The 144,179-nt window shown below is 43.0% G+C and overlaps 2 long non-coding RNA genes across 3 annotated transcripts; both read left to right on the top strand.

Moving 5' to 3' along the window:
- The first annotated feature begins 10,459 nt into the window (after nt 1–10,459).
- Nucleotides 10,460–24,768, top strand: LOC111094447. 2 transcript variants are annotated; one of them, XR_005384989.1, is made up of 3 exons: nt 10,460–10,520; nt 13,432–13,599; nt 23,406–24,768. It is a non-coding gene; the product is annotated as an uncharacterized LOC111094447 (long non-coding RNA). The 2 variants fall into 2 exon arrangements; XR_005384988.1 differs by lacking the exon at nt 23,406–24,768 and adding an exon at nt 13,975–14,212.
- A 15,493-nt stretch (nt 24,769–40,261) lies between these two features.
- On the top strand, nt 40,262–120,112 carry LOC106558312. Its single transcript, XR_005385390.1, has 3 exons — nt 40,262–40,516; nt 55,088–55,200; nt 119,969–120,112. It is a non-coding gene; the product is annotated as an uncharacterized LOC106558312 (long non-coding RNA).
- Nucleotides 120,113–144,179: the final 24,067 nt, after the last annotated feature.

The raw sequence follows: 144,179 nt of genomic DNA, 5'->3' as shown, positions 1-144,179 counted from the left end.
TCATTAGGCCAGTGTTTGTTTACTAATTTATTTCCTTGTCTTTTGAATACCTACTATTTACCAAGTGTGCAGACACAAAAATGAAAAAAGCATAGATATTCTGTGTTTGGGGAGTTCATCGTGTAATGGGAAGGCAGACAGAGAAACAGAGCAATTGCAATTTTGCATTGCAAGGACTATATAGAAGCACCAAGAAAGAGCTATGGAAATGCAGAAGGGGGGAATAAGAAACAGGTCTTACTGAGGCAAGAAGGGAAACCTTCTCAAAAGAGGCAATCTTTCAGCTGGCAGGTGCCTCCTAATCCACTTCCATTCCAATCCAGTCCACATAGGCAAAGAGAATGGATGCAAATATAAGTTCTCTGAAGAGCTAGTTATTCAGATGCAAGTTCATATTTGTGCCCTCAGAGCTGTGTGCCTCGGGATGGAGGAGACATAGATGAATAAAGCCTGGTCTTCAAGGAACGTCCATTCTTCTAGCAGCCTCTCTCCAGGATGTGTGCACCTGGCTCCGGTGTAAAAGGTGGATCAGAGAGAGGGAGTGAATAGAGTGACCACTTGGAAGGGGTGTCAGGGGCAATGGTAGGGAACCCAAGCTTTCATGGGGTGGAAGTGGCATCTAATATGTGGCTGGCCAAGCAAGGACATTAGGATACAGAAAACAAAACATGGAGTCCTCCTATCTCCGGTTCATAGCCCTGGGTAAGAGGTCTATTGAATGCCAGCAGGAAGTTGGGACATGCTTTACTGTTTGCTTATTGCCTGGGTGCAGCAAGAGGTAGGGAGGGTAAGGGTACTGGGTGGAGGGGGGGAGGGGAAGACAAAAGTCATCTCTTTTGTTCTTTCTGTGCTATTGGTACCACTGAGGAACTCAAGCATCTCCGAGGGAGTATTGGGGTATCAATCAGGTCCAATCATGAGTCAAAACAACTGGTCTGATTTCTACCAGAGGTAATTTACCCCAAACAATTTACCCCAAACAAGTTGGGGTGTTGAGGAGATGAGGAGATGCCAGACCAAGATATTTGCCAAAAGAAGTCAGGTTTTGGCTTCTGAGTTAGTTCATGTAACACCAGCTACTGAAATAAACACGAACTGAAAAATGTATTTTAGCTCAAAGACAATATAATTTTTTTTCTAGCTCTCATAAGTCCAATAACAGTTTTTTTGATCACTGACTGATTCTTTTCTTGGATCCCTGGGCGATTCAGGGACCAAAGTTTCTTCTCTTTTATGGCTCTGTAACTTTAGCACATGGCATCAAGTTTGCATACTCATCTGTATCAAGCCAGCAAAAAAAAAAAAGAAAGAACAGGGAATATGTGTACCTAGGGGGACACATCTAGGTGCCAGGGAGCAGTTAGGGGAATATAGTCTAGTTGTGTGCACAGGAAGAAGGGAGAATGAAGAACTAAACAGCCAGATTCAGCCACAGGTCGTAGACAGGTTAGTCTTTCAGCAATCTTACTGATGAATGCTGGCTGAGCCTACCTCATGCCACGGGAGTGTGCAAGGAAGAGGAGTCGGAGAAGGTGGGGAAGACGCAGGAAATAAATGCCCGAAGAAATCATAGTTTATTTTTTGCTTCAGAGCCTTATGTTGCCATGGTGCTTTTGCTTTCAGGGAGGTTCTTCATTTATTTCGATCCTGTTCCTGGGAAGAAGAGGATGGTAGAGAAGATTCTTTCCACCTCTTTTTCCTTTTTTGTTTTCAATTAGTGAAGCAATCCATGCTCACTGACAAGAAGAAAAAACAACAGAATTCAACGAGTATGTATGTTGGAAATATGTTCCTCTCATTTTTTGCTTGTCTCTTGACTTTGTTTATGGCATCTTTTGCAACAAATGTTTTATATTTTAATATTGTAAACTTTATTATTAATTTTTGTTATTTCCCCTTCCCTACTCCTAAGTCATAAACACGTCCTCCCATATTTTCTTCCAATACTTTCATGTGCATATTGTTAAGGTTTTTTAATCCATCTGGATTTTATTTTTGTGAATGACATGGCATAGAAATCTGATTTTATTTATTTTTTGACCAGATGATGAGCTAATTATCTATCCTTTTCCAACTATTTGAAATGATGCTTTTATCATATCTTAATTGCTTCATAATGCCTGATGTATTGGTTTCCTCTTGCTGTTGTAACAAATTACACAAACTTAGTGGCTTGAAACAACACATATTTAATATCTCACAATTAAATATCAGCATCTCAATGGTTTCTTGGGGCTAGAGTTAAGGTGTTGGCAGGGCAGCATTCCATCTGGAGGCTCTAGGGAGAACCTGTTTCCTTACCTTTTCCAGTTGTCCACATTCTTTGGTTCATGGCCTCCTACCATTTTAAAGTCAGTAATGGCCAGTAAAGCCTTTGCTTTATTGGTTACTCTGGAACTCACTCTCGGGACACTCTCTTTCACTTTTAGGGACCCTTGTGATTTACAATGAGCCTACCTAGATAATCCAGGATAATCTCCTACTTTATTCAGGGTCAGCTGATTAATCCCATTTGCAACCTAAATTTCCCCCTGCCATGTGTTAAGGGACTGAATCTTGTCTCCCCATAATTTATATGTTGATGCCCTCACCCTGAGTACTTCTGAACATGACTATATCTGGAGATGGGGTCTTTAGAGAGGTAATTAAGGTTAAGTAGGTTGTTTGGGTGGGCCCTGGAATAATCTGCCGGGTGTCTGTAGGGGAACATTTGGACATACAAGGAGACATGAGGGATACATGAATATGGAAGAAAAGACAATATAAAAAGGCAGTAATAGTATGGCCATCTGTAGACCAAAGAGGGAGACCTCAGGGAAGACCAATTTTGCTGACATCTTGAACTTTCAGCCTCCAAAACTGTGAGGAATTACGTTTCTGTTGTTGAAGCCACCTCGTCTGTGGTGCTTTGCTATGGCAGCCCTAGCAAATGAATACACCATTTAATACAACGTATTCATAGGCTCTGGGGATAAAGGCATGGTGGGGGAGGGAAAGGCATCTTTGGAAAGCCATTATTCTTTCTACCACACAATTGATTCATAGGTTTTCTCTTCTGTTGCACTGATCTATTCATTTATTCCTGAGCCAATACTGAATTTTAAACATGGGTAGTGTTATTATAGTTATGTTATCCAATAGGGAGAATTTCCTCTTCTGCACTTTGTTCTCGTTTACTCAGTATTTTCTCAATTGTTCTTTTTTTTTTTTTAACATCTTATTTATTTATTCATGAGAGACACAGAGAGAGAGGGAGAGACACAGGCAGAGGGAGAAGCAGTCTCCATGCAGGGAGCCCGATGTAGGACTCGATCCCAGGACCCCGGGGTCACGACCCAAGTCAAAGACAGACGTTCAACTGCTGAGCCCCCCAGGCGCCCCTCAATTGTTCTTCTGCACTTGTTCTTCCCTATCAATTTTAGAATCATCTGGCCAAGTTTCCTGAAAATTGTGATTGCATTAAATTTGCAGATTAATCTGGAACAACTGATATCTTCCCACAAAGACAGTATTTTCCATTTAATTAGATCGTCTGTATGCCTTTCTTCATAATGTTCTTTTACATTTCCTGGTAGTAGGTTTTTCAGAAGTGCTTTATAACTGTCATTGATATCGGAAATAAGTCAGTTCTTCCTCCTTTATGGAAGGAAAACAGGCCCATAGAGTGAAAGGACTTATCCGAGACCACACAGAATCATGAAACTGGTTCTAATGGAATACAAGCCTATGCGTCTAGCCTCCTCCCTGTCCTATCCTTGGCCCTATGGAGCCACTAGGCCAGCTTCCATTAGATCCAGGGTGCAGTATTCTGTTTTTGTTCAATGCTCACGTGTCCATTAGAAAAGTGCTGGGCTGTGCCTGGGAACAGGCTGCCTTTGAGCTTGGGATGGTGGAGAGGTCATGTAAGAGTTCCTCCTGTTTCATAGATGGAAGCATTATCGGGTAGAGGGCGGGTGAGGAGAAGCTTGAGGAGCAAGGAAGGGAGCATCTGTAGAATCACTTACTTCTTAACCCTAGCCCATTAAGCAACTATCATCTGGGAAGGAGTGTGTGCTCATAAAAAGTAATAACAAATAGAGCTCTTATCCACAATTCATAAGAAATAAAAATCCAGTTCCTGCTCACTAGGGAGCAGTAAATAGGCCCCAGAACTCTTCATTAGAATGACTAAAGAGATTAAGAATGATGAAAGAGAAATGTTAGGTTAATTTGACCTTGGAGGAGAATATGTACTATGTCCCAGAGATGCTAAGGGTCAAGGAAGGCAGAAGGAAGTGATGAAAGACTGAGTGTCTCTCAGGTTGGCAAGGCTACCTTCTTTCATGGCCCCAGCTGCAGGAGCAGCAGCAGGTAGCAGAGGTGGCCTTGACCTTGACCATCTACCTGGACACCCTTGGGGCTCCTTTAAGTAGCTGCCTGGTTTGGATTCCCTCAGCCTCTCACATAGCCTTAATCAGGGGTCATGATCCATTGGCTACACTCAAGGATACTGCCTTTGCAAATACTTTGGGGGATTTTCCAAGCAAGTATCTTTCAGCAGCTGCATCTCTAAATGGCTGGTGTCTGAGAAATTGGGGAATATTGCATATTCCCAAACAAAGAGAGGCTTTTGAATTCCCAACTCTAATCTGTACCTGAAGGCCTCAATTTCACAAACCAGGAAATGGAGTTATGAGAAGGAAGTTATTTGAGTCAACATTGTCCATTAATCCTAGAAGTCTTAGAGCGTGGGGCTTCAGAATAGTTCACTCCTAGGATGCGGCCCTTCCCCTCACCCCTGCTAGGCTGGTGGGTCAGATTATGAGCCATGGAAACAACAGAGACTTATATGTCAATAGTGGTAAGTGTGTATGCTTTGGGAAAGAATGTGCAGGAAAAAGGGAAAGGTCCTTTGTATGTTCAGAGGCAGAAGACTGTTGCTCCTCCACTGACACAGAGGAAATGTTCTATCTGGAAACTGAGTATTAGATCATTTGTCTATCCAACCGTTCATTTGTCCATTCATCCATCCAACCATCCATCCATCCATCCATCCATCCATCCATCCATCCATCCATCCAGTATATGTATGCATGCCCTGCACAAGTAGTGTTTGGATGCTATGGAGTCATGAGGTGCTTTGAAGATAAATTTGGAGTTAATCCTAGAGTCAATGAGGAACCATCGAAGATTCTGGGATGGGGGAGTGGTTGAATGTAGGAGCTAGTTTAGGAACAGCAGGGCAGCATAAAGAGAGATCTAAGAGGCAAAGTTCAGGTATAGTCCTCTTACAGGTCTCCCAGGTGAATTTGAATGCATGTCTTTTCTGGTTAGGTTACTGAGCCACATTTGGGTCTTGACTGAAAAGAGATCAGACAAAAATGAGATGGATGTAAAAATTGGCTAGAAACCTGAGAAAACAAGTTCTCTGATGTGGAATTATTTGGGGGATATTCAGCTCAACAGACATTTGCTGGGTACACAGTCCTTGATTCTTCTAGTAAATTTTCTTTCATCTTTCAGCCCAAGGGGCTCTGTGCTTTCTGGTAGGACTGCCAGGGAGGACAGGGCTGAGTATTTGTTGCTCATTTCAAGCCACTCCAACAAATTCGGCAACCTGGTCTATAGAGCAAGTTTGGGAGTTGAGGTTACATTTTGTATGCAGAGAAAAGGGGAGAGTGAAGATAGGGGTTTGCTGGGAAATAGGCACCAAGAACCAACAGGAGGGGCAGTGGGAGAGAGACTGCCTCCGCTGTCTTCAATGAAACCATCACCTGCCCATGCCTCTGTGTGGAGATCCCTGCCTTCTGGAGGATTACGGCAGGGGGTGGAGGAAGGAGCAAGAGATTTAGAGTCACACAGATCTGCTTACCAGCTGTGTGACCTGAGCCTGGCTTGCCTCAAGCTTTCTGAGCCTCAGTTTCTTAACTAGAAAACAAGGATCAGAAGATCACCTGACTCATGGGATTATTTTAAGAACTAAATACAATAATGTATATGAGAATGACTTTGTAGAATGTCAGTCACTGTTTAAAGATTGACTATGAATAATAACAAGAATTTTCCAATGTAATTGCCATTGTCCTTGAATGTAAGCACTTTAACCCTCTTCTGAAAGTCTTCCGTGGTGATGCATCTGAAGGGGCTAATGTCTCATAGCTAAAGGATGACCCTGGCCCCTCCGTATTTACATGTGAGGGCTGTGTTCTTAGCCACACCACAAATCCATGTGTGTAGGGATGAGGCACCCTGCCTTTTTGGGAAAGAACACGGGTTTGTTTTTGTTTTTTGTTGTTGACACTTCATGACCTTGTATTGGTTTTTAAGGTATAATTTATTGTGCCATTACATCTAGTTGAACTTCTCATTTTTGTTTGTTTGTGTGGTTTCATTGCGTCTTGTTTTGTGAATCAAATCTCGAGAAGTAAAACACCACGTCAAATGATTGGAGTAAAGGAAGCAGGGGAGGGCACATGGCCCCCAGTTGAACCTAATGAGATTAGGGGCAGAAGCCCACAACTTTCTGGAAATGTGGTGGCCAGCTTCCACTTTCCCCTTGTCTGGAAGGAAAGCCTCGCTGCTTGTCTGTTGCTAGTACTGGCCTGGGGACATCTTTGCCCTGGGGACAAACTGCCCAAACTTGCTAGTCATCCATCCAGAGTGGCAGGGCCAGGGCTGGGGGCATGTGCCATTGTCCAGAGATGGGAACACGGAGGGTGGAGGGTAAGCAGGGAGAAGTAGTTTTCCTGGCAGCAGGTCCTGCTCCTGGGGGAATGAGGGATGTGAAAATTGTCTGTTTAGTTATAGCTTTTCCTGTTCAGCAACTGATAATCTCCATTTCTGTTGAAGGCACGGATTCAGTTAATGCTGAGGCTTTTTGCCTGTTAAATTGTTAAAATGCAAAACGACAACCTCTTTGCTGGTTAAGGATATTTATTTCAAGTCCTAAATCAATTTCAGTCTTCCTCTCTCTTTCTCTCACCACTTTTCTCCTCCTAGTGCACTCCTCCCCTGTGGAACTTGGGAAAATCCAATTTCCTTCCTGCCTTAATCTCTCTCCAGCATTTGCACTGGCTCTGCTCTGCCCGCACCTGCTCCTTCCAGCTGTGAGATTCCTTTTGGTAAAATACTTTGTGTCCTGCCAAGTTGTCGATAGACAAGACCCCCATGGCTGCTTCCTGGCTCTCTTAATGAACACAGTTGTTCTGTTCCCCCAAGTCCCCAGGAGCTCCCTGCTTCAATCTATTAGCCTGTGGTGGTTTCCACATTTAGAGTGAGACCCCTGTCCTGGGCCCCCAAGAGCCTGCTCTTGACTGAGGCAAGAATTTGAAATCTAGCACTCCCTGTGCTGGTACTAAGTAAGTGCTTTGAGTTTTACAGCCCTAACTCCTGTATCACAGGAATGTCAGGCTAAACAGAGACTCCAGAGCTGCCGTCTCCCCAGCCTTGGGGCTGCACTATCATTATTAATGACAGCAATCACCACCCAGAACTCAGGTCATAAATAATAAGTGTCTTTCAGCAGTCACAAGAATGGCTGCAAACATTCATCATCTACACACCTCTCAAAATAGCCATGGGAATGAACAGCAGAACTGTTATGGCCAATTTCTATCTCTATGTCAATGCTAACAACTTAGTTTTATTTAAAAAGAAGTCCAAAGCAGCATGAACTTCGGATGACAGTAATAGATACTCGCCAGAAAAGGATTCTATGGCTGAAGTTGGGAAAACTCTTTGCTATAGGAAAAAGTTAAATAGATTTCTTTATAGAAAGGCTTTAATATTCTTAATGTGCACGGGGCATCTCCAAAAGAGGTAAGTTGTGTTTCCCCAAAGTATTCGACCTTAACTTTTTTTCCTCTCTTGGCATACCATGTTACATCTTGCAGAACACTATTGGACAGTGTGCTGGAAAGGTTTAATAACTGGCTCTCCGGGAATGTTGGGGAAAGCCCTAATTAGGAATGTTTGCTGACTTCTGTGGGGTAAATACTCCCACCATAGCTGATTTCAAGCTACCCACATGAAACAGGAGTTGGGATGAGGTGCACACAATCTGCATTCTGAGCTGCTGTGAGTTGGTGCCACCTGGCTCGAGCCTACCCTTCTGGCCATTGGGAATGGGGGACGTGACTGGTGTCGGTCTCCTGAGGCAGCAGGAAGAGAATACGAAAGTCCGAGTCCACTGATTTTTTTGCTCACTGCTCTAATCAATGATCTGAGGGGACCTTCTCTGCTTGAGACCAGCTGATGATGGACGTTGGGTTCTTTGATGTACTTTCCTGGCCCTCCGATCTGATACTGAGAGCTACTCCAAGGCAGATCTGTCTTTGCTACAACTTGACTGGACTCCCCAAGGATCGATGCATCGGCGTCTGTCCACTCTCTGGACAGCTCTGTGACATCCTACTCAGTTGGAGTCAGAAAAACCTTCCTGACCAACTTCCCTGCCAATACTTGGAGAACTTCCTTTGACCTCGACCAGAAGGTTAGATGGTATTGTTGGACAGAATTCACATAAGTCATCTGATAACAGAAAGCAGTCGATTAGATTTATATCTCAACAGCATTTGGCATAGCGGAGCACTTTCTTCCTTTTTAATCATTTTCTTCTAGATTCCAAGATGACACACTCTCTCCTGGTTCCTCTCCTGCCTCTCTAGCCACTTCTGCTTTCTTGGCTTCTTCACTTTGCATCTAAATGCTTGGGTTCCTTCATCCTAGTTTCTTTTCCCCTTACTCCCTTCCATTGTCCTCTCTCAGATGATCTAATCCATTCTCGTGGATTTAAATGCCATCATTATTCTAACTCCCAAATTTATAATTTGAAACTAGACTTTTGGGATCCCTGGGTGGCACAGCGGTTTGGCGCCTGCCTTTGGCCCGGGGCGCGATCCTGGAGACCCGGGATCGAATCCCACGTCGGGCTCCCTGCATGGAGCCTGCTTCTCCCTCTGCCTGTGTCTCTGCCTCTCTGTCTCTCTCTGTGTGGCTATCATGAATAAATAAATAAAATCTTTAAAAAAAAAAAAAAGAAACTAGACTTTTTCTCTGAGATCCAGATTTATATAACTGACAGCCTACCTGGCTTTTCTATCTGAATACTTATAAATTTCTCAACTTTAACTTGTACAGAAAGGAACTCATTGTCCTCCCCACCCTGTTTCTCTATCAACGTTCTTGATCTCAATAAATAGCATTGCCTTCAATCTAGCTGCCTAAGCCTGAAATCTAGAATCATTCTTTTTTTTTTTTTTTTTAAGATTTATTTATTTATTTATGAGAGACAGAGAGAGAAAGAGGCAGAGACATAGGCAGAGGGAGAAAGGGAGAAGCATGCTCCTTGCAGGGAGCCTGATTTCCTATATTCAATCTCACAGTTTGAAGGAATGAATTTCCCTCTACTTTTTTCCTTTTATCCTGAGAGTCATTCATTGTCTTATATTATACTGGAGCCCTGAAACTATTTACTGGGTCTATGCTCTACTCCTTTAACTTATTAAAAGAAGGATCTTGGAGAGGTGTGTTTCAGCTGAATTACTCATAATTAGATTTTCTTTGGATGCCTCTCCAGCTCCGGAGGTTACCAACCTCCCCCAAGTGTCTTCCCTGTCATAGATCCCAAAATGGGTATCTCTGTTCAATGGATTCCAGTAAGCCTAGGCTTCTTTCACATTTTCCTTATATTCAGTTTTTCTCTGGTGGCCTTTGCCAACTCATGCAACCCTCACTCCCAAATACAGATGGAGGTCTAGTAGGACAAGGTACCTTGGAAAAATTCAGGTAAAATAAGGTATATATTTTGAGAAACACTGTTTTTTTTTTTTTTTTTCTTTTCTTTCTCTCACGACTGTTTCTAGGGTGTTTTTGGTTTTATGGTGATTTCCTGTGGATCCCAGTCTCACTTTGGGAAGTAGGGAATGCCAAGGACTTTCTCCTCATTTTAAGATAGAGAACTGAGGCTCAAGTTGTGACAGGACAAATTCAAGATCATGTAGACAAAGTGACAGAGTCATGTGGTTCCTTTGACCTCATTTCTGGCAGGTAGAAATATAGGCCAAAGCTCAGGTTTCCTCAAGAATCTGCTGTGATGAGGGATGGGCATAAGGCAGGGCATGTACAGGTTCAGTGGGGACTTATGCTTGTACACCAAGTGAGGGGCATGCTTTGGGAAGAGTGATACAATTCCACACAAGTGAACATTTATCTAGAATGAGAAAAAGAATCACAACTCATTATAAATTCAAAAATGCTTACAGAACACCACGAGTACCATGGTATCCAGAAAATAACATTTATGACTTTATTAACATACTTACCCCTATGATCCTTTTTTTCTACATTGTTGGATGCATACCTTTTCATTATTTTCTTTTAATATGTCACAATTTGGTAATATTTTCTTTATTTTATTTAAAGTAGGTTCCATGTCCAGCATGGAGCCCAACACAGGGCTTGAACTCACCACCTTGAGATCAAGACCTGAGCTGAGATCAAGAGTTGGACACTTAACCGACTGAGCCACCCAAAACCCCATGGTAATATTTTCTACAGTGAGAATACAAAGATAATTTAGTTTTTTTTATAAAGTCGATTATAATTAGCTTTTTAATTATTGGTCATTTGTACATTTTCTCTCTGTTTTAGAACTTGTTATTGGTGAAGTCATGTAATTTTCAGGGTTTTCTAATCCTGAATTTGGGAACACCTCAATAACTTCTCTGTCATGTATGAGCTATAAGATTTAAGGCATTTCAAATTTTCTTTCTTTGTTGAGATTTAAAAATTCTACTGGTGGTAAAATACATATAACATGAAACTTACCATCTTAACCATTTTTAAGTGTACCATTCAATAGCATTAAGTGCAATGATCTTATTGTGCAACCAATTTCAGAATATTTTCCAGCTTTGAAAAACTGAAACTTTGAATCCATTTCCCCCTCTCCTGGCTCCTGGAAGCCACTAGTCTACCTCCTATCTCTATGAATCTCTCTTCAGTACCTCGTGTAAGTGAAATCATATAGGCTTTGTCTTTTCGTGACTAGCTTATTTCACTTAACATAATATCTTCAAGGTTCATCCATGCTGTAGCATGTGTCAGAATTTCCTTCTTCTTTAAGGCCGAATAATATTCTACTGTACATATAAACCATATTTTGTTCACCCATTCATCCACTGATGTACAGTTGGGTTGTTTCTACCCATTGGCTATTGTGATGAACATGGGAGGACAAATATCTCTTTAAGATCCTGCTTTCAGTTTTTTGTTTTTTTTTTTTCTTGCTTTCAGTTTTTTGTGCATATACCCAGGAGTGGAATTGCTGGGTAATATGTTAATTTATTTATTTATTTTTATGTTAATTTATTTTAAATTTTTTGAGAGACCACCATTTGTAACTTGAAGTTTTTCACAGCAGCTATACCACTTTGTGTTTCCAATTTTTCCACATCCTTGCTGATACTTGTTATTAATTAATTAATTAATTAATTAGTTAATTTATTTGACAGTAGCCATCCTCTGGGTATGAGGTGGTATCTCAATGTGGTTTGGATTTGTATTTCCCTAATGATGAGCAGTGTTGAGCATCTTTTCATGTGCTTATTGGCCATCTGTATTATCTTTTTTTTTTTTTTTTTTGGAGATGTTATTCAACTCCTTTGCCCATTTTTTAATCGTATTCTTGTTTTGTTGTTTTTGGTGTTGATCAAGCTTTCTTGAGCAGCGACTAATTTTAAATGCCTCTTGAATTAATTGTGCTCATCAACCAATTTCCCTTTCATAGTGTTTTTTGTAGTATCATCTTGTGAGTTTTGTTATGTTTTTAGTGCCAAGACAGCTAGCAAGAGATTAAACTCTTTTTTCCAATATATTTATATAACTTTCTTCTCTTTTAAAATTGAACTACCTACCAATCCAACAGTCTGTTACTCCTATTTCAAATATATCTCTATTAATGAATTGCAGCTTTTGGAACCATCAAAAATTTTTTGGTACAATTCACTTATTGGTGTCAGAGTAATCTCTTGATTTCTTGTAGGAATCTATGAAAACTAATTTTTATTATATAAGATGTTTATGGTTTTAAAGGTAAAGTTATCAAGTGTACTCCTGGTAAAAGAACACTTCTTTTTCATCTAGAAACTGATAAGAACTGGATCTTCCACTTATAATTCTATGCTTTTGATGCCAGAATAATTTTCCACAGCCTAGCTCTGGCTTCTTATATTTCAAACTTGAATTTTTCTAAATTATACAAATACTTCTAATTCTAAGGCCATAGGGATACATTTATGTCATCATAGGCTCTCCGGCCTGGCACCTTTATGCCATGACACTGGATGAGTCAGTAGAGTGCGTATATAGGAGTGTTTCTGGAAGCCATTCCTACAGTGGGACAGCTGGAACTAAGAAAAGGAGAAACTGTGAACCACATAAAAATATCCCACAAAACCCAAACTAAATGTACCCTAAATTCAACTCTTTTACACTGTTGGTGGGAATGCAAGCTGATACAACCACTCTGGAAAACAGTATGGAGGTTCCTCAAGAAGTTAAAAATAGAGCTACCCTATGGCCCAGCAATTACACTACTGGGTATTTACTGCAAAGGTACAGGTGTAGTGAAACAAAGGGGCAACTGCACCTCAATGTTCAGAGCAGCAATGTGCACAGTAGCCAAACTGTGGAAGGAGCCAAGCTGTCCATAGACAGATGAATGGATAAAGAAGATGTGGTACATGTATACACAACGGAATATTACTCAGCCATCAGGAAGGATGAATACCTACCGTTTACATCGATGTGGTTGGAACTGGAAGGTTTTATGCTAAGTGAAATAAGTCAATCATAGAAAGACAATTATCATATGGTTTCACTCATATGTGAATATAAGAAATAGTACAGAGGATCATAGGGGAAGGGAGGGAAAACTGAATGGGGAAAAAATCAGAGAAGGAGATAAACCATGACTCTTAACTCTGGGAAACAGACTGAGGGTTGCTGAAGGGGAGGTGGGTGGGGGGAATGGGGTGATGGGCATGAAGGAGGGCACATGATATGATGAGCACTGGGTATTACACGCAACTGATGAATTTTTGAAAACTATATCTGAAATTAATAATGTAATATATGTAGGCTAATTGGACTTAAATAAAAAAAAAATCCCCCCAATACCAACACCACCTAACATTAGAGGATGTGTAGGTGTGGGGAAGTCAGAATGGAAAGAAACAATGCTCTTAATTGATTATAATTCATATACCCTTCTTTTGCAAATTTTGCTCTAAAGAAAAAGAAAAAGGAAAGTCTACCACATAAACAATCTCTAGGACTGTTTCCAGGCCCTTGAAATTGACCTGTGTAAGCGAGGGCCCTGCTTCACCTTCATGAACTTCAGGATAATCTGGTCTGGATGCAGGGTGGATAAGTGGAGTCCTTGTTTTTCAGGTGGCGTGAGATGAGGAATGATCCTGCCAATTCTCATCTGGAGGACCCAGGGTCCCAATTCGGGACCCAGCACATTTCCTAGTCTTCCCTTCCTTCCTCTTTAATCACACACCACATGCTCTGTGTTTCTGGAATGGCCCATTTTGGCTGGGGACTATGGATTTCCTGGTAAGATGTCAGCAAGCTGTGATATTTTTATTTTACTGTCCCACCATTCTTCACCTACAACAAATGTCGCCTTAATTGCTTCAGCATGAGCCCCGGCTGACATTCCCCATTCCTAAGGGTCTCTCAGTCCCAACCTCACAGTAAACTCAAGACATCCGAATGGTGCTGCCAGACGTGGCAGCTGGAATCCAGACATCACGGCCTATTTGAGCAATTAGCTGAGCTCCCATCCCGGGCTGGCCTCATTAGGGGTATCCAGATGTCCACTGCTAGAGTTGCCTTCCATCCCCGGGGGCAGGCTGTCTCCCCAGGTGAGGCCAAACCAGTGTCTGTGGGAGGCATGTCAGAGCTCCAAGAGCCCTTTCTCATTTTCAGGGCTGCTAATTGAAGTGGAGTGGGAATGGCGGAGGCACTGGCCATGGCTGCTGGTCCCCGAGGCTCTCTGTTTCCCCGGCATAATCACCGTCTGCACAGAGCTCTCCCCATCTGGGGGCAAGCCCAGCTGCCACAGCTCAATCGGTTGTGAAGGGTGTTCAGGCCCAGTCATGCTGTTCGTCCGCAGCTCGGCTCCCACCATGACTAAATGGGAACATCTGGAAAAGGGCAGGGCAGGGCTGGGGTGAGGAGCATAAGGGCAGGGGAGGATTAAAACTGCTCTGTCTTTATGGGAAGATTTTCTGTGGTAATGTGCGCCTCTTCTTTCCCATGTGGTGGGAGGTGGGGAAAAGAGAATTTCATCCTAGAACGACCTGACAGGGGGCCCAGCCAGAGACACCAGCTGTTGTCAGGGCCACCAATGCACTCTGCATTGGAGCTCGTTCTTATCACAGTCTGTGTGAATGGCGCCCCCGGGGGTGTGGGGGAGCGTGACACGTGTGACCATAATGCACAAGCCCTGCCAGTTAGACCATGGGCCTTGGCTTGGCTGTTCCCAGAGGCAGAGCCTGAGGTAAGGATTTAAGCACAAGTCCTTTATTTGGGAAGTGATGCCAGGAAACACCAGGGGGGAGTGTGAAAATGAAGTGGGGAAGGCAAAGAAGAAAGCTGTGTTGGGTTTCAGTTGACCAACCATCCTGTTTGCCCAGGACTGAGGGGTTCCCTTGGGAAATGGGACTTCCAATGCTAAACAGGGAGGGTCTCAGGAAAACTGGGACAGGGTTGGTCACCTAGCTGTGTTAGTCAGTAGGTTACTCCTGCAGGCAACTGGGCCCAATCAAATTCATGGGGATGGATGACGGTGTAGACCCTGCCTTTAGATTGTAGACAAAGGAAGGCAAACAAGTGGGCCTGCTTATCCACTAACTCTGATCTGTCATCTATTGAGGGCTGCTCCCGAAGATGTCAGTTCTGTGATGACTCTGGCCTGCCTGCTCTGAAACAAGCATGATGCCATGGCCAGAGAAAGAAAAGAAACCCAGAAAAGAAGACAACACTAATCCTGCCTTCAAACAGCCTGGTGTTATAAGAAAGCAATCTTAGGGCTGAAGAGGTCCCTTCTGAAATGTGATTTTTCCCACAGACCTTTCTTCTCTGCAGGTGTAATTTTATCACAGATCTCCATTTCAGTCCCTTCTGGGTTCTTCTGCCCATATCTCCCTATACTCCTGGGAAGCTGGCCTTCAAGGTAAAGGATGTGACATGAGGTGTGACAGCAGCGGCAGCTGGTAGTGAGTGTTGCTTTGCATGGCGGGTGAAAGAGCCAGGTTTGACCCCTGCAGAGGCCACACACAGCGGATGTATCTGTCATAATGGGAATCCCAATTGTTTTATAATCTGTGCTCTCAGCTGGGGGTGGATTGGCCTCCCTGATAGGGAGACTAATGCACCCTCCCCCACCCTGTAGATGCCCCTGCCAGACCTCTGGAACCTGCGGATAGTTTGTATTACATGGCAAAGGGGAATTAAAGTTGTAGATGGAATTAGGGTTGTTAATCAGCTGACCTTAAAAAAGGGAGATTAACCTGGATTATCCGAGTGGGCCCAGTGTAATCATAAGTGTCCTTAAAAGTGGAAGAGAGAGGCATAAGAGGAGAGTTGGAGAGGAATAGGTGCCTATGGAGGAGATGATGAAGAGCTGCAATGTTGCTGGCTATGCAGACAGAGAAAGGGGACTGCATGCATCGCCTGTGGAAGCTGGAAAAGGCAAGGAAAAGGATTCTCCCCTAGAGCCTCCAGGAAGCAGCACAGGGCCTTCGATACCTTGATCTGAGCCTGGGGAGATCCGTGTTGGACTTCTACCTTTGGGACCTGTAAAACACTACATTTATGTTGTTGTAAACTACTAAATTTGTGGCGATTCGTTACCAGAACACTTATACCAGGACCCTGGTACAAGCTCTCTTTGTTCTGTTTTACTCACTCATGCTTCCAAGTTAGAGTTCATTTAAACTTAGAGTTCCAGGGCAGAAAACCTAAAAACCAATGAATCAGACCAATGCAGTCCCCGCCTTCTCAGAGTTGACAGTCTCTGACTGTTGTGGGGGAAACTGAGAATCAGAAAGGCTCATGCAGTGGGATAAAGAAGTTTCTAGGAACGGGATTCCTAGTCCGCCTGGGAATAACTATGGCTTTCTGGTATTGAGGCCTGTCTTCAAGGTTTGAGGTTGGTTTCACACAGGAATGACTTCACAGGCCCTCTTCATAGGGCCCTGGAAATGTTTGTGGAATGTAATTGAGTTGAGTTGAATTTGCGGAAGTAGGTTTTTAATTTACACTGATGATTTCCCCCTATACCCTGAGGAAGCCCTAGCCAAGTTCATCTGGGAAGGCTTCATTAATGGAGATGTCACGAGCACCCCCAAGACCTCCCTGAAGGAGCTGAGTCACCATTTCTTTTGGGTTTATCTAACTAGTGTGGTTCCTTCCACACATAATTCCCAAGACCCTTTCTTACGTTCCTTGCTTTTTCTTCAGTGGCACATGGGTCTGAATGAATTTTATTTATTTGAGCATGTGCATCAGCTGTCCCAGTGTCTGTTCTTCCCCAGAACAGTATTTGCACATCCCCCAGAGCAGTCATTATTTTATACGACCAGTTGTGTTCTTTCCATTGACTGTCCTGTTAGACCATGAGCAGCCCAAAGGTCCAACTGTGTCTTACTCAGTTTTGTTGAGTGACAGTTCTTAGCAAAGTGCTGGGGGCTTGGCATACTCTAGAGGCTCTGTAGATGTTTATGAAGGAATTGATGAATGAGCCTCTGCCAGGATCACTCTCTAAGTTTGTGTTTCCTCCATGGAAATACAAAGTAGAAGTTGTGAATTCAGACCGACTAGAATGCTTTATGGAACACAGGTAATTTGGCTGACTGCTTAGAAAGGAACAGGGCAGTGGGGTGGCAGTCATGCTGCTGCGGGTGTAGCAGGTGAGGAGAACAGCATGGGCCCAAGTATAGAGTGTTTTGGGGGACTAATGACCAGACTGGTGTGGCTCCAGCACAGAGTACATGAACAGGGTCAAAGAGAACTCGGTTTAGGATTGTAGACTGAGTACAGGTCCTGAAGGGCTTTCAGTAAAGTGCCAGGAGCTTGGGATTAACTCTGGGCACTAGGGAGCCAAGGAAAGTTGTGGAGGCTGTCAGAAAGTGTGTTTTGGTGGTGGTAGAAGTGTACAGGTTTTGTGTAAGCATTTTGGAGAGTTTCCTCCAAGGTTAATGAGCCTGAGTTACCGATCTCTTAGGCATCTCAAAATGACTGTAAGTCAACTTCCTGGGGATCTTTAATCATGGCTCTTGTTGGGGTGCCCTAAGAGATATTCTAGGCAGTTTTTCAGTTGTCTTCAGCCGAGAAACTTTGGTTTGTGATTATTCCTCTTAGTAGTAAGCATGTGTAGATGTTCTGTGCTGGAAGAGGGTCTGGCGCTAGATGTCTCTAATGGAACCAGCCAGAGGTCTCCAGGCCTGCAGAGGATATTAATTATTGGTCTCAGGCAGCCTCTTGGGTCCAAGGGATGATGATACACCTGAGGTGTATGTAGTACATGACGACTTGGCTCCTTTGTGAGATTACCCAAGAGGAATTCACAGTATGTTCTAGAAGGCTTCCAGGAAGTGTGCTGAGAAACTGTTGTACAGTTTTGGATTTTCTCTCCCTGGATCACCACTCTGCCCCAGTATCTGCAGAGGGCGCTTCTCTCTTAGGAAGAAGTATCTTGATCCTAGGAGCTGGAGCGTAGCCCTACATCTGAATCTTCTTTCTCTTTGTTTCTGTGCCTAGGTCGGGCTGGAGACTTGATCTCAGGTCTTGCAGATGAGGACAGACATCATGTTCCCTCCGGCCCCATCCAGCTTCCCTTCCCCATAGCACAACTAAGGCCCAAGGATTGCCGATGAGGGCTTGATTGAGAGAGGATGGCCTGCCAGTGTGTGGCTGGAGGAGAGCCTGAGAGCGCTCAGGAGGGCGTGTGTGTGTGTGTGTGTGTGTGTGTGTGTGTGTGTAATTTGGGGGCCCTAGAGAGGAAAGATGAAGGTTGAGCTCACCTACCCCTGCTTATTAGAAAAAGATGAGACAGCTGAGTCTCTGCCCTGTCTGAATGGCCTTCTAGCATACCCCTCAATCTGTCCCATGTGTCCAATCCTTCCCTTTCTTAGACAGTCTTGGAAAAGAAGCATTTGGCAGAGGGTCAGAGAGGTCAGGGGGATCTTTGTTCTTTTGGACCTTTTCTGGACCAGGGACATGGGGGGCAAAGTGCCATAACATGGTGGGTGGCTCCTCATAGGCATTTGTCCATGGGCTTTACAGAGCCACATTTGTTGGGTTGAAGAGAAAGATACTCAAGAGGAACTGTTTTTTTTTTTTTTTTTTTTTAAGATTTTATTTATTTATTCATGAGAGACACACACAGAGAGAGAGGCAGAGACACGGGCAGAGGGAGAAGCAGGCTCCATGCAGGGAGCCCTACGTGGGACTGGATCCTGGGTCTCCAGTATCACACCCTAGGCTGAAGGCGGCTAAACCACTGAGCCACCCGGGCTGCCCAAGAGGGACTGTTTGATATGTTTGAGCGTGTGCATAGGTTTTAGTTGACGAAGTACTCTGGAGGGGGCTGGTCTGTCCTGTTTTGCTGGCCATCAAGTCGTAGAGTCCCTGAGTCCTGGAGCTAGCGAGCACACCAGATAAAGATGCCCTTTGCATCCCTCTGTCACACACACAGAGCATGTGAGGTCCTGAGCGGTGGGGCTTTCTCAAAGTGGCACAGTGTGTCTCATGGTCCACACAGGCTGGGGACTGAGCAGAGAGGATGCAGGATTGGCAGGGAGCTCCCCCCCACCCCCCCGGGCTGTATTTTTCCAAAAGCCGGAGATGAGAGGATCATCTGAATGCCAGTCCCACAGGAGGACAGGAAATAAGAACTGACGTTGAGAAGGATTCTCCTGGAACCTCCTGCACGGCGCGCTCTCAGTTACCCTGGCTCAGGAGCCGTCCACGCGCAGCTTGCTCATGAACAGGCGAGCAGCGTCTGTGCGGCTGGCCTTGGGAAGCTGCCAGAAGGCAGGGCAGCGTTTCCAGAGTGCTGGAGTCTCAGGGACTCCTTGGGGCCCAGCAGAACTTCCCCATTAGCTGGGGCTGGGGTGGTACTCATGATGCCGTCTGCCCCAAGCCCTGCATGGCTAAATGAGAATTGATACTAAAATATAAAGGCCACAAAACAGTCACTCTTCGGTCTTTAGGTTGGAGCCTTTGCCACCCAGGAGGGGGCGCTACAGGTTGAAGGGAGGGACCTGTCACTTAGACCAGGGAGGGATTTAGCTCAGAGTTCATTTTATTTTTTCTCCACTCTTCCTTATTCTCTATTCCAACAGTGAGTCCCTCTAATTAAACTGTTAAATCAGGTTTAGTTCCCTGTCTCGGTGGGAGAATCTAGCACATGATCTGTATGTATTTCAAAATTCCTCCTAAGAACGTTAGCATCATTTTTCCCATTTCAGTGCTGTGCCCGAATATTAAGAATAACCTCCACTTTCCAATTTTCACTCCATTGCTGATATCTCCCCTCCTCTGCCCCCAAATGTGGGAGACACACATTAGTGTCTACAAGGCCCAGAGAGGGGCCTTTATTCAAAATAGCTTGGCTGAGCGGCCCAGGATTTTGCTTTGGGAAGATTAATCCAGAGTTCTACTCCTAGCTCAACGTTGATGGATGCTGTGGCCTCAGGAAAGCAAGTTTATTTCTCCGCACTTCTGTCTCCCTCTGTGCAAAATGAAGAAGCTGGTTTAGATGGTCTCTGTAGACCATTCCCAGCTCTGCTCTCCGTCCTCGCCCCGCCAGGCTGCCCCTCCCTGCAGCCTCTGCTGTGCAGCAGGTGGACCCGCTAACACGTTGGATTTATGTGGGACACTGGCTTCCTCCAGAAGCTCGTTTCCGCTGCTTATTACCAGGGGGACAGGAGCCCTTAGCCTGCTTTGCTTACTGAAGCCTTCACTCCGAGATTTTATGTAGTGATGGCAGCTTTAACCCCCAGGACTTACTGCAGCAAACTTTCCAGTTGCACTTTATTAATCCCAAACTAGGAAGTGACTTGGAGCACTACTGGGTGGGGAGGAGGACAGATGCTTTGAACCTTCAGTAACTGCTCACCTTGGGTGAGTGAGGGTGGGGGTGTGGTTGAGTGAGGGTGGGGGGAGTGAGGAAGGGGGTGCAGGTTGGGAAGGTGAGTTGTACCTCGGTTTATTCTTTCTGTTGGGATTTTGAATAGTCGGGTTGACAGTGGTATAAGCAGGGTGGGAGGAGTAGCTGTAGCCTTATGTGGAAAAGGAGTGGGTGAATCATGAGTACAAATCATTCTGTGGATGGTGAATAGGAAGAAGGAAGCAGGCTTCCCCTAGAATTAGTTCTTGGTAGTTAACCTCGGCTTTTATTAGTGTTTTAGGATAGTAGATTAAGACTGACTCTAGACAGCCGTGGTATTTTTCAGCAGGGACCCAAAGATTCTGTGGAGAGGCATCTTCCCAGGAGCTGGTTCATCTAGAATTTCTGTCACACTAGTAAGCACAAGAACTGAGTATTTCGTGTGGCATCAATCCTACCAGATGCTCAGGGAGAAAAGGGTGCGTTCCAGTAAATTAAGAAAATGCCACAAGCTCATTTCTTGGAGAGGAACACCACGAAATACTATAGTAAACCCTCAGATACCTTACAGGGCCTGGAAAACAATTTCAGTTTTTTTTTTTTAACCCTCAGGCACTAAGTGTATTTGAGAATAGAACCCTCTACTTTTTAATATCCCATGCAACCAGTGTTCTGGGGGTCAGACTTCAGTCACCCTACTCCAGAGTGAACTCTGGCTCTAGAAACCATTGCTCTGGGTCTTCTTTGCTGCACAAATGCAGATCTGGCTTACAGTCTGTGTGAATGGGATTTTCTTTCTTTCTAAATCCCAGGGAAGGCGTGTACATGGGTTTATTTTTTTATTTATTTTTAAAGATTTTATTTATTTATTCATGAGAGACCCAGAGAGAGAGAGAGAGGCAGAGGGAAAAGCAGGCTCCCTACAGGGAGCCTGATGTGGGACTTGATCCCAGGACCCCGTGATCACGACCTGAGCCAAAGGCAGACACTCAACCACTGAGGCACCCAGCTGTGCCTGTACACGAATTTATATCTTAGTTTTGATAAATTGACCAAGGGCATCCTAAATCTGTAAGCTCAAGGTGTAAAACCAAAAATACATGAAATGAAAAAAAATGAATATAAATCGTTGGCATAACAGTTGGAGAGGTATACTACACTACTTCCTTTTGGGAGGTAAGTGGTTGGAAGAGGGAGGGAATAGAAGAGTGAATGGGTGGGGGTGAGGGCGGCCTGCCTAAATTAATCCCTCCAGCTGGAGAGAGAGTAAGGATAATGAGGGCTGTTTTAGGCTACATTCTTTAGCACATAGAGCCGGAGGCCAACATGCTAATAGTTTTTTTGGAGAGTGCAATCTGAGGGCAGCAAGAGTGAGGGATACAGAAGAGGAGGCAGAGAAGGAAGGAAAGAAAAATCCACAGTGGTACATACAGAGTTGGCCACAGCCTTCCAAGAAGACACTCAGCAAGTCATTTGGGCACATGGGAAATCTCTCTGGAGCAATTGTAAGGAATAATCTTGGAATATCTTGGAACTCTCCTTTCGAGGCTCTGCTCTGGAGAGTAGTGGGAAGAATTTATCAGCTAGATCCTTGGTATTGTTTGCCTGTCATTATTCAGAGTTCACCCTTTTGGCAGCTGCTGGAAAAGGTGAATCCAGCTGGGTCAGACCTGGGTAGTGGAACTGTTGAGGCTCCGTAACCCCCAGAACACTCACCCCGAAACAGGTGTGTTGGAGGCCACATGGAAACCCAGCTCCTGTTCTGCGAGGAGGCTGAGTGAGCTGGCAGTTTTAGGAGATGAGGTGGTGCAGTAGTAGCAGCTGAGACTCTCCACTGTGCAAGCAACTGAGGTTTAAGGGCAGGTGGAGTCAAGTAAGTCTGGGAAGAAAAGAAACTGAGTCTGGTATGAGGACTATTCTGAGAAATAGAATAGAAATAGAAGAGGGTTATGATCCCTCTGGAAGGTGAGTGCAGTAGGTTACTTTTCCATTGTCAGACCTTGGGACCCAGGCATGATGAGAGAGGATGGATAAGGCAGGCCAGATAGTCAAAAAATCAACTTGCTAACCATCCCGCATTGCCTTCTGGAATTTGGGCAAAGGCCACATCCATGCAATGGAGAGTGGATATGAGCCATTTTATACTCTTTCTCCAAGCATCAATCTCTAGTCTGGCCCAGGACGTGAGAGGCTTTCTGTACCAGGAGGTAGTTTTGCCTGTCCCAGCATTCAGACTATGACAAGTTTATTTTGGTTCACCCTTGGATCATCTACTCCCAGAGACCCATGCCTCCTTTGTGCGGAAACCCTCCTTCTCTTTGTGGTCTCCAGCTTGACACTTGGCAGGCCTGGCCCAGCTGGGAGGCCGTCTAGAGTTACATCTTTGCAGGGGCTCACAAAGATTCTTTTCCCCAAGCTTCTCAAGTGTTTTGCAAAAGAAAAACAAAAAGAAAAAGAAAGAAAGGAAAACAACGCCTCCCCTTCTACCACATTACTTGGGCAAGGACTCAGTGGCTTCTGGGTCTCTGGCCTGCAGGGACAGAGCATCCTTTCCTTCTGGAAGGTTCAGCACTTAGCAGGGTGCTTCAGAACCATGAGGCAAAATGAAACTGGGTAGGGGTTAGAGGCCTGCAACTGGGCATGAGTTCTCAGGGCTGGACCAGGTCGGACCCTGAGCTACTCTCTAGTTGCCATTTTCACACTAGAAGCTGCTGGCTGGCTCGGGGTGGTTACATAACTTCCCTAAGGTCACACAGTGGCATGTGAAGTACTGGATTCAAACTCAGGGATGCCTAATCCAAAGTGTCTCTGAATTTCTTTCTTATGCTTTAGGCTAATACCTCTCTTCAAGGCTCTCAAGCTTGGCAGGCAGTGATGATATTTGACTCTTTTAGGTCTTTTTTTTTTTTTTTTTTTTAGATTTTATTTATTTATTCATGAAACAGAGAGAGAGAGAAAGATAGAGAGAGAGAGGCAGAGACACAGGCAGCAGGAGAAGCAGGCTTCCATGCCGGGAGCCTGACATGGACTTGATCCCGGGTCTCCAGGATCATACCCTGGACTGAAGGTGGTGCTAAACCGCTGAGCCACCCGGCTGCCCAGCTCTTTTAGGTTTTAAACTCCCTGAAGATTGGCAGCATACTCCTGTCCCCAGAGGTGAACACTACTAAGTTAAGATAAACTTAAAACCTGAGAAATGTCAATGTTGTCCACATTGCTAGTCTCTCTTTGTCTCTTCTAGACACTGGCCCTCCTATGAGGAGAGAGAAAAAGTTCCTGGGGGTAGTCCTGCCTGCAGGTGAAGCCCGGGTGTCCTTGTGGCTTGAGGAATTTCTGATCTGTGCCGGGCCTGGCATCTATTTGCTACTGTGACTGCACATTGCAGAAGTCATTGTGGTCATTCCACAGCTTCTGAGCATCATGGTTCCTGAAGAAAGACCACAGCAGGAGAAAAAGGCCTTGCTTATTTTTGTTCTGGTTAGTAATTGTGAGATTATCAAAGTGTTATTTATTAATGTGTTTGCATATAAATAGAACCCATGAAAAAGTCATTCTAATTTTGACTTTACTTTGAAGGACCTTCCAGATAACTTATGTCATTGCTTGACAGAGTTCAAGCCATTTTTAGAATGGTTGTTACTACATCTAAAAGAAATAAGATCCTAGAACCAACGTTCTCTAAAGAAGGACCATCCCTCCCTAAATATGCAACAAATACCATGACTGTCCCATGGAGTTTCTTAGATGCTGTTTTATTTCAGAGGCAAAAGGAGTTTATTTCCTCTTTATAAAGACCAATACAACTCAAGAATAATATGTTGGCTCCAGAAAGGATCTTTGAAAGGATCTAGTCCTGGCCCAGACTATGTGGGGTTTTCATATATATTTTATAAAGACTTGGGCCTCATAAAGGAGCTTCAGGGATATCACAAACATTTATTTTATTCACATTTCATTCTGAAAACCATATAAACTATTTCAAAAGCTCCAATTAAGACAACATGCATCATAGAACACATTTTCAGATGTGCATTTAAAAGCCCTCAAAAGTTAACTTGTGTTGGCCAGGTAATTAAGGTAGTGCTAGTTGCTCTAAAAAAATTACATAATGGATCAAGTACACTAGAAGAATGAAGCCTAAAATGGGTGTTTCTGAATGCTGGCTGGCTTTCCTTCAAGCGGAGGTGTGGGGACCCAGGCTCCTTCCATCTTGTGGCTCCACCATCTCTCACCTCCAAATTCCAGGTTTTCTGCATCCCTCTTCATCAAGCCAGCAGAGGAGCAAAGAACGTGGAGAATCGTGTGTCAGAGGTTCTTAGAGGGGCTGTGCACATCTTTCCACTCCCATGTTATTGGCTGGAAATGTGTCACGTGGCCACATTTAATTGTGAGGGACTCTGAGAAATGTTTCCTACCAGCTACCTGCCTTACCAGGTTACTCGCTTAGGCACATGCTTGGAAATCGGACATGGTTATCTGAGGAGTAACCATTTTAAAACCATTTATCTGTGTGAATCTGAATTTTGAGATGGTGTAATTAAATTCAGCATAAGTTCTCAGCTTTTTCTCCATAGCTCCGGATCTGATATTTTTGTATTCACCGAAACAGCCTCATCAGCCCCATTGTTGATGTAAAAGTATCAAGTAAATATCATACATTTGAACTTAGGAGGTGTTGTGTGCTAATGGGATGCTAGTTTACCCTGCTGTAAAAAAAATATGAAGTCCTGAAACCTTGAAAGAAATACTGATCAAGAATAATATCCTCTTTTTATAGGAAATAGGGACAGAGAGAATGAGCCACTTGCCCAAGGTCATATCCCAATAAAGAAACAGCTGGTATTTGAACTCAGACTTCCTGGCTCTTGCTTCAGGGCTTTTCCTTCTATTTCAACTTGTCCCAGGACCTCACGGCCCTCCTAACTTGGATGTTTTTCAGCCTGTTTTAATTTTCTCAGTCTGTGAGTGAGAGAACAGCTGAAGCTCGGGGGTTGTTAATTCTGTCAGAAGATGTAATGTCTTGCATTTTGTTCCAGCTGCTTCATGAATCAACATCCGAGAAGCATTTGTTGAGCATCTATTATGTGCCACATGTTTTGCCAGAGCCAGGGTTGCAGTGGTTCAACAGGCGCCTTCCCGTGGGGTCTTGCAGTCCAGCTAGATAATAAAAAAACGGAACAGAAGTGTGAATGTATACATCTGCAAATAGGCGAAACAAAGGAAGCAAACAAGAGACTGAGAGAGAAACCCTGGGTAGGTGAGCTCCGTCTCTCAGATGGGGAGATCGGAGGCCAGGGGCTGCTGTCCCCTCTGAGCGTTCCCAGTGAGATTCTTGACCTGCACATGCACGTTCTCAGTGTTTTGCACGGCGTAAGCAACATAAAACTGCAGAATGTGCCCAGATGCTAAAATAAGTACAAATAATTAAAAGATGAAAGTGAGTCAAGATGCCTCTAAGACCCTGACGGCTGATGAAGTAGCTAAGTCAACTATGAAAAACAAATAGCTTTTCCATGTTTGAAAGGGTAGGTTGGGGGAGATTTCTATTACATATTCATCGGCATCCTGGTTGCCTTTTTCTTGTCCCTGAGTTTTACATCTGCAACCTGCAAAACTGTCCTCTGCAGATGAGAATGAAGACGGAGGAGGCAAGGCCATGTGGCGGCAGGGGTACTGGAGTGGACGCAGACCATAGAGCAGTGAACATAGATCTATTTGTGGTGTGTGTGCAGCATGCATAGCATGTACGTGATATGTGGCATGTGCTCTGTGTGTGGTGTATTGAGTTGAGCACATGCTGTTCAGCCAATAAAACAGATTGAAATCCAATGCCAGGGAGGAGAGCATCATGGGAGTTCCCACCAGCTTCTCTAAAGGGGAGTGAAATGCTGGGAGTAAGCACGTGACATCTTAAAGGCCAGGATGCTTGGGGTGCCTAGGTGGCTCAGTCGATTAAGGATCTGACTCTTGGTTTCGGCTCAGGTCATGATCTGAGGGTTGTAAGATTGAGCCTTGCATGGAGCAGGCTCGCGTGGAGCCTTGTGCTCAGCACAGAGTCTGTTTGCAATTCTCTCTCCCTCTCCTTCTGCCCCTCCCCTCATTCTCTCTCATAAATAAATAAATAAATAAATAAATAAATAAATAAATAAATAATAAACAAATAAATAAAATCTTTAAAAAGAAAGAAAGCAAGCCAGGGTGGTAGATATAAAAGGGAACTTAAGGAGCACCTGGCTCAATTCTCCTATTTCCCGTGTGACAACAGTAAGGCCAGAGAAGGGAAATGACATGCAGGATGAATCAGTGATTGACGCTAGGACAAGAACTTCAGTGTTGCCATTCTCACCCCAGTCCGTGCCAGGACACCATGGGGTCAGAGTGAAGGATGTGGCCTTTGAGGAGCCTTGGAGTAAGGATTGCTCTAAAATGAAACAAAACAAAACAAAACAAAACAAAACAACCCAATTCTATTCCAGAAGACAAAGCCATGCCCTTCACCTGCTTTGGGAACAAAATAAAGTGGTTCATACGGAAAGGGATGGAGATTGAAATTCTAGCACGCTCTAGTGACCATTGTCACCCGGGGCTGCAGACAGTGGGACTTCATATGGAAACCTGGGTGGAAGAATGCAATTATTTTTAAACATCTCAAGTGGAAATGGTGACCCCCTCCTGTCATTCATTCTTTATGGGCACAGTGATACTTTTATTTATTTTAATGAGATTTCCCTTTTTGCCCCTTCTCTCAAAACAGTAAGTTTATACAAAGCAATTGAGTTCATTTGTTTTGGGTGAAGACAAGGGGTCTAACATAATGATTTTTTGAGTCTTTGAAGGATCTATGTCCTATCTCTTTCCCTCTATTCATCCTTCTGGCTTCAAGTGCCATTTGTGGATGGGTGACTCCTAAATCCATATTCCTTTTGTGGGTACCCCTGTTGGATATTCATCTTCACGTCCTTGTAATGCCAGATCAACATCATTCCTTTAAGGCTGGGTTCCCCAGAAAGCTAGGTTCCCCTGAGACAGAGACTTATATGTTGTGTTAGGGTTCGCTAGAGAAATAGAACAAAAAGAACGTATATTTACATAGAAAGAGATTTATTTTAGAGAACTGGCTCATGACATTATGGAGGACGGTAGGTCTAAAATCTGAGGGTAGACCTGCAGCCTGAAGACCCAGGAAGAGCTGATGCTGCAGTGTAAATTGTTGGGAGAAGGCAGTCCTTTATACTATGCGGCCCTTCAACTGATTAGATGAGGCCCATGTCCACGGATTTAAATATTAATTTCATCCCAAAACATCCTCACTGAAACACCCAGAAATAATGTTTTACCACATATCTGGGCACTGTGGCGCAGCCAAGATGACCCATAAAATTAATCATCCCATGTGTGAATACTTTATTTCGGGACTCCAAAGAGGAGTAAGGGAAAAGGAGAATGAAACAGGAGAGAGAGAGATCCATTACAAAGATAGATTGCCAAGTTGGCCACGGGCAACTGGGTGACCCAGTTGAGAAGGGGAAACATTTCCCATCATCCCCATCACCTACTGGGTGCTCAGTGGGCATTAATTCTCCTGTGCTTCTGGGTTGGGCGTATGTGAGTGCCCAGTGGTTCTATGAGGCATGCACACCACTGCAGGCCAGAGAAGCCCTGGTGGGAGATGCCCCAGGGAACGTGCCCAGGCCAAGGTGGAGCCAGGCTGCACCAGCTCTGAACTGGTGGCCCCTGTCTGGAACTGGCAGCTGAAGCTTGGCTGGAATCAGGAGGAAGTGAGAGGCTGAATGGAGCTCATGCCCAAGAGGGCACCAGTGCCTTTGTCCCAATAGCCTTCTTCCCGTAACCCGTGCTTTGGAGACTGACCCTACATCTTCCAGCTACCAGGTCTTAGAGTCATTCTAGATTCCTCCATTTCCCTGACTCCTCAGATTAAGGGCTGTTACTTCCATTTTTTTTTTCTTTAGTATGTCTCACGCATGTGTTCCATCTCACCAACCCCTCTATGGCCACCGCCACCCATCAAACCTCACCAACTCTTCACTGGGTTCTTAAAATAATTCTCCAGCTGGTCCCCTTGTATCCAACCTTGGACATCTCCCAGAATGATCTATCTGAAATGCATGGCTGACTGCGGACTGTCCCTTGCTTAAAATCCCCCAGCAGTTCTGAAGTTTGAAGACTACGTTTCTTCAAACTCCTCCGATTGGCACATGAGGCTCTTTGTAACTTGGCCCCTGTAGCCCTCTCATTTCATCTCTTGCAGCGCTGCTCCTCAGATGCTCTGCTCCTCTAGGGGAGAATCTTGGAGGCCAGTCCGGGCAACATGCTCTGGCACGCTCACTGCCTTTGGTCATGCTGCATCCTTTGCCTGGAATGTTCTCACTCTTCCTCCCTCCTCCATCTCCAGCCCAAGTTTACCTAGTGAATATGTACTCCTCCTTCAAGACTTGGCTCGTGTCTCGTTTTTTTTTTTTTATTTTTTTATTTTTTTATTTTTTATTTATTTATTTATTTTTTTATTATTTATTTATGATAGGCACACAGTGAGAGAGAGAGAGAGGCAGAGACACAGGCAGAGGGAGAAGCAGGCTCCATGCACCGGGAGCCCGACGTGGGATCCAATCCCGGGTCTCCAGGATCGCGCCCTGGGCCAAAGGCAGGCGCCAAACCGCTGCACCACGCAGGGATCCCTCGTGTCTCGTTTTTATTACTAAATTGTCCTGGGCCTTCCTGGTGCAGAATCGACCATGTTTGGTACCCTTTGTGCACCTCTCCAAACAGCCTTTATTAGGTCCATATGATATTTAATGCACTCACTCTTTACATATCTGTTTTGCTCCAACATACAGCAGTAAGCACCTCGGCAGCAGGGATCCTATTCTGGCCATCTCTTTGTATACACTGTGTCGTGGTCAGCCTGGCACAAAATAGATGCTCAGCAAGACGGCTGCAGATGAGGAGACAGGACTCCAAAGGGACTGTGTCTAGACCCCTGCTGGAAGGACAATCCTGCCGTAAACCCTGAGACAGGAGGCTGGGTGCAAAAACCGATGAGCTTTGTGCCTTTGAGTTGTGTTAGGGACAGCCTGGCTCAGTGGACCGGGACGCATTTGCCCCCGTGGAGCCCCCTCCCTTACCAGCTGAGTCTTAAGTCAAATGTAGCTAAGTTGTTAAGGTCGAGCCAGAGTAGGTTGTGTTGGCCCGAGGCCCGAGGAGCCAGTGCTTCTGGGTTCTGAGAATTTGTTCTCTAATCTCTGCTTACAGGGCTCCAAGCGGCTGGAGTCTGCATGAAAGGGGCCTTTGTCTGATATGGGAATGGCTTTGGGGGCTAATCTCTTCTTGGATGCATTTTAATTCACTTTAATGACTCTGCCTCCTGTCAGGCTTTTCTTCGGGGCTGGGGTGGGGGAGAGGTTTGTTAAAGAGATTAGAAGGAGTGAACCCGAGCCCCCAGATCTAGCCTTCCTCCGAGGGTGCTATTCTAGGGAAACCAGTGTTCTGCAAAATGTATTAGGATGCTCTGGGAGCGAGAGTGGGGAGGGAACAGGCTGGAGAGTCGGAAAATTATATATCTAATGAACACAAGCACAGAGGAACACCCCAGCGCCAACCTGCTGTAGCTTTCACCGCCCACCTCGTCCTGCCCCCGTTGTTGGAGCTGAGGCAGACAAGACAGAGTGATGTCATCCCCAGGACACTGTCCTTTCTCTCCCTCTCTCCCTCTCCCCACTTTTGTATAAACACAGCTGTTTGTGAGGAATGCTGGCTTGGGAAAACATAAACCATCAGCATTACGGACCTTTCCTCCCCACCACGCACCCCTTCCTACTGAATGTGGGAGACTGGAATGCTTTCAGCCCAGCAGACCCATTATCTTCACGTCAGCAGCACCAGGCCTTTCAGCTTTCTGGTGGGGGCCTGGGGTGACGGGGCTCAGGGACTGTGCAAAGCCCCGCAGGCCAGACAGAAGCTCTGGTTGCAGGTGACACCTGAGACCACTGGCGGGACTTCTGGAGGGATGCAGAGAGGGGAAGAGGGCTTCTCTCTCAGGCTAGGGGGTGTAAGGTGGAGGTTGGAGGGGTGGAGGGGTCCACAGGCGAGGCAGGGGCTCCCCGATCTGCTGGCTTGGCCCACCGAGCCCAGCCTCTGGGAGCCCAAGGGAACAAAATAGCAATGGTGGGGTGTGGCCTGGCCTTAGGGTAAAGCCGCTGATGAGCTGTGAAGAGGGCAAGGTCCCACAAGCATCACCACCACCCATCCCCCTTTCCCGGGCCTTCACAGCCACAGTTTGGGTCCAAAAGCCCTTTACCCTTTTAAGGAATAAAAATAAGGGCAGCAAAAGGGAGGAATTAAGGCTGAACTCAGCTTCTTTTGAAATCCAGAGATAATGTGGCCAGCAACGATTTATTGGGGATGCTTTTCCATTTTTAGATGGTGACCTCTGGGCCTTGGGGTTTAGGGTGGTTTTGTTGTTGTTGTTGTTGTTGTTGTTGTTGTTTTCCCAAGCTACTAAAACTTGGCATTTGGCTGAGAACATGCTAGCTTCCTGGCCCCAGCTCCGATCCAGTCTACTAAGCCCCTCTCTGTGCCCCACTCTCCTGGGTGATTTTGTGGCCACAGGTGGAAAGGTGGAGAAGCAAGGGTGAAGACTCCCTGAGATGCCCTTTCCAAGGGCCAGGCCTTCCCCCCCTCCCCAGAAGGATGGCCACCATTGTGGAATGAATGGGATTCAGGCCTAGCGAAATGGCGCCAGGTGGGGAGCCAGTGAGTCGTCTTCTTCAGCCTCCTTTTGGGCTGCCATGGGAAGAGAGCACAAACTTTCACTCACTTTTCCATGTTAAGTGGAAATCTCGAAGTCCCTGCTCTGGAGCCACTGAGGCAACATTTGACTCCTGGTTGCCTTTCATGCCTGCAGTTTGCGAAGCAAGTGTAGATCTGCAGCCTTACACTTCCTTGGTACCTGCTAAGTGTCAGGCAGGTGCTAGATACTTTGCATCTGTTCCATTTTATTCTCACAATAACACGGTGTTATTAAACAGTGTTATTTTATAATTAGCGATAAAGAAACCGAGATAAAAGTAGTTTAAGGAACACTATCCAACGAGGTAGCTATGGAGCCAGGATTCACACCAGAGCTAATTTCAATGTCCATGCAGTCCAGGAATTCAGGAGACAGAAGGAGTAGAAAGATCCCAACAAACCTAAGGGGGGGAGAGAGAGAGAGAGAGAGAGAGAGAGAGAGAGGCGATTGCCTAGGTGGGGTGATTTGAGACATAAACATTCCATCTCTCACCTCCTCAGATATTCCTCCTGCAGCTTGGAACTCCATATTACAGAATTAAGAATACAGAATACAGAATTAAGAATACAGAATTAAGCCAAACTCTGTTTTTGAATGCAAATATTTCTGGGAGGGGAAGTCATTCAGCCCCTAAAATGCTCTATTAAAAAAAAAAAAAAAAAACCAACAACTCTCATTTTCTTTTAAAATGTTTTACTTTAAATTGTGTTCTTTGTAAAGTAATCCTTAACAAAGTAGTTTGTATCAGAATAAATGTCTGGCAGGAGACCTCTTAAGGGAGTTGAGAAGTGTTAATCTTTGACATTTACTATTATAAGCACTTTTTAAGTAATTCCTAGAAACTGATAAAATCTGTTAGGAGAAAAGGATTTCTCTCTCCCTTTTTTTAAGTAGTAGAATATTTCACTCTTCTGATCTGAATAAAAGATAGACAGGGTGTTAACTTTCTGAGATACACCTACATAAATGTAATCGCATGGGATTCTGCTTCCAAGAAGAAAAAAAAGAAGGATATTCGAAAGATAGTTTGAAAGCTTCAAATATTATGAGATGAGATGATATTTGTTAAAGCACTTGGAAAAACCCTAGAATGAAATGAAGAGAAGCTATTATTATTTCTCCTGGGGCTTGCATCCATCTACAAGAAAGGAAGAGAGGTGAGAGGAATAACCTCCTGAGGCAGTGTTTCCTGAGTTTTCTGTGGATCACTGTGCCTTAGGTTATCAATAAGTGCTCCTTGATGGCACCGTTTTCTGGTGAAATGCATTTGGAAAACCCTGGGTTAGGCCAAGTGAAGCATGTTTCTTTACAATAGGAGTTAGCAGAAATCATTTAATAAGTAATTGTGCGTTGTAATTCTCCCAGAGAGTGGACACTATAATATAAAGGGTTTCCTAAAAGTAATTTTTAGGAGATGGGTGGGGGTGGTGGAGGAGCTGTCATTTCATAAGATCAGGATTCCCTGGGACATAGTTTGAGAAACACAATCCAAAACAATAGTCTATTCGCGATATGTTACGGTAGTTGAGGTGAGCTGGATTTACATGCTAGCTTTAGCACTGAAAACAGATGTAAGCTTGGGCAAGCCATTTAACTGCTCCATGCCTCAGTATCTTCCATCTGTCAGAAGGGACAAGCAATACTTTCTATTTCCTCAGGTGTGAGGATTAAGGGACAAGCAATACTTTCTATTTCCTCAGGTGTGAGGATTAAATACCACGTACCTGCTATAGAGTGAGAGCTCAATAAGTATTAGCTGCTGTTGCTATTTTTTTTTTTTTTGCATTTTGTCCTGGTCCCTTCTGTGTATGCTGAGCTCCAGAAGAAAGGGAAAAGCCAACCAGGCATCTCTCCATCTTTGTTCATGTTCTTTCCTCCACTCAGAGAGCTTTGCCTGCTATGTCCATGCTGCACAAACAGCAAGATCTATCTCAGTGCCACTTGCCCTACAAAGATCCTGGATCCTTCCAGCTTTCCATCTTCTGAACCATCAATATTCCTATGTAGGGTTCTTAGACTCACCATATTTGACTTTGTATTTTTGTGTATTTTCTCTTATCCTTGGAAAGATGTCTTACTTATCTTTGATTTGCTGGTACTTGGTGTAGTAGCTTCACTGGCTGGATCTCCACTACAGCTTGGCTAAACTGTTAAATTTCAGAGCCCTCCACCTAGGTGCAAACACTTCTTAGTGAGCTAAGTCCTTACCTATATGTGTGTCACCAAACTTTTTATAAATTGGCGAGGAGTGGTGAGAACAAGCCCTCCCACAGGTGAAGGAGGGGAAGCCAATAAGAGGAAAGAGGATTAAGTATGGACTGTGATGGTATGTCGTTTTTTCTTTTCCTTAGGAACTTTCCAATTAAAAATATTCTCTCCCATTTTTCCTACTCATGCCCACCCTGTGCATGGATTTTTGGGTGGGTATTGTATGCTTGGGGAAAGTAGAAGAAAAGCAAAGACAACTCCTGGCTGCAATCTCAGTTTTACTGACACAACTGTTAGACTCTGTAGCTGTGACATTATTTTGTTCATTCAACAAACATTTACTGAGAACCTGTGTGCGCTGAGCACTGGGCTGTCTTAGGCATTTAAGAATGAGAAAGTCGGACCTGATCTCTTACCCTCATGAAATTGTAGTTGGTTAGAGCCACAGTTAGATAAATAAAACACGCAATTGCCAAGCCCTGTACATAGGAGGCGTGTATTGATGTTTATTTATTGATTGATGGAATAAAAGAATAGAGAAGATGTTGCTCCAAGCCAACCTACATCTGGCAGGGCTGCTCTGTGGGGCTGCATGCATCTCGCATCCTGTGTAGCTCTAGGGCCTCTATTTACAGAGACAAGATTTGAAGTTGATCCTGTTCAGGGTGAGGTGGAAGATTGTTTTAAAACAAAACCATGTTGGTTCTGCTTCCACATGGAGAGAGCATTCCTTCCTACTTACCCAACCTTAGAACAGCACACACCTCTGAACCTACCTTTCTTTCTTTCTTTCTTTCTTTCTTTCTTTCTTTCTTTCTTTCTTTCTTTCTTTCTTCTTTCTTTCTTTCTTTCTTTCTTTCTTTCTTTCTTTCTTTCTTTCTTTCTTTCTTTCTTTCTTTCTTTCTTTCTTTCTTTCTTTCTTTCTTTCTTTTTTTTCTGAACCCTTTTTTAGCTGTGGTTGCCTCTCTTGGAGCTCACAGCCCCAAGAGACGACGCCATGGTTGGTTAGCAGCTTTGCCATCAGCAGTGTGTCTGTCCCCTTGCTCTAGGCTTCATGGTGCCCATCCTGGTATTCCCTGGCCCTGGACACAGAACCTGGCATGCAGCAGGTGCTCAGCATGTGATTGCTAGGAAAATGAGAAAATGTCCTATGTGACATCTTTAAACAGACGCCCAGAAATGGCTTCTCATGGTCTGAAATGGTCTGAAATCTGAACCCCATTAGCCAGCCTTTTCCCTGATCCCGGCTTGAACTTGAGTCTGCTAAGCCGAAAAGAGAGAAAAACTTACAATGGGAAGAGGAGCAGACGTCCCCTGCTTGCCCATGCATTCCAAGCCTGATCAGGAGCCAGGTGGAGCTGGAGGATGTGGATCTTGATCCTGGGAACCTACACAGCCCATAGGGTGTGTGCAGGGCCTGCTGTGACCCACAGCTGAACCACTGAGGTCTGTTGTGAATACCCACAGCTGCTCTGGGGGCAAGAAAGCACCATGTGAAAGACACAACCCCCAGCACACTGGTGGAGACTGCTCTCTGCAGGCAGGGATAATTTTTGAAGGGCTGGGGTGTCTTTCCCAACTGGGAGAGGCCTGTGGCAGGAAGCCCCACAAGCCACGGAGAATGCAGAGATTGGAGGTAGAACATAGGGGGATGACCTGGGTTGGAAGTCACTCCCTCTGCTCCTTGGAGACAGAGACAGAAAGAGAGAGGAACAGCAGGAAATCTTTCCATTCTATTTGCATATGAAAATGAGACAGAAATGCTTATGTTTTATACAGCCACTCACCTCCTCTGATTCTGGGCAAAGCCTGGCAGAAAGGTAGAGAGAGCTCCCTCCATGGAACACGTGAGAACACGGAGTCCAGAGAGAAGCTTGTTGGCTCAATTCTTAAATTCCAGGAGTCTCAGGAATTCCTTTCTAGGAGAGGTTATAACTAAGCATATGTGGTCTGACGTGACTTCAGTGATTCTTCAACCCAACCTTCTTGTTTTTCACATAGCATGTCTGAATGCTGTTACATCTTGTCCCAGGGGAATAGAAGCATATTTGGGGATGCAGTTCTGGGGGTCGAAGAAAAGTGATCGCCTTGTGCATCCTTGGTGAAGAGGAGGGGGCTCATGTGGAGTCTCTGAGGTTCCACTATGCAATTTTGTTGGATCCCTTATTCCCTACAGATCTGCCCTCTGTGTTCCCTGTTACTCAGGGACCCCTGGCTGACTCAGGGGTTTAGTGATGGGCAGGGAAAGTAAGAGTTGCATATGGTGTGATTTGATGAAGGCACACTCGGGGTAGGGGTGAGGGGTCCCTTTCTCAGGACCTGGCCTAATTTGTACCCAGCAGAAGTTCTCAGGGAAGAAGTGGAAGCGACTTGCTACATTCCAGCACCAGTGTAGCTGGACCCTGGAATGGAACGCATGGATTTCCAAAGGCTAAAAGGACGGGCAGGGGGTAAACAGTAAGGACTGGAGCCCTTGGCTCATTCTTCAAGGTGTTGCCAGGTACTAGGCTAGAGGCAGAAGGGTGGTGTGCTTCCACCTGAATGAATTTTGTTTTGTCCCAGAGGCTCTGGCTATCCATAGAGCAAAACCATATTTTTTTTCAGGTGGGGGCTCTACCGCCACTACTCTTCATCCCACCCCTTTCCTCCCAACCTGACCCCACTCTTGGTTCACAGGTTCAGGGGCAACAGAGAGGGGATGAGATGAGAAGGAAAATAGATGGGAGTTTGGAAATGGCCAATTGCCTTATTAGGTAGACCATGAAGTTCAGCTAGATAAGTAATATCAACTTGGTTTATATTTGGGAACTGAGGACTACAGAATGTGTTGGCCAGGCTCCTCAGAGGTTATAGGAACAGGCACACTATGTCAAATTTCAGTTCTTGGGTTTTTTTTTTTTTTTTTTTTTTTTTTAGATACAAAGGAATAAGGAGTGTGGAGTAGCTTGATGTGACCTCTCAGCAGCATGGCATGTGGGTGCTTCCAGGACCAAGAGGTATGGCACTAGAGCAATCTCTTGACCTCATTTAGGATATACCATGACTTCCAGGAACTTGCCTTCTTCCATATGTATTGACTCTTGTCTATTGGTTAGGATGTTTCCAACTGCAAGAAGCAGAGTCTCACACTTCTTTAAGTAATAAAGACACTTAAGATGGCACATAGAGAACATCTAGAGGTAGTACAGACTCTAAGCAAGGGATGATGATTGGATCCCTTTCTTTGTGATTTGTGTGGTTCTTTTCCCTTCAAAAGGTTGGTCTTGGCTCCGGCCACCTTCTGTCATGGTTTCAAGATGGCTGCCCACAGCAGCTGGGGCAATACGCTCTCTTATTTCATATATAGGCAGAAGGGAAAGCATGGAATAAAAATTCTTTGCCAGCATGGAATAAAAGTCCTTTCCTTCCACCTGATTGTTCTCCTTAAGTCATGTGCCCATTTATGGACAAATAATAAGTGTTAGGGGGATGCTCTGTGCTTAACGGCTTAAACCTGAGTTCTTGAACACTGATCAGGGAGATGGGGCTGCCATGATTGAGGTAGTGTATTTAGAACCCACATTCGAAGGCACATAGAAAAAAAAGAGAAAAAAAAAGAAGAAAAAAAAAAAGAAGGCACATAGAATAGATGAGGGAGAACAGACACTTGAACAAAACTGGAGCTTAATAGGAAGGAGAAAGGGGTGAGAGATGCTGTATGGATACCCAAGTGAGTTTATAATGCCTAGCATCGAAGCATGTCGAAAGGGAGCTGCCAGTACCTGTGTGCTTCCTGAATAGCCTGTGTGCTTCCTGATTTCACACTGTTTCATCTCTGAGCTCAGTGATCTTTTTCACTCTCAGCTGGTGTATTGTTGTGATTGCTTTTGACTGGTCCCCTCTCCCTGGACAGAAAAGTTGTGGCTAGGTGGTTTTGCTCAACTCAAAGCATAAGTTATAGCAAGTTTTGCAGGAAATGACTGCATGAAGGGATCCATATAACTGGCCAGCTCCTAAGAGCTTTATGGTGGACCTGGTTCAGAAAGGTTAAGGTCATGCACTGCTGAGCGGCAAAGCCTGCCCTAGAAACAGGTCTTATGGCTCACATTCCACTTATTCTTTCCATAACTCCAAGGAAATGTCAATGTGGCAAACATGACATCAGTCCTTTGGTGGTCAGAATATGTGTGAAGAATGCAAATTTTGACCTTGGGCAAGTTCCTTAGCTTATCTAGGTCCTAGTTTATTCACTACTATATTAAAGGGATCTTATTAGGAGATATTGAAAGTACCTTCCAATTCCAAGAATCTATGAATAGCTTTAGATCATGCTTCTCTTCCAAGAACCTGACAACACTTGTTCTATTAGATCATTTAACTGCAGATTATTTGTTTAAATAGTTTCCCAGGAGTGACCCAGAACATCCTACATAATAAACCAGTTGTTAAATCATAAACAATATGGACAGGATTCATCATCATTGTGCTTCCCAACTGAACATCCCTGGGGCCTTCTAGTTACTTGGACACTTTGGCTAATGGGGTGTTGTCAGGGATTCCCTACATGAGTGACCACTTTTCTAAGAATTAGAAACAACACTCTGTAACAAACACTAGAGCTCTCCTGGAAAAAAATGTGCTCTTTTTTTTTTTTTTTTTTTTTTTTTGATGAAATAAAACTGTGAAGAACTAAAGAACTTTGTTTTCTTCTTTCACCTCTTTCTTATCTGGGTGCTGTTGTTACTCACTCCACACTCCATTATGATCAAGTTCTCAGCTTGGACTATGAATTCCCACTTAACTAGTTGAGGTTTAGCCTGTTATAGTTCCCAAAGTATTTGTAGGAAATTTTAAAGCCTTCAGACCCAAAGGAATATATGGCTAATGATGGCATTTCTGGTTCAGCATACGAGCTGTGATGGGGACAAGGATGTCTTCTTGGAGCATCTCAAGCAAGAGAACCTACTCTGTGTCCCAGAAAGTATAAAAAAACCTCAACATTTCAGTTGTCCTTTGCAATATTAGTTGGTGCTATAAGGAGGGCATGCAGGAGAGGAAGAGGAAAGGGTTACTTAAGTTTGAGAAAATTTATGTTCAGGGCTCTCACTTGATCCCCTCACAACAGCTCTATGTTATCCTGATGAAGAGAAGACAAATGATGTGCAAATACATAGTGTTTAGAAGAAAAAAATGCAGAAAAATAAGAATAGCATGATTTTATTTGTATTATCCAGGATTGTCTAGGCTATTCTTCAGTAACATAAACATCAAATCTGAGAGACATATCACTACCAAGGCTTATTTCTTGCTCATGTCCCACTCCAGTGTGGATCTGTTGGTGCTCTGGTGTGGTTTTCTTCCAAGCAGGGACTTGGAAGCCATGCTGCCTCCATCTTGTAATCTCATCATTTTAGAATTCTTTACCTCTGGCCAGGGGGATAAAAAAGAGGCAACAGGACGAAAGCATTGCCAACATAATTGCCTTGGACCAGAATTGACAAGTGACTTCTGCTCACACTCCCACTGGATGTAACTCAGTCCCATGTTCTCAACCTAACTGCAAAGGAAGCTGGGAAATATTTTCTGCTATCTGCCCAGGATTGAGTAATAATGTGGCAAATACATTATTTGCCAGTATGATATGGTTTTTGCTACACTGTTTATGTAAAAAAGAATAAGACTACCTGTGTGTGTGTGTGTGTGTGTGTGTTTGTGTCTGGAAACTTAGATAAATACAAAGAAAAATGTCTAGAAGGATATCACTAAAGTCACCTCTAGGAAAGGAAGTGGGATTGAGATGATAAAATAAGGTGGGCTTTCAGGGCTGAATCTTTCTTTTTTTTTGTATTAAGTTGAAAATTTTTTTCTAAAGATATACCTATCCATTATTTCTACTATGAAACAAAAGATGTCCTCCCAAATGCACATCACAATTTGTCAATGGTTTCATAGCAAGAGAAATCTGCCGGACTCCAAAATTCTTGCTGTTTCACTCTTCAAGTCAATTCATTGTGCCCTCCCACAGTCTGCTTTTTAGAATTTTTCTTTGGTCTGTTGGGGGCTAGTGTTGGTGACTCAGATGATTTAGTGATGCCCTACTGGGAAGGAGGAGTGGAGGGTTCACTTTTCTGACACTTAATGAAGAGCACAGAGATGCCACGAAGGATGTTGGGATTGGTATCAGCTCTTTTTGCTTCCAACCCAGAGATCTAAAGCTCAGAGGGAGAGCCATTTAAGCTTTGGTTGGCTCCAGACAGACAATGATGTTGAGACTCTATCACCTTGCTCTCTTCTGCAGTGGCTCTATCCTCAGGGAGAGCTCTCTTTAAGGTGGCAAAATGGACACCAAATAGTCCCCAGCTTAGGTAATGGCAGCTGAGTATCCCAAATGGCAAGTATCTTTTTGCAGCAGTTATACTTGGAAGCTCTTGTGCTGAGTCTGTCTGGCTTGTCTTGGGTCATGTGCTATCACCCTGGAAGAAGTAGGCAGGGCAGCAGAGTCAGGCACAGGGCCCAAACATGGGTCTGGGCATGTGGGGAAGGGTGGTTTCCCAAATTACATTTACAAATTGAGGAGAGGACTGTTTATTCCATGGTTTTGGGCCAGCAAGGAGGATGGTTCCTGCCAGAAAGGTCTTTCAGAACTCTTGATGTACTCCCAGGAAGGCAGCCATGTGCTCACGTGGGACCAGTTGCTCCCCTTTCTAAGACGGGGTCTCAGAGATGGTGGGGTCCTTCATCGTACATGGTGGGGTAGGTTAGGAGCGTCCGGAGCACCTGGGGAATGGAGCCGGGATGGTGATATCTGAATCAGATTTAGTTCGGGCTGCTTAGATGGAAAGACTGCCTTGGTCTGAGTCATTTTTACACTCACAGCTCAGGAAGGTGGAGGAGGGCCCAGCAGGAGCCAGGATCTGCAAATAAAGCCGCCATCCGGCGAACCATGCCCTCGCGGCATCTTGATGACAGAGCATGGCGCTGTGGTCATGCTGGCCTCCGGGTCACTATGGGGCTTCGGATTTGCCAATCCCTGCTGTCCTCTTTACCATGGCATATGCTGACCCACACAGGCTGATAATGCACCTCAGCGGGTCTCCAAGACACCTATAGGGGCTGTCCTCCTTCTGAGCCCTCCTGGTAGCATGCCGCCTGTCCTCTTTGCTACTTGTTTCACAATGCAGGGACCCTGGGATGTCACCCAAGACCCAGTTTTGCTCTTTGGGCACACGGAGACCTTCTCAGAGAGATCCGAGACTACCTCCAACCCCCAGGCCTCGTCTAGATGGGATGGCAGAGATGGGACAGCTCTGAATTTCCAGGAAGGAACTCCGTCATTCTCACCCCCTCCCAATACGAAGGTAAGAGGATCTATTGGACACAGTGATCCAGAGTCCAAAGCCGTGGATAGGTCTCCAGGCGTGAGTCAAAGAGCGCCAGAGGGGGAGCATTAACTTTATGAAGGTCACATGATTATTCAGTTCCTTGGTTATTTTGGACAGACTGAGGCAGCCAGAACCCAGAATTTGGTTCTCTCTTGGTCATGGCTGTCCTCTATGACTCCGCCTCCTGGATGGCTGTCTCTGAATGAAGTGGGAGGGCACCAACCCAACAAAGTCAGGAGGGCAAGAAGAGCCTGGGGTTGGGGGCTATGGCTGTTCTTTAGGTTAAAGAAGTTTTCCTTGTTTGTGTTTCTTTGCCATTTGCCAAGTTAGAATGCCAGAGCCACAGGCACTGGAGGGCTCTCCCGGTTGTCCATTCCCTTTGTGCTTTTTTCCTGGAGAACTGCTGGGGAAAGTCGCAGAGAAGGGGTGTCCCACGTCACAAGCCGGGCCCCAGCTATGGAGCTAAAGGAGGTTGGAGGGAGGTAGGGGTCAGCCAGACACTTTATTCCATCAAACCCCGCCTCACCATCCTGGGCTGTCCCACTGTGAAACGGACTGTCCTGTGAGGTCGTGGGCACCCTGTCAATGGGGGTGGCCAAGTAGAGGCCAAAGGACCCGCGGACGGGGAAGCTGTGGAGGAGGTTTCTGTGCAAGAACGAGCTCTAAGGACTTCTAGAATTCCCTGAGTCTATTGCTCAGCAGAATAAAATTCCCCCAGGCCCAAGATCTATGGAGCTCCCCTGCTGTCCTCTCTCTGGTCTTGGTCTGGCTTGGATGACCTGGCTGACATCCAGGAAGCGCGGGCACGACGCCAGGCCAGGCAGTGCCTTGCAGAGTGCGTGAGCCTGCTGGGACTTCCTCTCAGGTCCTCGTCAATGACTGCTTGGATTAATCTCCAGGACGATGAGCGCTGCCAGGCTCGTCTCCACTGAGCTCTCTATGCCACCTCCCCCGCCACCCACCCCCTCAGATCCACAGAGCTCAGCATTATATCTGTGCCCTCAGAGAGGGGACACAGAGAAGGAGAAAGAGGCTTTGACTGTCTCCTGAGGCCCCCGAAGGGAGCATGCCTGCGAGGGTGAAGCTGGAGAAAGACTTTTCCATCTGTTTTCTGTCACATGCCCCCTCAGAGTGGACCCGGGCAGGGAGAGAGCGTGGAGGCGAGCAGGGAGAGGGCAGCTGGTGCTTGGCTCGTCTGGTTCTTAGATTGCTCGTCCCCAGTGGGCAGTGAAGCCAAGAATGGACAAAGACGCGAGACCACCAGATAAGAGAGGAGGTGTAGGACTGAGCCCCTGTGGTTGTGCCTGGGCTGTGTGGGGCCCACACTCTAGGGGGTGGGGAGTGCTACTGAACCCTGGCCTGTGGGGCTGGCGTCCACCTCGTGACCTAGTTGCTTAGAAGGGGTCAGGGCCTGGAAAGTGCCACGGGAGCTGTTGGCGGAGCTCGGGCAGGCCTCTGAGTTTCCTGCTGTCCTGTGCTCCTTCTACAGGACAAGCGGCGAGACCCCCTGCTCTTTCTTACCTGGCTGTGTGAACAGGGTCCGCAAATGTCTGAGCTGCAAGAGACGCCCCAAATTTTCTGTCTCTTCCCCCCTCATATAGATAAGACTCAGAGCAATGAAGTGCTAATAAAATGCTCGGGAAGAGGAACCCACGGCACTAGGCTCGTGGAGCGCGGACAATAACCCACCTTGCTCAGAACCTTTCTGCTTTTCCAGGGCGCTTTCACAAACTCCACGCCATTCCCATTGCACCCTGCCGTGGCCCCCGACGGCCCGGAGGTTCCCCGACGGCAGTGATGAGGGTCCGTTCTTAGGCTGGGAGCACCCTGGGGTGCAGGCCCTGGGTGTGAGCAGGAGGGCAGCTCCCCAGGGGCCTGGGCATCATCCTCTTCTCCTCCCCCATGCCTCCTTTTGGGGCGACTGTGGTCACCTGTCCCTGTTCCCCGTCCCTCAGCAAGTCAGTGGCAGAGTGTACCGTCCACCTTCCTGGCTGGCCTCTGGGTGGGTGTGAGGCCCCGCGTGATGCCCTATGTGAGGCCCCACGTGATGCCCGCGTGAGGCCTAGGAAGGGCGAGCCCTGCTGAGTCAGGAGGTTCGGCCCCTGCGCCTGTAAGCCCCTTAGAGTGTGTGTTGTGACTTTGACAGGTGCTGGATGGGGCAGGACGGGGTGCACAGGTGAGAGCCTCACTGCGCTCTGCATCTTATTACCCTCCGTGACTGCAGAAGGATAATCAGGACACCGGCTCCCCGCATCCTCCTGCTTATCCCCCCGTAGGGCCTGGGAGCTGGGGTCTCAGGGCTGGGAGGGCTCTGGGCAGAGGCAGTGGCGCCTCCACTCCTGCCCTTCACGGCCCTGGCATAGTTGGTGCCCGGCCTCTCCCTGCAGGCAGCACCAGGCCCACTGTCCCTCTGTCCTGGGCTCTGTCCACTGCCTGCCGTCCTCAGGAGTCTAATGTCTCCGCTGCCCCAGGGGTGCCCTCAAGACCTTGCATTAATCACCCCTGGCACATGGAAATGGATCCCACGCTCCAGGAAGGCGGGCCCCCGGCTTTTCCTGGGCACTTGTTCCCTTACCTCTGCTGCCTTCGCTGTTGGGAAAGTCTCTGTTGCGCCCCCGACAATCCACAGGCCGAAGTGCTCTTTCCAACCACTCAGTGGGCGGCGGCATCTGGGGCCACCGTCTGAGAGAACCCAGGGCTCCCTGTGATTCTCCTGTCACCCGTGTCTACCTCTCTCCTTCCTTGAAGACGCGCAGCTCAACCAAGCATGTCACCACCACCATTTCATTTTTTTTAAGACTTTATTTATTTATTCATGACACACACACACACACACACACAGAGCGAGAGCGAGAGAGACACACAGGCAGAGGGAGAAGCAGGCCCCATACAGGGAGCCTGATGTGGGACTCGATCCCGGGACTCCAGACTCCAGGATCATGCTCTGGGCTGAAGGCAGGTGCTAAACCGCTGAGCCACCCAGGGATCCCCCATCATTTGGTCTTTATTGCTGTGAAGAACACTGACCTGGAATTCCTAAAGTGGGAATGACAATTTGGTGAAGACAATTCAGGGATGAGGCCAACGTCACAAGGTGTGGAGTGTGGGGGGGGTGTCATCTGGGCTCCCATCTGTGTGTGTGTCTCTGTTATCACTTTTGTCACTTCCCTGGGCAGTCCTGCCACTTCTCCTGGGGTCTTCCCTAGCTTACACCTTCGTGGCTGCCTTCAGGTTCCATCTGTGTTCCCTCACCCTTCCTGTGCCCCAAGTTCTACATCCTTGAGCAATACTGACACAGCGGGACCTCAGCTACCGTGCAGACACACACACACCACACACACGTGCACATGTGCACAAGAGCACACAGAGACACTATATACACGCATACCACATATATACACACACACCACACATAGCATCATACACACACGCACACATACCACACACAGTTACCACATATAACACCACGCACACACACCACACGTGCATGCATACATTCCACACACAGATAGAACACATACCATACACACAGACACACGGTACACATGCCACACACATATAGCACACGTATACACACATACTGCACATACATCACAATACACACACATACACATATGCCACACACACACCATACACACATACACACTCAAACACACACCACATACACACCACCCACACACCACAAAGACTGAGCACATGAGAGAGGCAAACAACATCAAGAGTAAGACCCAGAAGTAGAGACACAGAGGGATGGAGTCCAGAGGAGATCTGGGTGAGTGCAGAGGAAGGGAGGACGAAGTAGGGAGGGAAGAGAGAGGACAGATCAGAGTTTGTGTGTCGGAAGGCTGGGGTCTAAGTGTAGTTTCACCACTTACTGGCTGAGCCACTTGCCAAAGTCACTTAACCTCTCCGAACCTCATTTTCCTATCTGTAAAATGGACATTATTTATTTAATTAATATTCATGAAGGATCGCCTTCTAGGTGTTGGGGTACATCAGTGAACACAAGAATTAAAAATCCTGCCTTCTTGTGGATGGAGATGAGATGAAGGAGATACACACCATAAGCAAAGGACATCGTGAACTAGTAGAGAAATGCTAACGAGTGTTAATCTGGGTCTTCTGAAAACTGAACCCCAAGTTAGGATTGAACATGCAAGGAGTTCCTTAGAGGAAATGCCTATGGGAGGGAAAGTAGAGGGCTTAGAGAAACATGGGCTATGGGACCACCATGCAAGTCTGGCTCTGAGGAGAGGGACAAGTCTGAGTGGAGACTTCCAGGGTCAGCAAGACCATCAGGGAGTCAAGCCTGAGCCGAACATATGGAGCCCCAGTCTTGTGGGTGTACTCAGTTGCTGGCTGAGGGTGGTATTTGGAAGGTGTGGTCTGAGCTCAAATGGGTGTGAGGTCAGAGCAGTTGAGGCCCTTGGCCAAGACCAACTCCGGCCCTTGTGCTGCACAAAGTTGGTCTGTAGAGAATGTTGGTGCATTCTCACGTGACATATGAGAAAAGTAAATTCTAAAGAGTGGAGCAGGTTAAGGAAGATGGGGGTGCTGGGATGTGCACAGGTTGCAGTTTTCATAGGGTGGTCAGGGTCAGCCTCATTAGAGAAGGTGACTTTTGAGCAAAGATTTGGAGGAGGTGAGGGAGAGAATCATTCAGATGTCAGCGCCACCATCACGTTGACATCATCATGGGGTCGGCCATGCGTGGGAAAGCACTTTGTAAACAGTATAGACTCAGCTGACAGAGAACAAACAAAAAACAAGGCCATTTGTCCTGGCATCTTGGGACTTCCATGTCCCCAAGAGAGGAGATGCTGGCCTCTGTCCCAGACCACGCTGGACTCCTCTGTTGGGGAGGAGCTGCTTGGAGGACTGCACTCCCGTTGGGAAAGCAAGGTATTCTGTTTCCAGGACATGCCACTCCCAGGGGTCCAGAACTCTCTGAAGGGCCAGAACAAATAACCCCCAAGATCCCCAGAGGACAGAATCTTATTTTCAGCTTAACAATGGGAAATAAAACAAACTCTTTTCTCAGACAACTAGATGAATATGTTATTATCCCTGACAACTGGAGTTAACAATAGCTCCTGATAAGAGATCACTTCTGTCTCCGTGGCATCCTGGTGGATGGAGTATCGTTAGTAAAATCCAAAGGCAAGAAGGAAAGGGTTGGAGGTCACCAAGTATCTATTCTGTGCCAGGTGCAGTCATGTGTTTTTTATGAGTCTCGGAGTATCCTATCCCCTTTAAGAAAATAGGAAACTGAGGCCCCCAGGAATTCATAGCTGGTAAATGGTGGAGTGGGGACCTTAACTCTGCTGGCTGTGTTTCCAAAGGCCATACTCCTTAATACACTGCTTTCTACAATGGCTCATCATATTTACCCATTTCTTATTACACCTCTCACATCAAGTTGTATTTTAATTACTTGTCTGAGATCTGTCTCTTCATCCCTCTTCACTCCCTCATCTCTGTCTGTGCACTGTGTGCCCCTGAAGGGAACAGGTGGGTTGTATTGATCTCTTTGTGGCCCACAGCATGTGTAGAGGGCCCTGATGTGGCAGGCTCTCAAGCTGCGTAACGGATGGCCACGTCACACTCAACCAGATGTCTATACCTTCCAGCTGAGAGAAGGATGGCAATATACTTTGGTATTCTTTGGAACTAGAGTTCTTAAATAAGACCCTATATAAGAATCACCTGCAGGAAGTTTTAAAAAATACAGATATGCAGGTCCTGTCATTGGAAATTCTGATTTGCTGGGTGCCAAGCAGGCCCAAGAATCTGCATTTTAATAAACACTTTTACTCTATGAGAACCTACACCTAGGGTGGGCAACCGGTAGGCTGGGTCCATTTGGTGGCATTCCTAGGGGGAAATGGTTACTGGTCTTCCTCTTGCCTTTAGGAAAAGGGCCATGGAATAGGTGGTTCTGGTGTCCTTGGAAAATACCAAGGTGCCCTCCCTGTCTCTCGCTCTGGTCACAGGACAAGGACCTGGATCAAAGCAGAAGGGAATTTAGAGGTCTTGAGGGGCTCATGCATTGCCTTTGTGTGGTTCAGCTTCCTTGGCCTGTTCAGAAATGCCCCCTGTAATCCTTCAGAGGAAGGTGGGCGAATTTACCCAGAACTTGACCCTGTCCCGGAGATGTATTCTATAAGCTGGTAGAGACCTCAGGGACATTTTCATCTTGTCCCCCTCATTGGCGTATGAACAATGAACTAGTGCTTGAGAGTGGAAGTGATAGTTTCTGGTCACATGACTAGCAGTTCCAGAGCTAGCTGTGGAGCCCACGTGTTCTGATCCCCAGGTGAGTCCTTGCTCCCTACTTGAAGCCATAGATGCATGGTGCCCTCAAGCCCAGTGTCAGCCATCCAGCATGAACCAGCAGACCTTCCAAGACGTGCAGGGGTGCATGCTGGGCCTGACCAGTGGAGAGCTCTGGGAGATGACTCTCCTGTTCCCAAACCCTCAACGTGTGGCAGGGGTAATGCCTGCTGGTACATCACAACTAAAAACTAGTCCCACTCCCAACTTTTCATACTCCACACTTGTTTTTCTCCCATCCCTCCCTCTGTAATGGACTAGAACTCACCCTCTTGTTCATTGTTTTCAGAAATTCGGTGGTATATGAAGTGATTTGAGATGTAAGCAGACCAATATTTTAAGAGTTAACATGCATTGCCTGCCCTATAACAGGCTCTATGCACTCTGGATATATTAACTCATTAAATTCTCAGAACTATCTCCCGAGGTACTAGTAGGTCTCCATTTATAATGAAGAAACCAATATACTATGAGGTTGAAATCTCCGCAGGGCCACAGAGTGGGTACGAGTTGGAACCACGTTTCCAAGCCAGGCTCTTGCGTCCAGAGGGGGCATATTTGTCTGCTATTCCATGTTTCAGTTTGATTTTATTCCAGTATGTATGAGAAAACAAAACAATTTACATGCCCGTTGGGGGATCTGTACTCCAACTCCTATCTATTGTTGGTTCTCCAATAAGACAAGGATATTTTTTAAAAGAAGGGAGCTGCCTTAAAAGCTGGTTTGGCATTTTTCAGATAAAGAAACTGAGGCTCTGAGGGCTGAAATCACCGCCCACCCCGCCATGTGCTACTGGGAGTTAGCGGCCGGCCTGAAGCTGGAATCTGGTTCTCCCAATGCCAGTCCCATCTCCATTGCTTTTCCCCTGAATGTCCTTTTACATGGACTTGGTGAAAGTCAAGTTTTTCACAATTTAAACCATTTAAACTTTACACATATAGTTTAAGTTTGGAACCTGGCATGCACTATGGTTTGCTTGCATGAAAAAATTAAGCTCAATGCCCTCAAAGCTGTTTGGTTAAAAACATGGTTCAGAATCTGATGGGGTTTCATTTAAACCACCATGACCATGTCTCAGTCCCCCTACAGTTGATTTCTAAAGGGATATGTGTTATCTTTAAGTGTTACCAGCTTTTTCTTTTCCTGCTCGTCACCTCTCCCTCCTAAAGCTTCTTCTCCCCAAAGAGGCTGCTCCCATTTGCCCCTGCCCTCCCTGCCTCCTTGTGCTGGGATGACACTCACACGCTGATGCACAGCCTGCTAGGCTGCCACTTACGACTCCCTTCCCTTTGGGGTGTCTCAGGTTCCTTACCTGTAAAATGATGATTAGGTCTGATGGTCACTAAGAGCCTATCATTGACCCAATAGTGCTAATACTGAAATACTGTTTATCCCCTTGACCTTCGTGTTATTTCCTCTCCTCCTCAGACTCAGCTGTCACAAGCGAGCCGTGCAATTTCCCATTCCTCAGGAAGTCCTCAAATAAAGCTCATTTTTCAATGGGGGTGGGAGGAGCTGCACATTATTCTTTTTCAAAATAATGACAGGAGAAGAAAAAGAACCAGAAAAGAAAAAATGCCAAAACACAACAAAAACAGAAGCAGGTCAAAACAGGAAAATCCACCCTTGTAGGAGGAGGTAGGGAGAAAGGTCAGCACCCACCACATTCTGAGGGAGCTTCAGCCTCTGGCTCTGTGGTTTTATATATTATTAGAGTTGTTACAACAAATAAATGGAGAAGAGAAGCTGGATGGTGCTGACAAGTGGGGCTCTGGGTGGGAAGTCACTCCTGCCCAACAAAACGCTCTGTCTAAAAATACACAGCCAGGACCTCGTTGTTTCCATAAACAGATGGACACCACGGGCCTGGTGGAGGGGCAGAGGCAGTGGGAGGAAATTGTATCTGACAATGATAAAAATCTGGCATCTCCCAGAGCTTCACATCCTGGACGAGTCCAGCCTGCTGTCCATATCCCCCGCTTGTGCAAGTGAGGTGACTGTAAATAGAATTCTCTGGACTCCCACCACGGCTGCCCCTTGTAAGGAAGGGAGAGGGGAGGGCATGAAGCATATCTCCTGCTTGCCCACCTGCCCAGTGTCATCTACAAAGAGGAGGCAGATGAGATATGGAAGCTGCTGGTGGGGTGGAGGAGATGAGATAGGGCTCTATGGCCACCCTCATTCCTGGCTATAAGCCTAAGCAGACCATCCATGTTGTGGGCCTGGTTGTGTGACTTTCAGGAAGTCTTACTTCTTTGGACCTGACCTTCCAGATCTGTCAAAAGGGAGGGACACAATTCCAGAAGTAGTGCGTTCAGTTCTGAGAGACATGCTTTAAGAGGGATAATAACCAAGTGGTAGGGTCAAGTGGAGAGAGCCCCACAGATATGATCACCCTGTGGGGACCCATCAGGATCTGGGATCTCATATGAAAGAAAATGTGACTTGCTTTACATAGTTCCAGAGGGCAGAAAGAGAATGACGACTTTTACATACAAACTAGAAATGTACGTCACAAGGGAGATGTACATTGCCCAGATTGAGTGGGGACACCAGGAGCATGGAATCATTCATCGCTTAGGCATAGCGACAGAGATTGCAAGACCATCTCCAGGTATGTAAGTATTGGATGTAAGAACAGACCAGGTGACCTTGGACTCTAAAGCTCCTTCCGAACTCTGATTATTGGAGCGTGTTCTCCTCCTTCATGAAATGGGCCTCTGGGATGGTTAAGGAGATGTGAAGAAACTTAGCATGACTTAAGAGAGAAAATATAATGGTTGAGAGGTCATCCAATACAGGTTTTTGGTACATGAAAATAAACCACATTACTTGCAAAACTGGTGATCTGGGCACAGAAAAGATGATGAAAGCAGTGGTTCACTGTTGGGGGTTCACAGATGTCAACTATCTCTTTCTGGGGATCCCTTCAAGCAAAGGACAATAGAGATGGTTAAAGATAGAGCTCTGAAGTAAGGCTTTCTTGATTTGCACCCTGATGCACTTACCCAGTAGCTGTGCATCTCTAGGCAAGTTACCTAATCCTTCTGAGCCCTTGTTTCCTCATAGAATAATGAAAATTTCTACTTTATAAAATTATTGTGAAGATATAGTGAGATAAGACATATATAGTTGTGCTGGGTAATCCCCTTTTGCCCCTCTTGGATAATTTACTCTTCCCCACACTACTTTCTACCCTACAGGCTAGGCATCAGATCAGTGAGTTCTCATGTCTTCCGGTGAGTTCTCATGTCCTCTGGTTTCCCATTAGTTTGGCTAATGAGGAGCCCCAGCAGGACAGCAGAAGGCAGAAAGATAGTGAGCTGGTTATTCCTCCAACTTTCTCTCTGAGAGGACACAAGGGGTCAACTCGTCCCTAGACTGAAGGTTATAACTCCTGTCAGGTGGCTCTGCCCACTAATTTTCTCTGGGGTTGGATAACAGCTAACTTGCCAACCTGTCAAGTCCAAGGATAATAATTGTAGTCCACTGTTACTTGCCTTGGGGTATTGCAGGACTACTTGTTAACTTCCTTACACTCCGTCCACATTTATTAAATCATCTTTTCATTAAACCCACCTCAAATGATACCAATCTGGTTGTACCTTTTGTTTCCCACTGAGACCTGGGCTGATACTCTGTGACTGCCATAAAATTAACATTCAATTTATTAACTCAACAAACATTAGTCAAGTACCTACTGTGTTTGAGGTCTACTCTACCTACTGGAAGTTTTATGGGAAATGTAAGCAGAGATTCCTGCCCTAGGCATTAGGTTCTGCTGTTCAATATTGTGCAAAGAGGGTAGTGGGGATTAAAAAGGTCAGTCTCCATCCCAAGGATAAAGAGGCCTTCATTTCTGTCTCTTTAAAATGAAGGGCAGTGGACCAGTTTCCCTGTAGCTTGTCCTCAGGAGTTGTCTCTGCATTGGAAGCCTATTTCTACCCATCGCTACAGAGATGGACAACTTATATGACCTGAGAACTTCAATTCAATTTAATTAAAGTTGTTGTCTGTTGAACATTTATGATGCTCCAGGTTGTGTGTGAGACTGCTTGTGGATATAAGGTGCACAATGGAAGGTTTTTATCCACTGGATGGTCACCCCTGGAATTGGAAATCAGAGAAAGGTCCAGGGGAAAGTATAATTGCTGGAACTTGGTAAGATGGTAGTTGTAGGGGAAGGCCTCCAAAGGGCAGCTCGGTCCTCAGCTAGGGCTATTCAGCCACTGCTAGCCCTTGGACAAGAATGGAGGAACTGGGGAATAAACATCTACATCTCTTGTTCTTCCTGTCTTCCAACCTCCCCCACTGTCAGCTGTCTGTAGTGGAACCCCAGAGGGATCCAAGGCAGCCAGAGGGAATGGGGGTTTGGTTCATGCATTCCTAAGGCATCATCGTCTAGGGTCCCAGAGCAGGATGTGGGTAGAGAGTGGACCTGGGGGAGCAAGAAGGGAAGACCTCGTCTTACTAATCATGTCCTTGCTCTCCTCTCTATAAAGATGCTGTACATCTGAGGAGGCCACCACGGTGTCTCCTTCTGTGATCTCCCTGTTTCTAGTCCCGTGTCTTGCCCCTATTGGAACCCTAAGTGTCGGTTAAGAGATTGGGAGTAATAGAGCTGAGGACTGGTGGCAAGATTGGGTGATTTCAGGGGGAAATGGTAGTCTCCAGTGCCAGAGTGAAGAAATTTGGTTTCAAGTGATCCCTAGGAACACCAGTCCTGTCTGGGCTCAGGGAGGTCACCTGGAGAGTCACAAATATCATGTGGGGATGATTCTGTATGAGAATTCTTGCATCTGCACCAGCATCAGGAGGACTGTTTGCTTTTGCCCTGTAGTTGGTGAGGCGATGGGGCCTCCGTGGGGCTCTCCTTAATCAGAGCCAGGACTTCCCTCCCCCATGTCATTATAACACTGCACATTCCAGCTGTGGCTCCACTTTTCTTATGTTTAATTTCAGTCCACTTATTCCAGCTATTATTATCATGGTGATTATTATTTATGGAGTGCTGACAGAAGGGTTGGCGACAAGGCAGATAAAGAGATGCTGAGATACGTGCCTCCCAGCTGTTGCGACTGCCACCACCTCCTCCTTTTGTTCTGGAAGATTCTGCTTTCAGAATCTATCCCTTGTTAGGTCTTGGATGGGAGGTCATAGGGCAGTATTTTCCAAGGGTAAGGGCATGTACCACTTATAGCAGAATCCGTTTGGGTGCTGGAAAAATACAGATTCTGGGGTGCCACTCCACATCTACTGAGTCAGAATCTCAGTGTGTCCCGGGGTCCTAGATTTAAGCAGGTGCCCCAGGAAATTCTTAGATCTAAGGAGAAATCCTGCTGTGGGAAACCCATTGAATAGAAAGGAAAAACAAGGAGAGAGGCAGGGTATAAACATGGGATTTGGTCCCCTTGTCAAGCAAGTCACAGAGAGAAGTGAGCAAGAACGTTTTCATGAAGAAATGCTGCCTACCTCTGTTTATAAACACTGATAAAAGGAATACAATATGAGCTAGAAAGCTGGGCTTGGGATTGCTTGGTTTTAAACTCCGAAGCTTTGGAAAGAAAGGGGTGGATATGAGAGAGGTCTTACTAATAAAGACCCCTAAGCAATCTTTATAAAACCAATCATAGTAACCATTGTTTATTAGGTGGATGATAGTTGCTGTACATTTTTCTCAGTACCTTCCATGTGCGAAACTCACTTCGTGCTCAGTACGACCCCTGGAAGTCTGTGCCAATAGTATCCCATTTTGAAGATGGGGAAGCTGAGGCAAAGGGCGGTTAAATACATTGCTCAGGATAAGAAAACTGGCAGGTGAAGCTGGGGGCAATGCCAGGCATTCTGCTCTCCTGGACACACTCTCTGCTGACTTCCAATATGGAAAAATGAGGTTTGAGTAAATGTTGCATCTATGGTTCGTTGAAGAAATTCTGAGTTGCCTCCTGTGTGCTAGGCACTCTCATAGTTACCAGGAATACACAGGGCAGAAGACATCCAGTTGATTTTATTGGTTTCTCTATGTTTCAGTGCAGCTTTTTGGGGAGTTCTATGCAAAATGCTAAACTTGCTTAAGTGAGTGGGGAATGTGTCCCTGGGCAGGTGGCGTTGCAGCTGATTCTTTAAAGACATGTTGGAGTGGCTTGGGCAAAGAATAAGGGAGAAGCGAATACCAGGGAGAGGAAAATGTACATGTGAAAACACAAAGCAGGGGAAAGAATGAGGTATTTATATGAATCATGGCTGTCTGGGGGGTTGAACACAGGGTCTGTGGTGTTTAGGGGGCAGGACGTGAAATTGGAAGGGTGAGCTTTGCACTTTGTTGTGCCAGACTTGAGAACTAACTAGGGCACTTGAGCTTACTCTATCCACTTATTCCAGCTATTATTAGCATGGTGATTATGATTTCTGGAATTGATAGGTATTGGGGGAACCCCGGGAGGAATGGCATAGTCATAAGATGACTGGTAACAGTGGGAAAGGGTGGAGATCTGTCGAGAAGGTGTCCAGGAGACCAGCTTTAGCCTCTGAGAAAAAGCTTAGGTAAGAATTTTGAGGACCTGAACTAATTTCAGTGGAAGGGATGATGGAGAAGGAATGAAATGGAAATATATTCACAAAGGGTGAAATGCTCTTGGAGAGCAATTTGATACTAGAGACTGATGGAGAAAGAAACATACAGGATGCCTTAAAAAAAAAAAGATTTATTTATTTTGGTGGGGGGGAAGGGGCAGAGGGAGAGGGAGAGAGAAACTTAAGCAGACTCTGCTGAGTGCGGTGGCTGATGGGGGCCTGGAACTCAGACCCTGAGATCAGGACCTGAGCAGAGGCCAAGAGTCAGATGCTTAACCGACTGTGCCTCCTCGGCACTCCAAACAGGCTGACTTTTGGGTTTTAGGCTTGGAAGACTGAAAAGATGTTGCTCTGAAGGTAGAGAATATAGGAGTTGGGGGTAGTTTTAGGGGAAGAGTAAAGGATTTGGATTGTGCCATGTTGCCTTAAAAGGGCCAAGAAATATGAGTAGGGAGCATAGGAGGGAGATCAGGGATGGAGATATAAAAACAAGATTTACTTTTTATTACTGAAGCTATATAACTATCTGATGGTTCTACATGCGATTTCTATAGATCTCTACTCCCAGCTGGAGAAGTATTTTTTTTAAGGACATATTTGCATTTTACTAGTTGATAGAGAACATATGTACCAGGTAAAACCATCACTCAACTCAGATTTTTAGATACAACTTAATTTTTCTTTTTTTCAGAATTGAATTCAACTGCTGCATTTACTGATGGTTTAACCCCTCGCCCCCTTTATCTTTTTCACTAGTGCCCACAACCCCCTCTACTCCGGCAGCCACCTGTTTGTTCTCTGTATTTAAGTCTGTTGTTGATGGTTTAAACTTTTAACCCTGCTCCTCAAAGTAAATTAATTACTCATGGTTTGAAATCTGGTCTATTTCAGGTTAATTTTTTGAAATAGAAAGGGAGTTGGTAAGGAAGTCCTTCAGCACTTAAGGAAGGAAGGAAGAGATGAAGGAAGGAAGGAAGGAAGGAGGGGAGGAAGGACGGCGGGGAGATGAAGAGAGGTGGGAGAGGGGGAGGGAGGGAGGGAGGGAGGGACGGGATGGGAGGGAGGAGGGAGGGAGGGAGTGAGGAGAGGGAGGGAGAGGGGGAGGTAGGAGGGGAGGGAGGGTGGAGGCGGGAGGAGGGGTGAGTGGGAAGCTTGTATAAGGAGGAAGGAAGGCCTTCATTAATCTTTCCTTCCTTCTTTTTCTTCTTCTTTCTTTTTTCTTCTTTCTTTCTTTCTTTTTCTTCTTTACCTTCGTTCTGTCTTCTTTTCGTTCAGGTCCTTTTCTTTGTTGGTAGTTTTTGAGGAGATGTAAGCTTTCACAGCATCATGGTGGGACATGGAGGGTCTTAAGTGATGCCTAGGAAACTTATTTATTTGTCTTCTGTCCTTCAAACAAATTTTGAGGGACACCTGGGTGGCTCAGCAGTTGAGCATCTGCCTTCAGATCAGGGCATGATCCTGGGGTCCTGGGATCGAGTCCCACATTGGGCTTCCTGCAGGGAGCCTTCTTCTCCTTCTGCCTCTGTCTCTGCCTCTCTTTCTGTGTCTCTCATGAATAAATAAATAAAATCTTAAAAAAAAAACCCCACATTTTGAAATGTTCATTTGTAGGTGTTTTAATCTGTTTTTCCCTTCTCAAGTTTCAGGGAGGTAACTTGTGAGAAGTAGAGTTTATATCATAATCACAGACTCTAGAGACAGACCATCTGGATTCAAATACCAGTTCTGCCACTGTCCAGCCATGTGACCTCAGGTAAGTTACTCAGTCTCTTTGTGCCATCACTTTCCTTGTCCATAAAAATGGGATAGCAGTATGACCTACCTCTTAACATTTTTGTGGGAATTAAATGAACTAGCATATAGAAAGTGCTTAGAACTTTATGCTTTATTGCTTGTGCACTTATCACTTAGAAAGGTTGTATACATTTCATATTTTATTAATTTATATTTTCTTGCAGGATGGATTATAGAGGCTACGTTAAAATTAAAGTTTCTCTCTGTCTTTTGTAAATGTCTAAAGCTACCAGGATTTTTTTTTTTTTTTTGGTGTCTTATAGTGGGAGGGAAAAAGAAGGAGGCAAATATCTTGGGAGTGGCATGGCAGAGAGTGAACATCCCCAGAGAGGTTTGGGGGTCCTGGTGGTGCCCTGGAGAGGCAGCTGATCTTGGAGGCAGTGGCAGGGTGGGGGTCCAGGGAGGCCGGCCTTGGGGTGCAGTGGCAATGAACCTGAAGGGACTGGACTCTTCAGGCTGGCACAAGGACATCCTAGCAGGTGACAGGTGGGTCCATTACCCATGACCAGAAGACTGTCTCCAATGTTGGCACCATTCTGGGGAGAAGTGTCTTAGGAGAATGGAAGAGGATTTGTTCTGTTTTGCTCCTCTTAGTAGGTAAGAGACCTTGGATGAGGTACAAATGGATTTAAAGAAAATGACAATGGAAGTCTCTTGTACCTGTGAGCTAGTGGGTTCTTTGAACTCCACAGCCAGTTGCAGGGACGGGCATGGATGGCGGAGCAAGCACATGCTGCCTGTGTGATTCTTTGTTTCCAATGAAAACAAAACAAAAAACTCCTCCTTCTTCCTTCTTTTGCCTCCTCTTGGAGAACTGGAAGCAGAGTCCTAGGTCTCTGAGCTTAAGCAGGCCTCCCCAGAGCAGCATCAGGCAGGAAGATTCAGCTTCATTCCCCTCCACTTCCCTTAGACCCTCCTCAAGACTGACTGCCCTTCTGTGTTTCACTTCCTTTCCTGGTCTTAAATGCTCCCCTGTGCAGCTGTTCCACAGCTGCTGGCCCTCCGGTCACCTCCCACCCCCATCACTTCCCTGTTGAAGGGGGCTTGGGGAGAATGGGAAGGTGCTACATCAATGCACGACATTTCCTCCCCTGTCCCCTCAGCTGTGCAGCTCAGCTGTGTGTCCTCTGGCACCTACAAAATCAAGCACCTGCCATCCAGATGTTTGCACCTACAGGCCGGCAAAGCTGACTATAACTAGACCTTTAGAATGGAGACAGGTATTTAGTTGAGGGCAAGATTTAATGGAATTCTTGGCCTGAAAAGCCTTGGGTGGGGAGGTCATCTTTTCCATTTCTCTCCCTTCAGGAAGGATGAAGCTAAACATTCAAGTTCTTCCACAACTTCCCTTGGGCTCATTGTTGGGGGTTTTCCTTTATGATCAACCATATTTCTTTCTAATTTTGAGAGGTAGGCTAATACCATGCAGAGCTTATACATAATAATCATTTTACCTTTCCCCCAAGGTCATTACTATGAAGAAAGGAAGGGTGGTGATGTAGAATGAACATTGTCTTTGGGGTCCCACAAACCCATGTTCAAATCCAATCTTAATCATGTACTAGCTGTGACCTGCCTTAACCCCCAATTTCAGTTCTGTCTTCTTTAAAATTTGGATAGTAGCATTTGTTCAGATGAGGATTCAATGGATAATGTAGTGTTGTTGCTGGCTCAGAATAAGACCCCAGCAAGTCATAGCTATTGTTGTTATTGTTATGGACAGTCTGTTTCTTCATTTAGGCAAAAAATAATTCTGTCCAGAATTACTATCAGCGCATTTATGCTGAGTGCTTGCTGGTCTAAGTACTGTATAAAACAAGGCATCTCACTAATACCTTTACTTAGTGCAAAATTTCTTAGGTATGCTATAGTCCACCTGCATCAGAACTGCTTGTGAGCACTTGCTAAAACTGCAGAGTCTATGCCCTGGCACATGTACTGATTCAGAATTTGTTAGCTAGGGTGAGGGAATCAGCATTTTGTCAACCACTTCAAATAATTCTTATCATCTTAAATTCTGAGAGCTACTTTTAGGGTATATTACTAAGGTCAGATGGCTCATAGGTCAAAGAAGGCATATCACTTAGTGTTACCTGGAATCATAAGGGCACATAATGTTAGCATTGAAACAACCTCAGAGATCGCGTCATCCAATCTCTCACCAACTATAAGAATCTCTTTTAAAGAAAACTATAGAGTGGACTGCAGGTTCTCCAGGGCATGTAGGGAAGGTGGGATGAAAGAGCAGCCACCCAGGAACGAAGAAACAGTAAGAAAGGTTAACCAAGGACTGGAGCAACTGGCAGTATTATGGGATACTGGTTGTATGCAGAGCCCAGCATTGGCTGTGGTGGGAAGACACAGAGGAAGGAGTAGATAGGGCTCGAGGTATCTCCACGATACTCTGCATCTGAACAGAAACTGAGAAATCTTGCCAGTCATTTCAGTGTTTTTAAGTGACCAGATGTTGCATGCCAGATTGTTGAGGAGTTCAGGGTCCCTTTGGAAGACAGAGCAGGGAGCAAGGAAAACACATGGAAATAGACAGGAAGAAAAGGAAAAGAGCCCAGCAAGATAGAGGTTAGTTGGTTATTAAATTAATGAATTCATTTATGGAGTCCTGCTAGGTGAAGAGCCGTGGATTTACAGAGAGTAATCAAACACAAATACTCTCTTCAAGGGGCTCATAATGTGTGGGAAGAATAAAGACACTGGAATAAGATTCAAACTGCATCTCACCACTTAGTAGCTCTGGGAACCTGGCAAGTGCCTTAATCTTAACTGAGCCTTGGGTTTCTCAACTATAAATGATGCTAATAATACCTACCTTTCTGGTTGTGGTGAGGACTAAAGCAAATAATGTGTGAGAAGTATCTGGTACGGTGTCAGCACATAGAAGTACTCAACAGTTGTTACAGTTCCCTTCTGCAAGAGGAAACATAACTCCTACCTAATCACTCAGATGCAGTGGCACCACAAGTGTCCAGTTAAGGTTGGTTTTGCTGTTGCAAGGGCAGGATGGCCTTAACTCTTGAAGATGGGAGCCCCGGTATGTGATCATAATGCTTTATTCAACCAGTAAAAACTCACAGAGCCCAGGAGTGACTGCATTGTTCATTAGATCCTTGAGGTATGCCTTAGAGCTTTTTGAGAGTCCTTATCAAATGATCTTGAGTCATGTTATGTGGAGACAGAGACAGTAAAACTACCCATCCCTCTGAAGGACAAATCTAGATTGGCTAACCCTTTTGGCCATTTTGTTTTCTTATTATTTAAAAAAAAATAATTAGAAAAATGTAGGAAAAAATTAAAAATCACATGTATCTCTTCAATTTGGAAGCATTACAGAAGAAGATTCTGGTTTTGGGTAAGATGGAGAAAGGACACTGCAACCTGTGTCTCCCACTGAATCCAAAGCCTGGATGGAATGTGTAAGGTAGCTATTTGAGAACTCTGAAAAGTAAACAGTATCATGTAGATTGGGAGAAAAGGTTAGAATTTATATTACCACTTAACTGGGGGGTGAGTTTATTATTTCTCTCCCACTCTGATATTTTCCTGACTTCAATAAACCCAAATTCTGTGAGCAGGTAGGAGGATGTAACAAAAATGTCCAGGAGAAGTCCTCAAGTTCGGGTTGAAGTGGGAAAGAAAGCTCCTAATATTCAGAGTGTAGAAGTCCCTCACTTTTCTTTTCTTTTAGTTTTTTATTCATTTTCTTTTGTCCCAGCTCAAGTAATTCCAAGGTAGCAGTGGCAGCGGGAGCCTGCTAGAACCTGAAACTGTAGGGAAGCCCCTTAATGTGCTTTATGGATCCCTGGTCCAACCCTCAGGGCTGCTCATGTTGTAGGCTTAACCCTAAAGAGTAGATATAGATTTTGAGAGCTGAGCTATAGGATATATACCACTACCCAAATTCCAGACTGGCCACTGAGTAGTATCCAAATAGTATGACAAAAGCTTTAAAAGTTGAATCGATCTTGGAACCACAACCCTTATAGAGCTAATTAGAACTTGTGGCCTAAATGCATTCTTTGTAGGATTAAATACAACTCAGAATCTCAGAAAATGATACTCAATATGTTGAGGATACAATCCAAAATTACTTGGCACACAAAGAACAGAGAAAGATGATCAACAGAAGTCAATGTCTCACTAACAAGGACAAAAATTTTAAAGCAGTTATTATAAAAATGCTCTAACAAGTAAGGGAGAACACTCTTGAAATGAGTGAAAAGATAGAAATTCTCAGCCAAGAAATAGAAGGTGTAAAAAAAAAAAAAATCCAGGAAATTTAAGAAAATGTGTTAACCCAGAGGTAAAAATAAAATCTCACTAGATGGGTTTAACAGTAGAATGGAGATGACAGAAGAGAGCCAGAACATGAAGATAGATCAGTAGAAATGATCAAATCAGGACGAAAAGAGAAAAGATTAAAACAACAACAACAACAACAACAAAAAAACAAAAACAAAAAAAACCCCAAAAAACAGGTCCTCAAGGACCTGTGGAACAATAACAAAAGGTCAGATATTCATGTCATCAGGGCAATAGAAGGAAAGGAGAAAAAATATAAGACTAAGAAAAAATTGTATGAAAACTTTCCAAATTTGATGAAAGTCAGAAACCTATAGGTTCAACAAACTCAGTGAACCTCAAACCTTAGGTAATTCCAAAGAAAGCCACATCCAGATACATCATAATTAAACTGCTGCAAACAGAAGACAGGAAAATCTTGAAAGCAGCCAGAGAGAAATGATACATTTCCTCCAGATTTGTAGGAAAATCTCATTCTAGTAACTGTGGAGTTCTCTGATTTCTCATCAGAAACCAGAGAGCCAGAAGAAACTGGAATGACATTTTTCATGTGCTGAAAAAAGGGAACTCTTCATCTAAAATTCAACATCTGTGAAAATATTTTCAGGGATGAGGGCAAAATAAAAAATTCTCTGATGAGGGAAAGAGCCTGTTATCAGCAGACCTGATCTAAGGGAATTGGTAGAGAAAGTCTGCAGACACAATGGAAGTTATGCCAGGAGGAAACTGGGAACATCTAGAGTCAAAGAAGAGTAACAGAGATAATAAATATCTCAGGAAATTTAATAGGCTACTCTTCTCCAACGAGTTCTTTAACGTCTGTTTTAAAAACAACAATAACAAAATACAATGTCGTCTGACAGAATTTTCAGTGTATGTAGATATAACCTAGGGCAACTAGGACAAAAGGGGGAGTGAAGGGGCCAGCTGGTAGTTTCTACATTCCACTTGAAGCAGTAAAATATTGAACCAAACTAGACTGGAAAAGTTAATTATGTGTATTGTCATTTCAAGAGCAACTACTGCAAAATCTATACAAAGAGATACAGTAAAAAAAAAAAAATGAAGCAGGTAGGTTAAAATGGAATACTAAATATTATTCAAATCAATCTAAAGAAAGCAGAGAAGGAGAGATAGAGAAACAAACCCCAGAGAGTATGAAGAGAACAAAGAACAAAACGGTGAATTGAAATCCAAGCGTATCAATAATTTTTATATTATAAAATACTCCCTTCCAGGGATAGGTGTTTGTTAAAAGTAAAAGGAAATGGTGATGATCTGTTAGGCCAACACCACCCCGGGGGTAGAGCTGGAGTGCCTGTACTAATTTGAGACAAAGTAGATCACAGAAAAGAATTCCAGGGGCAAAGAAAGACATTAAATCTGGTAATAATGATAAAGGAGTCAATTCACAAGGAAGACCTAGCACGTCTAAATGTTTTGCCTCTAACAATGGAACATTAAAATACACGAAAGAAAAAAGCAGATAGAACTGAAAAGAGACAATTTCACAGCGGGAGACTTTAGAAGTCCTTTCTCAGAATGATAGAACCAATAGAAAATCCGCAAATAGGTGGAACCGGATGACGCCATCAGCCGACTGGACATGATCTTCACCCCATAGCGGCAGGATATACATTCTTTTTAAGGACACACAGAACATTCATCAAGATAAGCCATATCCTGGGTTATAAAACAAAACTTCACAGAATTTTTTATTTTTTGATAGAGAGAGAGAGAGAGAGGCAGAGACATAGGCAGAGGGAGAAGCAGGCTCCATGCACCGGGAGCCCGACGTGGGATTCGATCCCGGGTCTCCAGGATGGCACGCCCTGGGCCAAAGGCAGGCGCCAAACTGCTGCGCCACCCAGGGATCCCAAAACTTCACAGAATTAAGAGACTCAAAATCATACAAACTATGTACTGTAATCACAATAGAGTTAAGTAGATAACAGAAATGTTCTAGAACGTAGGAGGAAAAGAAAAACCTTTGTGGCTTTGGGTTAGGTGAGGGTTTCTTGGGTACAGTTCCAAAGCATGCTCCATGAAAGAGCAACTGGCAAGTTAGACTTCATCGAAATTTAGAACCTCTGCTCTTTGAAAGACTTTGTTAAGAGAACATAAAGTTGAGCCAGGGACTGGGAAAGAGTTTGCAGCTTACTTTTTTGACAAAGGACTTGTATACGGAGTATGTGAAGAACTCTCATAAGTCAATAAAATTTAAAAAATGAGCAATTTGAATAGACACATCACCAAAGAAGATGCACAGGTGGCAAAGAAGCACATGAAAAGATGCTCAACCTCATTAGTCATTGCGGAAACACAAATTGAGACTATGATGAGGGAATGCTGCTCTCCTGTGAGAATGGCTAAAACGAGCAAAGGCCACGGGTCATCAGGGGTCTAGCATGGCTCTGGATGGGGAGTGGTGAGGAGTGTACAGGGGGACGCGGTGTGGGTGTGATCAGATCACGTGGGCCCAAGTCCGGGTCTCACGACCTCTGAGTTATTCCATGGTGTTTCCCAGAGGTGGGCTGGATTCTGATCCAGGAAATCTTCTGTTTCTCAGGGCACCTGGGTGGCTCAGTGGTGGAGCGTCTGCCTTCAGTTCAGGGTGTGATCCTGGGGTCCTGGGATTGAGTCCCACATCAGATTCCCTGTAGAGAGCCTGCTTTTCCCTCTGCCTGTGTCTCTGCCTCTCTCTGTGTCTCTCATGAATAAATAGATAAAATATTTAAACATTTTTTCTATTTCTCTTGGGGCCAACAGAGCTTCATTTTGAGATACTCACTTTTCCCCTTTGATACTCCTTAAAGCCTTGGGAAGGAGAAGATGCAGAGCCCCATGGGTCCTGCTTCAGAAGATGAAAGGTTTGTAGGGTGTTGCATAGGTAACATAAAGGCATTTGGAAGTTTTCATAAAGAGGAAGCCCACCACAAAAAGATATGGGGCTTTGCATTTTCTTCTTTCTTCTCCATGGACAAAGCTTTTGGCCATGCCACATGGCTGCTTTGTCTAAGCACTTACCCTTTCCTCCTCCTGTCCTTCCCAGCCCCATCCCACCCGACCCTGACCTGCTGTGTGAAGCTATCCATTCTGACCCACTCCAGCTCCTTACTCCTGGTTCTGGGGCTTATGTCTAGATTTCAAATCCTGGTGGTGGTTGGAATTTGGGGATTGTTTTCCTTTTCTGACTTGATTTCTTTTTTTGTTGCATCTAATATCTCTGAGTACAATCCCAAGCACCTTTGACTCCTCAGTAATTATCCCCTGAGATGGTGTATAGGGTTTCATGGGGAAAGGCTGCATGCAGAGTTCACAGCCTGAAGTTATGACGGAGAGTCAGGCAGTGTCTACACAATGCATTTATTCGTTTGAGAAATGTTTATGGAATACCTGCCATATTCCTGGCACTGTTTGAGGCTAGCAATGAACTCTAAATGAGCTTTCATTCCAGTTGGGGAAGAAAAGGAAACCCTTAGGAAGAAAATCAGAGAAGCATAAGAGAGCACTGGGAACAAAAGGGAGAATGGCCACTTGGTGTAAAGAGAAGGAACCAGTCACTTTTAGCTCAGAGACATTGAGGTAAACCACGGATCCAGATCATGCAGCTGAAAGCAAATGTCCTTTGGTGTTTCAATGAACAGCCTGGGCAGGAACTTTTAAAAAGAATGAGATTTCACTGGGTGCCTGGGTGGCTTAGTCTGTTAGGAAGCCGACTTTTTGTTTTGGCTCAGGTCATGATCTCAGGGTTGTGGGATTGAGCCCTGTGTTGGGCTCCATGCTGGGCATAGAGCCTGCTTGGGATTCTCTGTCTCCCTCTGTCCCTCCTGCTGCTCGAGCTCTCCCTTTCAAACAAATAATCTAAGGAAACACATAAATAAAATGAGGTTTTAGAATAAATAAGCAGTTCTGCTCCAAGCTAGAAGTGTGGCAGGGATGCAATGCAGACATCCCCGTCCCCCCGATGAGTTAGCAGCTCCGATTCCCAACCTTGATCTCACCCAGCGCTGTCTCTAAATACACTGTCTTCTCAAAAGATGGTGCTGCAGATTAAGGAGAGACTCCTTGACAGCTGGTTCTCAGGCTGTCTGGGGAGTCCCTCTGGCAGGTCTCCAGGTATCCTCTGCCTCCAGGGCTCACCCTGAGAGTGCCAGCATCCTCTGAAGACCTCAGGCAGCCCCACTCCCTCCTGGTCCCAAGCACAGCAGGCTGGAGTGGTCACAGAGGGAAGGGAGTCCTGGTGGTCCATCAGGTCTGTGCTGTTTGGTTGTAGGGTAAGGACTGACATGACATCAGGAATGCAGAAAGCGTAGAAACAGCAAAGATGGAATGGGACAGTCTCCCTGATGCCTTGTACCTCAAGAAAGAACACATGGATAGCCTTTGGGTAAGGGAAAGTGGGTCTCGGTAATCACGGGTAGCTGGTACTTGAGCATTGTTGGGTTCTGTGTAGGAAGATTGGTGTGCAACGTAATAATACTCACGGGGACAACGATCCCTCTTTTAATTACTGAACATCTAGAAAAGTGAAACGGCATTCACTTAACCCTTTTTATGTTAGTTCCATTTGGAACAGTTAGCTCCAGTTCTTTGTAATAGTCCTATGGGAATGCTTTGGGATATTCCAGAACAGATTTTGGGCTGGGGTTCGGTGAGTTCGGCTTCTGTGTGTTAAGAGTGATTTATTCTGGTAATTTCTTACAAAAGAGAACAGACCTATGTAGAAGCGAGATGCTGAAGGACTGCCCATAAGAAACCCCACATTAAGCCATGGGTTTCTTAGATGATTTAGGTGTAACGGGTTTAAGGCTCTCAAAATTAATTTTATAGACCTCAAATAAAGAAATGAGTTCTGAGTCAGTGTCTTTAACAAGAAATTTCTCTTCCACTTTATCCAAGCTTTGCATTCTTCAGTGGAAATCTTTGAAGTTTGGATTGCTCATCTGTAAAGTGGGGCCAATATCATTACCACACTTGGTGGTTGTTAGGAAGAAGTGAGGAAATGTCCGGAGAGGGTCTTTAATCAACATTTATAAAATAAGGATATGTGTTAAACAGGTCCTGTGTCAGGATCGCTCTAAGGAGAAGGACACAGGAAAATAGGTGCATGGGTGGCTCAATTGGTTAAGCGTCTGCTTTTGGCTCAGGTAATGACCCTGGAATCCCAGGATAGAGCCCTGCATCAGGCTCTCTGCTCAATGGGGAGTCTGCTTCTCTCTCCGACATTCACCCCTCTTGTGCTTTCTCTCCCTCTCTCTCTCTCAAATAAAATCTTAAAGAAAAAAAGGAAATAAGAAAGCTTCTTGGAAAAAACATGCACTCAATTCCAGTGTTTTTTAAAATTTATTTTTATTGTGGAAAGGTATATATATATATATATCTTATATATATTATGTACATTCATACTGTGAAACCATCACTACCGTGTATCTTACATGATCTCAAACTGAAACTTCAAACTCACCAAACAATAACTCGCCATCTCTCCCTTCCTGCAACCCCTGGCAATGACCACCCTACTTTCTGCCTCTGAATTTGACTACTTGAGGTGCCCCCCAGAAGTGGAATCATACACTATTTGTCCTTTTGTGTCTGGCTGACTTCTTTTAGCATAATGTCAAAATAATGGAATTAGGGGTCAAGGCTAATTTTTTTTTTTTTTTTTTTTGTCAAGGCTAATTTGAAAGAAAATAAAAACGACCAGAAAGACTGATGAGAGACCTATTGGAGAAAACAAGGCACTAAATTCATTGATGCTAGGGAGGAAGAAAGACAAATTAGCGATGGCTTTTACAGCTAAACAACTGTGAACAGGAAAGAAAAATCTCTATTTATTTTATTTTATTTCAAATTTTTATTTGCTTTATGCGTTAAGTACAATTTCTTTCATGATCAGTGCTGGAGACGTTGCTTGGATTTTCCCAAATGTGTACTGCACTCCATAAGAGGGGTACCGCTCTGCAGCTTTGATGTACTTATCTGTGGACAAAGGAAACTGCTCCCTAGATCCCCAGAAGTCTCTAATTTCTCTTCCAGCTTTGGTTCCCTGGGCTGCTGTGACCCGAATTTAACTTCTCAAATGTTTCTAGATTCCTCTGCTGTGACGTTAGGGCAGACCACTGTTACTTTTTTACCGAGACCCTATGTTCTCCCCACTTCAGGCAGAGCTGTTGAAAGCACAAATCTGAACATGTCACCCCCATTAAAACCTTTCAGTGTCCAAATCCCTCCCTCACCTTTACTCCTGCCACTGATCTCAGCGTAAGACTGAATTTCTGATGTGGCCTTCCCTGTCCTCACTTTGTCGTAGGTCACTCCACACTCTGCACTTCAGCCACCCTGGGGTGGTTTCAGATCCTACTAGAGCCTGCTAGCCCACTGCAATTCATCATTTGAAGATCTGTCTTCCCTCCTCATGGGGACAGGGGCTCTTATGTCCACTGCTATGACTCCCATACTTGTCACAGCACATGATACAATGACTATTTACTTGACTGATGGATGAGTGATATTAATCAAGGCCCTTTATTCACTTATTTTTTAATTAAATCATCCATCCCATCAACAAATGAATGGGAGTTTTATCTGAAAGTAGCATAAACCCAACTCTACTAGCTGAAGTTTTTAAAAAGTGGAGAGTAAAGTGGAAATTGTAACAGGGGGAGAGGTGTATCCTCCCCCCCTTCATTTCTGCTCACATCCCTACATCACTTTTCTAGCATTGGCCTTTACTCTATTCTCCAAGAGATAGCTTTTTCCTCCTTCAGTGCTTCCAGGATTCATATCTCTCTTGTTCCATTCTTCCAAAGGTAAACACCTTCTCCTCCTGCTTCAAATGGCAGAACCATAGGTGGGAAGGGGGCTGGGGCCGAGGGGACTCTGTGGCCTGGCTTGAGCCACATGTCCACATCCTAGATTGCACCTTTGATTAGGGAGATGTGGTTCTCCGATTGACCATGCCCCAGCCAGTGTCCACCCCTTGTGGCAGGAGGAGGGTACACTAATACACAAGTTGCTCATAGCATAGGGTTAGGAGCACAAATTCTAAACCTAGATCTTCCAGGTTCCCATACCAGCTCTGCTGCTTAGTGAGCGACCTTAAGCAAGTTACTTAACTTTTCTGTGCCTCGGATTCCTTGTCTGTAAAAAAGAATAAGAATAGTATTTGCCTCATAGTATTATGTGAGGCTTAAATGAATGAATATATGAAAAAACACACAGGACAGTGTTGAGCACATGGTAAGCACCATGTAATTATTTGTGAAATAAAAATAGCCAAGCAATGTAATAGAAGAGATTCATTCAAGGAAATTACCACCTCGTTCATATTTACTAAGCATTTCCTATGGACCAGGCAGTGGTCATAGCTAATGGGAAAACGATAAAATTCCTTTTTCACATTCCAAAGTGTTCATGCACAGGATACAGAAGGAATAGTCTGCATCCTTGAAGAAATAAGTTGTTACAGGCCCAGAAGCCTCAGTGAATTGTGCAGTTTTTGTTGTGCAAGAACCTAGTCTGATTAACAAGAAGCTACCTCTTAACTGAGGACTAGATCATTGCCATCCAGCAGGGGGACACACCAGTGGGAAGGATGCTCATGCAGAAATGTTGCCGTGCACAGAGGTGAGGAGTGGTCTCAGGGTACACAATGGTGAGTGGAGGCTCACTGAAGCACTGCCCCCTGCACGCTCTCACGGTGGAGAAAATCCAACTTTAGAAAGAATGGGCTACTCTTTGAGCAAAGTGTTTTTGTTTTCCTAGAGGTGAGTTGGGTGAAGGGTGGCAGCAGGAGACTCAATCTGCTAGCTAGAGCTGGAAATCAAAGGATATTGGGGGCCAAACTGAAAGGGACCTTTAGCTACTATAAAGGATAGTACTTTCTTCAAGAACATATATAGGCCTGTGGAACCCAAAGGGGAGGAAGTCCTTTCCAAAGCGCAGATGACTCCCAAAGAATGAGTCAGGTGACAGTTTAAAGCCATGGGCTCTGAAGAGGCTCAATTTGCAAAGTCCCTAGGTTCTGAATGAAAAAATCTTTAATCAACATTCTGGAAACCACATACTTGCTGGTTGAGGCCAAACGTTAACTTTACTACACTGGTCTGGGGGGAGGGGAGCTCAGCGCATCTCTGTCAAGGGTATTGTAACAAGCCCTTCACACGCATTAAGTTTTTACATGCACAAAGATGAAGGCTTTGGTACCGAAATCGAAGACCCTTGGGTACTCAAGAATCTTCTCAGCTTATATTGGACAGATTGTCTTTTTTAGGAATGAAGAAAAATTCTCCCATTTTTGAGCCATTCTTTTATGTCAATTCTACAAAATTGCATGTAACTTTATATTTTTAAAAGATACAGTTTTGTAAATATTTAATATTCTGCTAATTTGATTTTGAATTATAAATGTTAATTATTGTTTCTGGAGTTTTTATGTTTTATTATACTTTGTTAAAAAAGAAAAATTGTACATTTTTGGAATGTTTTTATGAGTAAATTTAATGTACTGAAAATAAAAATTAAAACAACAACAACAGCAACAAAAGAACATATATAGGAAGTGGAAATGCATACTGATTGACTTTTTTATGATAGTCCAGGTTCTCAGTATTCCTATGAATACCTTTAAATTATCCATATAGTGCAGAAATGATGTTACTCTATTAAGTGTAACTGCCATCATGAAAATATTTTACAACAAATCATTTATCATATTACAGGATTCTGATTTTGACAGGGAAAGATGGCCACAGAGGATGCTGTGTAGGGACACACTTAGCACATGACCCAAATTATCCATGAACGATGTCATTCCATAGTCAGATCATATTTTCTCTGCCAATCTCCTCTCATTGCCTATGACTTGTGGCCACTGGATGGAATCTACCAGATTTCATTTTCCAATGAGACAAACATCTATATCAGCTTTGTCATCTTTTGTATCCCCAACACTTGATAATGATAGCAGCAAATTCTTACTGAGTGTAGAGACTGTGCTACATACCTTGCTAAGCCCTTTGTGTGTCTGTTGATTTAATCTCCTCAACATACGTTCATTTGTTTCTTCATCTTACAATAGGAGTCTGTGGCTTGGATAGGTTGTTCACTCCCAGAGATCATATACCTTATAGGTGGTAGGGCCAGATTTGAACTCAGGAAGTCTGAGTGGAGATCCCATGGTTGGGCCATTATGCTAGCCTGGCAGCTGTGCAGAGGTTCAGTTTGTGTTGAAAGAATAAATTGCAGGATGGGATGAAACCAAGTGGCTCATTCAGGGACTCAGCTCTTTAAATATGGCATCAAGGTCCCTGGGCCCTCATCTGCCGAACTGACCAGGACAGAGCCTCAAACTCTAAAAGATGATCCCAAGCACCCATAGTTGGTTGTGACAAAGGGGAAAAGCAGGGAATTTTCAGAACACTGTCACTGCTCTGGAGCAGGTAGGGAAGCACTTGATCTAGAACCTGGGGTAAGGATTTACTGATGCCACCACATGCCCTACAGAGACAACATCTCATTCATTCTAACACAGACCCAGGAACAGAGATGGTGAAGGAATTGTTTGATTCATTGGAAAGGCTGGAGCATGGGGGCTCACAGAAGAAGTATCCTTATACTCCTTTCACACTCAATGGGTGTGATTGCTCCTCTGGAACCAGAGGAGTGCTTGCTTTGCAGCTTTCCTGCCTATTCACCTTCCTTTGCCATGTATGGTGCTGCTTTGGGATATTTTGGTGTTTTGCTATTGGAGTGTGCTTCTTGAGACCAGGCATGATTGCCAGCTCATATTAGACACCTAAGAAATAAATATCAATTAATGTATGCATGCATTATGTGTCTTTTAAAATAAACTTTCTATTTTAAGTATATTTTTAGACATACTGAAAAGTAGCAAAGATAGTACACAGAGTTCTCATATATCCCACAGTTTCCCCTACTGTGGACATCTGACATTGTGATGGCACATTTTCCACAACTAACAAATCAATATTGAAATATTATTTTTATTATTTTATTTTATTTTTTCACATTTCCCGAGTGTTGGATGGATTTATTTATGTATGTATGTATGTTTTATTGAAGTTTGATTTGCCAACATTTAGTTTAACACTCAGTAGTCATCCCATCAAGGGCCCTCCTCAGTGCCTGTCAGCCAGTTACTCCAACCCCTTGCCTATCTCACCTTCCCCAACCCTTTGTTCATTTCTCCGAGTAAGGAGTCTCTCATGGTTTGTCTCCCTCTCTAATTTTTCCCACTCATTTCCCCTCCTTTTCCCTTATAATTCCTTTCATTATTTCTTTCTTTCTTTTTTTTTGTAAATTTATTTTTTATTGGTGTTCAATTTGCCAACATATAGAATAACACCCAGTGCTCATCCCATCAAGTGTCACCCTCAGTGCCCGTCATCCAGTCACCCCCATCCCCCCACCCACCTCCTCTTCCCCCACCCCTAGTTTCATTATTCCTTATATTCCCCATATAAGTGAAACCATATGATGATTGTTATTATTTTAAAGATTTACTCATTTATTTTAGAGTGCATATGAGTTGGGGGAGAGGCAGAGGGAGAGAATTTTCAAGTAGATTCCCTGCTGAGCACGGAGCCCACTGCGGGGCTCAATCTCATGGCCCATGAGATCATGACCTGTGCAGAAGCAGAGTCAGATGCTTCATCAACTGAGGCACCTAGGCACCTCTGAAACATTATTATTAACTAAACCCACACTTTATTCAGATTTTATTAGTTTTTCCTAATGTCACTTTTTTTCTGTTCCAGGCCCATTCAGAATAATGCATGACATTTAGTCATTTCTCCTTAGGCTTTTCTTGGCTGGGGCAGTTTCTCAGACTTTTCTTGTTTTTGGCACCCTTGACAATATTGAGGCATATAGCTCAGATACTTTGTAGAATGGTTCTCAGTTTGGGTTTGGCTTCTATTTTGTTTGGACTAGGGTTATGGGTTTTTGAGAGGAAGTTTATAGAGCTGCAGTGCCATTCTCAATGTACTGTATCAAGAGCAAGTGCTATCAACTTGCCTTATCACTGATGATTGTTGACCTTGGTAGCGTTTGTTACATTTTTCTTTTTTTTTTTTTGTCACATTTTTCCTCTGCAAAATTAGTTTTTAATTTCCCCTCTCTTCATACTGTAATCTTTGTAAGCAAGATTGCCCTACATCTAAGAGGTAGAGGGTTATAATCTACTCCTTAAGAGGGCAGTATCTCCATAAATTATTTAGTACTCTTCTGCGTGGGAAACTTATCTATTCTCTATCATTTATTTATTCAAAATTCATTTTTGTCAGTATGGATTCATTTGTATTTATTTTATATTTTGGGTTATATAATCTAATACTATGTCATTTATTTTGTTGCTCAAATTGTTTCAACTTTAGCCATTGGGAGTTCTGTTGGTTCCTTCTTTTTTAAAATTTTATTTTATTTATTGATTCATGAGAGACACACACAGAGAGAGGCAAAGACATAGGCAGAGGGAGAAGCAGGCACTATGCAGGGAATCCATTGTGGGACTCGATCCTGGGACTCAGGGATCACGCCCTGAGCCAAAGGCAGATACCCAACCACTGAGCCACCCAGGCGTCCCAGGTTCCTTCTTTTTGACATTTTCCTACTGTTTCCTACTGTTTTGTTTTTTGAGCACTTCCTTACTTTCTGACCCTATAGGATGCACCAGGCTCATCTTGTATTTTCCCTGCTCCAGCTCTAAAATCAAGAGCTCTAGTCCCTTTTGTTGTATAATGGAATTAGAAACCAAGATCTGGGTGTTGGGGGTGCTTGTTGCTATTAGAATCTCATTACTTCTAGGACCTCTTAGCTGTCAGGTCAGGAAAATACGTATGTGTATACTAATATATATATCTATAATTATTTTCATATTTACCCATTAGTATCTATATTAAGCTAAGCATGAGTTCATCTGGTTATCTCTGGCTAATCCAGTACCACATGGTTCATCCCCTTCTTTATCTGTAACCTCCCACTCCAACAGTGAGAAACATTGCTCCCGGTATCTGACATCCATTTACTTTTTTGTTTAACCCTGGGATACTCTGAGCTGTCTCAGAGATGTCAGCTTGCACCACTGTGAGAAACAACTCTACCAACTAGAGTACAGCACAGTACATAGTTCGCTCATAAGTACTTAAGTTACAACAGATTTTTTTCCCTAAGAATTATTCTACCCAATGCTAGACCTCTAATGGTTTTTTCTTAAAAATATTGTTTCAATGTGAATGTACTTAATGCCACTGAACTGTACACTTAAAAATGACTAAAACAGTAACTTTTACGTCAGGTATATTTTACCACAACAAAATAATATATTTCACTTTCCTTCAGATATTTTAATGAATTCTTTTCTAAATCGGGCTGATTCTCCAAAACCAGGTGTTTGTAGTATGAACCAACTTGTATTTGTAACAAGTTTCTTAAGTGATTGGCAGCCACTTCTGAACTAGTGGACTCTTTTTTCTTTTCTTTTCTTTTCTTTTCTTTTCTTTTCTTTTCTTTTCTTTTCTTTTCTTTTCTTTTCTTTTCTCTTTTCTTTTTTTTCTTTTCTTTTCTTTTTTTCTTTTCTTTTTTGAACTAGTAGACTTTTTCTTTTAAGAAAAGAAAATAAAGGGGCACTTGGGTGCCTCAGGTCAGGATCCCAGAGTCCTGGGACCAAGCCCCATGTTGGGCTCCCTGCTCAGCAGAAAGTCTGCTTCTCCCTCTCCCTCTGCCCCCTGCTCATGCTCTCTCTCACTCTTTCTCTCTTTTTCAAATAAATAAATAAAATTTAAAAAGAAAAGAAAAGAAAAGAAAAGATATACACATCTGGGAGGTCCTGGGCCCTGGGATCTCCAGCTGCATTTCCAGCATCATGGCAGAGGCAGGGGTCCTTTGGGACCTGCCAGCAGTGTTTGTTGTCCCTCCTTGTGATGAGGAGAGGTGTGGTCTTCTCCACAGGCTGGCCCAAGGACCTCCACCAAGCCTTGCTCTTCATCCTCAGCCCAGCCTGGCTCAGCAGCCCCAGTTTTGAGCTGTCTGGGCATCTCCCACAAAGCCTGTGCTGAGTTGCAGAAATTCAGAGCTCTGCCTCCCGCTCTTCGGCATGATCTCAGCATGTCAGAGTTGCCACATGAAAGAAACCTGCTTGTTTCTCAGAGCAGGTTGCCAGTTGGATAACCAAGTTTTGCCTCCCAGCCCATAATAAAACCTCCATTAAAGCCCTTTATTACCTTTCCCAGTCTGTAGAGCAGGCTTGTCTGGGACCAAGGGCTGCTGAAGTAGGTTCCAACGTGGGTCCCCTGGCCCTCGCCTGCAGCTGTCTTCTCTGACACCTTGGAGGCCAGTAGCCTGGCAGTAAGTGGGGCTTTGATTCCAGAGTCTGACCTGCCCTGAGTAATTAGATGCTTTGGCTAGACCCTATCTCATGTCTGAGTCATTCAGAGGAGGGTGCAGTCAGTAGGTTCTGTGAGCCAGTCCATCCCCTTGTGCTGAAAGCTTCTGTCTCTAAGGAAAAGCATGAGCAGACCCAGGCCACTGTGTGGTGTAATTCCAGGTCCTCTCCAAATCACTGACAGCAGCACAGCCCAGATTTGGAGGAAGGAGACTTCACTTTGTCTGGATGAGCTGATGAATCATCCTTGCTTTTTACGCTGCTTTGTGTGTTTGAGTGTAGGGTATGTAAATGAGACTATAATCTAACCAGCCGACACTTCCCAGACGTGAGAGAGTATGAGAGCAACTGGGGACAAACTCTGGTGTTCTCATGGGTCTAAGGTCAAGATAGCCACTGGAGGATATTTGAGAGAGAACCTGAGGTCAGAAGATGGATTAGCCACTCATTGACTCAAGGATCTTGGGAAAGTCATGCATCTTTTGACTTTCTCTTTCCTTGAAAAAAAAAATGGAGTTAAAAAGATTGGTACATAAATTCAGTAAGAAAATGACTGAAAGTATTTTGTAAACTGTGACCTGAGAGGTCAGTGTATTATTGTTAGACCAGATCAGATGGGTAGATAATAACGCCACTTTTCTAATGTGCTCTTTGCTGGCCTCATCTTTCCCTCTTCTATGCAATTGCTCTGGGTAGTCTTCCTTATTCACTGCTTGTGGCACAGAACACACTCACACACCTCTTCCTCCACAATCTTCAGGATTATCTCTTATTCTAAAGCTACATCTCAAAGTCATCTTCTTTTTAATTCTACTTTATTAAAATTGCTTCTCTCCAGAATTCGTTCATATGTCACTCTGGTGAAGCTGTCTTCTTACCAACTTTATTCAGGTGTTCCTGCATGGTTCCCTGCCATGTTCCCAGGTCCCTCCCAGAGTGACTTGTGCTCTCAGCTTTTCCTTAGAATAGCTTGCTACAGAGCTGTGTCCCACCTTGACCATAACCATGGCCATTTCAGTCCTCAGTGAGTCCTTCTCCTTTGAAGTGCAACCATCACACCACGCTGCTCTTCTCACTTGTTCACACGTCTTAGCACAGCTTCTCTGACAGAACCGTGTGGTTCTGTGTGTCTGGCACAATGCAAGATAGACAGCACTTGCTCAATAGAAAATGTGTCAATTAAATGACAATGCCACAAACTGTAGAGCTGTGACTTCTTCTACACCCTTTGGCAGGGGTTCTTTATTCAACACCACCTGTGTTTCTCAGTTCTGATTGGTAATTTCACTCATGCCATGGGCCAGGGAAATTCTTCAGATAAGTAACCCTAACTGCACCCCTTGCTTCCTATGCTCATCTCTGGCATGGTAGAGGGGAGTTGTTCTCACCTTCTCCTCCTTTTGCTTCTTGGCTCTTCACCTGCTATGAGTTCAGGCTCCAGGGAGCTGACTCTGCATGTAGTCCTAGGATTCAGTGAGGGAGGGAGAGGTCAGGACGTAGTAGCATGGGCATCCTAGAAGACTCTCAGTGGTGTTCAAGCAGAAGGACAGTGATATTGATCTTTGTCATTCACATGGATTATCACTATGATTCTACACAGATGCAATATGTGAAATCCTAGGAATGAGAAAAGCAATGTTCAAAATCCTGGGAATGAATGGGGCAAACTATAGGAAGCTTTTGAACAAAGATCTATGCTTGGGCTCTGAGATGTGACACTTGGAGAATAAGTGGGGCCCCAGAGTCAGACTGGTTATTTGCAATCCTGTCTGAACTCCTTAACAGCTATGGGATTTGGGAATATTTGCTTGACCTCTCTACTGTCATCCTCTCAGTTTCTTCTGATGGATAATAGTAGTATTTGTCTCCAGGGTTGACTAAGTTTAACTACATTAATGCACACAGTAAATGTGCAGTAAGGGTTAGCTTTTGATAAATAACTGAGGAGTTTCTCATAAACCAGCCCATTTTCTTAAAAGTGTTTTCTTATACCCTCTTCTGCCTTAGAATCCCTCAGTTTTTCTCCTCCCTTCCATGATCAAATTTTGGAAGAATGTAACTCAATGCCTTCATTTTTTTATCCCTCAAATCCCCACCCTTATAATTTGGCTTCCATTTTTATCATTCATGGAAGCTTCTATTTTTAACGTACTTGATAACACTCTAGTCTCAAATTCATCACAGGGACTTCGAAGCCCCCGTCTCTTAATGGAATTTAGCATTCAGAGGCCGTCTATTTCTTGATGTCCTCCTCTTCCTTGTCAGTCCTTGAGTTATACAACTCTTAATACCCCTTCCTTCATTCTCCTTCTTTGATTCTTCTTTGGCTCTTTCTCCTTTGACCACATTCCTTCAGTAAGCCCTTAGCACTCCCCAGTGTGCTGTCCCCAGCCCTCAGTACTTTCAATCCCTTCTCTCTGCATGGGTGTTTCACAGGCACTGCTTGAAGATGGTTCACTGCACAAAGAGGTGTCTCTGATGTTCAACTTAGCATAGCATCAACTTCATGAGGAACAGGCAATAATTTAGTTCACGCAGGTGGTTCTGGCCACCATTCTACTCAGTGAGCTGGTGATGGCAAATGGGCTTCCAGTGTTTCTCTTATAACAGATCCTAGAACACAAGCCTGCTACACCTCTAGGTGCCCCAGTGGCCCCTCTACCTCTGGAACAATCACTGACCCTCCTGGACTTACGGCATGATTGGATCTCAGTTTCAGATGTTGCATCTCCCTGGAGGCTCATTTTGCCTCTGCTCAACAGTAACCTTGAGTGTGGCCTTCAGAACCTAACCTCCACAAGGTTGCATTACAGTCACCTCCAACATAGGTTCCTGGCTTGTCTCTTGCTAAGTTATTTATCTGTGACAGATTCAACTTGTCTAAAACTAACTTTATCTCTACTTTCCCAGTCCCGTACCTTCTGTGTTCTTTATTGGCACATTCTGCAAAACCTTGAACCAACACTTGGTCTTTTTTATCTCAATACTTCTTTATTCTTTAGGGTATTGGTGGTTCCTCTTCTGGACTCTGCTAATAGTTTTCCAGGAAGTCTCCTCCCTCAGTCCTCCACCCTTCTATTCTCTCTCCTCATTTTGGCCAGAAAGCTCTGTGTAAAGAGCAGAACCAGTCTTACCACACCCTTTCTCCAAAACATTTCTTGACTCTACATTTGATACAGACTGAGGTCCCAAACCATCAACTTATTCCTTAAAACAGAAGCCTTTCCTGTTGCCAAAACTTTGCCAGCTATGTTCACTCAGCTTGACATACATTTCCCCTTTTCTGAATATTAAAATCCATTTCATTGTCAGGACCTCTTCAGATGGTTCCTCCTCTGTCAAGCCTTCCTGGATCTTGCCGGTACAGAATTAAGGACTACCATTTAGGTTTCTATCACATTTTGTTTATATTTCTGTTATTACACTTAGCACAGTCTGGCTAGTGGTTACTATGTAAGAGTCTATCTTCCCCATGAAGTGGAGGCCGGGGCCTCAGTGGTCTGCTGGTCCCCATCATCTTTCAACCTCTCAGGGCCCAGCCCAATGGACTGCACTTGGAGGTTTTCTATAAATATTTGCTGTTGAAGTGAATTTATTTTGGGTGTGGTTGTATGAAAAGGTTTTCAAGTGGCAAGTGTGGTTCATTTGAAAAAAAAACTTTGAGATTCTCATTCTGTTCTAAGGCAGACCATGTTTTGGGGAGAGGAGATCCTGACTATTTGCCAGCAGTATGTGCCACCCCCACTTAAGGCTCCCCTTTCCTTTTGAAGTCAGTTGCCCAGGAGTAGCTGGATTTACAGCCCACAGCTTCTGAACCCAAATCACTAACAATTTGGATAAATACTGGCTGAGGCCAGCAGAGAGAAGCTGTGTTTGATGTCCAGTGTCCCAAGCAAACCACCAGGGAGAAATGGACTCGCCCTATAGTTTTTCCCAGGCTTACAACAAATGTCACATGTATTCTCTCCACTAATAGTCATTATCTGTCCTTTGCCTGTTCCCTACTGTGTTTTTAGGGGATACATAGGAAGTAAGAAGAACAAAGCTTAACTTCTTAAGAAATCTGCTTGAAAAAAAAGAAAAAAAAAAGAAATCTGCTTGACACAAATGATTATTTTCTCAGATCACCTTTGTTCAGCTTTTTTATAACACCACTATTTCTCAGCACTTCCTTCTTGGTCTTCACTTCTGGCTCCTTTTCCTCTGCCCACTACTGAACTGTTGTGTTTCTGGAACTTACTCTTCTTGCTCCTTTATCCATTTCCATAACCTGAACATCTCTCTCCCTACTGAGAACATCTACATTGGTTCAGACTCTGATTCAGATATAATTTCTTGCTTCCCACCACAAAACCCCTTTCATTCTCTCACCTGTTATTTCTGGAATCTTATCTCCATTAAGCTATGTCAGGCCAAAGGATCCTTATTTCCATTTTACAGAAAAAAAAATACTGAGGCTCAGACACGAAAGGCAGACTTAAAGTCTCATAATATGGTGGCCAACCTGCAGGACCAGAAGAGCACAGACTCCTTATTCTGGGTGTAGGGTTGAGAGCTTGTAGCCATGACACAAGAATTTCCAGGCATGGGGCTTCACTTGAGACACAGCACAGCACATCTTGGAGTACTGTCCACATCTATTCCCTGGTAAGATGAAAGACTGTCCACATCTATTCCCTTCTCTTTTGTCCTCACAAAAGTTGTTTGTTCCTAGACCTTTCGTTTGCCACGTGCAATCTGTTTACTCATGAGAAACTCAGCTTGGATGCCACATCTCTTTTCTTGCTTTCTGCTACAAAATTCCCCAGATGAGTTTGCAGGTAGGAGAAAGTTGAAGGATTTATACAGTTGTTGTTGTTGTTGTTGTTGGTGATACGTCTGTGTGTGTGTGTGTGTGTGTGAGAGAGAGAGAGAGAGAGAGGAGAGAGAGACTGAGAGTGTCCGTGAAAGGGTTGCTTACCACTGTTACCTGGACCTTGATCACTCTGAAGTTTTGCTAGCCTCATAAGTCAGAGGGTGGTCTCAGTTTCTAGGCATCTCAGGATTTATTCCAAAAGCCAATTTGTTCCCTTGTGTCATCCTGAATTCATTCATTGCCCTGCTGGGAGGAGGTCTAGGGGCAGACGTTTCTCTTTCGGTCATGTTCCCCGAGGGGCAATCATTTTATTCTCCCTCTGTTCCCAGCTCCTACTGGGCCAGATTTGAGAGCCAGACCCTAATGGGGGGCTCTCTGTCTTTTCCATGCCTTTTCTCTGTTGCTCAGAGCCCTCAGGGAGCATGGACCCTTGTCCCAGCACCGCCTCAGCTCTCTGGAATGCTTTTCATCCTCAGCCTGGGTGAACCAAAAGCTGCTTCCTGTTTGAAGCTCATTGAACATCCCTCTTGTTTCCTTTGGCTTCCCCTGGCCCCCAGCCACCCTCTGAGGCCTGTGAATGGCTGTTCATACCATGCTGTATTTTTCCTGATTGTACATGGATGAGGGACTTGGAAGTTCACAGAAGATGGGGGGTAATGGGTACATGGATCCACAGTTTCCTCAGTTTATATGGTTAAGAAGCCTGTTCAGGGCCACATGTACAGTTAGTTGGCAGAACTAGAACTCAGGTATTCTGACCCCGGCATGGTGCTTTGTTTTTTTTCCTCAGGAGTATAACAAGATGAGGAAGAAACATTAGGAAGTAAGTATAAGAGAACCATACATGGGAAGGGGCTTTTGGCATCTGAGTCCTTTCACAGAAAAATGAAACCAATAGTTCTAATCCCATCAAGACCTCTCATGGGAACACCTGGGTGTCTCAGTTGCTGAGCATTTGCTTTTGGCTCAGGTAGTGATCCTGGATCCTGGAGTCAAGTCCCGCAATGGGCTCCCCACAGGGAGCCTGCTTCTCCCTCTGCCTTAGTCTCTGCCTCTCTCTCTATGTCTCTCATGAATAAATGAATAAAATCTTTAAAAAAAAAAAAGACCTCTCATGGATTTTCTAGTAATCTGTGTAGTCATTACTTACATATGGAAGCTTCTCAAAGGAAGAGATACTGAAAAAAAAAAAAGGAAGAGATACTGGGAGGAACGGCTCTTCCTTTGGGTTCAGGTCATTCATCCCAGGTCTCTGCCTCTGTAGGTCAGACATCATTATGTACCTAAGCTCCTGGAGAGGGAAGATCAAACAGAAGTTCCAGCCTCCATTCTGGGAAAACTCAAGGCTTTGTTGTGAAGACTGGCATCATAGATATGAAACTGGCTGAAGCGAGTGAGTTAGATTTACCAATCAGTGGAGGAGCCAGTTGAGATTAAAATGTACTCCTAAGAAGGTGAGGTAGTCTCTAGAGAACAAGCTCCCCTTAAAAATAACCTACCTGCTTTGATGCTACTCAGCACTGATGCTGACAACCACCGCTGATGAACCGCCTCTCCATTCCATGATGTGCTTGTAGGAAGTACAATGTTTTAGGGGAAATTAAGACCTAGAAGAGAAAGGATGGATGTCTGGGGGGAGGAAGGCTGAACCCAAGGGAAAAGGAAGTAAACCCCGGGGGAGAGGAGGTGCCAGAAACAGCTGGTGCTGGCGTCATGGATGTAAATTGTTCCATCACACTTGGGGTATAGACTGGTGTCTCAGACCATTTGGGCTGCTGTAACTAAATACCACAGGCAGGATAGTTTATCAAGAACACGAACTCATCTCTTACAGTTTTGGAAGCTGGAAATCCAAGATCAGGGTATCAGCATGGTTGGATGAAGGCCCTTTTCCAGATCACAGACTACTCATTTACCTTCACATGCTGGAAAGGGCAAAGGATCTCTCTGAGGTCTGTTCTATAAGCACTCTAATCTTACTCATGTGGGTCCACCCTCATGACTTAATCACCTCCCAAAGGCCCTAATACCATCGCCTTAAGCATTAGATTTCCAACATATCAGTTTTAGGAGAGCACAAGATTCATACCCTGGTAAATGGGAATTTCCTTTATTCTTGTAATAAAATTCCTGCATGTGCAACAAAATCCACATCTAAGCCCCAGCTTGCAGGGAGGTTACAAAGTACATTTTTGTGTCCTCCACCCCTCACCATTTTTGGTTACATTCTTGGGTCAGTAGTCTTTCAGAACTTATCTTGAAGATACCCACTGGACAGACTTGCATGACCACTTTATTTTTATTTTTTTAAAGATTTTATTTATTTATTCATGAGAGACACAGAGAGAGAGAGACAGAGACTCAGGCAGAGGGAGAAGGAGGCTTTTCTCAGGGTGCCCAATGTGGGACTTGATCCCAGGATTCTGGGATCACGCCCTGAGCCAAAGGCAGGTACTCAACCACTGGGCTGCCCAGACCCCTGCATGACAATTTAAATTCAACTTTAGGTTTGGCCACAGGACCTAGTCACAGCTTCCAGAGTCTCAATATCCAATACTTAGTCACTGGCCAGCTGTGTGAGAGCCCTATCAGAGGTTCATTTCGGATGTAGCCTTTGGGTAAGGACACTTTGTGCTCTCCTAGAACTTGTCACACCTTACCCTCTCATATATGAAAAATACAACTGCAACCTCCCTGAAACTGGGCCGCGGTCTTCCTGTGCATAGCAGTCTTCATCTCCTTCTCTTGGGCAAACAGTCTAGAAATGTCCATTGATCATAACACTAACTAACCCAGGTAAGGTCTTGGGCCACTCATGATCCTATAAAGCATTGGTGTAAAGGGATCTTGGCTTTTTTTTTTTTTTTTTAATTAAAGTGTGAACCATAATATGCTTCATCTTTGTGGTCATTGAGCTTCAGATGACTGGATGCAAATTTTTGTATTCATCAAATGAAATCTATTTGTTTATTTATTTATTTATTTATTTATTTATAATAATTTATTTTTTATTGGTGTTCAATTTGCCAACATACAGAATAACACCCAGTGCTCATCCTGTCAAGTGCCCCCCTCAGTGCCTGTCACCCATTCACCCCCACCCCCCGCCCTCCTCCCCTTCCACCACCCCTAATTCATTTCCTAGAGTTAGGAGTCTTCATGTTCTGTCTCCCTTGATCAACTTGATACTAAATAATTATTAAAAATCTGAACTTATTTTAGAATTGATCTTCTGTGTTGACTTAGGATTCTTCATAGAATTTTATTAGAATAAAACCTGTACATTTTTGGAAGTCACTGGAGAAGTTGACCAGACAGCTCCCAGCTCGGGCTTGGGGAGGGGGGCGCTTAGGATTCTAAGCAGCTGTGCATATGCTGACTCTACAAAGCACTGAATGACCCCCATCCTTTCTTAGCACTGACCTGTCTTGCCTCAGCCTCCTCACATCACAGCGAGGAAGAAAGAAAGGGATAACAGAGCCAGCAGTGGGCTGCTCCTCTCTCAGGAATTCAGGGTCAGTGAGATAATGTCTGTGGAAGAGCCTCTGCAGGGGAATCTGCTCTGCAAATACAAGGGGCATGCTTGTTATTTCTGGGCCTCCTGAAGCAGCCCAGGTAACCTGGCTCTTTCATCTTAATGGCCAGTTGATGCCGTGTCTAACTCCTTTCTGCCAGAGTTAAGGTTTTTCTTAAAAGAAATAATTAGCAGGTACTTTTAAACCTTTCCAGTGACTCATTCTTCTTTGAAATATTAACCTGAGGTTGTCTCCTTCAGAGAATAAAATAATGATGATAGCAATTTTATTTCATAGCTAGAGCCAGGCCAATTAGCACATGCCCTATGCCCAGAACTTAAAAAAAAAAACCGAAAAAAAAAAAAAAAACAAAAAAAAACCTAGTATTTTTTCAGCCCCAATGTGTCCATTAACAGGGCTTTTCCTTTGAATGCTTGGAGTCTCCATAGTAGGAAACAGGTCAATGAAAAAGATCAGAAGTGGAGATCCCATAGGCAGCAGCTTGGGAGTCTACTGGACTTTGGACTCCTGCCCATCTAGCAGATAGCAGAAAGCTTTCATAGGCCTCGAGAGTCAAGTCTTCAACCAAAAAGAGAATGAGAGAGGTCTCTTTATCATGAAGTTTCACAGTCTTCCATTTGTTTTTATAACGTCTCAAGGATGGTTAGGAAGAGTACGTGGCTGACCAAGACTCTCTGTCCTTTGTACTTGTATAATACAAAACATTATTGACTTTCCTTTTAAAAGCCCATTCTCCCCCACCCCCATCCCACTTTTTCTACCACTTTTGACTCTTGAGGCAGCCCCTATAGGATTAGTGAGGCAAGGATATCACCCCAGACGAGAAGAGCTAAAGAAGATACCTTGGAGATCAGCTGTATCAAATTCTCTTATTGTCCAGACAGGATGACAGAGGTCAAGAGGGAGGTAGAACCCCTTTAAAAGGTCATTACATGTGTTTTGATGCAACTGAGATGAAACCCAAAACGTCCTGACTTCTTTGCCTTTCTTACTTCATAGATTCAGATATTAAACTTTTACCGTGTTTACAGGAATGCGGGCCAGGTTTGGGAGTTAGAAAGCCTACGATCTTGGCAGTGGCCTTGCGTGTCAGGTTAAGTTATGTCCTACTGTACTTTAGGTCTCCAGTCCCTATTTTGATCTTCAGTGGGAATGAAGGGAAGTGGTCAGTAACATTTTAGCCAGCCAACAACTGAGGCAGCTCGCTCTTGGAGGCTTATCACTCTGGTGCATGTCTCCAAGTTTCTTCTTTCACTTCAGTTGAGGGGAGGAAGGTGGTACCGACTCAGGAGTCTGAGGAAAGCCTGAATCTTAAGTGTTTGGCAAAATGTTCCCATGTCCAAAGGAAGATTCTGAACTGTTCCGGGAGTGGGAGATTAGACCAACCCCTCTAGTTGTTCGGCCAAGAGAATTGAGTGCTGATAAAACGGGCATGGAGTTCCACAGTGTGAGGTTTGTAACCAAAGGTAACCTCATGCTACCTTAACATTTATCTAGCAGTTTTATCTATGTGGGTTTTGGCCTATAATGTACTAAGCTTGAACAAAGTGCTCAAATTTGCTCACCCACCTAAGACTCTCTTTTCTCAAATATAGAATGGGAATAAAAATAATACCTGCCTCCTAGGTAGTTAAGATTGAGAGAACAATCTTTGTTAAGAGCAAAGAGACATTACGTGTACAGTGTGTGGCACATGGTAAATAATCCATGACACTAACTTTTATTGCTGTCATTTCTTGGCATTAGCGTTAACTTAATTCTTTTTAAGGAGGAATCAATGATCTATCTAGTAGGCTAGATGGTGTGTGAGTTGGGGGTGGGATGTGGGGGCTATGATTCTGTGCTCTGTTCCTTTCTTTGTAATGTCTGTTAACCAGCCTGATAGGGCTTTCCCTGAACCATTCTTCTTGTGCTCTCTTGTATGAAAGACTGCCAGATTTATCTTCTCGCAGCTAGACAAAGGACATCAGGCCAATTTCTCTCTCTTCATGACCAAGTCAGAAGAAATCCAATTGGAGGGGGACAGCTCACCACCTTCCACGCTTGTAAATGAGAGCAGCCCTCGTCCCTCACCCGGAGCTAAGTTATTCTGAGGCTATAAAAAGATCCCTGTCCACTTCAAAGGACTTTTTATCAGCTCGTCCATACAGATCCTGTTCAACTCTTCTCATTTTCAAAGGCAGAACAAAACCCCTTGGCTGAACCCCCAGCTGGGCTCTTACCTTCCTTAAAATATCTTTAACTTCAATTAAACTGATTCCTCCTGGCTCCTTTTAGCAAATAAGTTGCCTTCACAAAGAGTTCCCTAACACTCCCTCCTCCTCCGCACACCCACCCCCAGACCCTATCCCCAGTAGGTCATTCTGATCTGCAGGAAATTTTGAACAGAGTTGGGCAATGTGGCTCAGCCAGGCCCTGATGCCGCTAGACCTGTTTCATCCACTCTTGCTTAAGAACATAGCCTGCTTGATATCACGTCTGTGCCTTTGAGAGAAAGGCCATAAATTAAGCACTGACTTGGAAATTCACAGCCAGGGGTTGTAGACCTCCTTCCATCCCAGACTCCTTGTATGAGTTTGGTTAGGCCTGGGCTTCATTTCCCTAAAACGAAGGAGGCAATAATCTTGCTGTCATTGCCTGTTTCTGTCTTCCTAATAGACTATGTTCCTTTAGGGCAGAAGAAGTTTTGTACCTCTACATCCAAATTTCTTGGAAAACATTTGTTGAGTGAAGGTACTCGAGCTCTATCTAGTACACTTTTCCATCATGACCATTTCTATCTGTCTATGCCAGCTCTGGGCCTCTGGGCCTCCTTAGCTTTTTGTAGCTTGATGATCTCCCAAACCCTCAGCTGCCTTCCTCTGCCAGGGCAGCAGGTTCTGGGTGGAGGACACTGAATGCTGAGCCCTGTGGCTCTTCCCATCTCTTCCAGGTTGGGTGCAGTGCCACACTCCAGGTTGAAGATCCGGCTTCCCCAGTGACTTTTGAAGGAGTTCAGGTGATGCAACCCAGAGCAGGAGAGAGTGGGTAAATTTTGACCAATAAGGGAGCAGAAATAAGAGAGTGTCTACAGAGAAACCCTTGCTTTTTTTTCTTTCCAGGACTTTTTTTTTTTTTTTTTCTGTACAATGTGTGCAGAGATGTCTAGTGTGATTGGGTGACCCTTTGGACTTCTCTGAAGCATGTGAAGCTGTGGCTAGGCTGACTAATGCTGTGGTCTAAATGTGCCTTCCCCAAATTCATATGTTAAAATTTTAACCCAAAAGATGATAGTATTAAGAGATGGGGCCTTTGGGAGTTGCTTAAATCATAAGGATGGGGCCTTAATGAATGGGATTGTTGTCTTTAAAAAGCCTCGGAGAGAGATGCCTAGCTCTTTCTACTACATGAGAACACAGTAAGAAGCACCAACCATGAACCAGGAAGAGAATCCTCTTCAGAAGGTGACCATGCTAGCACCTTGATCTTGGACTTCCAGCTTTGAGAGGTATGAGAAATAAATTTCTGTTGTTTAAAAGCTAAACAACAGAAATTGTTTTGTTTTAAAGATTTTATTTATTTATTCATGAGAGAGAGAGAGACAGAGAGACAGAGACAACTGGCAGAGGAAGAAGCAGACTCTATGCAGGGAGCCCAAGTGGTACTCGATCCTGGGGCTCCAGGATCACGCTCTGGGCTGAAGGCAGGTGCTCAACCACTGAGCCACCCAGGCATCCCTCTGGTGTTTTGTTATAGCAGTCCAAATCAACCAAGACGATGATACATAACCTTTGCATCTCATTCTTCCTTGTGTCATGGCCGTTTTCTTTCACTTTTGACACCTTGCAACTGTACCTCTCAGTCTAAGTCTACTCAGATCTTGTTTACTTGGGAGACCCGAGTTAAGGTGTCATCTGTCCAAATCAACCTGTCTGAATCCTATTTATTCATGGAGTTTCATGGAAAGTCAGACCTAGAAAAGATGATGCTATCCACTTACTCGTTTTAATAGAGAAAGGATGTGACTTGCTCAAAATTAGCAATTGGACTAGTACTAGAACCCAGTGTCTCTAATTCCTACCCCCAAGATCTAGGACTAGGAGCATGGAAAGGGAGGAACAAGTACTTTCTTATTCCTGTTTTGCAGCCAGTGGTTCAGGGAATGAGAGCTCTTCACAGTGGTGGCAGGATCACATCACAGTGGAACTTCTCTTTCCAAGTTGGTCCCTGTGCTGAATGATTTGTCAATAATGTGGGACCATGTAAGCAAGGCAGGACAAAAGACATATTGTACAGAGAGGAACCATTTGCTTTTGATCAAGAAAAACAGAGACACCACCTTTGATGGGACTGAGAATCTAGGTATCTGCTATACACAGAGACTTTGGAAGCAATGCAAAATGAAATGGTATCTTTGCTTTCTCATTTGGGCTTTACTGTTATTCTAGTTAAAAGCAAGGGTCTGGACAAGACCTTTTGAAGGGTCCTTTAGGGCTAACAAGTGAGCCATTGTGCATAGCACCATATGAGCTCCTTCTTCTTTTTCCCAGGGATGAGACTAACAATTGTGAGTATGAGTGCTTATCCACATGACCGTTGTCTGTTTCTAGGATAAGAGAAGCAAAGAGAACAAGGAGCTCATAGAAACACAGAATGGAAGGGAGCTTGGGATTCACATAGTTAACCATTTTACTTTACGCAGATGAAGAAACCAAAGACCCAAAGGTCATGTGACCTGACCAGGGTCAAGCAGCTGATTGGGGGAGATCTGGATTTTGAAATAGCTTAATTTTCTAATTAAGAAAGGTACTTTAGAAAAGAAACTGAAGTTTTCCAGAAGACTGGATAGGACAAGAATCATAAAGAAGGCTCTCTCTCTTCCTTCTTTCCCAGTCCCAGGACTAAAACGAAAGGCATCCTCATGCTAATTTTTAGAACGTTCTGTGGTCTCAAATTTCCATGGCTCTCCCTCCTTTTCCTGTTTCTTTCCTGAGCTGTGTGAGAAGAGAGAATAATCTGAGAGAAGCACTACGGTGTTACAGGGATAGAGACAAGGGCCATCTTACTACCTTGGGAGCTTGAATGAATCATGCAACTCCTGAATCTGTACTTCCTTATCTCTAACATGGGGATAAGTATATCTGATTCATAGGATGATAGAAAGGAAGAGGTGAGATAACATATGTCTAAAAGTATCAGGAGGGTCTTAGACGGCACCAAATGAAGAAGTACACTCAGGATATTTCAAGGAGGGTTTACTTTGTAAAGAAAGGACTCTATAAAAGTGTGGTCAGAGTTGGGATACCACGTGGGTGGAGCTATCCCAGCATTAGGAGGGTTGGGGTAAGAGAGGCCTGCTAGGGCACCAAGGTAAAAAGGGTGAGAGGAGGGAGTAATTGCCAGAACCTGGAAGGAGAGAATCAATGGTCTACAAGAGGGTCTTGGATAGGAGCCACTGACCTTCAGTTGGAGGAGGTGTCCAATCCAATGTGACCTTGCAGAAATGGAGCCAGGGCAACGGCATGCTGACCCCTCTCTTTTTCCTCCCTCTGATCTCCTGCCAGGACTCTATTGGCTGAACCCAAGTGGGAGTCAGAGGGCATGGGAGCTTGCTGATGTAATCCATACAGGTCAGCCTCCCGGGGCAAAGAGCAGGATGGAGAAAGGCTGAGCGTGGATCCAGAAGGGCAAAGGGAACATGCCTGTTAAACTATGAAGTGTTTAACATAGGGTAGTGGATTCTGTGTTGTGTCATCCAGAACCACCACAAATGAAGCTTGTATTCCCCCAGATGCTTCCAGTGTTCCTGGCTGACTGCTTACAGCTCAGTCCTATTCCAAGACTTGCTCGTGCATGACAGGCCTTTTCTCCCAATGTCATACCCCTTTCCCCAGGGCAACTCCCACCCCCTGACTTATCTATACAGTGTGTATAAATAAAGGTTCAGCCCATTTGCCCAAATCCTGGACAGTTCAGAATGACCACCCCAACTGCAGAGCCCGCTAGAGGAGGGGCTGAGACTTTGTTCCAATTACATCATGGTTCAATTTCTTCTTTTGCCCTGCACGGCTTCCTTCCCTCCCCCATAGTTGTTGACGGTTGATCCTGGCCCGTGTATCCCTGAATGGGGATATTCAGCTCTGAGTCTTCTTATTGAGGAACCTGACCTGCGGCATATTAGGAATGTACCATTATTATTGACATGAAGATTTTGAATCACTGTTGTAAGCCAAGCCTTGCGCTTCGGCCATAGTCGTGCAGGTTGTACAAGACTGTACGGGAGCATCCAGCCAAGTAAGTCTAATGAGAGCTGACACGCTTTCTGTACAACACTCGGTAAGCTGTTTGCCCTGGCATGGGCTTGTCTTATTCTAATTTACACAGTTTCTGTATGGGCTTTTGCAGCCTTGGCTTTAGGCACTTGATTTTCAATGACATGTCCCCAAGGATGAGAGAGAAAGGAAGAACACAATGTCTGGGATGAAGTTGCAACATCTTCTAGAAAATTAAGAACAGGTCGTCTCATAGACTCTCAGAAGATGGCATCAAGGCTGAGACAAGCTTCCTCAGTTGGCCCTCCGGAATTAAGTCTGTGTTTCCCATTGCCTCCCAGCTAGTCTCATTCACTAGAGTGTGGCCAGTTAGAAGTGACTTAGAGAAGGAGTGGGGTTCACATCAACTTCTAAATTAAATTCTCTTGCACAAGAGATTTGCTTTTTTTCTGAACTTGAAAAGCCAATTTTGCCTTTCTGTGGTCACTGGAGAGGATCACTAAGAATGCTATTAATTTAGCTTCGACGCTCTCATTTTATAAGAAAATGAACTTGGGGAGGGAAAATGACATTCTGCAGGCCCTGCAGCTCTTTAGTTGCAGACTACCGGTCCAGCATCTTGATTGCATCAGGCTCTAGTCTCACTGAAGCACTGACATTCGATCTGGATGGTGAAGAAGTGTTGAGGAAAGGAAGCTGGGGAGGGGGCAGTGGCGGCTTTTCCAGCAATCTCAGCTCATCCTCCCCTTGACAATCCCAGGAGATCACTGGCAATGGGTGTGCTTCCTTCCCTCCCTGGCTCCAAGTAAACTTTTGAACTCCCAGGGCAGGATCCGCAGAGGCCACAGGGAGCAGAAAGAACCAGGCCTTTGATGTAGCTCCAGAGGGAGGCCACTCTCCTTGACCAGTGGCTCGGGTTTATACTTGATGTAAACATTTCCCGTCTTTCCTTTGCTTAAAACATCCCTGCAGGAGATAAAGTATTATACATTTATAGCTTTGGCTTGCCAAGAACAGCCCCTGAGCTCATCTCATAAATCCCACCAAACCTCCCTCCAGTAGCGAGTCATGGTCAGTCCTGCCAAGCTTGGGGCAGAGCAGGAGTCAGACATGGGCCAGCCCCAGGCCATTCGCAGAGCCACTCTGCACCCTTGAAAGCGTGAGCCTCCCTATCTTTCTTGCCCCCTGAACTTTGAGTCACAACGTTCCCACCAGCAGTCCACAATTACCTCCAGAGATAATTTATATTCATCCTTTCTCTCTTGCTCCTTCTCGCCACCCCACCCCACCCACCATTCCACTCTGCTTTGTTTACATTAAATGCAAGCTCTTTCTAGTCCCTGGTTCAGAAGACTCAGGCCAGGCTCATGCCTCCTGACTCCAATCACAGTACTTAACGTTTCTAGATGAAAGCATGTCTTCCAAACCAGCCACGAGACTTGGGTAGATATTTCCTCTCTGCTAGCTGGGTGTCTCTACCTGCCTCGGAGAGAGAGGACCCAGAACAGGCAGGGAGGTGGCTCCGTCTTCTCTCGCTACTCTCTCTTCTCCTGCCAGCATTGGGCTTCCCTACAGGTTGCCTCTGGTCTTATCAAGTTGTAAGTTGAAACAGCACGATTGATTTCTCCGATTTCAAAATATTTGCCTCTTTCGATGCTCTTCTTGGCCTCTCTTTTCCAGGTGTTCTTCCTTATGCTGTGCATCAGACTTGGTTCTCTTGTCGCTCTCTCTTTATTCTGAAGCTCCACCTGCTTCCCTATGCTTTCTCTCTCTCCTTCTGCTGCTTTCTCTTCCCTTCCAGTCTCTCTAGCTCATAGGACCATAGGTGTAGCACAATGTCATTAGCAGGATCCTTAGCCAGGCACTCTCATGTCACAGGAGAAGAGCCTGAGACTTGAAGGGGTGAAGTGTCTTGTCTACTGTCATCTAGATAGTGGATGCCAAAGCTACAAATAAATCTCACAATGCCTTACTCCTTAACCAGTGTTTTTCCTATGGTACCACACTGCTTTTCCTTTTCCTTTGCTTTCAGGAATTCATCATTCATGATTGCTTTCTGCTCAAACTTCTGTTTTGGTCCTTTTTAGTTTCTACCTGTATCCCAATTTTTGTGGACCCTGGAGTGGGAGGGAATGGGAGAAATCCAGGGACTCAAGTTGGAAGGCTTTGCCTTGATCACTAGGGTGGTTGAGTTTGGAGCTTAGTTCCGAGGTCAAGTGACATTTTCGATGATATCAGATACCATGGGTATGGGTCCCAGGCTGCTTTAAACACCTGGGAGGGTGACCAGTGATGAAATGATCTTGTCACTGGTCTGATGCTTAAATGGAACGAATGCTGAAACATATTTCTTAGGTAAAGGACAAAACAGACATTTTGTTCCTTTCTCAGCCGCCCAAGGAACACAGTTGTAACCCTTTCTCTTGGAAAGAGAAATCAAAGGTTTCCAAGTAACCAGAGGACTCATGATTCATTTTCTCTCTGGAAATGAAACGTGCCTTGTCCTCTGCTCACTCTTCTCAAGAAACATCATCTTACTTCTGGGTACTGCTGTGCCGCACAATCAGTGTTGCTTCTAGGGAAGCTGAAGATGACAAAGCTGAGAGAGAAAAGTGATGCAGACAGAGACAGAGAGAAATACCTTCCTGCCTGAGCACACAGGAGACCAGCTGAGTGCTGCAGAGGGTTCGTTTTTAGTGGAAAGGTCAGGGACAAGCTCCTAGCCAGGTCAGAAGGTTCTGCGAGATAAGAACCATACTTCTCTGAGGGGAAGGCTGGTAGAGGGATCTTTCATGTCTCTGTCATGTCTTGCTTTGGGTCTAACATACCGCAGGCCATCTTACTCCAGGTATTGGATGTCACATTCCCTAGGATTGAGGGTCCCCAAAGAGCCCTTTGGAGATCAATTTCTCCCAGGAACATGGCAAGCTTTTGAGGGCCCTGTATTTTAGAGCAACCTCAGCCAGTAGCCAAGTTCCTTGAAAGGTAAGGTAATTCCATTATTGTGTGGGCACGAAACTCTGCCAGTCTAGGTGTCTGCATGAGGTAACAGAGAAAACACTGCCTTTGAGCCACACTGACCTACACTAGAATTGCAGATTTCTTTCTCAAGTCACTTGATATCTTTGTGGCCTTGGGTGAGCTCCTACAAGACTCAGTTTCCTCATCTGTAACACAGGGTTAGTAATTCTAACTTAAGTGGCTATGGAGAGGAAAAAGAGGGTCTGTAAGTACCTGGACATGTGTCTGGCCCCCAGCAGGTGCACAGTCAAAGAAGATTTTAAAGTAGTTAACCCCAGGTAAGCATCTACATGACCCTGAACTAAGGTTTATTATTATCTATTGCTTCCAGGTAGAACTTTCTGGATGGCTAGACTATTTTATATTGAATAGATATAATCCCTATATTATAGGGAATTTGCGATCTAACAAAAATGGTAAAATACAAATCCTTCCATGGCTTTCCATTTTCCCCTAGTTTGCACAGCCTACAAGAAGCTCATCATGAGGCATCTGCCTACCTCTCTCTCTGTTTCAGCTCACCTGGCTTCCTTGTAATTCTTGTGCCTCTCTCTCTCCTCTCCCACAGCCTGATTCCCCCAGATAACTCTTATTCATTTCTGAGATCTCAGCTCTGACATCCCTTTCTCCAGAAAGTTTCCCCATCCTTCAAACCCCCTCAGGTCCCTCTGAATTGGCTCCAATTGCCACCTGTACCTTTCACTCTTGCCACAATTATGATTAGATCACTTACCATGTCCTGTTATTTAATGTCTGTCTCCCCTTCTTGAACTTCACTTCCATGAGGGTAATGCTTGTCTTCATCATCCTGGTAACCTCAGTACACCACACAGTGCTTTGCCGTTGTAGAAACTCAATGGGTATTTATCCATTTATTGTATGGATGAATGAATATGTAAGGTTAAATCTCACTGCAAGAACCAAGTTATTAATTTAGAGAATAATGCCGGGCACCAGGCAATGCCTGATATGAGACTGACTGGTGCAAATAGTGGGATAGATGCAGAATGCTCTGAGTTCAGGGTTGTGGGGATCAATGTAAATTGGGCAGGCTTCCTGGCTGCAGATCCTAAATGGGTGTGGGCCCCTTTATTCCTCTCACATTCCAGCTCATCAGGGTTTAAATCTACAGACAACTCTGCCCAGATTCTTAGGATGTTTCCATGGGCCAGAATATCAACACGAGTATTGTGCTACTGTTGTGCCAAGTTTATCCAACAGTGGATGCTGCAGTGTATTGGCTAGAATTTGTTGATCTCTTATCATGGCAAGGTCCAAGGCCATGTCCAGTGGCTATTTCTGGTATATTCTTAGGGTCATACTTCTTGGATGGTGTTAATCCTCCTACTAACTTACAGTGGACAGCTAGCAGCTGGTGTGCCATCTTAGCAACATCATTCTTCTGGAATAATCCACAATGCCCAGGGGAGCATACCCTTCAATACTTTCTGTTTTTCTATAGATACCTCACATTAGGGCAGGCACCAGGTGGAGCCCCGAGCATTGTTGTGTACTGGGGGCACAGAAGAGATCAACAGGGATTAGGGAAACATAAATGGAACAGCAGATATGTCCAGTGTCTGCAAAAAGGACAATCTAAAATAGGAGGCAGTGCATCTGAGAATTCTTTGCCGTCATCACATGCTCAAAGTATACCAGAGTGCTAAGTATTTCACCTGGAACTATGAATAATACATCTTTTCACTGCTAATTACTCTTTTTTAGCTCTGTGAAAATTGGCATGGTGATTATTCTGCAGGTATTTTTCTTTTTTAATTAAGATGTAATTGACATCCAACAAATTACATACATTTAAAGTTATAAACTGATGAGATGCAGTGAAAGACTGAGACACCTGCACCCAAGTGTTTCTAGCAGCAATGTCCACAATAGCCAAACTGTGGAAGGAGCCTCGGTGTCCATCGAAAGATGAATGGATAAAGAATATGTGGTCTGTGTATATAATGGAATATTCCTCAGCCATTAGAAACGACAAATATCCACCATTTGCTTCGACTTTGATGAAACTGGAGGGTATTATGCTGAGTGAAGTAAGTCAAACGGAGAAGGACAAACATTATATGGTCTCACTCATACTGGGAATATAAAAAGTAGTGAAAGGGATCATAGGGGAAAGGAGAGAAAATGAGTGGGAAATATCAGAAAGGGAGACAGAACATGAGAGATTCCTAACTCTGGAAAACGAACTAGGGGTGGTGGAAGGGGAGGTAGGCGGAGGGTGGGGGTGACTGGGTGACGGGCACTGAGGTGGGCCCTTGAAGGGATGAGCACTGGCTGTTATTCTATATGTTGGCAAATTAAACACCAATAAAAAATAAATTTATAAAAAAAAATAAAAAATAAAAAAAGATGAATGTATAAAGAAGCTGTGGTCTATGTATACAATGGAATATTCCTCAGCCATTAGAAATGACAAATACCCACCATTTGCTTCAATGTGGATGGTACTGGAGGGTATTATGCTGAGTGAAGTAAGTCAATCGAAGAAAGACAAACATTATATGATTTCACTCATACTGGGAATATAAAAAATAGTGAAAGGGATCATAGGGGAAAGGAGAGAAAATGAGTGGGAAATATCAGAAAGGGAGACAGAACATGAGAGACTCCTAACTCTGGGAAATGAACAAGGGGTAGTGGAAAGGGAGGTGGATGGGAGGATGGGGTGACTGGGTGACGGGCACTGAGGGGGGCACTTGACGGGATGAGCCCTGGGTGTTATACTATATGTTGGTAAATCGAACTCCAATAAAAAAATACAACAAAAAAATTAACTGATAAGTTTTGACAAACATATACACCCACGAAACCATTACCACAATCAAGATAACCAACACATCCTTTATTTACCATCAAGTTTCCACTGGTGACTTTGTACCTTCAACTCATTCTTAAGCAGCCACCAAGCTGCTTTCTGTCATATAGATAAATTTGCACTTTCTAGAATGTTGTGTAAATGGAAATTTACAGTATGTATTCTTTGTTGTCTGGCTTCATTTTTTTTTCTTTGAGATTCATTCATGATGATGGGGTTATCAATTATTTGTTTTTATTGCTGAGTAGAGTCCATTGTATGGATATAATATGATTTGTTTATATATTCACTTGTTCGTGGGCATTTGGGTTGTTTATAGGTTTTGGTTATTACAATACAGCTGCTATGAACATTCATGTACAAATCTTTATGAAGATTTTTGCTTTACTTTATCTTTATCTTTAGTAAGTATCTAAGAGTGGGATTAGGATGACTGAATCATATGATTAATTTCTTCAACTACCAGAGTGATTGCACCATTTTATGTTTCCACTAGCAGTCTATGAGAGTTTCAGTTGCTCCACATCCTTGTCAACAACTTGATAGGATCAGTCTTGATTTTTAGCCATTCTAATGGGAGTGTAATACTATGTTGTTGTGGTTTTAATTGGCATTAAGTTAATTTGCATTTTAATTTGCACTAAAGACTAATGATAAACTTGGCATCTTTTCATGGATTTATTTACCATTTGTGTATCTTCTTTGGTGAAGTGTCTTTCAATCTTTTGCCCACTTACAATTTTTTTTTCTTATTAATGAGTTTGAGAGTCCTCTATCTAGTCTGGATACAATTCCTTTCCAAGATATGTGACTTGAAAATATTTTCTTCCAGTCTATCACTTCTCTTTGTATTTCCTTAACTGTGTCTTTCAAAATATAGAAGTCTTAAATTTTGATGAAGTCTGACTTATTACATTTTTAAAATGAATCATACTTTGGTGTATTTAAATATTTATTACAATTTTTTCCTGTATTTTCTTCTAAAAGTTTTATCATTCTACACTTGCATTTAAGTCTATGATACATTTTAAGTTAATTTTCTGTATATGTCACAGGGTATGAATCAAAGTTGATTTTTTTTGCATATGGATATCCAATTGTTTCAGCATCATTTATTGAAAAGATTAGATTTTCTCTACAAAATTTATATTGTACCTTGTCAAAAATCAGTTGTTCATACATGTATGTGTCTACTTGTGAACTTTCTCTTGTTTTATTGATTCCTGTGTCTATGCTAACATGAAACTATTGATTGCTTCAGCCTTATAGTAAGTTTTGAAGTCAGGGAGTGTTAAACCTTCAATTCTGTTATATTTTTCATTTTTATATCTCCATATGAATTTTAATATAAACTTGCTATTATAATAATAAATTTTTTAACAAGAAATAAACTTGCTGATTTCTACAGAACAGTTTGTTGGGATTTTGAATTGAAACACATTGAATCTATATGCAAATTTGGGAAAGAATTATTATCTTGATAATATTTAATCTTCTGAACAATGCATGAGGTATATAGTTCTATTTATTTAAGTTTTCTTTAATTTTTCTCAGCAATTTTTTTTTGGTACAGGCATTGCATATATTTTCTCAGATGTATGCCTTAGTATTTGATATTTTTTGATGCTCTTGTAAATGGCATTATTTCTTAATCTCACTTTTGATTGTACATTGTTGATATATAAGAATACAATATTGTATATTGATCTTGTTTCTTGCAATCTTGTTAAATTCACTTAAAAGCTCTACTATTTGTGTGTGTGCATGTGTAGATTCCAAGGGATTTTCTACACAGTCATGTCATCTGCAAATAAAGATGGTTTTTTACTTCTTCCTTTACAATACAGATGCAATTTAGGTGCTTTTAATTTATTTTTCTTGCTTTACTGTGCTGGTTAAAAGTTCCAGTAAAATATGGAATAGAAGTGCTGAGAGTAGACATATTGTTTTGTTTTTGATCTTAGAAACAAAACTTTAATATTTTACCATTAAGTCATGTCTTACTATGGTTTTGCTATCTGGGTAACACTAGCCTATTGAAATGATTGAAAAATATTTCTTCTTCCTTCAAATTTTTGCAAGAGATTGAGTAGAATTGGTATTCTTTCTTCCTTAAATGTTTAGCAGATTTCACCAGGGAAGATTAGTATGCTTAGTGTTTCCTTTGGGGGAAATTTTTAGCCACCAAAGATACAGAGCTATTTTCTTTTATAGATACAGAGCTATTAGGGCTATTTCTTCTTTCTATTCCAAGGCGGAAGAGTGAGAAGAATCCCCCCCCCCCCAAAATCACCCGAAGCGTCGGACGCGCGACTCTCTCCTCTTCTCCTCCTCCTCCTCCTCCTTTTCCTCTTCTTCTTTCTTTTCTTTCTTTCTTTCTTTTCTTTCTTCTTTCTTTTTCTTTTCTTCTTCTCTTCTTCTTCTTCTTCTTCTTCTTCTTCTTCTTCTTCTTCTTCTTCTTCTTCTAAAATATTTTATTATTTATTCATGCAGACCCAGAGAGACAGGGAGAGAGTAGGCTCCCTATGGGGAGCCTGATGCAAGACTCCATCCCAGGACCCCAGAATCATGACCTGAGCCAAAGGCAGATGCTCTACCACTGAGCCACCCAGGTGTTCCAAGATTATTTCTTCTTAAATAAGCTTTGGTAGTTTTGGCCTTTCAAGGAGTTTCTAGGCTTCATCAAATTTGTCAAAATCATTTGAATAAAGTTGTTCATGCCATTCTCTTATTATCCTCTTAATATCCATAGAATCTGAAATCATGTAATCTTTATTCCTAATACAGGTAATTGTGTTTTATTGACTTTCTTGAAGAACCAGCTTTTGGTTTTGTTGTTTTTCTCTATTATTTTCCTGTTTTGTACTTCCTTGAGTTAGGTCATATTCTTTGTTATTTCCTTTTCTCTGCTTACTTTGGTTTTAGTTTGTTTTTCTTTTCTAGTTTCTCTTAAGGTAAAAGATGAAGAGTACTAGACAGGTATCTTGTTATAACGTCCTTCGATTTGAGTTTGTCTGATATTTTCTCATGATTAGGGGTTATGGATTTTTGGGCAGAATACCACAGAGGTGAAGCACTCCTTTACCACATCTACATGATCACGTGACTTATTACTGGGGAAGGTGGTTACTTATTACCTTACTTGGATAAGGTAGTATCTGCCAGGTTACCATTTTGCTTTTCTGACATTCTATTCTTTAAAAATGAGTCACTAAGTTTTAGTGGACACTTAGAAGGGAATTAAACTCCAGCTCCTGGAGAGGAATATCAAAGAATTTGTGGACATAGGTGGAACTTACTAAAGTAATTAATAAATATTTATGGGAGATATCTTAAGACTATGTAAATATTCTGGTTCTTCTTAAAGTTTCCACACTAATTTGCCATTCATTCATGGATTTTGTCTGCATCTACTTTAGTATTGTAATGGTGACTTTATATTTCTCTGATTCCTTCTACATTCATTATTTGGAATTTTTCTGTTAGAAGTATTTATCCCTTCTCCTTCACCTATTCATTTACTAAATAATTTATTAATAGCAGTATGTACTCATGGATATTTATTTTATTTTACTGTTTGGTTTTTGAGTACATTGCATAACATTCTGTAAACATCTCTACATTTCCTTTGAGAGAATTCAGACACTTTATCCATTAGACAATGCGACTCCTCCACTCCACATTTCATATATTTGTAAAGTAGATTGCCATGAGATACAGGACATTGAAAATATATAATTCTCACGAAATGATTTGGCTGTCTAAACTTTACTTATACACATAAGTGAACAGAAACCTATTTTTTCTTTTCACAACTGCTTTTGCTCCAAATTCCTAAGACCAACTCTGAAAATCTCAACAACTTCCACAGGATTGCTATAATCCTGTCTCTGTTGCATGTGGACACACATCTCTGAAGTTGACTGGTTTTCATTGTGTTTTGGGGGAAGTATGGGCAGTAGCAGAATATGAAAACAGGAGATAGAGAAAGAATTCTGACCTGGACAACAATGGATCAACTGCTTTTTATCTACACACATATAATTGAAAATAGTGGATAGATAATTTTGTGATTGGGTCAGAACTCTCATTGTTTTTCCAAAGAAAAAATAAAATCAGGTGGAAAAGAAATAGCAGAGAAGGTGATTTAACCTGAAACATAAAGCCTCTTACCATTTGGCAGATTTCTACCTTGCTACTTGATAATCAAGAATTTTCAAGGCTGAGCTTTCTCTTCACTGGACAATGGGTGAGTTCTCTGAGCTCACAAGTTTATCTGAACATGACTCTCCAGCTAAGGCTTCCAGATTCTAGAAACTCTATGAGAAAGTGAAAACTATATAGTCTATCAGGTGTTGCCATTACCTACCCGGATTCATGTAACTGCTTTGGCTGAGATTCTTTATTGAGTTGGTTTCTTTTTTGCTAGCCCGTCTGAATTGAACAGTGCTTTTGGCATCGACTAGACCCCATTGGATGTCCTTAGCAGTTGTACATTTATGAAACAGAAGGGGACCAAGCAGGGCAATCTGGGCTTCTGAATGACCCCATTCATTCCACAGAGGCATTGCTTCCTGCCTCTCAGCCTCCCCAAAGAAAGCTCTTTCCATTTCCTCTCTGGTTCTCCATGGCTCTATAACTTCAGCTTTTCATTCCCTTGCCACGTGGGTCATTTCCAGTCTAAGTTTATTTAGGCCTGGTGTCTTTCTTCATCTACATGTGTACGTTGGGTTTTTCAATGTGCTCAGTTTCCTCTCCTCACCAGCTGCCTTTTTCCATGGCTGACAGTGTTTGCACTCAAACAGGAAAGAAATACGTCCTCTTCGTTGCTGGGGCAGCCACCTGCCTTCAGCCTCTGGAGCACTCCTGTCACATTCTTGCTTTGGGTGAAACTGTAGAGCTGGGTATGGTAGAGCCAAATCCCAGAGACATGTACTTCAGCAGTTTACATCGTTTTGACCTCTCCTAGCTAGCTCTCTCTATCTCCAGTTAGGTTCAAATTCTTTTTTCTGGACTCTCTGGCTCATAAATTTCAACTTATGTGTGAGCTCTGTGTCCACATTTCTTAGTTTGCTCTGACTCACACCTGAGGGTAGTTGGAGCAGATGAGTGGACCATCAAGAGTGTTTTAAAATGCATAGGCACTTCTACGTATGCACACATTCATTTAATTTTTTTTTTTTGGCGTTGATGAAGCAGAGAGGAAGCACATATCATGAACAGATAATCCTAATGTATTCATTTATTCATTCAAAAGCCATATCCAGTGCAACTCGCACCAACATGTAGCTACTACTGTGGCTAAAAGGCACTGCCATGAACTCATTCATGAAGTTGACTATGCAGCAAACATCGGCTGAGAACCAATTTTGTGCCAGTTTTTTATTTTTAAGATTTTATTTATTTATTCATAAGAGACACAGAGAGAGAGCGGCAGAGACAGAGGCAGCGGGAGAAGCAGGCTCCATACAGGGAGCCCGATGTGGGAACTCGATCCCAGGCCATGACCCGAGCCAAAGACAGACATTCAACCATGACCCGAGCCAAAGACAGACATTCAACCACTGAGCCACCCAGGTGCCCCATGCCAGTCTTTATTCAGAGTTCCAGGGTGGCAAGGATGAACAAGACAGGGAAGTGTTCCTGCTCTTAAGAACTAATATTCTAGTGTATTCATGCAAAATGCAAAAGAATAAAGCTAACACTTGTGTTGGATACTTTCATATAATATAGTAAACTCATTAAATTCTCACTGACAACCTATAAGGTATTACTGATGCTTTTATTTTATCTTCTTGAGATCCTCTAGTTCTCCTACCTGGTCCATTTCTCATTATTTGATCTATCGTGAAGTTCACATGGATGACACAGACATGCAATCAAATATCATGCTGTGAGACATATACCAAATAGAGATATGGTCAAGATGCTAAGGGTTAGGAAAGAGACATTGTTCACTGCTCTGGAAGGTAAGAGTCCTCAAAGTTTATTGTGCATGAGGATTACTTGGGAAACTTGCTCAAAGTTTTTATGCCTGGCCTCCAGTCTTAGAGATTCTGATTCAGTACATTTAGGTTGGAAAGCAGAGATGTGTGTTTTAACAAATGGCCTGAGTAATTCTAATGGAGAGAATATTCAGATCACTTTGTGGTCTAGGAGTAGGTAAGACTTCTAGGTCATTCAGGTGACTCCTTTAGGAGCCCAATGTGGCCATTAGTCTAATGAATGAAATACCATTGCCAGATGGATTTATTTATCCATTTCTTGATTTTTTTTCTGGATATCACTACCGTTTAATACCTTAATGTGAATTATATCATCAACTGCACTGATCCTTGACAGAAGAAATGAAGGCAGTATAAAACACAAAGTGAAGGTAAAGAATAGTGGGGAAAGGCAAAGAACCAATTCCCAGGGCTCAGTGGAGAGACAAAGCATGAGGCTCTGCGTGAGACTTTTCTCACAAGTCACTGCTTCATGGCTACATCCAAACAGGTCAGGTATATGGAGACTAGCTCAGTGCCCCTTGCCTTACTTCTTCTGCCTGAGACCTACTTCATGTACTATTTCCTCTTCTCTGAACTCTTTCTTTACTGATCAGACATCTGTCAGAATTCTCCCTGGAGCCTTCTTGGCCTTCCAGACATAACTTTACCTCTTCACATCATCTCTCAAGATTCCCAGGCCCTTTGTGTGTAGGACTGAGCATGTGTTCCTGAGTATCCTATTGATTACAGGTATGGCTCTTAGCCCACAAACTCAGGTGTGCAAGAAATACTGCATTTGTTTTCTTTAAATCAGCAAAAATACAACTCCGATTCCTCATCTCTTCAGACCATTTGGAAATTCAATCTGATATCCTAAGGATCTCTAGACAAGAAGGTCCCAGGGTCTTATGAGCACTGGAACTTTGGAGAGGCCCTTCTAGTCATGGACTATGATCTACATTGGTTAGGGCTGCCTGCTGTTCCTTCATGGTGTTACTTCCAGTTTGGTGGCTCTGCTTACGTGTGTCACACTGAGAACAAGGAGACTTTGTGGAGGCTGGACACCCATTGCATGTGGACTAAGTCCCTTTGATGTACTCACAGTTATCCTCTCTGAGTTTTTGCGCAGTATCTCCAATACTGCTACCAAGAAGGAAGGCATGGGGCTTCATTCATGGTGGGAGCTAGAACAATCTGTTTGAATAGTTTAGGTTTTGTTTAGAGATGAAATTGAAAGCCAACTTCTCTTGTCTTTTTTTGTAAAAGTCACTGATGAGAGAAATAAAGGACTTGTGCAGTTTTTTGCAGTTAGAGAGGAGGGTAAATGATTTATTTTTTGAGGATTGTTTATTTGGGAAAATAATATTGACATTGAAAGTTTACTATATAATAGGACTTTGATTATACTATCCTATCCAATCTTTATAACACATTTAGAGAGAGATAGCAACCTCCGGGTTTTTCTATTATAGGAGAAGAACAAGAGGCTTTAAGAGAGTATGGGATTTTGTCTACTACAAGAAAATTTAGGTACAGAAAAGTGAAGTGACTTGCCCTTGCAGAGAGTAAACATGGGTCTCTTGGCTCTGAGACCAATATTTGTCTTCCCACATCACATGAGTCTTATCTGCCATTGCTGTACATTTGACTAAAAGGATTATTCCTCTAAAACCCTCTTTCTTTAGGGAGTAGTGTGCATTTAGATTGCTAAACTGTTTTTCCATTCATGATGATAGCTGTAAAACATCTTTAATATTTGGAAAATGAAATCTTAGCAGATGTCTAGAAGTTTCATTTAAGAGTTTCTTTGGTCATTTGTTTGTAGGTATAACGAGTCAGAGAAAAATAAACTTTGGAAAGTTACATACTAAATTGCCATAACCACTGAGCATCATCCTCTATCTCTGACTCTTTTTCCTGACATTAAATGTCTAATTTGTTATAAAAAAAGACAAAATCCTACCTTCATGGGCAAAATGATTTTTGTGTTTTGATGGAAATCCTCCAGTGTCTAAAGCCACTTTGGGAAAGTTAGGTCACTTTCCAGTATGTGTTTTATCCTCTAAGTGGCCTATGGCTAAATCAACCCAGAATGATCCATGCATGGCCTCATTCAATTTCAGATTTTCTAGAGGAAGAAATCCTTCAACTTTTCTTCTTCCATTATTTCACAATCCTTTATCTTAAGCATGCTTTTCTACCTGTGCAACTTAACATCTTGCCTGCTGTGATTTCACTGGTTTCCTCTTGATACATCTTCAGAAAAGATGGAGAACAGCTGGGCCTCTGCTCTGCATATAATAACTCCTCTGAGACCTGAATGCTGTTATTCATTTCCTTACCTTTAGTGGAAGACATTTTTGCTGGACATTTTGGAGGGTCCACCGGATGCAGCTTTTAATAAAATATCCATAAGCTGGAGGAAAGCCACCAGATAGGAGATGACCTCTCTTAGAACCAAAGCATCATCAGGACCATAAAATTCAAAGGCAGAACCATCTGGAGGAGTCCAGGATGCTGGGAGCCACTTCCAGCCCTGTTTTTCTTCTTTTCTTTTTCTTTTTTCTCTTTCTCTCTTTCTCTCTTTCTTTCTTCTTTCTTTCTTTCTTTCTTTCTTTCTTTCTTTCTTTCATTCTTTCTTTCTTTCTTTTCTTTCTTTCTTTCTTTCCTTCTTTCTTTCTCTTTCTTTCTTTCAACAAGTCAGTGTTTTATTCCAACCAGTGTGGTGGGAACCATCAACCAGTGGCAAGATACTGGCACCATTTATATTTACTCTCAGGTAACTAACTTAAAAACAAAGGGAAATAGGTTTAGATATGAGTAAATCACAGCAAGGAGAACAAAAGAAGATGTAGGAGGTTGTCATCATTGATATTTTGGTGCTTGTTAATTCCAATATCTGATCATCTCACAATGATTTATTCAGTTCTGTGGTGTCCCAGGCACTGCCCAAGACACTGGGACAAAAACAAAAATTAGAGAGGAAAACAAACCATGAGATATTCCTAACTCTGGGAAACACACAAAGGGATGTGGAAGGGGAGGAGGGTAGGGGATGGGAATGACTGGGTGATGGGGCACTAAGGAGGGCACTTTATGGGATGAGCACTGGCTATTATACTAAATGTAGGCAAATTGAATTTAAAATAAAAAAGGGAAAAAAACCAAAAACCAAAACAAAACAAACATCATAATTATTATCCTCTTAGAGCAAATATCAAATTCCCTCAAACAAATCTTATTAATTACAATCCCTGACACTTAAAACTCTTTAACCAAGATACACGGATATAAATCCATTGAAGGAAAGTAGAAAAATGAAAAATATTTAAAAATGATAGGCAGCATAATCTTTGAAGAATCTGGGAATAAAACAACAGACTCTTACAATCGGAGGATACCTTTGGCAACTGTAAATACAAAGTCTTTGAGGATCTTGGTGTGGTCAAGGAATGGGGAGAAATATTCAAGGAGCACTGTCAGAGGGGAGCAGTGGTAGGAGAAAGGTCAGGGAAAGCCAGAGGCTGGGCTGCTAGGGTCTTGCAGACCAAGCTGCAAACTTGGGACACTTTTGGAAGCCACACACAGAAGAAGGGGTTTTTAGGGCCCCCAAGAGGGCAAAGACTTGGCTGTATCCTCAGCTTATACAACAGTGTCTGGCTTGTAAAGGTATCAATAATTATTTCTTACATTGATGGGTGCATTTGTGCTCATCTGATGTGCATCGTCTCAAATGCTATCTTGTCTAGTGCCTTCTTTAAAGAGTCAGGGGGTTGAAAGCACCCTTCTGAACCTGTCAGACCATTGGGCAAGACTAGCACCTCCTTCACAGTACATTTTACATCTATCCCTACAGCCATGAGACATTTGCTTCTAAAGGAGCTTTGTCTCAGGGCTCATGTGAGATTGTGTGGAGGTCAGTAGAATAGCATGTACCATGCTTCTCATGTGGAGCCAAAGACCGGGGGTAAGTGGCAGCTGCTTTCTCTCTTAAGCCACCTTCCCTTCACTAGTCTGAGCCAAGATGCCTTACGGTCTCTACATGTAACTTTGAACCAAAATGGGGAACTTTATATTTATCACCATTAAATTTCATCTTTTTGGTTCCTGTTCTTTGCCCTCTGGAGAGAGCTGAACACACTTGTTCTTTACAACGTGGGTGAGAGGCCATGCAGTCTTCAGAGCAAAGGCTCAGAGTGTTTTGTTAGGAAAGGATGGTGGGAAGAAGAGTGTGTGGTGGGGGGCTGCCACGAGAGACGAATTAAGAAAGGCCTGAATTTGTGTAAGATAGGGTGGACTTGGAAGTCCTGTTAATTTGCGTTTAAATCCCAGCTCTGCCACCTACTGTGAATTGGGCACATCAAATAATCCCTCTGACCTTTGACATCAGGAAGTTGGAAACAACAGACTTCAGTGTTATTTTGACCATAAAAAGGCAAAGGTGGGAATTGGCTAGAACTCACAGCAGACCCTGACTAGATGAGGTGGTTACTACTGGCTGAGTGGTTAGGGCAGTGCCCTGATGGCATTCTAACACTCCCAGGATCCTCGTGCAGAAGACATTATTGCATCCGGTTCCTAGTTGTAGAAACTGTGTGGTTAAAGATTAGTGGCAAGTAATCACCAAGGAGTGATAGGGATGCTATAAGAGGTTTTTATCATGGGGCAGATGGCTGAGTCAGAGGGAAGAGCCTGTAAGCAGTGTGCCAGCGAGGGCCTGGGACCCTATAAACAGCAGAGCTGCCCGGATGTTCCAATGAGACCACAGAAGCAGAGTCAGGGCGGGGCTGGCCGCCTCTAAGTGCTCAAAAAACTTAAAGAGGCTGAGGATAGGTAGACTCTTAGGAAATCAGGGCATTCACTTGAGCTTGTAGTGACTTCAGGCTTCCTTTCTGCCCTATTCACGTCTGTTGGAAGAGTTTTTTTTTTTTTTTTTTTTTTTTTGTTGGAAGAGTTTGATCAGCCCAACTGATCCTTTATATTACCTGGAAATGGCTAAGCACCCTTGAGGGAAGGCGAGAGCTGGAGGAGGTAGAGAGAGTAGCCACAATGTCATCTTTTGACAGTATTATTTACCAAACACCTAGTCTGTACGAGGCACCATACACACCGTCACACTTAACCCTCACAGTCTCTTTGCACTGAGCCTAGGTTTTATGATCCATCCATGATAGGGGCAGGCCTGGAAGTTTGACCTTAGACTCTCAGCTTCAGAAGCTCAGGTGAAGCTGGCTCAGCAAGGGGGAGGGTGGAGAAGGAGGTGTCATGGTCTAAGCTTTGGCATGCAAAGAGCTTTTGCAATGCAGGGCTAACAAACGCCCTTACAAAGAGCTGGCCATTTGTAAGGTCTTGTATATCCAGGGCTTCTGGTGAATCACCTGACTTCATTTTTCCACTTAACACTCTCAGGTCAACTTGGGTGGCATAGTCAATACATCCCGCATTCAGATTAGCCTGTTTGGACATGCCAGGAAAGCATAAAACGTCTGCATATAAAATTAATGATTTAGGTTCTTCTTCAGAGAGAAGATGGGAGATGAACTGTTTTAGATAACTTAACACATCCTTCTTTATATGCTCGGGGGGCTTGAGTTTTATTTTAAGCCCCACATGTTTCACGGGGCTCTCACAGCTGATGTAGTAGCAAGGAATAACTTAGCAGCCCTTGAACAAAGTTATGCAGTGTGGTGGTGGTGGTGGGGGGAAATTCTCTATTTCCTTATTTTCAGTTCCAGAAGAATCCAACCTTCTGTGTAGGCTGTCTGACATAGGCCATGGCCTTGTCGTTGGCTCCTTAATTAACAAAGAGGTTTTTATTTATCCAGTGCAAAGCTTGTCTTACCTCCTTCCCCCATCCGCTAAGCCAGCCATGCAAATCAGCACGTACCAAGACCTCAAAGAAATCCAACAGTGGACTTAAAAGAATCCATGCAGCTGGCCAAAGAGGGGGGGGGGGGCAGTTAATAAGCCTGGTCTCTTCTTTTCTTCTCCTTGCATTCAGTTTTTATAAGACTGTCAAGGCGTTTGCTGGGGGAAAATGCTGGGGCTCCCAGAGGCAGTCAGGGGCTTGGGGTGGTAAGGGGTGCACTGGGAAGGTAAAGGGAAGTGTGCCTTGGACCACAGCCAGTGATTGGACAATTCAGAATTTCCACAGTCTTGTGCTTGGGGAGAAAACTTGGCAAAGCTATAACCTGAAATATATAATCCTGGCTTTTTAGCCTCCAGGGCGTCAAGCTGCATATGTTCCCTTCCTCCTGGAAGCCTCAGGCTAGCTTTAATCTCTCTTTCAGAGTCCTAGGCTGGCTGGCCAAGAGAAGCTGGACTTGCATCTGCAGGCTGTGGCCCCCCCAATAGTGGTGAGGCCTCCTAGGCCATCCACCTCTCAGGGAGCAGCCCCTGCTGCTGGCAGCCAGCCCCACGCTGGCAGATTTACGTGGTGACTGACACCTCCACACATTCCATAGAGGGAGGATCTACTTTCTCCAGGAGATAGTGAGAGGACCTGGGGTGCCAGGTTTTCTGTGATCTTTGCTCTCAGCTGAGTCGTTGGGGAGGGAACCAGCTACAAAGACACCATGATTACTGATTGCCTCAGTAATCCCCTCTGAAACTCACTCATCAGAATGAGAGGAAAAAGATGAGTAAACAACAAAGTAGAAACTGTTTCCCAAGGCCAGGGACCTTGGCTCCTTTTGCCTAAAAGCCTCCTTTTGCACCTCCAGTTAAAGCATTAAATGGTAGAGGGAAGGGATCAGGAGCTTCCTGGCTGTCAGAGTAGTGAGCCACCATCCGCTCGGTCCCTATCCACTGGGTCCCCATGTGTGGTGGAGACGTTCAATACTCACTTGTTATGCATGTGCTTCTTTTGTAGTTGGATTGGAGCCATGTGAATAGTTCTGGCCTGTGGCTGTCCTCAGAAATGATCTGTGCTCCTTCTGGGCCAATGCAGTGAAGAGCCACTGTGCTACCTTCATCTTTTTTTTCTTCTGATGGGGCAACTTTGAAAGGAGGATGCTGAGATGGAGAAGCCATTAGATCTCTGAGTCATTGGTTGGCAGAAAACCCCTGCCAAGCCACCTTGGACTTCCAGTCAGTGAGAATTAAATTTTTGTTGCATTAAGACACCAAGATGAGGCGCTGGCCTATGCCAACCACTGGCAATAATTATCCTAATAGGTTGGTGTTGGGATGATTGTTTCCAGGGAAAGTATGCTAGCAAGCAGTGGCTTCTCCAGTATAGGCCGATGGAAGCCTGTCTCTGCCTTGTCCCGCACTGCTTCTACAAGTTTTCACAAGGTTCTTCTGTGGGAGTCTAGAGTACTAGCCAATTCCAAAAAGAGGTCCCTGAAGCTTGATGATTGGAAAATACTTCCTCAATGTTCAGAGAGCTCCTACTGGGTCTATCAACATCCTGGCTGCACCAGTCACAACCAATGGATCTCACTGCATTGATTCAGTCAACAAATATTTACTAGGTACCTACAAAGGTCCAGACAGTCTTCTGGGAGGTGGCATTTACAGTGGCATTTCACCTCCTTCATGGCCCTGCTCTCCTCCTCCCAAGAAGGGAACATAATGGAAGGCATATGTCCAGGAACTGAGCTAGATGCTGAACTATGTCAAGGACCTCCTTCAGCTTCTCAAGAACCCACTAGGTAAGAATTCCTCCTCTGCTTGCTCTTACAGATAAGGAACATGACTTCCAGACAGCCTCTGGGTTAAAAGGCCAGGAAGTACAGAGACTTCTCAGCTCCCAGATTCCCTAGCTTCTGTTCTTTCTCCTATATATGGATATTCCAAGATTCTTTCCCAGGTTAGTCACATGAGATTCTTGGGATGTTGTCTCCATGGTCAACTTTGTCCAGTAAGCAGAGACCTTTTCTACTGGTCACAGGACAGCTGACTCAGATTTTTGGTGAGCAGGTGTGGCTCAAGAATCAGGAAGTAAGTATGTTTCTAAGAAACATGGATATACACTCCATAGAGTCAGAATTAGAACAGGGTTTGGAGGAAATCTGGACTGGTTCCTGGTGTTCTTCTCGGATTATAGCATGCCGTCCACTCCCTCCCCATTAGCATATTTGTTGAGGAGGATATAGATGCTACCACCTTTTTGGATGCCTATTTTCTGTGGTCTACCCTCGTTGGCTGGCAGGGAGATTTTGTCTTCCATTCTAAGTGCATTTTCTTTGATTTAGACTTTAGTAAAGAAAGAGAGTAACTGTGAATTAATCCATCAAAGGGTTGCTATAAAATATGTCTGTGGCCCTGGTGTGATGTTTTAATAATAATGATTACTGGATCAGGGATAGGGAGAAAGGTGGGAATTAAAAGAAATTTTCTAAAGTCAAAATGCATATTCTTGAAGTCAGAATGCGAGAGAAAGGAACAGACCCAAGATGTGACTAAGCAGTCATCTTCTTCCAGAGCCAAAGAAATCGTCAACTCAGTAAAACATTGCCTTTGATGCTTTTGCTGTAGGGACTTTCTCTTTAATGGGGGGTAATTAATTATCATCATCCACTCTTACTTAGTAATAATTCTTTTATAGGCACTTGGGCATTCCACATGCATGCCATTGTCTAATATCTAGGCTTGAGGGAAGTGGTTCTGGGGTGGATGAAAATTGCATCCCTGGAGAGCTTCTGCCTTGGGGCATATTCTCCCTAAAACTCTGTGACTCACTGGGTATATGGAGCTTTGAGAGCTAGACTATTTTTTTTTTTTTTCTTCCCCAAGGCCTGTGAAACCCTGGGTTCTCACATTCAGGATGGCCTGAAGGAGTGGGAAAGAGTGGACATGACCCCATTCTAGCTCGGAAGGCAGAAGAACACAGTGAGACTCCTGGTTATTAATGAATGGTCATCCACAATGTGCTGGTTCAGTTCCATCTCTGTGCTACCCGAACAGTACTGGGGAGATCATTTCCTGGGCTGAGTCCTCCCACCCGAGCCAGGCGTAACATGTGCTGCTTCTCCTGACCTCACTCAGCTGTTTGTGAAGGCAACTGAGCTCCGCCAACGGCTGAGAAGGAAGGAGCTCTTCAAGGACAGGTGCAAAATAAATAGAAGCAATTAAGGTTGACCTCATGATGATGACATGCCTCAAACCAGTGTTGCAGCAACCTGCCCCTGTGCTCGTGGCCTTTTCTCTGGTTACTTTTTTGGCTGAGAGCCTGTTCTCTATCATGAAGGTGGATGGTGGAAGGTAGGATGGGGGGCAGGGACTGACAGTTAGAGGGCATCTGAGCTGCTCCAGTACTTGGCCAGGGCACTTCATCGGCACGCCCTTGCTGAATTCTCACCGCTGCTCTTGAGGTTGTACCACTTGATTTGCAGATGGAGAAAGGGGGCTCAGAGAAGTTAAGCGACACACCGAAGATCACGTGGCTGAAGCTGGTGTCCATGGAGCCTGGAGGCTGGGCTGGTGCCACTCTGCAAGACTTCCTCTTAGGTAGAAAAGTAAGGGCAAGAGCAAGTCAAAGCCAGGAAGAAAATGAAGCCAGCTTCACTTCACCATCCCTACTCTTCCCATCTATCTTTATTGTGTTTTATTTATTTATTTATTTATTTACTTATTTATTTATTTATTTATTTATTTGAGAGAGGAGGGGCAGGGGCAGAGAGAGGAAGGGAATTCCAAGCAGACTCCATGCTGAGCCTGGAGCTGGACACGGGGCTCCATCCCAGGACCCTGAGATCATGACCTGAGCTGAGACCAAAAGTTGAATGTTTAACTGACTGAGCCACTCAGGCGCCCCTCCTTCTCTCTTATTTCATTCCTCCCTTCTTCTAACTTAAACTGTGTCCATCCTGAGAGATTGGACATGGTGAAATGGCATGACTGACTATCTCCAGTCTCACCTTGCATTCTTGATGGCAACATCTCCTTCCCCTACTCCACCCATCTAGCTGCCGCTGGGAGTAATGCATGTTCCCCTCCTCCTCCAGGGCCAGAGCACCTTCCTTTCCTCTTGCTGCTGCTGCCCACCTGGAGCCTCGCCCTAGCTCCTAGACTTGCCAGGCTCCTGGTGACAGGGAAATCAGAGGAAGAACATGAGCTGCCAGGTCATGTCAGGTACCCGAGACCCATCTGGTGAACTAAATAGGAGCGCCCTGCCCTTTCTATGTTTTCTGGACTGCTGAGAAGATGGAATTCCAGAGATAAAGTTCCTTCCCTCTCCTCATCATCAGCTTTCACTAATGGAGCCTGTTGATTTTGGTCTTTGGAAGGGGGTGGAGGGGGACCTTCAGGAGGGTGATGCTACAGATGCGATGCTATAGGGCAACCCAGAAGCCACGCTCTTGGTGCTCACTTCTGGAAAGCACCTGTTACTCTTTGTCTCTCCTCTTTAACTACCATGAATGGCATTTTCCCAGCTGACGTGTGGTGAGATAAACACTAGCTAAGGAGCCAATATTGAACAGAGAGAAAGTACTTTACATCTGAGAAATTGATGATCTGTATTCCAGCTTCTATGGGGTTGGAACTGAGATGAGAGATGTGGTATGTGTGCATGTAAGAGAGAGGGATGGATCACTGAAGTCAGGTATCAAGAAGAACTTCCTACTTGGGAGGGGTATGATGCTAGGGCTAAGGTGGAAGAAAAAGGGGGGACTCCTGGGGAATCTTGCTAGAATGCTGTTTCTGGTTCTCTAGGTTTAGGGTGAGGGGGCCGAGATTCTGTATTTCTAATAAGCTCCCAAGGAATGCTTTCTGCTGCTGCTGCTGCTCTGGAGTGCAAAGATTCAGTGCTCTTCTTTCTGCGGTGTTAGAAGTGCCCTTTAACTGAGCCCTCTAATATGGTAGCCACTAGCTGCTGTGGGTATTGAGCACTCAAAATGTGGCTAGTGAGTCCAAGGAAGTGACTTATACATTTTCTCAATTTCAATTAATTGACTCTTATTGTGTGGCAAGTGGCTACTCCCTTGGACAGCATGAATAAATAATCCCTGAGATCTGCCACTGAGGAGCCGTGTGACTTTGAATAGGTCCATTAGTCTCTAAGCACCCAAGCTTTCCCACTAGTAAAGAAAAAATGACGGTGAAGGATAACTCTTTCTGTCAGCAGGGTCATTGGCGTAGGGGCAGTGGTAAGTTCAAGAATAATTTGTAGGCTATATAGACCTGGGTTACATAGTAATGAGGTTGTTGTTGCTGTTATTATTATAGAACAGAGTGGTGGGAAGGAAAAGGGCATTGGAATCAGACAAACCTGGGCTCAATCTCCACTTGCAGACTTTCTAGCTATATTTTGGGCCCTCTCTGAGCCTGTTTCCTCATCTCTAAATCGCGAATAGCAGTTAACTCTTTCACAAGACTATAGAGGGAACTAACTAGGTAACAGGTTAAGAAGTGACTAGGACAGTGCCTGGACACAGTAGGTGCTCAGTTCATGTTAAATGTTAAATGTTAAAATGTCACAGTGGAGGTCCGCCCTCCGATGTCAATGGACTGAGGTTCAAATGCAAGATCTAGCACTACTAGTTATGCAAACTGAAGCTACTGATTTAATCTTGCTTGGCTTCAGTTTTCCCACCTTTCAGATGAGGATCATAATACTTGTCATAAAAGGTTCAGTTGTTCATTAATTTTGCTATTCAATGAACATCAGTTGAGCTCTCTCTTTACCTATCAGATTTTGTGCTAGGTGCTTGAGGTTAATGGCAAACAAAAATGGAAACTGTCCATATGATGTGCTATGTGCTGAATCACTCATCACAAAAAAGGTTAGAGTACTATGAATCAGAGACCCCAAGGGGATGCAAATGTCTGTACGGGGGGCTTTGGGGCAGCCACCCTGGGAAAGAGACATGGCATGGGCATGACCATACATTCACCAGCTGGAGGAGGAAGACAGGAAATATTAATTCATGAGCTGTCTACTCATCGTTGCTGGAGAGCAAAGGAGATAAGATCTGTATGGGGTCAAGCATAGACTATGCCGGAGGGACTCCACATGTGAGCAGCTCATCTTGTCCCCTTCCCTCTGTGGAGATTTGGAGCAGCCCAGTCCTCTGTACTGGAACTTCCTGTCATCTTTGTAGCTTAGATCTGCCTGAATCTGGAACAATTCCTCTTTCCTAGTTGAAATGATTCATTAACAAATCTAGAGGCACCAAATAAAATGCCATGAGAAATGTACCAGTTGGTGGACATTTTACTTCATTTCCAAATAAACAAAACCCTCATAAATTCAGCCTAGATGGAGAATGAGATCTGAAAGGATTTTCTCCCCAGGAGATCTGGTGGCCTGATTTTGAGTTACTGGTCTGCGTGCAGTATCTCTGAGCTTTGGCTGCACTGTAGTCTCTCTTGAGCCTTTGCCACCGTGGAAAAAAAGGATCACTTATATCAGTGAAGCTTAGTAGTTTTGAATAATTAAAACATTAGGTTTATTTCACAAGGGAAAGGTTTGTTTTGAGAGAGGAGAACATGCCTTAAGCCTCTGGATCTTTGCATAGTCACTAGCACTGCGGTCCACTCAGGGTGCTAGTTATTGGGGTGACTCAGCTCCCTGGCCCCTGCCCCCAAGGCAGATTGCAGCCTCAAAGGGGATGAGAAAAGCCACAGCCTGCTCCACTATCCTGAAACCCTCGCTTTGAAACTTACTCCTTTTTCCCACTTTTATATATTTTTGAGTCTGAGTCAAATTCCCTGAAAAGCAATTATTAGAAGGCCAATTTGCCAAATCATCAGTTTCACCTATTGACTAATGTGCCAAATATACCAAATTGGATAATTTGTAATATTTGACTAGAATGATTAGCCACTTTAATTGGGATGTCTTAAAATTAATATAAATATCTCAGTTTTGTTATGAATGATGCTGCATAAAGAAACATATTTTATCATTAGTCATGCTATTTCAGTATTTCACATGGGAAATTTCCAGTTTATGCTACTGTTTATGTTAACTGCTTTTAACTGATGGCTACCTTTGAATTTCTGTGTATGTTTTGGAATATAAACTTTAGTCTAGTTTAAAACTGATTCACCTTGCAAGTTTTCTAATTTTAAATTAAATTTAGGATCTTCTTTATATTGAAGATTTACTTTAAATTTAAATTTAATGGAAAATACTGGTGTATTTTCCAGTGCTTTTGAATATAAATAGAACAATAAATTTAAGTGTCAAATTGCCTGGAGTACAAAAATTAAGGGATATATGAACACCTCTCCAAAGGTTGCTTGATGTTTAGAGAAATGGAAAATAATATTGTGGCACAGTATATATTAGAAGTGGTTAAGAAAACCTCATTCCCCACATAGTGTTGCTGTGTAGCACCCAATAAGGAGAAATTGAGGTTTCTTGATTTTGTAGATATTTTCAGAAATAAACCATCTCTCATCATAAGTAACATTGTCCCTTTTTGGCAAATCAGCTAAGTAACTGGTAGATATTTTTAAATGTCAATTTTGGTTTTTGCCGATCTTCTTGTGTTTTTACTATTTTGCAATGGGTCAATCAAGGTAGATTGCAATCAATGTACTTTGGTTTATTATTTTCAGTCATTAGTGGCCACATTTAAAATGCAAAACGATTGCTCTTGCTGCTTCTGTATCGATTCTTACTTGACTATACGCCTGGTTCTTGACACATGACTAGTGTAGCAAATCTCTTCTGGTCATCCCAAAAGCCCTTCCGCTGTTTTGGTGTGCCCCTTCCTCTTGAACCTTCCTGCAAACTGCTGGCAAGTCAATGTAAAAATCTTAATTAAATTTAAAGGAAAATAAGTTAACTTTAAACAGCAAGGAAAGTGAAGCAGAATTTCAGATGTCATTAATGTATGATTTGCAATTTAATTCCACAGCAAAACCATTCAAAATAAATCAGGATTAGCTGGAAGGAAATTTCCAGTTAAAAATTATAATATGCCCAAGAGATTTCCTGATTCCATGCTGAAATTTCAGTGGATAAATATTTCCATTAAACATCACAATTTGGAAAATTTAGTGAATTTGGAAAATTCAGTGAATTGGTAATTTGGCAAATTTATCTTTCTAAGAACTGGCTTCCTGGAATTTGCTTTCAGCAAGTTGGCCTTTCAGAGTATTAATTGTTACTAATTGGATAGTCACTGAATGATGGATTGAACTGAACTAATGGATGTCTACCCCTTTTCACACTCACCTCTGGATTTTTCTAGAATCCTCAATTCCTCCCACAAAGTGCCCCTGTGAATCTCTAACTAGCTGGATTTCTCAGGGGTGCAGATTCATTGAGAACACTTGATGGCCAAGTCTTTAGGAGGTGGAGGGAATATTATATGATTTTTGGGGGCCTTTGGCATACCAGAAACTTATGGTTTCAATGGGTCTAGATATATGAATATGGTGTCCTTGTCCTTTCCCCGGCTTTGCCTTTAAAAAATGCAAAACTACATGAATTCCATAAATGAGTTCCATTTATGCAGCTAGAGGGAAAAATTAAGGCCTTTCATTTAGTTCTGGAGTTGGAAGAGACCTACCACCACCCAATCTAGGCCTTCTTAGCCTCTACACTGCTGATGTTTTGGATCAGATAATTCTGTATTGTGGGGAGACTTTCCTGGGCACAAGATGTTTAGCAGAATCTCTGGGCTCTCTATACTAGCTGCCAAGTTGTGATGATTGAAAATGCCCCTAGATGTTGCTAAATATCTCCTGGGGAGGAGGGGAATAAAATCATCCCTGGGTAAGAACCTCTGATCCTACTCTCCCATCCAATCTAGAACTTTCCTTTACATTTTACAGCATACACCCTCTGAATGCTGCAGGACCCTGCGAACTCACCTTCTCACTTTGGTGTTCCTGGAAGTCAGCTTCACAGATATCAGGAGAAGAGCATGGGCTTGGGGACCCACCCTTGGGTCAGATAGAGTCTCTGACACTCAATAGGAGTGACCTTGGGCAAACTTCTTAACTCATTTCAGCTTGTTTCCTGACATGTCTTAATTCCTGCTCCATAAATTTATTGCAAGGACTAAATAACTATGTATATAAAATGTTTCACCCTTTGGTGTGCTTGGTAACTGTATTCCCTATATTGGGCCCCAATCCCCCCGTCTTTAATTTTTCACCTGCCAAGGTGAGTGTTTGTATCTCTCAAAATTCATATTCTGAAATCCTGATGCCCAATGTGATGGTATTACGAGGTCGGGCCTTTGGGAGATGATTAGGTCATAGGGTGGAGCCCTCATGAATGGGATTAGTGCTCTTATCAATAGGTCCCAGAGAGCTCCCTTTGCTGCTTCTACCTTGTGAGGCCACCAGAAGAAGTCAGCAGTGTGCAACCTGGGAAAGGATCTTTAGCAGAAGATCCTGACCTTGTCAGTGCCCTAATCTTGGCCTTTCAGCCTCAAGAACTGTGTGAGAAATAAGTGTCTGTTGTTTGGCGCCATCCAGTCTGTGGTGGTTTCTTCCAGCAGCCTGAAAGGACTAAGACAAGTCTCCCTGGCCAAGGCCCTGTACCTCAGTGCCACGAAGACTACCAAATTTTTGGACCGTGTGACTGCTCTGAATTCAGCTGTAGCAGGTGTCATCCTATACTTGTTCCTTCTTAGCTGACCAGGCTCTATAAACCCTGGCTCCTTCTCAGACAGCCCAGAGACAGCAGCACATTGCATTTTAAGGAGAAGTTCATCATTAGGTCTGCCTGAAGCTGGGCAGAAAGGAAGCTTGCAGCAGGCACCACGATGGAGCCAGGGGACTCTTGAAGGCCTTGCCTGGAAGATGTGCTCCTCCAGATGCTGCAACAGTCACCATAGAGGAAAGGGCTGGGTGCTCCCTCAGCCTGTGTCCAGAGAAAGTGGCAGATGAGCTGCCTAAATAGAAGCCAAACACTGTGAGCATTCCTGTCATCAGTCACATCTTTTTTTAAAATTTTTATTTATTTATTTATTTGAGAGAGAAGGAGAGAGAGAGAGAGAGAGAGAGAGAGAGAATGAGAATGAGCTGGGGGAGGAGCAAAGGGAGAGAGAAGCAGACTCCCCACTTAGTACAGAATCTATCTAACACAGAGCTCGATTCCAGGATCTTTAGACCATGACTTGAGCCAAAGTCAGACGCTCAACCAACTCAGCCACCCAGGTTACCCCCCCGCCCCCCCATCATCAGTGACATCTTAGTGCTGCATACCCCACGAGGTCTCAGACTAGGAGACTGTGGTCATGCTGCCTTTGGCATCTCTCTTTCCCTACCAGTTGCCTATTTGGAAATAGCTCCTGACACTTTCCAGGAAGTATAAATGAGACATGAACCCTCGAGCCTAATGATCTGAGAAGCCACATGACTCCTCCAAACCGCCAGCATTTGCTGAGCAGTTTTAAAAAGAACATTGGCGTCAGGGAGCCACCAGATAGTTCTCCTAGGGGACTTCTAAACTCTTCCTCCTTGGGGAGGCCATTGGCTGGGCTCACCTCGTATGCCCCCATGTGTAACCTGGACTTAATATAGCTCAATTGCTCCTGTTAATTTCATGTCTGGAAAATATAGGCCCTAAGTTGCTGCCTTGGGACACAGGAAGGATTCTGAGTCAAAGTCCTGGGGATCCAGCTAGCTGGTGCCAGAAAGAACCCCCAGTCAGAGATGGTAGGCCCCGGATGGAGCAGTGGATAGAGGGGATTTACTTCAGTTGATTTTGATAGATTTGAGAATATTTTCTTAAATGCCAGAGCTGACTTTTGTTTCTCTGGATGAGGGAAGAGAAATTGACTCTAAATGTCTATAGTTTGAGAGGATGGTTTCCCAAAGCCCAACTAGAACCAGATTGAAATCATGGATAATATTGGGACTTGCATAGGAGGGAGTCCTGTCTGTGTTCCCTGGAGCAGAAGAGCCTGTTGGCCAAGGGAATTAGACCAGATGGCTTAAATATGGAGCCACTGCATCTGGCCTAAGGCTCTGTGCAATTTACTCGCAGACAATCTCTCAATTTATGAGTCTAAATCACATTGAGCGCAATCATGAATCACCCAGTATGGATCCCTTGCAAGGTTTTGAAGATAAGAGCTCCAAACAGATTTCCCTGCACCCAGGGAAGAAGACCAGACCTGTCATCTGTAGGTCCATGAAAGAACATTAAGCTGCTTTCTGAGCATCTCTGAGAAACTTTGGAAATGTGAAGAGGAGGAGAGAGGCATTTTTAAGGTCTTTTCTTCTCTGTGATCTGACTTGGCAGATGAAAAGAAGGGAAGAGTGAGAAGTGGCCACTCCCATTGGAGATACCCCACTAGGGGAGTCTCTACTCTTTATGGAAGGTTTGTGCTGTGCTGGACCTTCTTGAGACCAACATGGCCTCAATCCCTCCAGAAGCACTGAGTCTTGGGGTGGAAAGGATGTCTCTCTGGATCTAGTTCAGACTCTGATTCAGTTTCCTGCCTCAATTGTAAGGCTATACTCAAACTTTTCCTTAAGAACCATTTAGGTTGGGTTACAAGGGTCTTTTGAGATGGTCAACCCCCATGTCATGACCTCAGAGGAAGTCAGAGAGCTGAAGGATCTCCGAGGCCAGCCAGTTCAATGTGACAGCTCTGACGTTAAAAAAATCTGAAGATTGGAGAAATGTTATGACTTACCTAAAACCACACCTTGATTCAAATCAGAGTCTGGACCATGATACACAAGTCTTTCCTCCCAGTCCTCACTACTTCAGTGGAATTTTTTCCTGCCATGCTGTCCAGTTCCACCAACTTAAGGGTATTTCATTGCTTTTGTGGCATTCACTTTTTTCTTTCCTTCATTCTTTTTTAAAGATTTTATTTATTTATTTGAGAGAGAGAAGGAGCATGCATGAACAGGGGGAGGGGCAGAGCGAGAGGGAGACGCAGACTCTCTGCTGAGCAGGGAGCCCGATGTATGCTCGATTCCAGGGGATCATGACCTGAGCCAAAGGCAGACGCTTAACCTACTCAGCCCCCCAGAAGCCCCCCACCCTTTTTCTTTTCTAAACTGCTATCCTTACCCTGGATCAGAATAATGAGCCATGCAAAATAGTACCATTCTTTAGATTCTCTTTTTTCTTTTTCCTCTTTGTTTTTTCAGCATGTTATTTTTAACTTAAAAAAAAATAAAGACTATTGACATATAGCTGACATATAGTGTTATGTTAGTTCCAGGTGTACATGATGGTTTGACAATGCTGTACATCACTCAGTGCTCACCATAAATGTAGTCACCATCTGTCACCGCACAACATTCTTACAATATTATTGACTGTGCTGTACTTTTCATCCTCACAACTAATCTCATAACTGGAAATTTGTACCTCTTAATCCTCTTCACTTCTTTTGCCTACCCCTCTACCCACCTCCTCTCTGGCAACCGGTTTGTTCTCTGTATTTATGATTCTGTTTCTGTGTTTGTTGGTTCATTTGCTTTGTTTTTTTAGATTCCAAATGTAAGCGAAATCATGTGGCATTTGTCTTCCTCTGACTTGTTTCACTTAGCATAATACCCTCTAGGTCTATCCATGTTGTCACAGATGGTAAGATGAAAAGAAGGGAAGACATTCATTCATTCACTCAGACATTCATTCATTCATTTTGTAGCTGAGTAATATTCCATTATCTATCATCTCTCTCTCTCTATCTCACATTTTCATTATCGTCTATTGATGGGCACTTATTTTTTTAGAGTTGTTTTATAGGCTTATAGCAAAATTAAGAGGTAGGTATAGCGATTCCCCACACATGCAGAGCTCCCTCTTGTCAACATCACTCACCATAATGGTACATTTCTTTACTGTGGATGAACCTACATTTACACATCAAATTGTTCAAAGTTTATCTTTGGTATCTTTGGTATCTTTAGTTTATCTTTGGGTTAACTCTGGATATTGTGCATTCTCTGGATTTGGACAAAAGTGTAATGACATGTGTCCACCGTAACAGTATCCTGCAGAGTGTTTTTCCTGTCCTAAAATCCTCCCTGCTCTGCTTATTCGTATCTTCTTCCCTTCCCCTAGCAACCACAGATATTTTATTGTTTCTATAGTTTTGCCTTTTCTAGAATGTCATATATGTTGGATAAACATACATACATATATACATACTGTATGGAGCTTTTCAAATTGGCTTCTTTCACATAGGAATATGCATTTAAATTCCCTCTATGTCTTCTCATGGCCATGTGGCTCCTTTCTTTTCAGTACAGAATAGTAATATTCCATGGTCTGGTTGGACCACAGTTCATTTTTCCATTTATCCACTGAAGGACATCTTGGTTTCTTTTAAGTTTCAGCAATTATGAATAAAGCTGCTATAAATATCTGTGTGTAGGCTTTTGTGTGGACATAAGTTTTCACCTCCTTGGGTGAATATCAAAGAGTGTGACTGCTGGAATGTATGATAAAAATATGTTTAGACAGCCACACTGTCTTCCAAAGTGGCTGTACCATTTTGCACTCCCATCAGTAATGATGAGGGTTCCTGTCACCCCACATCCTCGTCAGCATTTGGTGTTGTCAGTGGTCTGGATTTTGGCCATTCTAATTAGGTGTGTAATAGTTTCTCATTGTAGTTTTAATTTGCATTTCCCAGATGACATATGATATGGAATATCTTTTCATATGCTTATTTACCATCTGTATATCTTTGACGAGGTGTCTGTTAAAGCCTTTGGCTCATTTTAAAAACCAGGTTGCTTGTTTCCTTACTGTTGAGTTTTAAAAGTTCTTTTAATATTTTGGAGAACAAACCTTTATCAGGTATGTCTTTTGCAAACATGTTTTCAAGTGTGTGGTTTGTCCTCTAATTCTCTTGACACTGTGTTTTGCAGAGCAGACATCTTTAATTCTAGCGAAGTGAAGTTTATCAATTATTTCTTTCATGGATTGTGCCTTTGCTTTTGTTTCTATAAAGGCACCGCCATCCCAAGGTTATTAGGCTTCTTTCCTATGGTACCTTCTAGGAGTTTTATGGTTTTTAATTTTACATTTAGTTCAGGATTAATTTTGAGTTATTTTTTTGTGAAGACTGTAAAATCTGTATCTAAATTTATTTTCCAGTTGTTCAAACACCATTTGTTGAAGAAACTAACTTTGTTACATTGTATTATTTTTGCTCCTGGGTCAAATATCAGTTGACTGTATCTGTGGGTTTTTTTTCCTAATATTTTTTGAATATTAACTTGCTCAACAACGATCATTGAATACTGATTGAGCCCTATCTACGTGCCACGGATGATGTTAAGAGCCCTGTGTATATTACTGCATTTAATCCTCAAAGTAACTCTAAAGTATCTACTCTTGGCATCTCCATTTCGCAGACAAGGACACAGAGCCTTGGAGAAATAACCTCACTGCCCAGTTTGCACAGTTAGACATGGATTTGAGTCCTAATTCTGCCATTTTTCTCCCTGGTACTTGAGTTGATGATATTGAGTATTATGCTAGATCTCCTATTCATTATTAGTTAATTCCAGTTTTAATTCAAATTAGCTCTGAGGTCATAAATGGCCGTAAGTGTTTCTACAAAGTTGGCCATTTACACACTAGCTTGCAATGTTTTACCTTACCAATATTGTTTCTCTTTTCATAGGGACCTTTCTGCTTTTCCAGCCCCAGGTGGAAATGAGCATGTCCATCTTCAACTGGGCTAGCTCTATTTCTTTAGAGCTGGAAAACACTTTGGGCAATGTGAAGCTTATGGAAGGTTAGATAAGATGCATCAGCCATACCGCTGCCAAAGGTAAAACATTTTTTTGGTATTTTTGTCTTCTAATTCAAAAGTGTGTTCTGAAAGCTACAAATCTTGATGCATCAAGTATTATGAGGCGTGTAACTTATGGTGAATATCAAAGTTGGAGACATCAGGGAAGAACTGAGGCCAAATAGGTCTGAAGTCTGACGTTCCAGATGCTCCCTGCGATGGTCCCAGCCCACCTCTCTGACAGTGAATATCTCCTGCTCCCTCCCTAAATGCATACTTCTTTGTAGCCCAATTTAATCACTCACTGTTTTCCAGATATGGTCCCCGGAAATTGGTCCCAAGGGTTTTTATGTCTCTATGTCAGTGCTTGGTAAAACATTACCTTCTCAGGGCACCTGGATGGTTCAGTTGGTTAAGTGTCTTGCCTTTGGCTCTGGTCATGATCCTGGGGTCCTGGGATCAAGCTCCACATCAAGTTCCCTTCTCAATGGGGAGCCTGCTTCTCCTTTTCACTCTTCGTCTGCCACTCCCCTGGCTTGTGCTCTCTCACTCTTTCTCACAAATAAATAAACAAAATCTTTAAAAACAAAAAACCCCCATCACTGTCTCAGTAGAGCTTCTGCTAGGTTTCTAGCTGGAAGGAAATTTCCCCGTCCAGAGTTCCTCCTCTAACTTCTCATCACACTTGGCACAGTCCACTTGGTAATGTAGCTGGATGCTGATGAATCTTAGCTTAGCTGACCTTAGAAATGAGAAGCCAGTGAAGGATTCTAAGCAGCAGAATGAGGGTCAGATTCCTGTTTGGATGCTGTTCTGTTTTCTTATGCAAAGAACTTGGCCAGAGAGAGTAGGATAGAGGGTGAGATTGAAAAGAAACTTCCTGACCTCTGGAATGACTTGGTAGAGACAGTTGGAGTGATTGAAGCTCTGCAATCTTTTGGGGGGCATTCAGGGAGCTAAGAGTCTATTTTTTCTGGCCTCTCTTCCCCATCCTTTGCCCAAAGATATGTTGCAGTTCAACATATCTTCCCCTTTTTTTTTCTGACATATCTAACTACACAGGTGCACATGTGTGTGTGTGTGCATGTGTGTACCCATGTGTGCTTGTGTGTGCGTGCATATGCATGTGTTTGTGCTGACCTGCTATTGTTGTCACCACTGGGGCTGGTGTCCCGGACACAGATGCAGAGAGATAGAAAGCCTATAAATGACAGTGGGTCTAGTTTTGGAATGAATAGGGCTGGAGATTAGATGTTGATAAAGGAAGTCTATTTCTGCTTGGCTTCCTGAGTGTCAAAGTGTTGGGAACCCATGAGCAGGTGACTGAGGGGGCAGACTCACCCTTTGACCTTGACAGCTTAAAAATAGGAGGACCTCTCTGCCCATTCTATAGTTGCATCTGTTCATAATGGGGGAAGGCCATTGGATGGGAGGCAAGGGCATTGCCAGAATGACCTGGAGGGCCCTTCTGGGATGAATCGCCTGTGATGTTGTCTCTTTGGCTTCCAGGAGTGGGGGGTATGTGTTATTATTGTAGCCATATGAACACTGAGAACACTACATAAATTTGTGTTATTAAGCAAGAGCGGTTATGGCGACTTGATATGTTTTCACATTTACCCTTGCAATTTCTCTGCGCTTTCCCTACTTTGGTTTATTTAAAATTATGGTCTCCTCCAGAAGTGGGGATAGAGGCTGGCTTAAAGGCAGGACCCTAAGCCCAGAGGAGCGTGGAGGAGAGGGAAGGAGGTTGTGGCAGTGGCTTCTCCCTGGACTTGGTAAGGACTGTGTGTGCTTGAGAGGGAACATCGTGACCTTGTAAAAGAAACCCAGAGCAGACACGTGGCAGCTCCCAACTGAGCCCTCGCCCTGGAGAGGGCTGCAAATTGAATTAACAGAGATCTCAGTTCTCTTTAAACCAGCCAGGGTAGCAAATTTATATTTACATTTTGTCAAGACTCAGTTTATACCGTACTAGTTTTCTTTGTGATGCTAAGTCCTGAGTTGTATGATGCAAGTTAATTTCGTTTGCATGCATAATATGGGCGGGGAGCCAAGGATGGTAAGAGGAATGGAGGAGTCTAAAGCTTATTGAATATCAATGGAAAGACACTTGCAGATAGTCTTTCACTAAAAGAAAATTGGCATCCAGATTTAAGTGATTTGTTCAAGGCCACATAGAACATTAGTGGTAAAACTGGCCCGGAAGCCAAGGGACCTGAGTTTAATAAGGCTTTATTAGTAATCCTAAAAAATTAGCTTTCTTATGGTCAAAACAGTCTTAAGAATTCCCTGAGTCAATAAAGACTTCCAGATTCTTTCTCTCTTTGTCTGTCTGTCCCTGTCTAACACACACACACACACACACACACACACACACACACACACACACCATCAGTACGAGAGAGAATAGCCACCTTCAAAGTACATTGAAATTGGAGAGTAAGCTCCCAGGTCCAACATGGTCAACTGCAGACCACATCATCTGGAACAAAGAGCCAGATAGAATATGGTAACGAAGAGGGAGGTCTGGGGGTTTTGGTCTAGCAGAACCGCAGATAACATAACGCCCAGAAAGGGAAGTTTGCACTTGAGTGAAAATGAATGAGAAGAACTCTGAGACCAGGTGGCTGGGGAATTGAATGGAAGGGCTTAACATTTCATGGGACAGGGGTTGGCAGTGTGGGAAAGGAATCGCTTTTGGAGGAGAGGAGGTCACTGGGCAGGGGTGCTTTTGGAAGCCTGTTAGTGTAGGGAAATAAGGAAGTGAGAGTATTCTACCAAAAAAAAAAAAAAAAGGGAATTTCAAAAATCAGGAATATGATATACCCATCCCTCCCCCCAGAAAGTGCCATCAATGAAAGAAACTACACTTTCCAGTACCAACAGAAGAGGGTGCTCTTGAACTAAGAAACATTGTTGGTCACCCAGACACCCATAATTGTGCCTACGTACAACCACGTATTAACTCTTACGAAAGAACAGAAAATTTCAAACAACACCAATACCAGGCTAATAAGGAAACAAAATAGGAGAATCCAAACATTTCAGCAGGTGCAACTGTTCCTATCAAAATCAAACATGAAGCAGAAAAGAACTTCGACACAACACCGAAACTCCACTTAAATATCCTAAAACAAGCATTTGGAAATGTAAAAGCGACATCCTAAATCAGAAATTTCGAGGTTGAGAACAGAAACAGACAAAAACCAGGGAACATATGAGGTAAGAGCTGAATGAACTCAGGAAAGAAATGAAAGAAAAAGACAAAATCATCTTAAAAAGAAAGGTTAAAATACACGGTCCTCATGGGACAACAAAGCTCCCTGAAAATCTAAGAGACACTGAGGAGAGTCTGAAAGCGGATGAGAAACAAGGAATGAGGCAAAAATGAACACAGAGAATATCGTTGATAGAAGATAGGCCCAGATGAGTCTGCACAGGAAAAATAGTCCAATGGAAAGCAACTACAATTTCACACTGTGAACTAAGACAAATTTCCAAAGTTAAAGGAAAACTTGAATCGGCATGTTTAATTGCCCCACTGTGTTCCTAGGAAAATTAACGTGGTATGGGGATGTCCAGGAAATATACCAGGAAAATATCAGACTTAGTTAAAGACAAAGAAAAAAAATCTGGGTCTCCAGGCGAAAAGACCAAATCACTTACTTAAGAAAGAAAATTAAGTAAGCATCAGACTTTTCATATAAAATGAGAGAACAATGGGGTTGCATTTTCAAGAAACAAAAGGAAATGCAATAGAAATATTTTTCTCTAGATAACCTCATCTCCAGGGATGAAGACTGTGACAAGTGGTTTTCTATGTGCAAAAACTCAGAGGTCACTTGATAATTGTTCTGAACATTATTCAATCAAAACAGGAGCAAGGGGCACTTGGGTGGCTCAGTGGTTGAGCATCTGCCTTTGGCTCAGGTCATGATCCCCAGGTCTTGGGATTGAGTCCCACATCAGGCTCCCTGCAGGGAGCCTGCTTCTCCCTCTGCCTGTGTCTCTGCCTCTCTCTCCCTGTATCCTATGAATATATGAATGAAATCTTAAAAAAAAAAACCAAACAATAACAACAACAAAAAAACAGAAGCAGGACCAGGAAACTTTGGCAAGGAGACTGAGATTGAGCATCAAGTATATTTTGGTGTAAATCTGTAGCTAAATAAGGATGGGGCAGGAGTGGAAGGACAGTGCAGCTGTTTCATATTCTGAATGGAAACAATACACTGTTGTATAGATAAGGGGTGGGAATGAAGGATATTACTTAGCTGACAGACCAATAAGTGAAGGCTGATAAGAACAAATGGACTAAGGACATTATGATAGGTATTGATGAAAAGCTAATCACCGCAGCAAAAAATACTAACCTTCCTTCCTAAAGACCAGAAGAAATATAAAATGGGCACAGAAAACAAGCTACATAGAGGAAAAAAGCATATGTACAGACGATTTTATACAAAATATGAGTTGAGACCATCAGTCATATTAATGAATATCTGTTATATCATTATAAGTTGTTAATAATCTTATTAATAAATTGCAAAATACCCTCATTCAATATGATATAATTGACTCACAGCAAAACTTAATCCCATGAGATACATAAGGCACACCTGTACGTGGTTCAGAAAGGCTAAGAATCAAGGGATTAACAAAGATATTCCAGAAAAATGGGAATAGTAAAATAAGTAGGGTATAAAGAGCTAATCATCATAACTACTAAGGTGAGCATATGGATATGTAGCAAATCTCAAGCCTTGGTAATATAGAGAATATACTCTCTTCTCAAAGCACAAGCATGATGTTCACAAAAATGATCCTCATGTTGGGTCACAAAGAAAGTCCCAGTAAGTGCCAGAAAATAGAAATTAATAATTAAATTTAAAAAGGTTCTTCTACCTGGAATTTGAACAATGAAATAAATATTAAACTATTACTGGGTGAGGGGATAAATGAACCAAAATTTCAGAATTAAAAAAAACAATAATTAGAATGAAAAATATGCACATTCAGAATTTGTGAGACACAATTAAAGCAGTGATCCAAAGAAAACCCATGGTCTTAGATACTTTAATTGATTACAAAAATGAAATTTAATTCCCAAGGTAAAAATATGGAAAAATGAAAAAGATCCATCAAAAGAAAGCACAAGGAAAGGAGTAATAAAGATAAAAGAAGAAAGTAATGTGGGAGAAAACAGTAAAAAGAGTAGAATCAAGTGAATCAAAACTGTGATTGTTTGTGGGGAAAAAAAGTAAAATAGACACACCAATAGCCTACCCAATCAAGAAAAGAAGGAAAGCAGAAACATACAAACTAAGGTAAGACTAGAAGGGAATAAATATAGTAATAATGAAAATAAATCATAAATAGACTACTTTATAAAACTACAAAGTCATTAAAAATGTGAAATTGATTATTTTCTATAAAAATGTAATTTACTAAAACAGACCCCATGTGATATAGAAAGCTCAGACAGACCACTTTCTGGAGTGGAAAAAAGATGGAAAAACTTATCAACAAGTGATAATATAGAAACACCAGAGCCAGATGTTTGCACAGGAGAATTCTACAAACCTTCAAAGATCAGATAATCTTAATGCTTTGTAAATTGTTCCATAAATTGTTCCAGAGTGTGCAAAATGAAGAACTTCCAAATTCTTTTTAAGAAATAAGTATAATGTTGATATGTAAACCTAATAAAGATTAAAAATAGCAGTAATGATGATAATAATAATGTAGCCTAGCAGAAATTACAGACTAGTTTCCTTTGTAAATATAGATATAAAAATTAAGTAAAATTTTAGCAAAAAGAATTTTAAACCACAATGACAAAATAAAACACCAATACTAAATTTTAGGAGTGTAAGGAATTTCAATATGAAGAAATCCATTAATATAATTTACCATATTAGTAGATTTAAGGAGAAAAATCATTATCTCCATGAGTGCTGAAAGACTTTCAACAATGTTTCACATCTATTCCTGAGAAATGCACTCGTTAAATAGGAATTAATAAATACTCTTTAGACAATTTCATATATGTACACACACACATATATATGATTTGTGTATATATGTGTGTATGTGTATATATCTATCTATTTCTATCTATCTATCTATCTATCTATCTATCTATCTATCTATCTATCATCTATCTATCTATCTAATCTCCTAAACTTAGCATCTTATTTAATTGCCAAAGTATGAGAAGCATTCCGGCCAAGACTACAAATAAGGTAAATATGCCCTCTTTCTCTATTACTATTTAACAGTGTATTGGAGTTGTTGTTCAATACCATTATATAAAAGTATAAAAATTTGAGAAGACTATCTCTATATACAAGTGAAATGATACTGAACCTTGAAAACCCAAAATTCATGATTAAACAAATGGAAATTAGATAAGGAATTTAGTAAGATAGTAAAATATAAAATTGATGCATAAAATTCAATGGAATTCATGTATATAAAAATAACTAATTACTGAATACAGTGTAAGAGGAAAAGCTTATTTTCAGTTGCAATAAAAAGGTGAAACTTAGGAAATATGTATTTTAGATCTCACATATAAGTAAAATCATATGGTATTTGCCTCTCTCAGCCTGAGTTATTTCACTTAGATCCCTCAAGATCCATCTATGTTATTGCAAATGGCAAGGTCCTCATCCTTTTAATGGCTAATATTCCTGTGTGTGTATGTGTGTGTGTGTGTGTGTGTACACACACATATACACCTGTATACATATATCTTCTTGGTGGTGAGGAGATGGGAAAAATGGGTGAAGGGGAGTGGGAGATTTTGGGCTTCCAGTCATGTAATGGATAGGTCATAGGGGTGAAAGGTACAGCATAGGGCATATAGTCAATGGTAGTGTAATAATGTTCAGATGGCAGCTACTCTTGGGGTGAGCATAGCACAGTGTATAGAGATGCTGAATCACTATGTTGTGCACCTGAATTTAATGTAGCATCATGTATCAACTATACTCAAGTGGAAAAAAAAAGTAAAATCTAAATGAGGAAATTTTAAGATGCTCCCAAAAGACATGAAAGTAGACTTGAGCAAATAAAAAAACATCCATTGTTCTTAGAGACAACTACTCGACATCATTCAGATGTCAGTTTTTTTTTCAAGTTAATGTATAAATTTAACCCAATTGTAAGAAAAATGCCAAGAAGCTTTTTTAAAAAATAATAAAGTTGATTCTAAAGTCATGTTGAAAAATTAACACACAGGTGGAGCTAGGAAACTTTGGCAGGGAGGAGGAGGAAGCAAGAAGGGAGAATGATCTTATCTGACAGTAAAACAGATTATAACTGGTTGATGGTGAATACAGTGAGGTACTGACATACAAACAAGGAGACCAAAGAAATTGAAAAGGAAGTTCAGAAATGGATTCAAGTATGCACAAAAATGTATTATTTGGTAAAGGTGGCATTTCAACTGGAGAAAAGGTGTACTTTTTAATAAATGGTGTTGACACAGCTGGGTAGCCATTGGAAAAAAGATGAAACTGGATTCACACCTTATGCCATGTGTCATAAACTAAAAAGATGAGAAATATAAACGTAAAAAATACAAAATAAACAATCACACAAGTACCAGAAGAAAACATGGATGAAAGGTTTAGTAACTTGAGTGTGGGAGAAAGGTTTCCAAATGCAACTCAAAATCCATATGCAACTCAAAATCCATATGCAAAAAAAAGAGACTGATAATTTCTACTATGTAAAATTGAGAAAAAAATTGCGTGGCAAAAAGTAAGCAAAATCAAAAGAAAAGTCAATCACTGGAAAAAAAATGTTTGCAACGTGCTGTATCAGAACTAAATGACTATCTCCCTCACGTCTAAAGTATTTTTAAAAATTGAGAAAAAACTTCCAAGTCACCCATTTCCACAAAATAAGAAAATGACCCTTAAACATATGAAACGATGCTCAACCACACTCAGAATAAAAGTATTGTTGATTGAAACTGTACTTTTTTCCAGAGGTCAAAATGGAAAAACTCACAAGTTGGACAATACACTATTGGCGAGGCAGTAGAAAAACAGGCTGTGTTTATTTGCTGGGGCTGCCATTAAAACCTACCACAAACTGGGTGACTGACACACAGAAATGTATTTTCTCATTGTTCTGAAGGCTAGAAGTCCAAGATCAAGTTGTTGGCAGGTTTGGTTTCTCCTGGGGTCTCTGTCCTTGGCTTGCAGATGGCTGCCTTCTTGCTATGTCCTCACATGGCCTTTCCTCTGTGCAGCACATCCCTGGTATCACTCTGTGTGTCCAAATTTTCTCTTCTATGACACCAATCAGATTGGATGAGGGTTTGTTTCACTGGCCTTATTTTAACTTAATCACCCCTTCAAAGGCCCTTTCTCCAAAAATAGTCACATTCTAAGGTACCGAGGATTAGGGCTTCAATATTTGAATTTCAGGGGGAGACAATTCAGCCCATAACACAGGTACATACATTGCTAATCGAAGTTTAAATGGTATAATCAATTTGGAGGAAGTTAAGGCAGTATTTAAAAAATTATCAGTGCAACAATTACCCTTTGACCCAGCAATCTTACCCCCCAGAACTTTGCCTTGAAGATGACCCTCCAAAACAAACAAGCAAGCAAAAAGCATATGCACGAAGTTATTCATAGAACTATGATTTGTAGGAGTAAAATCATGGAAACAACCTGAGTGCCAATACAGGAAATATTGGTTAAACAAGCTGTAGTACATCCACACAGTGGAGTAACTATTCAACTATAAAAAGAATGGGAGAAGATCTCCACTAATTGTTCAGTTATTTCCAAGATAGGTTTCACATTAAAACTATAAAGTAAAAAAGAGGGCATATAGTAGCTACCTTTTATGTAAGATATGAGAGGAAATAGGAAAGAAGAACACATACACACACATTTTTATGAAAAAACAAAGCACAAAACAAAACAAAACTTGGGAAGAATAAACCAGAAGCTAATGAAATAAATAGTTGCCTCCATGATAGGTATAGGGTGGGAATGAGAAAAGTGTAGAGGGATAAGTAGACAGTGACACTTTTCTGAATTTGCCTTCTCATATAGTTTTTACTTTTAAATCATCAAAATGTTATGCATATTCAAAAGTAAGTAAACAAGAGCCCAAATCCCTAATTCGAACAAAAAGAGAAACGAACCCTACTGTACAACCAGTTGATAATAGAGCCCCACAGAAACTGAAGATCATCCCAAACTAACTGAACCCAAAACTCTGGCTGCACATGCCTAGTGGGATATAGTCTAAAAGCAAAAAAGAGTTGCAAAGAAATTTGGGCTTTACATGGTAGGTTTGTTGTTGGTTGTGGTACTGGGATCACAAATCCCATACTACTTTGGGAAAATTGTAGGGTAGAGCAGATGAGTTAAAGCTGGGTGTTTTTAAGAACCAAGTTCTATCACAAGAAAAGGGAGCTACCAATAAGAGATGAAGTGCTCTCTGCATTGGATAGTAAAGTATCAGAATGACTCATGATTTCAACACATATTTCTTAGCTCTGTTGAGTAGGGTGTCAGGAAAGGAAAGTACAAGTTGAATCTGAAGTATCTTCCTGTCCCTGAAAGCAAGAGAGTCTTCAGAAACCAGCGAGGACATATCAAGTGAACACAGGAGCTAGCTTGAAGAAGTTCCAACTGGCCAAATTAGGGAAAGATTGAGTATCACAAGAACAATGATCGTATGTCTTTTATTAAATTGAATTAAAAATGATAATCATAAACAAGCAAGTATGCAACACAAAATGCGATGAGAGAGTGAAAAGGGGTTCTTTACAGAAGAATGCTAGTAGAACCATAGAAGGAAATGACCAAGAGAGAAAATGACCATTTTGTCACCATTGATGTAATGATTAATTCAGGCAAGTATTAGCAATGGAAACTAAAATCTTTCAGTAAAGATTCTTGAGTAACAAGATATTCCTACCATTTTAAAGTTTAACCTTGTAAGTTACCTTACTTATTAAATAAAAGTTATTTCAGTGTATCTGGATGGCTCAGTGGTCGAGTGTCTGCCTTCGGCTCATGTCATGATCCCTGATCAAGTCTCACATCAGGCTCCCCTCGAGGAGCCTGCTTTTCCTTCTGCCTGTGTCTCTGCTTCTCTCTGTGTGTCTCTCATGAATAAATAAATAAAGAATGTTAAAAAAAGAAAATTAAAAAAGTTATTTCTACTTTGAAATAAATCTATTAGGCATCTTTTAACCAATAATCAAATAGCATTACCCATAATAGGATAGTCTGACCTCTTAGTGTGATGCTTCCTGATGTGACGCATTAAGACTCAATGCCATTTACATTATATCCTTGCCAAATATGTCTACTCAGAATTTAAACATAAGAAAACAATCAGGAAAGTCCAAGTCTGCAGGACTTTGCCTGGATGTTGTAAAAATCTCACTCTCAATGAAAGACAAGAAAAAAAGTGAAGGAGTTGTTCATGAAGAATAAAAAGACATGACAAATAACTGCAATCTATTTTGCTAGATTTGACCTTTGATTAAAAATAATTAATTACTGGGATGCCTGGGTGCCACAGCAGTTAAGTGTCTGCCTTTGGCTCAGGGCGTGATCCTGGAGTTCCATGATGGAGTCCTACATCGAGCTCCCCGAAGGGAGCCTGCTTTTCCCTCTGCCTGTGTCTCTGCCTCTTTCTGTGTCTCTCGTGAATAAATAAATAAAATCTTAAAAAATAATTAACTAATAAAGACTTTGTCAAGATAATTGGGAAAATTTGAATATTTATTGTATGTTAGATAGTATTATGGCATCAATGTTAAGTTTCTCGAGAGTGATTATGGCATTGTGGATATGTAGGAGAATGTCCCAAAGAAGAAACTGGTCCTAGAGGGGATATTTAGAAGCAGGAACATAAGGTGATGAAATCAGGGAAATTGAAGACCTTATACCCCTAAATATCTCTAAAGTGTAAGTGGGATTTGAGGTCTGTTTGGACAATAAGAGAGGATGGACTTGAAGATAGTGTATCTAATTTGAGTGAATGGATGTATGAAATTGGTAAGTGTACGTACTGAGTTGAGAGATCTACAAGATGTTCATGAGAAAACCTACAAGATACCATTAGAAAGGTTAGCCTAAAAGGCTAAAATTCCAAACTAAGTTGATAGCTGAAGATATTATGGAAGATAACTTTCCTAAACAGTAGAGCAGGGGATGACAATGGGGCTGAGGATAGGACATTGGAAAACATCTGTGTTCCTTCTCCTATTGTCCTATCCATCCTCCATAGGAGCACATTCCAGCATATCAGAGCTTCAAAGAACATGGCTTCACTGTTAGTTAGGAACAGCTGTGCATCAGTCAAGTCCCACCAGGAAACAAAAGTCACCGAGATAGTCTGTCTTCTGGTGGCATCAGAAGAGTTAAGGAAACACAGAACTGGGGGCACCCAGTCTAGAATGGCAAGAGTGGAAAACCATTACCACTTTGATATCAAGGGGCACAGAGAGGATATAATGCTCTCAGTGCCTGGTGTGGGTGGGAGCCATGGAGGAGGGACTGGCCAGTGGGAAATTTAGACAGAGAACATGCTTGCTGCCAGAGAGGCCTAACTGAAAAAGTAGGAGAAAAGTAGGAGAGGGAAGAAATATCCCAATCTCTTTCACTTTCACATTAAAAATATTGATATATAATTCACATAAAATTTCATATAACATAAAACTCACCATTTTAAAGCACATAACTCAGTGGTTTTTAGTATATTCACAAGGTTGTGAAATCATCATCATTATCCAATTCCAGAACATTTCCATCATCTCAAAAAGAAACCCCATACCCAGGAGCTGCCAGTTGTCTCCTTCCCCCAGCCCCTGGCAACTACTACTCAATTTTCTATCTCTATGGATTTGCCTCCTCTGGACATTTCTTCATATGAATAGAATCATACAATATGTGGCCTTGTGTCTTTCTTCTTTCACGTAATATTTCAAGTTCATCCATGTTGTAGTATGTATCACTACTTCATTCCTTTTTATGGATGAACAACTTTCCATCGTATGGATATACCACATTTTATCCAACCATCTGTCAATTGATGGATATTTGGGTTATTTTCACTGATTTATTACTTGTACAGAGCCTCAAGGTCAGCCAGGGCCAATTCAGGTCTTTTGTGAGAATGTGTATAACTGTATGCATAGGTATAATCTTCTAGATTTTCCAAGCGCCTATAGACAAGTCACTGTCTAGCTTTTTTTTTTTTTTTTTTTCTAAGCATTTTGTTTGGTCTGTTGTTTTCCTGCATTGACTCAAGCAGCGCCCAACACTAGGAGATAAATGATTCTGACAAATGCCTCTACCCCCAAAGGTTTTCAGCACTATGTAAGTTCTGAGGTGGGTGAACTGAAGACTTCTGAGCGAAATGTAGCTTCCTGAGTATGACATATAGAGAACCAGCAGACAGGTCAAATAATTATTGTTCTTTGGGAATGAGTATCTGAAAGTGCTCCAGCTTCATTCTGCTCTGTCAGGTACCAGGAATGAAGGATATTTCTCAAGGCTACCACTAAGCTGGGGGAGTGGGGATGGGACTAGGGTTAAGAGATGCTGCTCTTACTGAGATTCAGTTGTTTTTCTTGAACAGATTACTGGGTTGCTACAAGCTTTTGATTCATTTCCAGAGTTCTGAAAAAAAATTGATTCTGACAGTTTTTGCAGCTTTTTAGGGGGCTGCTTCTATTCAGGGGATTTTTTGGAAGTCCTTACTCTATCATTTTGGTGACATCACCTTGCTACCTTATTTTTAATAACCTGTCAGTGGACAGGGCATAGTTGGCAGAAAATGGAATGGAGCAGAGGTGAATGCAAATCATTAGCCCACCTTAGAACAGTATTCAGGCTTTAACATAATACAAGATCAATGGTCAGTCAGAACCTTTAGGTCTCGGTATAAGAAATCAAAATTCTCCATTGACCCCTCTAAGTCAAAAGGAAGTATAAAAATAATTTTTGTCAAGAGATCTTTTGACACCAATATGGCCCTGGTTTCAACATCTTCTTGCCACCCTCATGCCCACTGTTTAATCCAATATCCTTACTATACTCTAAGGAAAATCTTTCTCAAATTAGCATCCTCTTTAGGAGGACTAGATGAAGAATTTTCTTCCCTTAGTCTTCTATCTAACAGACGATCAGGTCTTATAAAAAAGAGGAAAGAAAAGCATACAACCGAAATCCATATGACAGTATACTATCCCTCTCTTCCAGAGCTTTATGCTAGGCCATTTAAAATATTTTCATTTTTATAGGCAGTCTCAGAATACTCTTTTTGTCCTCAGCAGGCGTGAAGAATAGCTTGACACCATCTTATATGAAGCAATTCTTTACAAAATTGAAGACTGTTATGAAATGTGTGGGTCCTCCATCAAATATCTTTCTCATAAAACCAATATATCTGTGGGTAGAAAACTTCTGGCCCTGTAGGAGAGGGACTTTGATGTGGTCTACAAATTTATTGGGTTCCAGAAAGCAATCACTGAGGTACCACTTACTCAAACCGTTTACTCTCCCTATGCTGTTAGAATCCCACTGACTCCTCTCTCTCTTTCTTGATGAGGCAGGTGTGGGTGAAAAGGTGTATTATTTAGGTATTCAACCAGTGATTTTATTTTCTGTGACTAGGCTAGTTTTTCTGAGAGGGGACTCTACTGCTCTGTATTTGTCACAAAAGAGCAATATGAAGAACCTGCTTGATGAGGGTTGGGAATGCTATCTCTTGATCCATGGATGTCTAGAACTCCTGTTGGGATCTTGGATCATCCAACTACATTCATTCTACTCCTACTACACACATTGCCACAAGAGACCCATGAGAAAGCTAGATTCCAGACAGAGTTGCACAAGGACAATGGCAGACCTGGGGAAAAGTGGTAGAGTAGTGATATGGCATAAATTAGTGGTGGCAGGATTTGATCCTGGGCTCTTGGCCAAAACTGGAATCTCTCCTCATGTGGAGTTTCTCATGTGTTCAGCCATTTTGCCTTTGCTCTGGACATCCTCTTGCTTTTGGCATTCTGAATTCCTATATTCTCAAAAATTAATGCCCATTTGGATTTGATTTCCCAGTGTTAAATTAATTAAACAAGGCGGCCATTAGACTGAGGTGGCTTTAATGCCTTAGTAGCTCATGTAAGAAAAGCAAAACCTAAGCCTGTAGTGCCTAAGAAATCAAAACATAAGGATAACCAATCAGAAATAGCTAACTAGGCTTTCCCAAACAACGCATGAGTTATAACCAATCAAATAATTTCCTTACTTTGCTTTTGTGTCTTCTCTATAAAAGTCCTTTCCCTAGCTTCTGTTGGTGAAGTTCTCCCAACCATTCTGGTTGCCCAATTAGAAATTATTTTTGCTCCAATAAACCCTTAAAAATGTAATATGTCTCCATTTATCTTTTAACACCAGCATACCATGTTCCAAATTTTCCCCCTTTCTTTCTTGCCATTAAAATTTACCTATCTAATGTCTCTATAGCATCAGAAAGTTAGGCTGACTACTAATATATATCAAGATGACAATCACTAAAAAAGATTACTGTCATTTCTTCTAGGTAACATGTTTGACTTTTAATAGTAGCTTTCCATCTTTTAACTTGAAAGGGCAATCAATGAAAATTCCTGGAAAGACAGCAAAGTGTGTGAGCTGGATATTTTATGGCTACCATTCCATTCCTCTCCCATCCGTGCCAGGTCTCCATTGGACATTTTAAATACACAGTACATTCAATCTTCATGATCATCTTATGAAGAAGGTATTATTATTTTATCATTCATAAAGATGAGTGACACAGGAAGTAAAAGGTGGAGCTGTGATTTGAACCCAGGTCCATCTGATTTCAAAAACTTAAGTGCCTCTCTTGGGACAACTGCCTTGGCTTGAGGCAATTTGGACCAAATGTCTCCTGTCAGGGACATGGTGCTGGGAATTCACATACTTGACCTCACTGCATCCTCCCCTTTTCATTTTAGTCAGATAGGTAGCTCCATCCAACTCAGAAATTTCCTTCCTTACTCTCATTTTTACTTCTTTCTGGATTTCAAAATATTATTTTTTTTCCTCCCATTTTGGGACTGAACTGACAAGAGAAACCTCAGGCCTTTCTCTTTTGGTGGCATCAAGTTGCTCAGAGACCAGGGAGAAACAATAAAAACCACTGTTCCATTGGAAATGGTACTTCCACGAGTCTTGAAATTAGTGAATGTTTAATAGCTAGGTAGCCCAGAGTAGGGTTCTGGATGAAATGAAGGGCATAAATAACATCATGATCTCAATGGAAAGGCGGAAAAACACCATTATGCCCTTCTTTTCTCCTCCATATGTTGTAAGTTGTGAGACTCAAGGGAAAGGCACAGTGTGCCATGAGGGACGTGGGGGAAATGTGAGCTCCAAGAATGATGTTTATGAGCACTCTGATCTTAATGAAACACCAGGTTGGGAATGTGGTAGGCACGAGTCAGGAAATTCAAAGGCCAGCTCGCGCTGCAGGGAGAATAGCTAACTCCTGATTACCTGTGAACGGGGTATCTGTGAACAGGTTGGGACCACCTGGCTTCTTCTCCTACCATTTATTCAGTTGGGCAAGAAACCCAGGGCAGGTGGGCTAGAAATAAATTATTCTCTTTTCAGTCTGCCACATGTTGGTGAGATTCAGGCCCAGGCAAAGAAGGGATTATATGTTTGAATTTACCTATGATTATTACATAGAAATCAAAAGCCAAATTTAAATAATAATTGCTTGCATATTAGCTAAGACTCTTTTTTCATCTATGGCTGACTGAGGTAGGTAAAAGAGTTGGCTGAAAGTGGTCTTGATTTCCACACTAGGTTTGAAGTTGTCTAGAGATACAACTCTGGGTGAACATAAGGACTATGTAGAACTTTGGTTATATTCTGCAAATGTTCCCATAACTAATGTGGTGTTCTGTTTGCCTTTACAGGATTCTATTTCCTGATATTTTCTCTTTTCCATAATTTTCCACTAGTCTTTACAAATGAACAGGATGTCTCACACATTTAGCCTGTACTAGGGGGAAACAAAGGCACTCAGAGATCCAGGGGATGGTGAGGATGCCATGGGTGAGGACGTTGGGACCCCATGCCAGAAACCCAGAGGGTGCTTAGCACATAGTTGGAATTGGATCTCAGTCCATATGTGTTGATTTTTCACAAAATGGTGGTCTCTAGATTTCAGGTTGTTGGCAAGAACTAAATATAAGGTGTGGCAATGTATTTGACCAAAGTTAGAATTTTTTGGTTGTGGTGAAATCTGAGGGCAAAATCAAAATCCCTTCTTGCTCCCCCAACTAAAACCACTGAAAATAGTTCCTCATTGTGGTTTCTGAGACTCAAAGAAAAGACAGCTCCCAGTGGTTTATTGCACAAGGTTCAGAAGGCTCATGGACATCTAACGTTCCCACCACGCTGGATTTTGATGGGTTAAGTATAAAGTGAATCAGGAACATGAAGATTAAATTTCCTCTCCAATACACATGGGCTTTAAATGAGGGGAAAAAGGTGCTTGGGGCATAATGCATTTATTTGCCAAACCCAAACATTCAAAAAATAGTTCAAGATGTCTCAGTAAATTCAGCCAGCTGCCCAATCCCCTCTGTCCCTGGAGTCATCGTCTACATACACACGTTGATAGGTATACAGAGAGCCATGCCTAGTCTTCTGGAACACAAGTCTCTGGTACAGATAACTGTAAATTCCCAGATGGCCTAGCGATAGTTTTAGCAGTCTTTTCCCCAAAATATGAAACAAAACTTCCTCAAACCATCTCCTTTCACCCCATGTCTACTCAAATCCACATCTCATCATGTAAAGAGATTTTGTATTAAACAAGAACCGTTCCCTCAAATATTTAGATTGAAAGCCTTACTTTGTCTCCTATTTGTATGCAGCAGCATATTAATAACTATCTGTTGGTCTGCATTGAGACCCCTAAGTGGTGACTATGTGGCTCAGTTTCTCTGGATCTAAATCTACATATGCTAGAATAGAGAGCTTAAAGAGAGAGGAGGAGGGGGGCACAAGGATATAAATCGGAGGCTATGCCAGGCATCTGGTGGTGAAGAAGAGAGGGGAAGAGCTACAGAGCTGGGGGAAGCTGAAGCCCAAGAAAACTGCTGAGTCTACATGTCCTGTGGCAAGTGGACGGGAACAAAGAGTTCTACCAATCTAATTTGTTTAGGCCAATTTTAACGATGAAAAGTAGAGACGGGAATTCATTGTTTCTTTATGCTGGTGGGTTAGATTGTCTTAGGTCAAACTTGTTGTATTGCAACAACACACTGATCACATCGGGCTCTACTGTGGTCGTGTCTGGCTACCCACTGCCCCTGATATTGGCAGGGTTTAGAGATGGAGTGGATATGGGGGTAAGGGGCGAAGGAGAGAGAAGATGATTTCAAGTGATAAGCCTGTTACTGGGCAGACTGAGACTCCAATGCTGGAGACCGAGAAAGGGGATAAGGTGATGATATACAGAGATGGTTCCTTGAAGTATCATTGGTACATATTTATTTTGGAATTGTATGTATTCTTGTGCTGGTTTACAAACTGTTGTAGGGGCATCTGGGTGGCTCAGTGGTTAAGTGTCTGCCTTTGGCTCAGGTTATGATCCCAGGGTCTTGGGATCAAATCCCCCATCAGGCTCCCCAGGGGAGCCTGCTTCTCCCTCTGCCTATGTCTCTGCCTCTCTCTGTGTCTCTCATGAATAAATAAATGAGACCTAAAAAAAAAAAAAAAACTATTATACTTTAAGTCATATAAATAGATGAAGCTGTCCTAAATCCTTATTTCACTTCCCAAGAGAAGTACATAGTACAGTACATAGCATACTACAGAAAAAATCTCAGTGAATTGCATTTTTATTTATTTATTTTTATTTTATTATTTTTTTTTTGAATTGCATTTTTAAAAAAGATTTTATTTATTTATACATGAGAGAGAGAGAGAGAGAGAGAGAGAGAGAGAGAGAAGCAGGCTTCATGCAGAAGCCTGATATGGGACTTGACCCCAGGACTCCAGGACCACGCCCTGGACTGAAGGCAGGGGCTAAACCACTGAGCCACCCAGAGATCCTCCAGTGAGTTGCATTTTGATGGTCACTTCCATTCCTGAATTTTTATTTCCCCTGAATTCTCATTCCTCTCTATTCCTTGGGACTTCCTTTATCTGTTCACTGAAACATGGAATTATGCTTCTTTAATTTTAAGAACAGTGACAAAAACATTCATTATTAGACCTTTATCACCCCCCAAATCTGTGGATTTCCATAAAATCTTCTGTATATACAGAGCTTTTAATGATATTTCTGTGTAATTAATATTCAACTCTAAGCTTTACAGGTCAAAAGACTCTATCATCACTTTCAAATGAGTACTTAAATAAGACTTGATTGAGTGCCTTGATAAGATGCCATTTCATTTCTAAGTTCCTCTCAAAACAGGGAAAAAGAAGTAAGGTTGCCATTGTCCCAGTTATAGAAATTAAAGCAGAGGGGTATGTACTGAACCTAAGTAATGCTGTGTGTAATGGGTGATGTTAAGAAGAGGAACCAGAGACATCAGAGGGCATCAGGGAAAGGAGAGGAGAACTGAAAAGAGTCATATGGATGATTAAAATGGAATAACTATCAACATGTGAGCACCAGGGCAGCAAGCATTTTAACTGATAGTATATGAAAAACAGAAATCAGATCTCTGGTAGATGTATGAATGGGCACACAGCTGACTGCACACATGGCTCTCCAACAAACAGAGGTCCACCTGGCAGAGGATGAAGCCAAAGTGTGATAAGTGGGCTTCCAGAAAACTCAAAGGTGGAACGGACTGTTGCCATCCTTTGCATTCTGGATGAAAAACTTGATAATAGATTTGTTAGGCTGGAAAATATCAAACTAAGAGGATGGAAAAAGCAAAGATAACAGGCATAGAAGACACAATAATAAATGTTGTGAATAAAAAAAAAAAGGCAAGAACATGGTGATCCATGTGGGGTTAAAAATCAAAGTTCCCCGAGGGTCCCAAATTCTGTTTTCCTCTAATCAAAATGCAAAGACAAAGCATTCTGGAAATTCACACAACCTGATGAGTGTGTGCTTTAGGACCAGAAACTGTGTGAGGTGCTTTCAAATGTAGTATTTTGAGTCTCACACTCAAAACAAGTCACTGAAAAAGGTTTTATGATTTTTTTTTTTGATCGACTGTTGAGGAAGCTGATGTTTGAAAGGATAGGACTTGCCCCAAATGGCAGAGGTCATGAGTCTCAGAGCCGGACCTGGAATGTGGACTTCATGACCACACACTCCATGTTTCTCGACCATGCCACACTTCCATGATTTTTGGGAAGGATATTTATATGTCACTACTGAACAAAAATGGGCCTTTATATAACAGAAAGTCTAGACTGTGGGCCGCAGGGGTCAGTGAAGGATCCCAAGATGGCTGGGCGAAAATTTGCTCTAAAAACCATTGACTGGGTAGCTTTTGGGGAGATCATATTCCGAAACCAGAAGGCCATTGCCAACTCCCTGAAATCCTGGAGTGAGATGCTTCCTCCAGGTTGGCTACTCTTCCTGAGAAACCACCTGCTATCGACTGGGCTTACTACAAGGCCAATGTGGCAAAGGCTGGCTTGGTAGATGACTTTGAGAAGAAGTTTAATGCCCTGAAGTTTCCTGTGCCAGAGGATAAATACACTGTCCAGGTGGATGCCAAGGAAAAAGATGTGAAAAGCTGTGCTGAGTTTTTGTCTCTCTCAAGGGCCAGGATTGAAGATTATGAGAAAAAGAACTGGAGAAGATGAAGAACATAATTCCATTTGATCAGATGACCATTGAGGACCTGAATGAAGTCTTTCCAGAAACCAAGTTAGACAAGAAGTATCCCTACTGGCCTCACAAGCCAATCAAAACTTTATAAACTTGAGTTGGGGAGAAAGCTTTGGCCCTCATATTATAAACATTGGACATTAAAAATAATGATATGGAAACCCCCCCCAGAAAGTCAGAGGATTGGACACAGGACCTTTCCTTTAGCTGTTCAGGGCTGTTGATTCTCTCAGGACCGTATTTATGGGTTTTATTACTGGTCCTGTTACTGTCTAGCCATGTAACCATAGACAAATCATGTAGTCACTGAAGTCTCAATTGCCTGGTCTGTAAATTGCAAACATTGAGCTGTATCATGAGCGCTTGACCCTCTGACATTCACATCTGCAGGGATCTTTGGAGTTACTGCTCATCTGCCAACTCTGAGTCTTCAGGGTTTCAGAGGCAACAAATCAGAAGGGAAAGGACAAGAGTAAAGACCTGTTTCTGCGACAGCTGGGAAGTGAGGAAGTGAAACAACCTGTCCCTGACCTTGCCACAACTCCTGATGGCCTCTTTGATTCTTTAAATGTCTACTGTGAGTTTATACCCAGAAGTCCTTGTGTCAGTTACCACTCAGCCAGCTCTCCCAAGAGTTTGTCAACACGGGTTTAAAGTGTTATCTTGTCCCTAGAGTACTTACTCTTAGAGTTGACTCTAATAAGTAGAAATTAAAGGTTAAAAGAATAAAGCCAATGGATTTTTAAAATGTCAATTTCACTACTGTGTTTAAGAATGGCTCAGAGGAGATGGTTGTAGGGAAAAATGCAGTAATCGGAAAAATATGGCCATAATCAAACCCAAGTTTGAATCAGAGGTGTTTGAAGGGGCCCAGGAGCCCAGGAGCCTGCCCAGAACACAAGCAGTTGGATGGAATACAGCTTTACCACCCATCGACTGTTGCTCATCACCACTTTGCCTTGTACATCCCTCTTCTCCTTTGGCTTTTGCACCAGGCCAATCAAATGAACCAAAAGTTCCAGATTCTGACTGTGTTACTTTGCTTTTCCTCTTAGTTTCCTCATCTGTCAAATAAGGTTGTTTTGAGGACTAAGTCAGCTGGTTTTGTGAAGCACCCGGGTGGTACCTGCCACTGGCAAGACATGCAGGGGAGTGGTTAGGAGAATCGAGTCTGGAACTAGACAATTTGAGGTAGAGCTTAGCTTCCTCCATTTACTAGCTCAATGAATGCAAGCAGCTTACTTAACCTTCTTATGCCTCAGTTTACTCAACTGCAAAATGCTGCTGATAAAGGCATCTGCCCCACTGAGTTGTCAAAGGTAAATGAGTTACAATGTGGTGGAACAGGGTCTGGTTCCTAGTCACTGGTGTAGACTTGGTTACTCTCCTTGCTGTTATTATGATGGTTTGCTTCTGCACCTTGTTCTCTGGCGGAAAAACTGTCAGTTCGTTCTCACTCATGGCCAGCCTACACTCGACCTGCTATAGGCAAAGCCCACCTCGTTTGTTCAATTCATATGACAAGAGGATAAGCAAACAATGACGGAATGATTTGAGGTCTCCCCGTCTTCATAGTTGGGGGAGTCAGGAGAAAGGCTCTGAGCTTTTTGCTTGTGGGAGACAGTGGGTGACTCACAGTGTATAGAAGCCCAAAGTTGTCCCCATTCCCACTCCTCTCCGCACATGAGCTGCAGAGACACAGGCTCCACGGTTCCCACCACATTCTGAGTTTGCTGTTTGCCTCTTCGGAGCACCCATGTGAATTTAAATCCTAGCTCTGCAGTGGGGCACAGCTCCTGGGGTATCCCTAAGATCCCCTCTGAGCTGGGGTTCGGGGTGTTTCTGAGCTGGGAGAATGTGCATAAAATCTGCCAAGCTGCAGCTTTGAGAAACCAAGCAACACCCACAGGGGGGCCTGGTTTGGGGCGCAGAGACCCCCTGGGAGCCAAATCACCAAACAGCGAGTTGCTTATAAAGATGAGTGGAGGGTGGGAGGCGGAAGAAATCAGTGCAATCCATAGACATGCTCTGCCAACCTCGCACCATCACAGAGGAGGAAGCAGCGCCGCAGACCCTCTGCAGGGTGAGTGCGGTGCGGGTGTGTGCAGGCGTGCAGCGCATGCACACGCACACACGCGCACATTCGTTCTATAATGACCCCCACGGAAAACTCCTCCGCCATCCTTCCCATCCGCGGTGTTGGAGCAATTAGGTAGGACTTGGGCAGAATGATTCATGCTTCAATAAATTCAATTTCAACAAAACATAATTATGGTGAGTCACCTAATCGCAGCTGTAATCACGGCCCGCCCCTCCAGAAGTCAAAACAGTTGAGGGCATTCAGCAAGGGCGTCTGTTCCCTCATTATGACTGAAGTTTACATCTTTTGCCAAGCAGCATACTTGGGACTACAGTTCCTTCCTAATTTTTCAAATTACGGAATGTTTCAGACATATATAAAGGTGCAATGCATACCCTAGTGAATACCCCTGTATGCACCCAGCAGCTGAAAAATAAAACATTGCAAACATGCTTGAATCCCTGATCCTGTCCCTCTATTTCTCCATAGAGACAACAGTATTTGCTTTTGGTATTTATCATTCCCATGGCTGCCTTTATAGATCTTCTCTCTCTCTCTCTCTCTCTCTCTCTCTCTCTTTCTCTTAAAATCACAGAGCATTGTTTTCAGGTTTTAAAAAAGTTTTATTTATTTATTTATTTATTTATTTATTTATTTATTTATTTATTTATTTTTTTGAGGAGGGGAGGAGCAAAGCAAGGAGAGGCAGAGAGAGAGACTCTTAAGCAGACTCCCATCCAATGTGCAGCAGACACTGGGCTTGATCTCAGGACCCTGAAATCATGACCTGAGTGGGAATCAAGAATCTGTGCTTAACTGAGCCACTGAGGCGCCCTTTGAGTATTCAATAAATAGCATTGTTTGTGCATCCTTCTACAACTTGGTTTCTTTGCCTAACTTTTTGATATTTTTCATATTGAATGTCCATCTCTAGTTTTCTCATATTAACTGCTGTTTAGATTTCCATAAATCAATATATCAAAATTATCATGTTAACTGCTGTTTAGAATTCCATATATAAATATATCGAAATATAAAAATGTATTTTTTATCCATTCTCCTTTTGAGGGATTTAGTTTGTTTCTAACATTTTCTAATACACGTGATATTTTCTTAAATATCCTTACACATGTTTCCTGTGCTCATGTGTGAGTTTCCCTAGGGGTGTCCCAGGAGTAGGGTTGCCACTTATTGGATGTCTGCTTTGTCAACTTTAGATGCTCCCAAATTGTCCTCTAAAGTGCCCATTTGCATATCCACCAGAAGTTTAGAAGTGTTTCTGCTGTTCTGTGTTTTCCCACCAGTAGTTGGTACTCTCAGACTTAATTTTTGCCTATTTGATAAGTGTGAAACATTTCCTCATATTAGTTGTAATTTACGTTTTCCTAATTCTTGCTGAGATCAAGCAGCGTTTCATAGGATGAGGAACCATTCAAATGTCTTTTTTTGTGAGTTGTCTGCTCATGTAGTTTGATGGCTGTCTATTGCTTATCTTTTGGGGAGGTTTTGATAATACATTAAATCTGTTTCAAATATGGCAACTTATAATTTCTGTTTCTTTCCTTATCAATTTTAATAAGTTGTATTTTTCAAGGAATTATTCCTTTTATTGAGGTTGTAAACTATGATGGTGTAAAGTTGTTTCAAAGTTCACTTATTTTTTTAAATGTCTGTAGGATTTATGGTGATAACCCATTTTTTATTCCTGACAGTGCTGACATTTGTTTTTTTTCTCTCTCTCTCTGGTAAGTTTAGGAACGTGTTGATTTCATTTTGTTCTGTTTTGTTCTTCAAAGAGCCAGCTTTTGACTTTGTTTACTTTCTTTATAAGCCATTTTCACTTTCATTGATTTCTGTTCTTATCTTTATTTCATTCCTTCTACTTTGGGCTTACTTTGCTCTTCTTGGTAGAGCTTGTGAAAGTAGATTAGGCCATTGTTTTCAGGCCTCTCTTCTTTTGTGGTTAAATCTATGTTTCCCTTTGAGCACTACTTTAGCTACATCTTATACATTTTCATGATGTATTTTCTTTATCATTCAGTTCAAAGTATTTTCTGATTTCCTTTGTGATTTTGTATTTGACTCATAATTATTTAAAGACATGCCATTTAATTTTCAAATAATCAGATT

The sequence above is a fragment of the Canis lupus genome, chromosome 37 (genome assembly GCF_011100685.1).
Source record: "Canis lupus familiaris isolate Mischka breed German Shepherd chromosome 37, alternate assembly UU_Cfam_GSD_1.0, whole genome shotgun sequence".
NCBI classification, from domain to species: domain Eukaryota; kingdom Metazoa; phylum Chordata; class Mammalia; order Carnivora; family Canidae; genus Canis; species Canis lupus.
This window is presented reverse-complemented; position numbering and strand designations above follow the sequence as displayed.